The sequence below is a fragment of the Canis lupus genome, chromosome 9 (genome assembly GCF_011100685.1).
Source record: "Canis lupus familiaris isolate Mischka breed German Shepherd chromosome 9, alternate assembly UU_Cfam_GSD_1.0, whole genome shotgun sequence".
NCBI classification, from domain to species: Eukaryota; Metazoa; Chordata; class Mammalia; order Carnivora; family Canidae; genus Canis; species Canis lupus.
Genome location: NC_049230.1, coordinates 31,547,011 through 31,689,748, shown reverse-complemented (window position 1 = coordinate 31,689,748; position 142,738 = coordinate 31,547,011). Strand labels below are relative to the sequence as shown.

The following is a 142,738-nucleotide window of genomic DNA, read 5'->3' as shown; positions in this document are numbered from 1 at the left end:
CAGGGACTTGGACCCCGAAGTGCGTTACAGCTGGGTTTTTATAGGCTGGTCTAGGGGATTTTCAGAAGGGGGGGAGGAATTTCTCAAGTTCTGTTTACATTCTGATATGGGGCTTAAGGGCATTGAGCTCTGTTCTCATTCTAATATGGGACTTTCTACCACGGGCGTGGGCTCTGTTGTCTTTCTGATATGGGATTCTCTGCCAAGGACATTGAGGACATTCTGCAGTTTTTCCCCGTAAAGTTCAGCTCTTATTCACAGGGGCCTAAGATGGCTGTACTTGTGCTAATGCTAAACTTTAGGGGGAATGGCCTTGATTTTTCTCTGCCTCCACAGAGAGAGGGAGGGCAGAAAGAATATTTGAAGAAATAACAAAGGAATACAAATAGTACACCAGAAAATATTTAGCACGAAGGAAGGCAGTAATGGAGAAAGAGAAGAACAAAAAAGATATAAAACATAAAAATGAATAGCAAATGGCAGATATAAATCCTACCTTGACAATAATTCAATGTAAATGGCTCAAATGCTCCAATGAAAAGGCAGAGGTTGGTAAGATGGATAAAATAAACACAACCTGACCATATGCTGTCTACAAAAGCCATCCTTTAGATTCAAAGACACAAATAGGATGAAAAAAGAAATAGCATGCAAACAGTAATCCACAATAGACTACATTTAGGAGATAAAAGATGTCTCAATACCTTTTAAAATATTGAAACAATATAAAGCATATTCTCTAACCATGATGGGATGAATTTAGCATAGCAGTGACGTAGGCCAGCCTGGGCTGAGGGCCCACAGGAGTAGGTCCAATCGCTCCTCACAGGACCAGTCAGGAGGGCCCTTGGCTTCAGACAGCTAGAAATCGCATGTGAGCCAGGAGGAAGTGAACATGGGGTTTACTGAGCAGTGATAGGGTGTTAGCAAATGGAGTGTCTGGGAGACTCAGAAAAGAAAAAGTGAGTTTTCCCATCACTTGGGGCTAGGAGTTTATACAGGAAAGGGGTTCAGGGTACGTGTTCCTTCAGGAATCCAGGGTAGAGTCCAATCGAAGACGAGTGTCAGGTGAACAACAGGTGTTATTTCATAAATCACCACAGGTAGGGGTATTGATGCTAGCGTGGGCTGAGATTTGTTCAAAGCTAATGTCCTGGAACATGTTTGGGATCTGGTTCTTCTTAGATGTTATCCAGTGTTTAGGGGGCTGGGATGAGACTCGGAGAATGAATCACTCCCTTGCTTCCCCCTTGGAGTGGGAAAGTAGCTCCTTTGGTTTACCCACATGCTAGGTGAAATAGAGAGTGTGAGTATATGGGGCCTTTCGAAAATGGAGCCCCTTCAGCTTCCCTGTCTCAGGTCTTAGTAAGTATCTACTGCATGGAATTTGATAAAGATAAACTATGTTCCCTCTAGTCTTCACTAACAAGCCCTTCTAAACACTCAGAAAATTCTAGACATTCTGGATGAGTCACCAGGCCACCTCACCCACAAGAGCTAAGTCATAGGGTGTTTCACATAATTTATTTCCTGGAAAGGACTCCATCCCTCCCGTTGGGAGGCAACCTCTTCTAGTAAGAAATGTTTGGTTTCTAGAATATGATAGGCTGCATGCCTATCTGGCATCCCAGGCAAGCTACTTCGTTTCTCTAAGCCTTGGTTTTCTTATCTGTAACATGAGATAATAATACCTACCTTAAAGGTTTAGTGCAAGGATTAAATGAGATACTATATACAAAATTTGATTTCCTAACCCTTCCTTTCCTTCTGCCTTCCTCCTCCCCAAGCTAACAACAACAACAACAGCGTAATATAAAAGTGAACAAATGGGGTTGAGTCTTGGAGGAATAGAAATAGTAAAACCAGGAATTAGAATTTTAAGCAAAGCAGTCCTGAGCCACAATCTCAGCCCTGTGTTGTATAATATATGTGATCCTATTCTAGGACCCACCTTGGGTGGAGAGATTACTTAAAAAAAAAAAAAAATGGTGAGCGGAGGGCACTTGGCCGACCCAGTCCTAGAGCACCAAGACTCTTGATCTCAGAGTCCCCAGTTTAAGTCCCATTTTGGGCAGGGTGATTACTTAAAACAAACAAACAAACAAACAAACAAACACCAAACACATGACCCTCATCTGTAAAATGGATGTAGTAAGTCTTCTAGTGTTTGTAAGGATTATAGGACATAGCGTACGTGACTTGTCTGGCACAGAGTAGGTGCCCCATAAATGGTAGGGTTTACTTTTAGCAGTTTAAGACATTTACCTTTTGTAATTTTTGTGGTTCACTCTGTCTCCAAGGCAAACTCCAGCTAACTCTTCCCAAAACACTACCTTTCTTTTCTGTACCCCCTCTTCCCTCCTTTGAACAGCTGTCTCCTCCTGTACACTCACTTCTCTTGCACCCAGGCCAGGGGAACAGAGCTGAATGAATGAATGGAAATAAATCTAAGCAATTTTGAGAAAAACGTTTGTTTCAAAATTATTGTGTGTGTGTGTGTGTGAGAGAGAGAGAGAGAGAGAGAGAGTAGTTTAATATAATTAGTTTGTTAAAACTAGTATATCTGCAAACCCCAGGAAAGTAGAGCTGGAAATTAAAAAACAAAATACAACTGCATGTTCTGTCGGTTGGTATGGAAAGAAATCGCTAGCTTTAAGCATGAGTGCCTGGGGTCGGCCTTCAGGGACCTATCCTTAGCTGCTGTGCCACAGTCCCACCGACCAGCGGGGAGGAAACGAGTCTATTTTATGTATTTGTTTATTAAAGGTTTTTTTTTTCTTTTCTTTTTAAAGATTATTTATTTATTTATTCATAGAGACACAGGCAGAGGGAGAAGCAGGCTCCATGCAGGGAGCCCGACGCAGGACCCGATCCAGGGTCTCCAGGATCACGCCCTGAGCTGCAGGCGGCGCTAAACCGCTGCGCCACCGGGGCTGCCCTTTTTTTTTTTTCTTTTTAAAAATATTTTTATTTTTATGATTTATGCATGAGAGACCCAGAGGCAGAGACATAGGCAGAGAGAGAAGCAGGCTCCCTGCCAGGCCCGATGGGGCACTCGATGCCAGGACCCCGGGGATCACGACCTGAGCCACCCAAGAGCCCCAGGGAGTTAGAGAGGGAGGGATGGGCAGCCCGGGTGGCGCAGCGGTTCAGCGCCGCCTGCAGCCCGGGGCGTGATCCTGGAGACCGGGATCGAGCCCCACGTCGGGCTCCCTGCATGGAGCCTGCTTCTCCGTCGGCCTGTGTGTCTCATGAATAAATACATAGAGTCGGGAGGGAGAGGGGCACCCTCCCTGCCCGGCCTCGGGCGCTAGCCCAGTGCGGAGACAGCCTGGCCCGGGGCCCCCAGCGGGAGCGCAGCTCGGGGAGCTCTGCAGGGCGGCTCAGGCTGCGCCCCGGGGCGCCTCGCGTGCAGGGCAGGCCCGCTCGGCTGCTGGGGGCGGGGGGGGGCGGGGGCGGCCTCGGGTAGAGACCGCCGCGGGGGGGCGCCCCAGACCCGGAGCCCGACGGCCGCGCCAGGCGCCCCGGGACCCCCGCCCCGCCCCGCCCCGCCCCGCCCCGCGTGACTTCCTGGAGCGCCGCGGGCCCGCCCTGCCGCTCGCTGGTTTCGTTTCCTCGGCCTGGGGGGTGGGGCGCCAGTGTCGCCCCGAGCCCGCGCGTCCCAGCGCGTCCCGTCCGGCCGCCGAGCGCCATGGCCGAGCTGGTCCCCCTGGCCGAGGAGCTGTCGTGCTCCGTCTGCCTGGAGCCCTTCAAGGGGCCGGTCACCACCCCGTGCGGCCACAACTTCTGCGGCGCGTGCCTGGACGAGACGTGGGCTGTCCAGGGCCCGCCGTACCTGTGCCCGCAGTGTCGCGCCGTCTACCAGGCGCGGCCGCAGCTGCACAAGAACACGGTGCTGTGCGCCGTGGTGGAGCAGCTCCTGCAGGCGGGCGCGGCGCCCCAGCCCCCCGACGGCGGGACGCCCGCGGCCCCGGCCAAGACCGGCCCGGTGGCCTGCGACCACTGCCTGAAGGCGCCCGCCGTCAAGACGTGCATGGTGTGCATGGCCTCCTTCTGCCAGGAGCACCTGCAGCCGCACCTCGACAGCCCCGCCTTCCAGGACCACCAGCTGCAGCCGCCCGTCAAGGACCTGCTGCGCCGCAAGTGCGCTGAGCACAACCGGCTGCGGGACTTCTTCTGCCCCCAGCATGACGAGTGCATCTGCTACATCTGCCTGATAGAGCACAAGGCCTGCTCGCCTGCGTCCCTGAGCCAGGCCAGCGCCGACCTGGAGGTGCGGGGGGCGGGGGGGTTGCGGGGGGGGGGCGCGGGAGGGCACAGGGAGGCCGCCTGGGGCCCGCGGGGCTGGCGGGGCCGAGGGAGCCACCGTGCACGCATCGCCTCGAGGCCCAGCGCGGGCCACCTGGGGTGGGAGGATGGGCCTTGCTGGGCCTGACCACCCAGGCGGGGCAAGGAGAACATACAGGCCTCCTCCGTCGTCGTCCGTGGTCCACCCTCCGCGGGCCCCTGCTGCACAGAGGGGACCGCGGAAGACAGCTGATGTGGCTTGCCTTAAGCCTACTCCTTGGCTGACGGCGTTTAGTAGAGGGTTTCCAATATCAAATAGGAGCCCTGGAGGTTACCTCGGGAGATCTTGGCAGCATCCAAGAGGTGGATCTAATTGGGTTCATCCTGCAGTTGAGGAAACGGAAGATCCAGAGAGGTTCATTTAGCCTAAACTAACCCTGTGAGTGGTGGAGCAGGCATTGGGACCCCTCCCTGGTTCGACTCTAGAGTTTGCCACTTTTCCCCATGACCAGCCCAATACCCGAGTTTGGGACATTCCTGGAGCATGGGACATTCCTGGAGGCTTGAGATCATGTGAACCAAAAAGCTTCGGTAGGCAGAGAGTTCTTTTTTTTTTTTTTAGTCACACACACAGAGAAAGAGGCAGAGACATAGGCAGAGGGAGAAGCAGGCTCCATGCACTGGGAGCCCCACCTGGGATTCGATCCCAGGTGTCCAGGATCACGCCCTGGGCCAAAGGCAGGTGCCAAACCGCTGTGCCACCCAGGGATCCCCAAGAGTTCTAGTGACCAGGTAGGATCATGATGAGCAGAACCGTGGGCAAATGCCAGATCTCTCTGGAGACCCCCACAGGCAGCGCCAGACTCTTGCACCACAGTACCCTCCAGCCTGGCTGTGAGACTTTACGAGCACACTGTTGGTCCCCGGGGCCTGAGTGCTCATCAGTAAATTGAGGAGGTGGGACCAGGTGGCTCCTAAAGGAGCCTTCCAGGTCTGTGATGGTTTTAGTGGTTTGGGGTAAATCATAATTTCCCCTTATGGACTCAAGGCAGGGGCTGACAAGGTGTAATCGGACCACCTTTTTTATATCAGCATGAGCTCCACAGCATAGCCTGATTGCCTTTAAGTCTCTCGGCCCTGTCATGGAGAACAAGGACTGTCCTGTTGTTGAAGGAGATAGGAGGCCTGGCAGAGGTTTGGGGCGGGTGGGGGGGGGAGGGAGGGGCAGGCGCCAGGACCAGGAGCCAGGTCTTGTTCCTGTGCAACCATAGCCATTCCTGGGCCTGGTCTGCTTCTCTGTCTGAGCTGGGGCCCTCAGAACTTCTTCCCTGAGTCTCAAAGACCAGACCTCAAGACATGGCCTGAGAGTTGACCTCTGAGGCATGACCAGGTCAGGCATGGCCACCTGGGTCTCCACCGGCTGCCTTAAAGAACCTGTATCACTTTTCAAGCCAGGAGCTGCATTCTGCCCCATATCAACTATGGTTTGGGGCAAGTCACGGCAATTTTCTGAGCCTCAGCTTCCTCATCTGTAAAATGGGATAGTAGCCTTCCCTCCCAATCTGCGAGGGCGGTCAGGAGGCTCTGGAGCTGTGTGGAAAGTGCTTTGTAGGCAGGCCCCCATGACAGGCAGGTGGCTGGTTGACCTGGGCTCTGACCTGGGCTTGGTGTTGACGCCTGGGTTTCAATTCTGACTGCTTCCTCGCTGGGCGAGTACTGCCTAAGTGCTGCAGGTGTACTTTCTGTGCAGCTGGGGTGGAAGAGAACTTGCTGGGGGGGGGGGGCAGGTATCAGGCTGCCCATTTCTTCTTTGCCTCAGGGTGCATGGGCCTATCCTTGAGGACCCATGACGGCTCCTGCCAAAAGGCTCTTCTAGAAGTTCTTATCCATGAAGTCAGAAGGCAAGTAGGGTCAGGAGGGTTCTTCTCAGCCTGGCCTGGAGCTACAGCTCTCTCTCAGCCTCTGGGGCCTGCATCCGTACGTGCTTGGCTTTGTAATCCTTGTATCAGGCCTGGCCTTGCTACCTCCCCAGGCCTCACCATTGTCCTGGCTTGCAAAGTCCTTCGATCGGCCTCCCCTTCTAGCCCTGCTGCTGTTCACTACTGGGACAGAACCAGTCTCATTGATCAGTGCCCCAGCCTTTAGTGGCCGGCTTGGCTTGGCTACTGGTGTGGGGCAGACTCAGGACTCTGGCTCTTCCTATATCCTCTTGGAGGACTCAAGTCCCCAATATGTGAGCAGAACCTCAGAACTTCAAAATATTCTCTACCCTCAATGAGGAGATTGTTGCGCCTCTCAAAATCCTTGGGCCACTTTCTTTTGTCTGGAGCCATGTTGGCCCCTCTCTCTGCCATCAGGGGATTGCCATATGCATTTCATTAGTGGTGGAAACAATTTTCCAAACCACCAGTTTTGGGGTGTACTGCAGAGAGTGGCTTTTGGAGGTGGAACAGTTGACAGGCCTGGGTGTTCTGAGTTCTTTTCTAGCTCTGAGACCCTTGAGTCAGGATCTGCCTTGGCCTGGCCTTCTGCCTTCGGCCCACTGTTTATCTTGGCCACTGTAAGAGGACGGGTCAAAGGGCATCTTCACGCAGGTTGAATCTGAAACATCATCAGTACTTTGGGCTTTCAGGGACAAATTAGTGTGGCCTTGGTCTCTGCCTCCAGCCCTTCCATGTGACTGTCCTTGGGTTGTTCAAATCCAGATTCAAGGTCAGATTTAGGCCTGAATATCTTAGTTGAGTGGGAGAGGCAGGAAAGTGGAGGCGAGGCTGGAGGATGTTGAGCCAGCTCATTAGGGGAAGTAAATGTTTTTTCTTGACATTTCTAGTGTATTCAGTGCTTTCATTATAACGCCGGGACCTTGTAACGCTAGTTAACAGAAATGTGACCTCAGGCAAGCCACTTAATTACTCTGTTTTTCAATGTCCCAATTTATAGAAGACAAGTAACTCCCACATTATAGTGTCGTTCTTAGTTTTTGATCAGTTAATGCCTGTAAAGCACTAGAACAATGCCTGGCTCGTGGTGCAGATATAAGAAACTCTAGTCACTATGATTATGGTGCTGGGTTTTTTTCCTTCCCGTTTCTGTGCCCCCGTTTTTCACCTTAGCAGGGAGGTAGGACGCTCCAAGATTGATTCTGAAAATTTATAGAAATGCTGAGAGGCCTTGGATGATATTATCTTCCTTCATGCATAATTGGCTCTGGTTCCTGGAGGTGGCTAGGGACTTAGCGATTTTGAGTCACCTTAGTTCAGTTTCAGGGACTGAGCTGATGGTTAGCTGGCCTACTGCTTGCTCATCCTTATTCCCAGCCTGTAGCCTGTGGAGGTCCCTGCCCCAGAGCCTTGGACTTTGACTCCTGTCCCTCTGCTTCCCTGTGGTTGACAGTGGTTCTTTCAGCTGTCTTCCGGAATGGCAGGTGGCTCTGGGAGAACCACTCCAGACGCCAGGCTGATTTCTCTGGATTTGCTCCCCCTAGATCTTGGCTGCCATCCTTCCCTGTTTGGTTAGCTCCCCATTGTCGTTAAGCAGATTTTTCTTCCCAATAAGCTTGCTTTTCTGGTTGTTTATAGGGGGAGGGTGGCCCCAACGACCTCATCTACCATCATGGAATGAACCCTCCCTGCTCGTTCTTGGCTTTGTGAGCTCAGCCCCCGTCCGTGCAGGCCTTCTTGCCTCTGTTTCGTCCTCAGTAAAATGGGTGCTAACAAAGAGGCTCCTAATAATCCAGGCTGACATTTCGTTTATCCTTACTAAAATCCAAGCACTGTGCTACTGAGTTCTTACGTTGTTTCTGTTAATCCTCCACTGGCCCTGTGAGGTAGAAACATTTGTATCTCTTTCTTGGCCAAGGACACAGGTGAGAGATGCTTGGACAGCTGGGAACTGGGGACTGGCACCCTGGTCTGTCTGTCTCCAGGTTCTATGCTCAACTTCTTTCTTGTACTGTCCCTGTAGAAGTTTGAAAGGAGGCAATAAATACGAGGATACTTCAAAGAGCTAAAGGCAGGCAAGACTTGGGTTGGCGGAAGACTCTGTGGGATAGATTCTGGGGGCAATCCCTGCTGTTGGGGGCTGGTTGAGGTGGTTTCTCATGCTGGTGCTTTTCTCTGCAGACCAAGCTGAAGCATAAACTGACCGTCATATACGATCAGATCAGTGGCGCATCCAGGGCGCTCGAGGATGTGAGAACCAGGCAGCAGGATGTGCAGGTGAGTGACGGGGCTCTCCACTGCCAGCCACGGCCCTGGGGGCTCCAGTTGGTTTCACACACAGGGTCGGGAATAGGCATCACCTTGCAAAATACCCAGAAAGCTATGTCCCTGAAAAGATCTTTTGTAGACCTAAACTAGAAACTGTCTACAAGCCCTGACTGTGGTGCAGGGAGGACAGGGGCAATCCCTAAAAATTAGGGCTATACAGTAGTAATATAGGGGCGCCTGGCTGGCTTAGTTGGTAGAGCATGGGACTCTTGATCTTAAGGTTGTGAGTTCGAGCCCCATGTTGAGTGTAGAACTTACTTAAAAGAAAAAGATCGTGAGGGGCTCCTGGGTGGGTCAGTCAGTTAAGCATCTGCCTTCAGCTCGGATTATGATCCCAGGATCCTGGGATTGAGTCCTGCGTCAGGCTCCCTGTTCTGTGGGGAGCCTACTTCTCTCTCCTCCTCTCCCTGCCATTCCCTCTGCTTGTGTACTCACTCTCTTCCTCTCTCTCTCTGTCAAATAAATAAATAAAATCTTAAAAATAAAAAGATTGTGAGAAAAAAGTGCTAATATAAAAAGTGGTTATGATTTAAATGGGAAAAAAACAGGAAGCAAAAATGTAGGTCTAGGGCTATCGTAACAAATTACCACAAACTCAGTTTACCAGGACAGAAATGTGTTCTCTCATGGTTCTGGAGGCCAGAAGTTCAAAAGCAAAGACAGGGCCACACTTCCTGGTTCTAGGGAAGAATCCTTCCTGCCTCTTCCAGCTTCCAGTGGCTCAGGCATTCCTAGGCTTGTGGCTGGAGTCACTCCAGCCCTGGCCTCTGTCTTCACATGGCCTTTTCCTCCCTCTGTGTCTTTTCTTCTGTCTCTAATAAGGACATCTGTCATTGGATTTAGGGCTCACCTGGGTAATCCAGGATAACTTCATCTCAAGATTCCTGCCTTAATTTACCTGTGATACTTGGCTCCTGTGGGCAGATCTCTGAGTCCAGCTGCACAATGGAATCACATATTTTTCCCAAAGGTGGTTGTGCAGCCTACATGAAGGCATGTACAGGAAAGTACCTGTACTGGTTGGAGGGGGTCGGCTAACCTGCTAACAGAGATTACTTCCCTCCCTCCTCCAAATTCAGAGGCTTAGATAAGATAGAAGTTTCCTTTGTTCCCTTTGGCAGATCTGAGCCACCCAGACTAGCGAGATGTCTCTGTCCATGTGGACAGGACAGGACTCAGAATCTTTTCTTCTTCTTCTCCTTTTTTTTTCCTTAAAGACTTTTATTTATTTATTCATGAGAGACACAGTGTGGGGGCAGAGACATAAGCAGAGGGAGAAGCAGGCTCCCTGCAGGGAGCCTGATGCGGGACTCGATCCCAGGACCCCGGGATCATGACCTGAGCCAAAGGCAGACGCTCAACCACTGAGTGACCCAGGTGCCCAGAGTCTTTTCTTCTTACCTGACTACTGCAGGGGGTTATCTCATCCCTGGCTGAAGCTGGGTGACCATCACGTCTTCGTTCTAGCTTGCAAAAGAGGGGACAGGGAAGAAGAGTGTTGCATACACCACTTCTGCTTATGTTGCACTGGGGCTAGCTTAGTGCCCTAGCCGAGTCTAGCTGCAGGGGAGGCTGGGAATATAGTCTGTGACAGGGCAGCCATGTGCCTTTGTAAACCCCAGGGGTGTTCTCTTATTGAAAGAAAGCCATTCTGTTTGTTCCTAAGCATTAAAGGGCATCATGCTGTATGTTGTCTTCTGCAGGTTGTCTTTTCCCTCATGGAAATTTGTGCATTGCCCCAGTTCATTAGTTTTCATTACTATTTAATAGTCTATCCCATGAATAATTTGCAGATTTGTGTCTTATTGATAGACATTTGGTTGTTCCCGGGGTCCTGATAATTCAAACAATGCTGCTTAGGAGCATTCTTGTGTCTATCTCTGGGGCAGGTTTTTATTTTTAAAATTCAATTAATTAATTGATTGATTGATTGGTTTTATTTTATTTATTCATGAGAGACACACACACAGAGAGGGAGAGAGGCAGAGACACAGGCAGAGGGAGTAGCAGGCTCCATGCAGGGAGCCCGATGTGGGATTCGATCCCGGGACTCCAGGATCACACCCTGGGCTGAAGGTGGCGCTAAACCGCAGAGCCACCCGGGCTGCCCAGGTTTTTATTTTTAAAATTTTTAAAAAGATTTTTAAATTTATTCATTTGAGAGAGAGTGAGCGAGTAAAAGCATGAGAGGGAGAAGGGGCAGAGGGAGAGGGAGAAGCAGCCTCCCAGCTGAGCAGGAAGCCCAATGTGGGGCTCCATTCCAGGACCCGGGATCATGACCTGAGCTGAAGGCAGATGTTTAACCGACTGAGCCTCGCAAGCACCTCATCTGAGTGTTTTTCTAGAGACTATTCCCTGGATCAGGTATGAGCAGATTCAGATTCCCTAGATACTAGTAGCCAAATTCCCATGTAAAGCCATTGTGCCCATTTGTCCTCACATGAAGTACAGCTAAGACTTCCTGGTGCTCCTCATCTCACGACACTTGGTACCACAGGCTTAACTTTCTTGCCTATCTGATGGATGCCCCTGTGTCTTGGCCCCATTAGGAGACTGCAAGTCAGAAGATGAAGCAGCTTAGACAGGAATGCATGGAAATCAAGGCGCTCATTGATGGCACAGAGGCCATCTCAATACAGAAGATAAGGGATGAGGAGAAGAGGGTCAGTACCAAGTTGGGCAACATTTACCAGATCCTCCTCAAGAAGAAGAGTGAGATCCAGACTCTGAAGGAGGAAGTTGAACTTGCCCTGATCAAGCAAGACGAGTTTGAGTTTCTGGAGGTAGGTCTCGATGAAGACACTGGAATGCCCTCTCCGCCTGCCTGCGTGCTGTTGACAGTGCAGCGGGGCCTGACGAGGTGTGGCTCTAAGTGGTCATCGGACGCGGCCCCGAGCACGCACTGTACCCGGTTCCTGTGCTGCAGGACTACCTGCCACAAACTTAGTGGTTTGTACGGGCGTTTCTTTGTCACCTCATGCTTTCTGTGGCCCAGGGGTCAGGACGTGGCCTAGAGGCTTGCAATCTGAGTGTTGGCTGGGCTGCATACCTTTTGGAGCCAAGGGCTCATGGGGTTGTCGGCAGAATTCAGTTCCTGGGGTGCGGGCCCGAGGTCCCTGCTCTCTCCCTGGCTGGCTGAGGCCTGCTGCTGGTTGCCAGAGGCCGCTGCAGCTCCTTGCCGAGTGTCCTCCTCCCGGTACCTGGCATGGCAGCTACTTACTTCTTCAAAGCCAGCAGAGAATTTCTCCCTCCAGGAAAGCCTGGTCCCTTTTTTCTTCTCCTTAGGTTATTGGTCTTTCTCTTTCTCTCTCCTCTCTCTATCTCTCTTTTTTAAAAGTAGGCTCCACACCCAATGTGGGGCTTGAACTCATGACCCTGAGATCAAGAGTCATGGTCTACCACTGAGCCCACCAGGTACCCCTCTTTTTAAAAAAAATTTTATTTATTCATGAGAGACACACACAGAGAGAGGCAGAGACATAGGCAGAGGGAGAAGCAGGCTCCTCACAGGCAACCTGATGGGACTTGATGATCCCCGGGACCCTGGGATCCCACCCTGAGCCAAAAGCATCTGGCTCAACCACTGAGCCACCCAGGTGCCCCCCCGCTTTTTAAAAAAATTTTAATTCCAGTATATAGTTAACATACGGTGTTATGTTAGTTTCAGGTGTACAACAGATTCAACAGATTCAGATTCAACAATTCTCTACATTACTCAGTGCCCATCATGATAAGTGTACTCCCAACCCCCATCCCCTGTTCCCCCAACCCCGCACCCCCCTCCCCTCCAGTAAGCACCAGTTCCTAGAGTTAAGAATCTGTTTCTTGGCTTTGTGTGTGTCTCTCTCTATTCTTTACCCTTTGCTTCTTTTGTTTCTTAAATTGCCACATATGACAGAAATCATGGTGTTTGTCTTTTTCTGACTTATTTTGCTGAGCATGATACTCTTTAGCTCCATCCATGTCGTCGTAAATGGCAAGATTCCATTCTTTTTTTAAAAAAATATTTATTCATTCATAAGAGACACACAGAGAGAGAGAGGCAGAGACACAGGCAGAGAGAGAACCAGGCTCCCTGCGGGGAGCCTGATGCAGGACTTGATCTTGGATTCCGGGATCACACCCTGATCTGAAGGCTGAGCCACCCAGGCGTCCCGTCCCGGCAAGATTCCATTCTTTCTTATAAGCCTGATCCCTTTTAATGGCTCTGACCTGGTGAAATCAGGCCCACCCAGGATACTCACCTTTCTGATGAACTCAAAACCAACAGATTGGGGATCTTCTTTACATCTGCAGTATTCATTCAGTTTTCCCATGCTTGGTAACTGAACCACAGGAGTGATATCCTGCGGTATTCACTGTCCCACCCATACTCCAGGGCATGGGGAGGGGGGAGCAGATTATACGGGGTATGTACCCCCAGGCCAGGTGGGCATCTTGGGGGCCATCTTAGAGCGCTGCCTACTGCATATGCCTCCGCCCCTCCTCCCCATGGACCCTGGAGGTCTCTTTCTAAAGGCCCTCAGTGACCAGACCCTGTCTTTGCCAGCAGCCTCCTCTCTTGCCACCCGCCCCCAGCCCATGCTCTGTGCTATAAGCACCGCACAGCATTCATCGTTCCCCAGACACACTGGGCTTTGGAGGGGAACTCCAGGGCGACTTCCTCTGCCTAGTATATCCTGTTTTTTTTTTACAGGGCCACCCCAGCTTCCCCCCATCTTCCTCAGATCTTGTTATCCTGCCATTACTGGTGATGGAGCAGGTCACGCTGCCTCTGCCCTAGCACTGGGTGGCGTGCTTTTAGATGTGCTTGTAGTCATGTCTGTTCAGACCGCCTGCTCCTTCGGGAAGCCCATCCCTCATCACTGCCCCCTTCTCCTGGCACGCAGCGCATGTTCTGGTGAGCCCCATCGATGGGGTGACAAAGCCTCAGAGGACCAGATTCCTTGTTTAGGTCCTGGGGAGAGTACAGGAGTGACTGGGAACCTCCTCTTCTCCCTGCCTGGGCTGGGCACCACTGATTTTCATCTCCGTATTCCTTCCTGTTTGTTGGAGTGGCTGCCTGCAGCTCTTTGAGAATGATTCTGAGTCCCTCTCTAGAGCCTCTTCATGTTGTATGACCCAACTTTATCTCAAGGTTTGGGACCTTCGGTACATTCCTTCCTTTTCCCTGCATATGCCCTGGCCCAACCTGGGCCCCCTAAGGCATCCCTGTCCAGTTTTAGAACGTGTGTTCAGAGCTGGTCCTTAAGGGCCGGACATGGTCCTGCACCTCCTTACTTGGCCCGCCACAGCTGGAGGAGGGGGGGAACATTATCAATGGGGCTCAGCAGATTGTGTCCCAACTTTGTCCCTGCCACTAATTGGCAGAGTTCCTGGCAGGATGCTTGTTATTTCCTTTTTCTTTTCTTTCTTTCTTTTTTTTTTCTTTTTCTTTTCTTTTCTTTTTTTTTTTTTTTTTGGACACTTGTTGTTTGTGGACTTTAGTGTCTCTCATGGTAGGTGACTGGTCTCTGAGGGCCTGTCCCCATCCAGAGAGCTGTGACCAAAAGTGACACATTAGCCCCCAGCAACCTCTGGCCTGTAATTTGAGAAGGCTGATTGGACTGAGCACATGTGGGCATAGGGAAGCTTCTGGTGATGTTCATAAAGCCGGAGCTCGGGCCCTGGCTTCCTTGGAGCTGCCTGAACTAACTCCTTGGCTTGTTTCAGAAAGCGAAAAAACTGCAAGGAATCTCAACAAAGCCAGTCTACGTCCCCAAAGTGGACCTGAATCAGGAGCTGATAAAGGGTATCTGTCAGGGCACCTCAAATCTCAAAGAGAGGCTGAAACACTATATCAGGCAGTCCCAGGACCAGAAGGCTGAGGAACCCACCAGCTCAGGTAACCATTAGCAACCACCATGCTCCCCTCCTGGGACCCCTGAAATGGGTTGGGTCCCCTCAGTGTTTTGGTGTTGGGGAGAGGGTCTTGATTCAGAGCACAAGGGCTTGAATTTCAGGGGTCCTGAGACATCTGCCCCCTCCCTCCATCTGGGAGGTGGTGGGGAAACATCCTGGGTTGTAGCCATCCTGCCTAAAACATTTCTGGGGGCCTTGATGCTAACAATGGGACTTTCTGGACAGGCTCTTTTTGTCTGTGATCTTGAGGCTTGCTCAGATGGCTTTTTTTTTTTTTTTTTCCCTAAAGATTTTATTTATTTATTCATGAGACACAGAGAGAGAGGCAGAGACACAGGCAGAGGGAGAAGCAGGCTCCATACAGGGAGCCCGACGTGGGACTTGATCCCGGTTCTCCAGGATCACGCCCTGGGCTGAAGTCAGCACTAAACTGCTGGGCCACCCGGGCTGCTCTTTTTTTTTTTTTTTTTTTTAAAGATTTTATTTAAGATTTTACTTCTTAAATATCTCCTGACTCAGTCCACTCAGTCCTCAGTGCCAGCTACCACCTGCCTGCTTTCTCTTGCCACCACCTGTGGCAGCTTTCTAAATAATCCTTCCGTATCCAGGCCTGTTGCAGCCAGAGAGCTTTTTAGGATGCAAATCTGATCTCCTGGGACTTTCTTCCCTCACCCTGTTAAGAGAGTTTCCATTGCTTTTAGATTTCAGACCACGCTCTTGACAGTGTTCTACAGGACCCTGCCTGGTCAGGCCCTGTCCACTTCACCAGTCCTGAAGTGCCCCCTTGTCCCACACATGTCTCTGCATTGAGTTCCTCACATATGCTAAACTTCCTACCACAGGGCCTTTGTACATGCCCTTCCCACTGCCTAGAAGGCTCAGACTCCACCATCCTCACCAGTTCACTCCTCTCACTTTTCAGAGATTGGGTGAAACATTGTATTTCTCAGCAAACCTTCCCTGTCACCACCACTCCCACTCCTCAGACTAGGTCCCAGGATCCTTATCTTCCTTTGGCAGCGTTTGCTTTTCTGTCATTTTGTTCTTCCCCCACTAGATTGCAGTTTCTGTGAGGGCGGGGCTCAGTCTGTTTTTCATCCAATACTCTCTCCCCTATGCCAGGCACTGAGCCTTGCACACAGTTAATCTTAGTGGATAACCCTGGGGGTGGGCTTGCATTTCAGCTTGGCTAGCTGAGTGTCCTTGCAGAAGGGCCTCTGAGACAGGTGTGGCACACTCTGTATAGAGGGTAAAACTGTGGATGAGTTGGCCATGCATATTTATTTTCCTGCTACATCAGTGATTGCTAGTCTGGGGGAGGAGGGTTGATGGAAAAACTGGAGGGGGAGGAACTAGCACTGCATACCAGGCTTATTGGCCTCATTGCCACAAGCAGGGGGCTCATCCCTGTTGACATTGGAAGAAATTGAACCTCAGAGAGGCTTCAGAGGTCATGGAGTGGGGCACTGGCAGAGAAAACACTTGACCCCCGCTATATTTTAAGCCAGAGAAGGACACAACAAACTTGTCTTCGTGTCACCTTGTTTCTAGCTCTTGTAAATGATTGGATGGGGAAAGTCACTGGAAATTGCCTTTGTAAAGCCTCTCTTCTCCCGGCCCTAGCCAAGCTGGCCCGGAGGGTGCCTTCAGAGGAGCTGCATAAACTAATGCCTTCTTCTTTGGCACAGGGAACCCTGGAGAGCATGGCTCAGCATCCACGCACAAACCCATACATTTTGCGAAAAAGCTCCCGAGTAAGTAACTCTGCTGCTGTTCCTGGGGCGCAGCACGGCTGTGGCCAGCCGGGGCTCCAGCCGAGACCCTCACAGGCATGGCTGCTCCCACCAGCCTGGCCCAAATTGCTGGGGGAGGGGGGCAAGTGCCTCTGGAGATGCATCTGGCCACGGGCCACTGAACAGGAGCTGGAGGGGCTGTGGTGAGAGCTCCCCTGGGGTGCTCAGCAGGACTGGCCCATCAGCACTGGCTCTGCAGGTGGCCTGGGCCAGCAAGGTTACCAAAGCCCACTTGTCTTGAGAAATATTTGCCAACACCCAAGTTTTGGCCCTAATTGCCCCATGAAATTTTAATACCGTGCATATGCAGTATGTCTATTTATAGACTATGCTTTTATACATATAAAGAATAAGATTTTTTTCACCTTCTACCAAAAATCCATTTTGGCCCGCTTGGGGGCATATCACTGCCATGGTGAGAAGGCACGTGCTATTAGAACAGAATAGAGCCAGGGCCCCGGGTGCCGGGTGTGGGTGGAGTGGGGAGCCCCCAGCTCAGCGGGCAGATGTGGAAGGACACTTGGCGTGACCAAGGGAAAAGGAAAAATAGCAGAACCAATGCTGTGTACCTGTGTCCTTCTCAGAGCACCACCCCCGCCCCCGGCAGAATTTCTTGCTGCTGCCCCAGATCACAGCGCCGCTCTGGCAGGAGTGAGCTGTGGATCCTGGCCACGGGCTGCCATGGGGCAATGGGCAGGGAAGGAGTGGACCAGTCACAGTATAGACGGGACTTGGAGCAACTGCGATGACCTGGGAGGGGGCCCTCCAGAGATGCCAGTCCTGCGGGAGTGGGCGGGAGAGAGGGAAATGGGGCCAGTGTGAAGACAGCGTCTGGAAACAGGACTCAGGAGTGGGAGGAAGGGGGACACAGGGGGTCACATGGGGCTGAATGGGGGCTGGCAGGGAGGTGGAGGATGATAGAAGAGAGCCGGGCATGTCCACCACGTGAAGTACCCTGCAGGCAGGCAGGGATAAGAGCCAAAACACCCCTTTTCATTCTAGGGGTGGGGAAGGTGACAGAAGGAACCCGAAATCCTCTAGCTCCAGTAGACTCGAATATGTCTCAGACTCACCAGGGGCTTGTAAAACACAGATCGCTTTGGCCCCACCCGCAGACTTTCAGATTCATCAGGGTCATGGGTGGGATCCAAGAGTTTGCATTTCCTACAATTCCCCAGCAGTGCTGATGCTGCTGGGGGCGGGGAGGGGCACTCTTTGAGAGTCTTTGCTTTAGCTAAATTCAGTTTTCGGGATCCCTGGGTGGCACAGCGGTTTGGCGCCTGCCTTTGGCCCAGGGCACGATCCTCGAGACCCAGGATCAAATCCCACATCGGGCTCCCGGTGCATGGAGCCTGCTTCTCCCTCTGCCTGTGTCTCTGCCTCTCTCTCTCTCTGTATGACTATCATAAGTGAGTAAAATTAAAAAAAAGAAAAAAGAAAATTAAAAAAAAATTCAGTTTTCATAGGTGATTACTCCAGATAGTTTTTTTTTTTTATTTTAAAGATTTTATTTACTTATTCATGAGAGACACAGAGAGAGAGGCAGAGACACAGGCAGAGGGAGAAGCAGGCTCCATGTAGGGAGCCCGATGTGGGACTTGATCCCGGGACTCCAGGATCGTGCCTGGGGCTGAAGGCAGGTGCTCAACCACCGAGCCACCCAGGCGTCCCTCTCCAGACAGTTTTTAAAGACTCTTGTGATACTCGGCAAGCACCTTTCTTTGCTGACTCCTTTTTCCATCTTTTTTTCTTTTTTGGGTGTATGTTTTCTTTTGTATTTTTATTTTACAGAGGTATAATTTAATTAGAGCACAGTTAATTTTGACAGACGTGTATGTGTGTGTCACCTTACCCAAATCAAGTTAGAGAATTACCCCAGAAAATTCCTTCATGCTCCTCATTATCGGTCCCAACCCCCAAAACCACTGATGCATGTTTCTGTCATCATAGATTTGTGTGCTTGCATCCAATGAAAATATCCTAGTGAAATATATTCCCAGTGAAAGTATCTGTGTGGATCACATTCATGCAAATGGTTCTCATGGGATTTTGAAGGTGTCATTGGGCTGTGCTTGCAAAGATCTTCATTCTGAAAATTTTCTTTTTCAGAAGAAGAAAAGAAAACCAAGAAACCTGGTAGGTTATGTACCTGTGCATCTTTTTGTTTCTGGAAATTGCTCACGTGTGGAGCTAAGTGCTGGCAGGCCGCGAAGGCTGTCCTCTGGCATTGGGGCTCCGGGATGGAGCCTGAGTTCTGGGATTACGTTCCTTTGGGGCAGGGTGGGGATGAGGCCTGAGGTTGGGGGTGAGCTCAAGTACATGTGAGCGAGATGAATAGTGAATGTTGCCCTGGGTGGGCTCACCTGTATCATGCCAGCTGTCCAGGTGTGTTTGTGGAAGTAGCTCTTGAAGATGAGTGTGGAAGGGAGGACAGGCCATCTAATCCCTCAGTGACATGTTTCTCTTCCTCATCCGCAGCCACTGCCTCTGGCTCAGCCTCGTCTGTCAAGATGCCCACCTTCGGAGCCCCAGAGCAGTTACTGGACCTCAAACAAGCAAGCCCGGAGAGTGAGTTATTGCGGGCAAGGGGCAGTGCGGGGTGCCCACGCTGACTTTGTTCTGAAAATGGCTGTCTGTGTCCTCACCCAGCTGGAGCCAAAGCCACCTCCGAGCAGCAAAACGTCGTGTCCCTCAAAGCCAAGGTGCTGGAGAACTTCTTACTCAAGTCCAGGCCCGAGCTCCTGGAGTGTGAGTAGTGTTGGCTCTGAGGTGTGATGCTGTTGGCTCTCAGGCTCTGGGTGGCTCTGTGCATGGCTTTGCCCTCGCCTCCGCCGGGAGGTCCAGCTTGGTCCCCCTCCTTCTTGCTGGCGACTGGCCTATCCTACACTCTGCCGCAGCCTGACTGGCTCCGTCCCACCAGCACCTGCCTCCCCCCTCCCCAGCTTCTCGCCAGCACAGATTCCACAGACAGTGCTCTGAACCCCTAGCCCTGCGTGAACCCAGCTCCCCGCTTTCTCTGGGGTCCCCCTGCTGTGCCTCAGGCATTGCTGGGGGCCCACTGCCGGTACTTTGGTTCCAGTTTTCTCCTGACTCCTCTGCCATTCCAGAACCTTCCCACTTGCCATAACCAGTCTTCTCCCTGTCCCCCACCCACCCTCACTTCATAGAGAAGAGGGGCCCCTCCTCCCCTTGTTACTGCCATCTCTCCTGCATCTCCACCTGCCCCCTCCTGCACCCACTCCAAGGCCAGCTACTCCTGTTCTGTCTGGACTCAGGCTCTGAGTTAGGCCTCCCATCCCCACCTCTTCACCCTCACTGGCTCTTCTGGGGCCTGCCTCTCCACAGCGTGTTTAAATTTTCCTCATCACGAGAGCGAAAGCGAAACAGAGGAACACAAAAGCAGCCAAGGCAGCCCGCCTTTCTTGGCTGCTGCTCTGTGTCTGCTTCCCTCTCACCTGAATACTGGTTAAAAATACAAATTCCTGGGCGCCGGGCCAGTGCTGCAAGATCAAGCTGCAGGGGACCAGCACAGAAGGCTGTGTGGTCCTCTCATTTCCTCGGTGATCCTATTGAGGGAAGTTGGAAAAATACAGCCGTGTGGAGGGGAGACTCCAGTGCTGGGCCTCAACTGTGGCTGCATGTCAGACCCCCCCCTCTGCCCTGCCCGCCCCAGGCTTGACCAAACCCTGCTGGTGGAGCTGTAAGTCTCCATGTTGCTGGAAGCCCTCCGGGGCTGTGGTGGCCAGAGCCACGGGCCTCATTCTCCCACGGCAGCCTGGCCTCTGACCCTGCCCCCTCCCCAGGCCAGCTCTGGCTGTGGGTAGTGGCAGCCCCATGCAGCTAAATGTCAAAGCTGCCATTCAGCTTCAGTTGGCTGGGCTGTGCGGCTCAGCGGCATTCATCGTTCTAGAAGGGAACACTCGCCATGCTGCTCTGGTGCTCTTCCTTAAGCTCCTTTGCGAGCTTGCCTCCCTCAACTGACTGGAAGTGGTTGGAGTTGAGTCCTCAGGCCCAGCTCTGGGCTCCTCCTGCTTGCTCTTTCTGTTTCCCATCTGCACCCGCAGCCTCGCTCAACAGCCACCCATACCCTCGTCCACGCAGTAGCGGAGACTCCGCCACCAAGCGTGCCCCTGGCCCTGCTCCCTCCGCAGCTGCAGGGGGCCAGGTGTGGGGGGTGAGGGGGCTCGGCTTTCTCAGGGCCTGCCTCCCCGGAACTTCCTGCTCTCCTGTCCCCATCAAGACCCAGGCCTGGCAGAGCCGCGTAGCCACTGGTGATGCCCTGACCCTTGTGTTTCTGGAGCCCTGTGCTCCTTGGGAGCAGACACGTGAGCAAGGGAAGGCAGTTCTAGCAACTCAGGGCCTTAGAGAACATTTTCCCTTGTCCGTTTGTTCATTTTGCCCAGGGGGAGCCTCCGGCCTCCATGAAAAGCATCTTGCCCTAAACCACCTAGCAAGGGAGTGGCAGGTAGGGGGAGACTCCAGGCCTCTTGGTTCCCAAGTTCCCGGGCTAGGGATTTCCCCTCTGCTCTGCTGCCCTGGGACCTGTTTCCCACAGTCCAGGGTCTCCTGGAAGGGGAGGGGCAGAAATGAGTGTGTCCCAGGAAGGAGGTGGAGAGTCAGGACAACAAGCAGCTGCGCTCCATCTTCAGATCTCCTGGAACTGGTTGAAAGTGTGGCAGGAAGGGTGGGGAGGCCAGTGCTGGTGTCCCAACCAGGAATACTCAGGTAATCGCTATGTTTACAAATGCCATTTGGCTCCCTGCTGCCCACCAAGTAGAGTCTAGATTCTTTAGCTCTCTGCTATGTGGCCCAGACATGTCTCTCTTCTCCTGCTAGGGCTTCTCTCCCAGGTGCTCAGCCTTGCCTGGTCCCACCACGTGCCCACCAATCATTGTGACCCCAAGCTTTGCTCTCAGTATCCCCTCTGTCCAGAATAGCTTCTGTTTAATTTTCCTCATCAAACAGCGAAATGTTTCCTTGTACCCTCCTCACCCTTCAAGTAGGGCCACTTGTCCCTCTAGCAGTGTAGGCAACCATTCGGTGGGGTGCGGTCTCACGGTGTTGTTCTTGATGGGCTTGTCTTGCTTGTTGCAGTGTGTACTCCGTGGGGTCAGGTACCATGTCTGGTCAGAGTTGTGCATCTTGCCCAGAATCGGGTGCTAAGTAAATGGCCTTGGGTGGATGAATAGACAGCTGGGTGACTGATAGATGGAGAGATGGAGAGACAGATGAACAAATGTCTGGCTGGCTGGACAAGATGGATGGATGTGTGTATGGTGGGTGGATGGGTGGATGGGTGGGTAGATGAATGGATAGATGTGTGGATGGGTGGGTAGATGAATGGATAGATGGATGGATCGGTGGAAGGATGGATGGATGGAATAAAAACTTTTCCCGGTTAGGGAAAGGCTTAAAAGTGAGAGCACTTTGGGCTCCTTGTAATCGATTCCTTGGGTGATACTTTCTTAGATGCTGTGAAATTCAGCCTGGACTACAACACTGCCCACAACAAGGTAGCTCTGTTGGAGAACTACACTGTAGCTTCTGTGGCAGACTTACCCCTGAACTACCAGCCACATCCCAAGAGGTTCACATACTGCTCCCAGGTGCTGGGCCTGCACTGCTACAAGAAAGGGATCCACTACTGGGAGGTGGAGCTGCAGAAGAACAACTTCTGTGGGGTGGGCATCTGCTATGGCAGCATGCCGCGCCAGGGCCCGGAGAGCCGGCTCGGCCGCAACAGTGCCTCCTGGTGCGTGGAGTGGTTCAACACCAAGATCTCTGCCTGGCACAACAATGTAGAGAAAACGCTGCCTTCCACCAAGGCCACGCGGGTCGGCGTGCTGCTCAACTGTGACCATGGCTTCGTCATCTTCTTTGGGGTCTCTGACAAGGTCCACCTGATGTATAAGTACAGGGTGGACTTCACTGAGGCTCTGTACCCAGCCTTCTGGGTGTTCTCTGCCGGGGCCATGCTCTCCATCTGCTCCTACAAGTAGGCAGGCCACAGACACTGGCCTCTGGGTGCCCGGGACTGGGATGACAGAGCTGCCAGTGGACCTCTCCGAGAGCTTCCTGAGATTTCCTCAAGGGTTGGGAGTGTGGGAGAGGACCTGTGGAAAGCTAGGGTTAGGGGGTTGGGGTAAGAGGATGATCTGGCCAGGGGAAGAGGTGGGGTGATTGCACTGTGGGCCAGGAATCACGGCCACGTCCTGGTGCCCATCAGGGCAGGGAAACCTCCTCCCCCTTGTTCTTCTAGGTCCCCGGCTACTGGCAGGTGGACGGGGCTTTGGGAAGTAAAATCATTAGCACCCTTTCCTCTTGGAGGGAATCTGTAGCCACTGCACACTCTTTTCTCAGGCCATGTGGTGTAGGCTCCTTTGCTCTCTGGAGCAGCCTTTGGATCTTAGCTTTTTTTATTACTCTCTATAGGGCTATTCAACTCAATAGATTTTTGAAAAATTCCAAAGTAATTGAATTTCAATATTATTCATCCCCCACCTGGGGGGGTTCAGGTGTATGCTCAGGTTCCTGGTTATTTTCTATCCTTAAGCTACCCATAGCGGGTCTCCATCCAGATCAGTTTCTGGAAGAAGTGTGTCCTCTCCCTCCACTGGAAAATAGCCCTGCTTCGCTTCCTCTCCTCATACCTGACACCCCTTGGATGGTTTTTAGGACGTTGAATCCAATGGGAAACTTCAGGCTAAGGTTTTGAGCCCTGATCTGAATCCCCCTGTGTGGGATTTGTGATTCAATATCAGGGTGACCCAGGTCCCATGTATGGCAACCCCTCCCAGTCCTACCCTTGGTAGACACTCTGGCAGCACCCAGAGAGCCTTGTGGGAGGCCTTCTTCCCAAAGCTCAGGCATTGGGGCAAGGGACTCTACTGGGCGAGGGCTGCCCTGGGTTCACAAGGTGTGGTGGTCCTGCTCTCCGGAGCGTCCTCTTGCCTTGCTGCTAACTGTGCTCAGCGAGAGCCTCTCCTCTCCTGGCTGGTGTAGATACCACGATGGCCGGCACAGTCGAGTGCCCACAATCGTGTGGACAGGTCACTGGGGCAGCCTCGGGGACCATGTGAGCTCACCTGCTGGGGTGACTACCTAGGGCCAGAAGCGCCTTCTGGCAAATCCCGGGGAAATGGCAATGTTCCTGTTTACCCCTGGCCACGGGCTGCACACCCAGTGCTGGCCTTCGTGGGAGTCAGATGCCCGTCACTGGCTCTGGCCCCTTCTCTTTTCCTCCTTTGAGCTAATTCCAGATGTGGGGATTGACCAGGACAGGGGGCACAGAGACTTTCAGGGCCAGGGAGGGAACACGCTCCAGGGCCCAAGCAGAAGGGGATGACTTTCCCGCAGTGTTTCTCTGCAGTGAAAAGAACCGTAGCCCACGAAGGGGAAGGAGGGCATGGATTGCCGAATTCCCCGAGCTTATGTCCTGATGTTGTCAGGACATAAATTCCCAATCCAAGAGTGGGAGGAATTTAGCCTCTTGCTGGTGAAATGAATCCTGCTCTGGACTTTCCTAAGAGGGGGAGCTCAGATCAGGCTCTTTGTGATATAAAGAAGAGGTCACCATTGGGGACGTGGGGACCCTAGACCTCTTCTATGAATATTTGAGAATTTAACACATCTCTGACCTTGTGCTGGAATTCCAGGGCACTTCACTCAGGCCCAGAGCACTGGAAATTCCTGACAGGTTCGTCTGGATTGTCTCCCAGCAAGGACTTTCACTTCCTTGGGAGGGAGATCATCTTTGTAGGGAAGAGATCCCTGCAGTAGCCGAGATGTGGTTTTTAAAAAGCTTTCTTCCCTTGATACTGGGAAGGAGAGTTCTTTAGTGATTCTTCTCTGCTTTTGGCCCAGGTCAGATCTTTATCGATCTTCTGAAACAAAAGTCCTGTCTGAAGCCAATTCCTACTTGGGGAATGGCTGGGGTTAGAGGAGGGGAATGCTGAAGACGAATCCAAGGGTCCTGCTGTGGCCTCCTTATGCACACCTGAGACTCACAGAGTGCTCGTCCCTGGAGATCATACAGCTCGGGACAGGGAAGCAGGGTTGCCTCTGTTTCTAAAAGAGGCAAGTAGGTAACCCACGCTGAGCTCTGTACAGGGCGCTCTGGAGATGTAAATGGAGGAGTGCGCCCTTGCTGTCTCGAGCCATTCTATTTGCATTGGGGAGACAGTGTTCCCTCCACACTGCCCACCCCAGAGTTTGGGGCAACTTTGTATTTATCTGACTTCTTGTTTTGCAAAGTAAGTCAGATGAGGAAGTTGGATGACTCTGCTTCCTACTCTTGCCATCCCATCATGGAGGAGATGCCTCCTAGATGCCCCCTGGTACCCTGGGGAAGAGTCAGAAATCCCCAGGAACACAAACATAAAAATACTATCCTAGATCCGGGTATCAGGGACTGACAGTCACTCTGGCATGATCAGGTCAGGGTCAGGTTTTTGTATTATTCAAGGCTGGCCGATCTGTCCGCTTTAATTGCTCTGAAATGGATCTGTGATCTGTAATATTGAGACATAATCTCTTTATCCTGCCTCCCCCCCACCCAACGCACTATTGATTTTAGTTAATTAGGAGTATTTGAGCTATTATTTCATGATTTTTTTAGGGAGTCGATTCTTTCTTTTTTTTCTTTTTAAGATTTTACCTATCTATCCATGAGGGACACACAGAGAGAGGCAGAGACACAGGCAGAGGGAGAAGCAGGCTCCATGCAGGGAGCCTGACGTGGGACTCGATCCTGGGTCTCCAGGATCACGCCCTGGGCCGAAGGCGGCGCTAAACCACTAAGCTACCCGGGCTGCCCAGGGAGCCGATTCTTTAAGAGCTAATTAGGGTCATTACCACAGATCTTTTGAAACCCAGGAGAACTACCAGCACCAAGGCTGGTTGATGTGCCTAGGAAGCTGTAATGTAACAAAGCAGTGTCTGATACTTTTTCTTGCATTGAAGACATTGTATGCATTGTCTACACACAGCAAAAAGTATAGCACTTTCTGAGTTCTGTGAGTCCTTCGTGATTTTTTTTTTTTTAAGTTTTCACGAATTCTTGAGCCTGAGGGAGGTCGTGTGCCATAGACTAGATGTTTGCGTTGCTTCAAAGATTATTATTTTATTTTTGCTTCAAAGATTATATGTTGAAAATTAGCCCCAGTGCAATGGTATGGGGGATGGGTTAGGTCATAAAAGTGAAGCCCTCGTGAATGAGATTAAGTACCCTTATAAAGAGACCTCCATAGAACTCCCTCGCCGCTTGTGCCATGTGGGGACATAGCAAGAAGACGGCTGTCTTAATCAGCAAGTGGTTCCTCACCAGACATTGAATCTACCAACAATGGATCTTGGCTGGATCTTCCAGCCTTCAGAACTGTGAGAAATAAAGTTTGTGATTTAAGCCATCCAGTTTCTGGTATTTTTGTTATAGCATCCCAGACGAAGATACCGTGGGAGCTGGGAAACTGAATAAAGGAAACTTCATTTAAAATGGAGTTGAGGGTGGGCACCTGGGTGGCTTAGTTGGTTAAGTGTCCAACTCTTGGTTTCAGCTCAGGTCATGATCTCAGAGTCATGAAATTCAGTGCTACCTTGGGCTCTGTGCTCAGAGCAGTGTCTGCTTGTCCCCCTCCCTCTGTTCCTCCCCCTGCTTATGCCTCATCCCCCCAAATAAATAAAATATTTTTTTCCTAGAATGGAGTTGGGAAGCCAGAAGGGGGAGTTCTCATGCTGTACCACTCCTTGCAGCCCCTTGCAGACCCAATGGGAAGAAAGCACCTTGCATTCCCAACAGGAAAGCACCTGCACTTTACTACCCCAGCAGGAGGAAGGGAGATTTTTCTCCTCCTCCTGGCAACAGCTCAGCCAATGAGAGACCCTTACAACTTAGCCAGTGGAAAGCCTCTTAGAACTCCCAGTTTACTCCAGCAGGTGTTTTGTTGGTAACAGCCCTCCCAACTCCCCCCGCCCCACTTTCCTCTATAAAAGAATGTCCATCCCAGGTGGTATTGGAACACCACTGCATCTTGGACGATGGATGGAACCTAGCCTTTCCTGACCCTGTAGTTATGGTCTGCCTGCATTTTGCTGCAGAACAATCTCAATACGTAAACTATAGGGGGGCAGGTCTAAGGGGAAGAGAAGGGACAGTAATATAATAAGGACGGCTAGGCAGGTGGGAACTGTTTTGGGTGTTTTGGGTGAAAACACGTCATGACTGATGATTTCCCCGGCCCATTTTTGTGACAGAATTTTCTATGTTGAACAATTGTTTCCTTTGGGAAGTCCAAACACTTGAGGTTTTTCATTTTTTCCATGTGCTCCTCCTGGGTTTTCTCAGTTGAAAACTTATAGCTGGGGGCACATCTCCCAGTTGGATTTTGAAACATTCCTGGTTGAATGTCCATGAAGCTTGCTGATGAGATGCCAATGCATGGGGCTAGGGCATGGTGCATGCTATGGTACTTCTAGGATGTTCAGCTGTTGCATGTGTAGCTTTGTGGGGGCATTTATCGTGCTTGGTGTTCTGTGAGCTTCCTGGATCTGGACTGATGATGTCTGACATTAATTTGGGGAAATCTGCAGTCATTATTCTGAGGAATAGTTCTGTTCTTTTTTTTTTTCTTCTTCTGGTATTCCATTATGTGTATATTATACCTTTTTAGTAATCCCATGGTCCTTGGATATTCTGTTCTGTTTTTTTTTTTTTTTTTTCAGTCTTTCTTCTTTATGCTTTTTAGTTTTTGAGGATTCTGTTGAGGTACATACTTCAGCTCAGAGATTCTTTCCTCAGCCATGTCCCAGCTACTAATAAGCCTGTTAAAGGCATTCTTTAGTTGTTACAATGTTTCTGATTTCTGCCATTTCTTTCTCCTTTTTTTTTTGAAAATATTTAATTTATTTATTTGAGAGAGAGCATGAGCAGGGAGGAAGGGCAGAGGGAGAGGGAGAAGCAGACTGCCTGCTGAGCAGGGAGCCCGACTCTGGGATCATGACCTGAGCCAAAGGCAGATGCTTAGCTGACTGAGCCACCTGGGCGCCCCCATCTTTTTGGTTCTTTCTGCTTACAGCACCCATTGTTCCTGTATGCTGTTTACTTTATCTATTAAAGCCCTTAGCATATTAATTATAGTTGTTTTAGTTTTTTATTTTATTTTTTTAAGATTTTATTTATTCATGAGAGACCCAGAGAGAGAGAGAGAGGCAGAGACACAGGCAGAGGGAGAAGCAGGCTCCATGCAGGGAGCACGATGCGGGACTCGATCTCGTGACTCCAGGATCATGTCCTGGGCCGAAGGCAGGTGCCAAACCACTGAGCAACCCAGCCGTCCCAATTATAGTTGTTTTAAATTCCCGGTCTGATAATTCCAACCTCCCTGCCATGTCTGGTTCTGATGCTTGCTCTATCTTTTCAGCTTACGTTGTTTGCCTTTTGGTGTGCTTTGTAACTTCTTCTGACTAGCCAGATGGGGTGTACTAGGTGAAAGGAACTGCTGTAGACAGGCCTTTGGTGTGGTGGGGAGGAGACATGTACCATTGTCCTGTGATGAGGTCTCAGACTTGGGTGAGCCTATGCCTCTGGACTGTGAACTTCACAAATATTTATCAGTTTTATTCTCCTCCCTCTAAGTAGGACTGGATGGCTAGAGGGGGCTGGAAGTGGGTATTCCTCTGCCTCCAGATCATTAAGCCCTGATAAAACCCCAGCAGGGTAGGCTCTGGTTAAATAATTTCTCCTGAGGGCAGGCCTTGCTAAGAAGAGCAGAGTGCTCTGCTGTGTTTCAAAATGGTTCCTCTTGCCCACCCTCCTGAAAGCTCAAGAGGATTATTCTCCAATATTTACTGTGGGAAACCTGATTGAGCTCTTGGAGGTAAATCTCACAATATGGTGGGAGTACCTCCATGACTGGGTCCCCTTGGAGTTTTTAACCTTCAGAGTCGTCTACAGAGCCTCCAGCAATTCTTCAATTACACTCTAGGTGTTTCTACTCCAGCACTGGTTCCATTGGTGAGTGTCTACTTTCGGAAGTCATGATTCCTTGTGTTTGCCTGTCTTTCCAATCTTGGGGACAGCAGTTTGCCCTGCGTCCTCCCCTCTCATATGGGTCCAATGGTTGATCATCAATCTGTCAGCTTTTTACTTATTGGTAGGAGGAAATTGCAGCTTCTAAGCTTCCTATGTGTGGAACTGGAAACTGGACATTCGTTCATGCTTTTATTTTTATTCAGTTCAAAATACTTTTAGTTTCCCTTATTTCTTCTTTGACCCATCAGTTATTTAGAAGTGTTTTTTTTTGTTTTTTGTTTTTTGTTTTTGTTTTGTTTTTGTTTTTTGTTTTACATATTTGGGGGTTTTCTAGATATCTTTGTTACTGGTTTTTAATTTAATTCCATTGTGGTCTGAGAATATACTTCGCATTGTTTGAATTGTTTGAAATTTATCAAGTTTTTTTTTTTTTTTTTTTTTTTTTTTTTTTTTTTTTAAAGATTTTTTTATTTATTTATTCATAGAGACAGAGAGAGAGAGGCAGAGACACAGGCAGAGACAGAAGCAGGCTCTATGCAGAGAGCCTGACGTGGGACTCGATCCAGGGTCTCCAGGATCACGCCCTGGGCTGCAGGCGGCGCTAAACTGCTGCGCCACCGGGGCTGCCCTATCAAGTTTTTTAAAAAAAGATTTTATTTATTTATTTATGAGAGATACAGAGAGAGAGGCAGAGACATAGGCAGAGGGAGAAACAGGCTCCTCGCAAGGAGCTTGATGTAGGACTCGATCCTCGGACCCCGGGATCACAACTTGAGCCAAAGACATCTGGCTCAACCACTGAGCCACCCAGGCATCCTGAAATTTATCAGGTTTTGATTTATGACTCAGAATATGATACAGCTTGGAAAATGTTCATATGCACTTGAGAAGATTGTATATACTGCTGTTGCTGGGTGGAGTGTTCTATAAATGTCAGTTGGTCAAGTTGGTTGATAGTGTTGTTCAAGCCTTTTATTTATTTCTTTACTGATTTACATCTATTTATTGTATTGATTCTTGGGAGAAGGGAGTTACAGTCTTTGACTGAAAGTGTGGGTGTATCTACTTTCCTTTTTATCAGCCTCATATTATGAAATTTGAAGCTTTCCTATAAGCACCTAAATATCAGTTAGGGTTTTTATATCCTTTTGTTGAAGTGACCCTCTTATTCTTATGAAGTGACCATTATATGTCCCACTAGAATTCTTCACTCTGAAAACTACTTGTCTGATATTAATATAGACATTCTAGCTTTCTTTTGATTAATGTTAGCAAGGCATATCTTTTTTCCATCCTTTTGCTTTTAACCTATGTCATTATATTTAAAGTGGATTTCTTATAGATGGCATATATTTGGTTCTTGCTTCTATCTGCAATCTGACAATCTCGGTTTTTACCTGGTATGTTTAGACTATTTACATGTAAGGTAATTATGCATGTAGAATGGGAAATAATGCTCTGGTCATCTTTGAAAAAAAAAAAACTGCCATAATGCTCTTCCTATTTTCACCTCTCCTCAAACACTTCTATGTGGGTTTTGGAGTGGCCAGTATCTATGTTAATTTATTTTTTGTTCTGTGAGATTACTATTTTTTTACTTTTGAGAATAGGGAAAAGTTCATATGAAAAAAACTACTCGGGATCCCTGTGTGGCGCAGCGGTTTAGCGCCTGCCTTTGGCCCAGGGCGCGATCCTGGAGACCCAGGATCAAATCCCACGTCAGGCTCCCGGTGTATGGAGCCTGCTTCTCCCTCTGCCTGTGTCTCTGCCTCTCTGTCTCTCTCACTGTTTGCCTATCATAAATAAAAAAAAAAAAAAAAAAAAAAAAAAAAAAAGAAAAAAACTACTCAGCTTGTAATTTTACATTCATCTTCTCTATGTAGAAGATTCACACACACACACACACACACACAATAACATTTGAACCTTACTACCGATATTTATTAATAATATTGTATTATTACCCTTTGATGTTCCTGGGACTACCAAATGTGAAAACTCTTGAAGTGACACAAAGAGTAGTGTCACCTGCTTAGTTGCACAGAAACTAAATTCTTAAAAGGCAAAGGCCTTTTTTTAAATTTAGTTTTAAGTAATCTCTGCACACAACATCGAGCTCAAACTCACAACCCTGAGATCGAGAGTTGCACGCTCCACCAACTAAGCCAGCCAGGTGCCCCCAGAAATTAAATTTTTTTTTCAGAAACTAAATTCTTAAAATGCCAAACCAAATTAATGCTTCATTAACAGAAATTGCTTCTTTATTAAAAAAAAAAAAAGCTCAGAAATGCATTCCCACTTTATAAAACACTCATTTATAAAGGAATAACATCTCTTTATGCAAGACCTAATGAAAAGGCTGAATGCACTATGTGCTCTATTTCTTTTTGGAAAAGTTATTTTTAAAAATATAAATTGAAATTTGCTAATGATAGGAGTGTCAACTAACTTTAGTCAGAAATAGATGCCAGCAATGTAATCTTAAAAAGAATTCTATGAAATGTAAACAAAAAAGCTTCCCCATTTACTTCCCTGTTGTGGGGTGGCCACACAATTTTGTACTCTTCTATGAGCAGATCTCTGTTCTATTACCAGGAGTCCTGACTATTAGGTGGGGTGGTTTCTGTTTTGCCTTTGTATTCCTTAATGACTCATAATGAGACATTATTCTTGATGTCTAACAGTTGGATATTTCTTTAGCATATTCAAACAGTGACACATAAGTGACCTTTCATTTATCACCTTTCTGGAAGGTGGCCATTAACCAGAAACTAAGTTATTACCTTTCTGGAAGGTGGCCATTAACCAGAAACTAAGTACAACAGTATTAGGTATGGTTGTACACTTAGGAAACTGCAGGCTTTGCCATGGGGAAAAGGAGAGAATGCTAGAAGTGATCATTCCCAACCTTCTGGCAAGGTGGAGACTAAATGAAGGTGAAAAGTAGGTGCTGGAATTGTATCCCAGAGTTGTGTCTCTTCTCTGTTGTGTTTGTGATCCTTCCCTTTCCATGAAGTAGTTCCTTTCCCCTGTGCGGCCAAGTATGCCCTGTGTTCCTTTAACAAAGCAACAATAGTTAGTGAAAACCCCACCAACTTGCCAAATCTGGTATAGCCTAAGGGTGAGCCTCCCCAGGTCATAGGTCATCTTCTGTTGCTCTATTTAGGACACTTGTCCCGCCCCTGCCCCAGATATGCCTCTGTGGGTCATCAGTGGTTCCTTGTGTGAAACTCTGACTACAGATCCCCTCCCCACAATGCTACTGTTGCCACACTGGCCTAATGGAGGGGTGACTTATTCATTCAGTGAATACTTTGGAATTCTTACTATATGCCAGGTATTGTTCTAATGCCGGGGATACAGCAGGGCAAAAAAACAAACCCAAATCCCTGCCTTCATGGAGTCTATGTTCTAGGAGAAGGAACAGAAAACAGATAAATATTAGGGAAACAGTGCTGTGAAGAAAATAAAGCAAGGTCAGGACATAGTGTCATAGATTTATGTGTGTGTGTGGTGGTCTAGATAAGATATTCAGGGAAGACCCCTCTGACGGGGTGGCATTTGATCAACATCCAGAATGAAGTGATGTAGAAGGTCAGACCATATGAAGCTAAGCTTGGGGAGAAGAGCAAAGGTCTTGTGGCGGGAATGTGTCTGTCATCTGGAGGACGTCGTGGCGTAGTTTTGAATTTTATTCCAAGTGTGAGTTAATGCAAGGAAGGCCACACTTCCCTTTAGTCTTTCTCTCTCATTTCCCTCCAGAAAGTAAGCTCCATGAGAACAGGAATTTCAAGTCTCTTGTTCACAGCTATTTTGCAAACATGCAGAAAAGTGCCTGGGACATAGTAGATGCACAAGAAATGTTTGTCAGTTTGTGAATGAACATTGAGAATACATGCTCCAATGTGCATGAAAGACTGCACTATGTTTGGGGTCAGCCAGAGGAATTTAGAGCAAAAAAGTCATAATATTTAACACTTGATGCTAAACATGACTATTTCCAGAGTTCTAGGGGAAAAAAGCAAAAGTTAAATCCTTCACAGATATTCCCTAGAAGCCCTCTGGAGCTTAGCCTATCTTTTCTGGTCTGAGTCCATCTCATTTTACTGGGAGGAGAGAGCCCTTTCTTCAAACTTGAAGAAAGAGAAAACAGAGAAAACCTCCATACCCCTCACAAACCCCAGATACAGACTGATTTTTGCTCTGGGATTTAGTTCTTCCCATTTCTCCCCACAGGGCAATTCATACGACACAACATCCTTAGGAGCAAATTCCCTTACACCTAGGTATTTAGTCTGGATGATTCTCAGACATTCGACGCATTTGAATCACCTGGAGGACTTGTTAAAACAGATTTCTGGGCTCTATCCCCAGAGTTTCAGATTCAGTAGGTCTTGAGACTTAACATTTCTTTCTTTTTTTTTTTTAAGATTTTATTTATTTATTCATGAGACAGAGAGGCAGAGACAGAGAGACAGAGAGACAGAGAGAGGCAGAGACACAGGCAGAGGGAGAAGCAGGCTCCATGCAGGGAGCCTGATTGTGGGACTCGATCCCGGGTCTCCAGGATCACACCCTGGGCTGAAGGCGACACTAAACCGCTGAGCCACCCAGGCTGCCCGAGACTTAACATTTCTAGCATGTTCTCAGGTGTTGCTGATGCTGTAGATCTGGAGACTGCACTTTAAGAATCACTGGTCTAGAAGAACACCTTCGGGGGCATCAATAAGTATATCCATCTGGGCTTTTGCGTGTCTAGTTTGGGTCCCTTTGACGTCCACTGATGCAAGAGAAAGAACGTTCATTTGGCAGCTCTCTACATGGTGGAGCCTTCCCTTGAATACTGATATTTCTCATCTCCTTGACTTGGATCATACTTCACTTCCCCTTTCCTGGTTATTTGTCATTTCATCCTGTCAATTCTACTTATCCACTTCCCCTTAAAGGTGAGTGTCCAGGGTTCCTGCTATTCTCACCGTAGCACTCTGCCCTCCAGGAACCCACTCACCATCACCATCACCACCATCATCACCATCACCATCATAGTTAACACTGATTTCCACTTCTTATATTCCTGGTATCAGACTTTATACACACATATTAATTAGGACTCCACTTTTGATGCCAATGAACAGAAAACCCAACTTTAAAAAATTGGGAAAATTTTCATCTCACGCACCAAGTAGTCTCAAGGTAGGGCAATTCCAGCGTTGACTGACTCAGTGGCTCAACATTGTCATCAGTGGGTCTTTCCTTCCTTCCACACTGCCATTCTTAGCCTGTTGGCTTTGTCTTCCTTCAGGTCTGCTTATCTCATGGTCAGAAAGTGACTGTAATGGCTGCAGGCATTCTGTGTAGTCAGGATGCTGCAGACCCTAACACATATTACCTTATTACATCTTCCAAGCCACGCTGAGAAGGTTCTATTCTCCTTTTTTTTTTTTTTTTTTTTGTAGATGAGGAACACAGGCTCAAGTTAGAACCCTGAAGGCATTATGTTACGTGAAGTAAGCCAGATGCAAAAGGACAAATAGCGTATGATGCTACTTATATGAGGTACATAGAATAGGCACATTCGTGAAGACAGAGGGCAGGACAGTGGCTTGCAGGGGCTGGGAGAAGCAGGGAGTTGGGAGTTAGCGTTTCATGGGTAGGTGGTTTTGGTTGGAGAGGATGAGAAAGTTCTGGAGATGGGTGGATGGTGGTGACGGTTGCACAAGGGGAATGTACTTAGGCCACTGCATTGCACACTTAAAAATGGTTAAAATGATACATTTTGTTATGTGTACTCTACCAACAGAGCAAGAGCGAGATTCCCCAAACGGCCACAGCCCTTCATGCTTTTCCAGAACCTTCCCACACTCTAACAGGCAGAGCTTATTGCTCATTTTGTTGAGACTTGGCAGTTTTGTCCCCACCTTGGTGCTAGAAAGTGATAGAGGTGACACTGTGGGACTTTACAGGCCAAGTCACAAAAGGAGCTAGGGCTCTCCCTCTCCGGCTTTCCTGGGAAATCAGACACCGCGGATGCGGGTGCGGATGCGGGTGCGGATGCGGATGCGGGAGCCCGGCCCAGCTGGCGTCCCCACCCGAGGGGTATGCGAATGCGTGAGCCCCTGAGCCCGCGGCAAACAGACCCCGCGAGGAGTGCACGGGCCCCGCCCAGGCTGCAGATTCAGGAGCAAAATAAATATTGGTACTTGAAGCTACTAAGTGTTCAGGTAACTGGTCACACAGCCGTGCGAACTGGAACGCACACGCAGTGAGTGACAGCCAGAGCCCGGACCCAGGGCCTGGGGCTGAAAACTGCCTGCTGCTCCCCCCACTTCTCCAACGATGACGCACAAATCTGGTCACGGGGCTCCAGCCGGCGTGACTGTCCTGCAACTCCAGTCTCTGGGAGTGTGTAGGACCGAGCTCATGTCCTGTTGCTCAAAGCCAGCTCTCCCTCGCCTAGAGGACCAGGCCTGCCAGGCCAGCGTGACGTCCTTGCCGGTACGGCTCAGGCCAAGGCTTGAAGCACCTCGTAACTGAATCTTGCCAGAATGCCTTGTGATGCTCCCCGACGGGAGACGCGAGGTCGGTGAGGAGCTGGTGCAAGGCCGGCTTCTGTTGGTCTCCGCATCCCTCCTGGGAAGCTGTCATGAGAGCGTCTCTCAGCTCCCTGAGGTTCCCGAGGCGTGGGTCTCAGAATCTCAAACCACTTCGCTGCAGTGTAGAACTAGCTCCTCGGCAATGCTTGCTCCACGCATGCTGCAGTCACCTGGCCCCTTTCGTGTCGCTGGTGTGCTTTTTGGTGTGTGAGGCAAAGATCCCTGGGAGCTCATGCTTTCTCTCCCTCTCTCTCAAATAGATAAATAAATAAATAAATAAATAAATAAATAAATAAATAAATAAATAAATAAATAAATAAAATCTTTTAAAAAATAAAAATAACAGTTTATTATTTAAAGAGCAAAAAGAATAAGCCGAAGGTGCAAGCTCCCAGGGAAAGGGTGAAGTAGAGTCCTCACTGAGCAGGGAGCCCAACGCAGGGCTCCATTCCAGGAGCCTCAACTGGGATCATGACAGACGCTTAGCTGACTGAGCTCCCCCGGGGAATCCAGGAAAAAACTTTAAATCTAGAAGTGGCTCCTTGTAACTTCACTGATTCAGTCAGTCAGGGCTTAGCCTTGGCAATGTATGTGTGGACTTGAAATCCTGCATTTCCCCGTCCCTGTCATTTATGTATTCACAATTCATATTTATTGAACAAGTTCATTCTTCCAAGGCTTGGAATCTTGAGACAGCTGAACCCTTTCCTTGAGGTATCCTTCATCCAGACCTGTCAATCCTTCCTCTGTAAATGTTCTCATTTCTGCCTCTATTCTCATCTGTGGTCTCCACCTGCCTTTAAACCCTCATCCGCTCACTCCTAGATTGTAGTACTGTCCTTGAACTAGGCTTCCTGTTTCCATTCCTTCTCCTTGTGACTCATCTTCCACAGTACTGCCCGAGTAATGTCAAAATGCCATTTCATACGTGGTACCCCAAGGTTTTCAGGCGTACAGTGATGCTTTGGCTTCTTGTTCAAGGCTCTCCGATTTTTGCTGTTATCTCCACATTCGTCTTCCAGTAATCCTCCAGGTTAACCTTTTCTTCTCACCAGCTTGGCCAAAACAATGCTCTTTGAATATGCCAGGTGGCATCTCCCGTGAGGTTCAGGCCAAGTGCCACTTTCTTCCTTCCTGAACCCGTGTGCTGCTGAGTTCTCTGTAGTACTCAGTGGGTTTGTGGATGAGTCCGAAAAGAAAATGACTAGATTGCAGAGGATAATCAGAACAAGTTCACCGCCAGTTGGTAGTAAATGTCTGAGACATCTCTGCTGAGACTGTGGCTCAGAAGTTCGTAAGTGGAGTCTAGGAGGCCCCTGGAGCTGGTTGTAAAATTCTGCTGTGCGTGTATAGCAAGGCTGTAACACTGTGTGTGTGTGTGTGTGTCTGTAACTATAACTGGCTTCTTACAAGGTCTGCTTGTGACCTAGTAAAGGCTGAGAACCCCTGACCTAGACAAAACATGGCAGGACTTAGAGCAACAACAAACCCCATTAGATTTTGGAGTCACAAGACTGACCGGAATCCCAGCTCTGTGAGACACTGTCATGTCACTAGCCTTTCCGAATCACAGTGTACTTGTTTGGAAAACAAATTACATCTCCTCTGCCTACTTCAGTTGGGCTTTTGTGAGGAATAAATAAAATATATGAAATTGCTTCATAAATGATCACTCTACAAGCATAAATTATTATACCACTTAATTCCAAGCCATATGGTTCTGCGTATATGTTCCAGTTTACACAATTTCTTACCTATCTTGAAATAACAAGTTCTTACCAGTCTTTTTAATTTGAAATAGAGTTGACAAATTCTTATTTGTCCTCTCTCCCCCTCCTTCCTGTGATCTGTTTCCTTGGTTCAAAGTCCTTTGTCATTACCTGATCATGGCCACACACTTTGGTAGGATATTAAAGGTCACTGCTCCTATCACCAAATTGCAGCAAGTCTCCTGCAACAGTTCAGGCAGAGCTTCTTTGTGAGGAGACTCATTGCAACTGGGCCCCCTCCTCTACTGAGGGATGTAAGGATTTATTTAAAACAGGGCTTCTCAAAGCTAACTGTGGTGGACCAGGTGGACCAGGAGGCTCGTCAATGCATTAGATATTGGTATTTTTATAAAATAGAGAAAAATGACATGAAAAAGACATACAAACAACAAGCCACATTTGATCATCTTTATTCAATAATCAACTGCCAAAATAAGGTATAAAAATGTCTAAATTCTTAACTCAATTTCTGCATTTACTGCCTGATAGATTGCAAGCAATTTGTGGGCCATGCTTTGAGTACGGATTTGCAGGGGTTATGTGAAAACAAAGCCCGGCAGAGAATCTGGTTACTGGTCAATTGACGGGCTCCTGGGTCCAATCAGCCACAAGGGAGGAATGATTACATGGCCCTTTGGCAATCTTGGACTGGGGCCACTTCCCGGGGAACGGGGCATGAGATACACACAGGTATGCTGTTTGCCTGGACTGCCCTAGGACTGTGCCTAGCAAGTTCATTTGTTTGAAGCCTATGGAGTGTGCTCTGTATGCTGGAAATTGGATGCTGAAAGTACTGTCCTGCAGAGTAAGTGTTCGAACACAGACGGAACCTTCACAAAAGATGTGCAAATCCTCGTTAATTTGAATGCAGGGATGAACAAGATAAGCTCCCTGCCCTCAAGAGCTCAGAGTGTACACACCTTTCTCACAGACTAATTAATTCAGTTTCTAGTTCCTAGTTCCAAAACCCTACTGAAAAAATTACATTCTTGTGGCCAATGTGCAATGCTTTCAGTTCATCAAAATCTCTGAACAAGTAATTTGTCTTTTTATGTACGTGATGAGTTTCCTTGTGTGGGGGGGGAGGGGGGAGTCCCTTTGAGGGCTTATCATAAACCCTAGCATTCTCAGTGCCCAGCATAATGACGTGTCTGCCCACACCTTACATTGCTTTCCATACTGTACAGGGTTGATGGGTGTGTCGAGGGTAAAAAAAGCAGCAGGCGTGAAGACCTGGCATTAGCATCCAGCTCTGGGTGAGCAATCTGTAAAATGGACTTGATAATGTCTACTTGCAGCACTGCAGATTATGAGTTGAAAGTAAAAACATCTAACATAGGACCCAAATGGCCAATAATGTGTTAAATAAAACTGCATTTAAAAAAAAAAAAAGTACTTGTCCAGGGTTCTTCAGTTAATAGAGTCTTCCTTGTGAACTTCCGTGGGGGTCACAGCCAAGCGGGGTAATTCATGTTTAAACTGACCGATCAGGAAAAGGTACACTGTCCTTGGCATTGTCTGTTTAAAAAAAGCAGGTAAGTGAACAGGGAATTTTAAGTTACTTCAAAAAATTTGTAAGAATGGAACTTTTGGGTAAAGATGACAAGAATGAATGTGCGTTCAAGTACAAGTGCTTTGCCCCAGGCTACAAGAACCATTAGCGGTACGAATCTCATTCTTCTTTCTGTTTGCAAGCAGCTGACCCAGAGTCTCCCATACAGTTTGTCCTGCTGCAGACCAAGGACCATCTTCTGGGAAACTAATTCAAAGCTGCCTCTTTTATCTCACTGTTGTGTCAAAAAACGCAGGATCACGCTTTTTGGAGTGAACTTTAAATTTTATTAAAAAACAAGCAAACGTTTTCAACATATCAAATGCTTTAATTCCATTTCTCTGTCTGTAGGCATCGACCACAATACAGAGCAAATGCAACAAAGGCAAGTACAGCAGGGTAGTTAAGTGGTAGGTCTGTGGCCCTGGGGCCGGGGGTGGGGGAGAAAGTGCACAGGGCCAGTGGGCTGTGTCAGCGGGGCCATCCCAAGTGCTGACGCTCTGGGCTCCGAGAGCAAGTGCCGCCAGCTTACCTGCCAGTTGATCAGGGCCAAGGATCCAGGCTGCTCTAGACTTGTATAAAATAGAATTACAAACCAGAGTGCGCCCTATCTGTAGGGCTCGTTCAAGCCAACCATTCTACAGAGAGACTGCCAGGCCCAGAACTAGAGGAACAAGATCAAATGTTCTGATGAGCCACCGTCCTCTGACACTAGCACGGCTGCCCTTCCAGCAGGAATGTTCTCATACATGGCATGGTCTGGGCATCTGACGGATCACATCCGTCAGATGCCCTGTTAGCCTGGACAGTGTGAGGGGAACAAGGACAGCAATCTAACTTCCCAGCTCTCCTCTTCAACTCCCCACACTGGTCACCAAAAAGCACCACACTGTGGCAACTTCTATGGTCTATCCTGCTCAGTGTGTATGCACGCTTCCCTTTCATGGGGAGGCAGCCCAGGCCCCAGCAGAAACTGAGGAAGTGTCTGGTGTCAACAATGTGCTTGAAACTGCAGCTTCTAGGTGACTCACTTTCTTCACATGTTTCTGGAGATGACTAACTTCAATCATTTAAGTTTTGTGAACTTCTGTATGAGACAGTGACATTTTTGGATTCTTTCTCCAGATCCCTGGAACGTACCTTTTTGATATTCCTGTGAGCCTCACACACAGACTACAGTCAGGGCCTTGGGAGTAAGTGTGTGTGTGTGTGCGCGCGCACACACGTGCACACTGTCAGAACTAAAATTAACTGGATTCTCAGACCATTTCTTCACTAAAATTAGAAACATGAGGAACAGAGGTTAAGCCAGTGCTTTACTATTCAACAAAATGCCTTTAAAACTTTGAAATAGCCAAGTTGTCATATTCCAAGCAGCAACCAAGACCTCCAAAATATTTTTCACCAAAAACATGAGGTTTCTGAATATATACAAATCAGCAGAAAATTAACCAGGTGACAAAAGTCATCAGAGTAGTGGCTTCTAAACCCTTAAAAAAAAATACAGTGGAATCCTTTTTTTCAAGAAGAGGAAGGATTTTATCTACGGAAACTTATTTTAAGCAGCATCCAGCAGGGGGCTGTGCCGAATGAAGAGAGAAAGCAGGAGCTCCGAGGGGGTCTACTCCACTGATCCCTGAGCACTGCTTGTGCTCTAAGCTTCCATGGATCACAGTCCAAAACCGATTTCCATAGAAGGATCTGAGGCTACCAATTTTTAAGCAGTCGGATAGATTAATTTGGATAGGATATGAACAAACTGTTCATAGAATTCCTTTAGAAGAATGATTTGGGGTGGGGGGAGAAAGCAGTTAGTGGAATCTCCCTTCCTAAAATTTTTCTTAGACAATTTTAAGAACATCCAATTAATTCGATTTGTCTGCAAGGTATCGATTCAACAGAAGCCAACATGAGGTACGGTATGGGCCAGTAGGTTTAAAAATTTCAGGGCAGCCCTGGTGGCTCAGCGGTTTAGCGCCGCCTTCAGCCAGGGGCCTGATCCTGGAGACCCGCGATCGAGTACACGTCAGGGTCCCTGCATGGAGCCTGCTTCTCCCTCTGTCTGTGTCTCTGCATCTCTCTCTGTCTCTCTCATGAATAAGTAAAATCTTAAAAAAATTTTTTTTCAGTGTGCATCAGGAGCACTCAAGGTCCTTGTGAATAAAACCAGAGATGCCTATGTCCCATCTCCTGAAACACTGATTCATCAAGTCAGGGGCTGGGCTTCAGCATCAGAGTCAGTCAGCTCCCCAGGGGCTTCTGATGCTGCAGACCACCCGTAGATCACACTCTGAGAAACAGGAGATAGGCCCTAAAGGGAAAATTTGAGAAAGTAGGGACAAACTTTAAAACCAAAACCACCTCTTCCATCTTGTTGCTGGGAACATACCTTCATTCAGATTGGGACAGAGTAACACCACTGTTTTTTCTTTTTAAATTCCTAGATATTTTTAAGATAAATCTACCTATACTCTATTGTTCCAAATTAGGTAGAATTAAAAAAAATTCTGAATATAAAGTGCTGGTTCTTGCTTCAATATTATCATTTCAAGGAAAAACCACACAAAATTATCACCTATTCTGTTGACCTTTTTGGCCAAACAAGTACAAATTATGAATTCGGATCCACGTGAATCTGTAAATTAATATAACCTTTAAAGTCTTCTATTTAGTGCAAATTTAAAATTCCATAATATACAGTAAATACAATTTTACTTTATATTACAAATGCAAACCATTTTTCTTTTGACATGCTGGTAGTATTAATTTTTACAATGCCAAAAGGACTTTACAATTTCTGAGTCACAGAATATTTTACAACTCTAGGCAAACATATTTCAAAAAGCAAATACTACATGTTTTGACAACCCTACAAAAATAAAAATAAATAATTTTGACTATAAAATTTGTATAAACATTAGCTACATTAAGAGTTCACAGCTAATTGTTACAGAAAACCTAAAACTCATTTAAGATCACGTAATCTCCCTATTAGACAACCTGTATTTTAAAACACAAGTCAGTTTGATTTCTGCTAAACATAACAAAGCACTGAAAATTATCACCATCTACTGGAGGGATCCCTAGGAGCTGCCAGGTATTCAGTGTTTAAGCCACTAAGTTTAAGGAATTAGGAATGTACTAAGACGGTAAAGGAGAGAAATCTAAAAACAGACAAGGAGATATGCTTTACTTCGTGTATTTCTTCCTGAGAATGTAGAATTTGCTATTATGTTTAAGTCAAGACACTTTAAAATGAACAGGAAAATATCATGGCAAGTTATTTTTGGAAAGTACAGAATCCCTGGTAGTGTTGACATCTGCTACTCTAATATATAACTTGCAAACATGAGCCTTGTAAACTGCCCTTATTTAAAACCAGACATGTGCCTATCCATTTATTTGAAATGCTGGGTAAATGTACCTAAAAAGTAAATGGGCTTTGCTAAAATGGTACTTTATGATAATGATATTCAGAAATAACTTTCCTAAATGAAAATGAAGTCTGAATGACTGAATAAAGCAACAGAAAAACTTCATGAACGGTCAGTAGGGGGGAAAAAACCTTACTGGATTATGAAAATTGAAAAAATTTGTTTAAATACACAAGGGTGTTATACATAAACCTGTTTTAAGTCCAATGTAACATCAGGGTTAGAGTATAGTTTTAACGGTTAAAAAATAGTTATTTTGATTATTTTAATTCTGATATCCCAAACTAACTACTTGGATTCTATAATTAGCATTATAGAATTATATTATAGATAAATTACAGCCTAAAGCAAAGTGAATTTAACAGTGTATTTATAAAATGTGGTTTCTGTAACAATGTTGACCATGAGTTAAGGAATAAAATTCACTATACTCAAAACATGATCAGTCCATAAAAGAAAATCTATAAAACTCTCCCACCAACCTCAACAAAGGCGTATGAAAAAGGTGAAAACAGATTTACTCACAAAATCTTTCAATACTAGAATTTAACATCTCCTGTTTAGATCTGGAAGAGAGGTTAACTTAACCCGAATAAAAGCATTTTATATATATATAATGCACTGACTACTGTATCATTACTTTTTTCCTTCAAAACATGGCCCCAGCCTGAGGATCAATGAAATTTAAGTTTATGGCAATTCACGGATGACAGATCCAAAATGGATCCCTAAAGAAGATTAATGTTGTTTTGGGAGATACAGTCTAGTCTTTCAGAGATGAATGTCATGAAAGACCACCAAGCCCACAAAATGGGCCATTTGTTAGAAAAACACCAGGCTGGTTCACACCAGAAGAGCGCCCTCTAACGGTGAACCATGAGACTAGCCCTTCCATAAGTTTTTGGCAAATGAGGGTCAAATAAAAACAATGAAACAAAACTTTCAGTTATGCAAAAGTTGTTTGCCAGTGCTTTCATTCCCCTCTTTTTAAAAAATATTGAGTAATATATTTGGAAAATGAGATTATCTGGGTAATATATATGTCAGGAGAATTAAATTATGGGTTTTAATTACTTAGTCAATAGGCTACATTTCTAATTGTGACTATGTGATAAATTTAACATATTAAATAAAGCCATGTATTGTAAACACTAACCACAAGTATACCACAACGAAGAAAATAAATAAATAAAAAAATATCTCTCTCATTTTAAAATAAATAAATACAAACATTTTAGCACAGGAATCTGTCCACTTCCCCAAGGGAAATTTCTGTTAAGTACTTTGGATATCAAAAACTACTGTACTTCAAAATACTACAAGACCACTGGACTTTTAGAAGTTAGTAATCATGACTGAACTTTTTTTTGAACAATTACTATGACAAATTTTCTGCAGTACTTTTTTTGAACTGTTGATACTGTCTTTTACTCAGGAGAAACTGGTCAACAGTCCAACGCAGAAACCCTACATTTCAATCCAAAGTGCTCTGAATGTTCATCTTTACCATCTCACCTATGTGACTGTCGGCTGGCTACACGTGGTCATAAATGAGATGCTGAATTTCAGTTCAACGTGTTCATTAGTAAGATTAACTGAACAACATTTGGGGGTCTGAAAATGCTCTCAAGATAAAAATTATAACAAAAAATTTAAGTATTGTCTTTAACACTTGTCCTTTTAGGTTTCCTGGAAATAGATCCTTATGGATCCACTCAGTGCTGGGAGGCAGGAAGTGGTCAGGGGCAAGCTGCAGGAGGAGGCCCTGCATTAACCATGCTGGTTTGACACTAAGCATATCCTTTCAAAAAAGTGGGTTAATTACTTAAAAATGTTATGGCGTCACACATTAAGAAGATGGCAATGATTTTTCCACCTACATCTTGCTGGATGGGTAACATGTCCATCAAATGTGTGCTCAAGAATAAGGAATGAGGGTGCATGCCTCAGAGCAAGGCCCATTCTCCAACATAAAGCCACAAGAAACACTTCACCTTCAAGTAATTAACATTCTGTGACTTTTTAAAGTTAGTGCATTATGAATGGGGTGTTCTGCTGAAAAAGGAACAGGCATCTGTAAACAACTGGAAATTTGGCTGTCTGGGAAATGCTATTTACATAAATGTATCCCCATTATGCTACTGGTGAAATTAAGACTAAACAGTTGGTAGAGAATTTCTAACTTCCGGATGACTATGTATCTACTTGTTGGTGAGGATTTTACTCTTTCATTTCCTCATCCGCCTACTCAGTTTCCTTTATGTCCTCTTGATCTGAAGTACTGGAGATGTCATCATCTGTCTGTTCTCCCGAGAAATACAACATCAGTGCGTGTGTCTTGTGAGTTATGGTGACGGTGCAGGGCCCCTGGGCCCATGGCTCCCCATCTACCTGCATGGGCATCATCGAGCACTTCAAAATCAACTGGTATGGGGGAGATAATTAGACAAAAGTCAGTCCCCAAAAGTTCAGAAGGGGGTCCTCCTTAATACTACCATCCACAGCCCCTTAACCTTTCTCAAGGAGTTCTTAGTCTTTCGTTCTTACAAAATTAATCTGAATTTATCTTTGGTCATCAATGGTTTAAGGGATTCTTTTCCACTGAAAGCTTTGGTTCTTCTACACTTCCTGTCTCTTCCCCCTCACACCCAATCCTTCAGCAGAGGCTGAACAACAGTGCAGGCTGTAGAGCACCCTTCAAGGGAAGCTATAGTGTGCAGATCTTCTAACGCAGCAGTGGCTTAGAAATGGACTCAGACCATGAGCCTACGTACAGATGAAACACAGAGCAACATTCCACCTACCCGCACCGTATGCGCTTGTCCTATTCGGAAAGGGTTTGCCAGTTTCACTTGAATCTGAGCACAGTGGAAAGACCCGTACACTCCAACGACCTCCAGCAAACCGTCGTCATGCCTACGGGTGGAAAAAGGAAACACCGATTAGGTGATGCCATGAAATACAACCAGCCATGTTAGGACAACAACGTTTTCACCAAGGTGGACAACTGACTTATTAAATATTCGTATTAATGAGGTATGGAAAAACGAAAAATTTTGAACACAAAATATTAACAGTTTATAGAGAACGAGGGAACATGACATATCAAAAGTGACCACAAGTGTACCCACCTGGCTAGAGGGTAAGTCTCGTCTCCCATCCCTTCCCACAGTCTGCAGCCACCGCCCCAGTATCCGATGTTCAGAACTATAATACCTTCCAGGTTAGGCAGTTCTACTCGCTCGCCATCCAGTTCTAGCTTTAAAGAAATCCGAGGAGTTAGTTACTATGGGGCATGCTATTTCCAGACATATCCACTCAGGATTCACATCCATTTCCATACATGTAGGGTGTGAGAGACGCACGTGTAACAGATTCCTTCCTCCCCGCCCCCCAACCCCCCAGCCCCCCACCAAGGAATCTGCCTTCCTATTCAGTGGTTATTATAATACATTAATGGTAACATTCTTTTTTTTTTTTTTTTTTTTTTAGGATTTTATCTATTTATTCATGAGAGACACAGAGAGAGAGAGAGGCAGAGGGAGAAGCAGATTCCATGCAGGGAGCCCAATGTGGGACTCGATCCTGGCACTCCAGGATCATGCCCTGAGCTGAAGGCAGGCACTTAACCCCTGAGCCACCTAGGCATCCCTCATTATTATTTTTTTTTTTACCAAGGTTAAAATGGCACAGTTTTTATTAAATCTCAGTATCTTTTTTCCGGCCTCTTCTGATTTGCTGTGGCACCTGAACTACTCCCTTCTTTTGCTTCTGGAAGCCAGACTCTCCTTGGGGTGGTCCTTCTCAAACAACACTGACAGTCCCACCTCCTGCCTCAGGTTGGCTATGTCCAAGGCTCCACACTCTTCTCAGGCTGCAGACTATGGAGGAGAAGCTCAGCCACTGCCACGTCGTTAACTGCCATCTCGGGGCTGCTAGCTCTAGCTCACTGGGCCGGGAAAAGCACTGGGCCAAAACTGTGTATCCTACTGCCCATAAAACACTTCAACCAATTGCAGCCCTTGAAACTGCTATGCATGGCACTGAGCTAACATGAAGCATCTTCTTTATGGCCCCAACCACCTACTTCCCAGGAGAGAAGGCTTCAGGCCCCAGCTACCTAAGCCACAAAGCTAGGGCCATCTTTGCCTTCTTCGCTTTCACCCTCCACTTCTAAGTAGCTACCATTTCCCTCACTCCCAGTGACAACCTGGGAGTGAGGGAGGGCACTTCCTCAAGCTCCTCCCCCACGTGCTCCAGCCAGCTGTCTCTCCTCTTCCTCATCGCTCTCACAGCACTAACAAAATGCAAACATGCCATCCCCGATGACAGCCTGTCAGTGCCTGATTCGTGCTCAGCACAAAATCCAACTTCTCTGACAGGCCACCATGGCCCCTCTGTCATCTGGCCTCAGCTCTTGCCCCTCTCCCTGCCACAAGCTATGCTCCAGCTACAACTCACTCAAAGACACCATGTTCTTTCTTCCCTCTGGGTCTCTACACGTGTTCTTCTTAGCCTAGAACAATCTTCTTTTTTTGGAGGGGGAATGGCAGTAAAGGTTGACTGAGCAAGAGTGAAGGTTATTGAATGATAGAGCACAAAGCTCCCAAAACCCATCTGAGAGGGTTGCCCAGCCTAGAACAATTTTCACCTCCTTTTTCACTTAGCTATCTCTTACTTAATTTTCAGATTCCACCTTGTCACTTCTTCAAGAAAGACTTGGTATGGTCCCTTTCCCTAGACAGTTTCTCCAGCCTCTGGGTTATGCGCTGCTCTTATTCTTTTAAGATCAAATACTTTCCTTATCATGTCATCCCTCATTCTGTATTGCAGCGTGGTTTAAGTATCTTCCTTCAATCTACACCATAACCTTAGTGAGAATAAGGGATTTATTTATTTATTTACTAATCTCTGACTTGTCAAATTTCCTAATTTTTTAAAAAAGATTTTTATTTATTTATTAATGAGACACACACAGAGAGAGACAGGCAGAGGGAGAAGCAGGCTCCATGTTGGGAGCCCAACGCGGGACTTGATCCGGGGTCTCCAGGATCATGCTCTGGGCCAAAGGCAGGCGCTGAACCATTGAGCCACCCAGGCTGCCCAGAATGAGGGATTTATCACTGTATCTCCAGTACCTAAGACAGTGCTTGGCATTTTATAGGTGGCTTCACAAGTAAATTTTTTTTTGTAATATTTTACTTATTTATCTGACAGAGAGAGAGCACAAGTAGGCAGAATGACAGGCAGAAGGAAAGGGAGAAGCAGGCTCCCTGCTGAGATGTGGCGCTCAATCCCAGGACCCCAGGATTATGACTTGAGCCTAAAGCAGATGCTTAACTGACAGAGCCAGCCAGGCACCCCCACAAATAATTTTTGTATAAATAAAATATTAGACACATAAAAATAAAGTATTATCATGTTTGCTTCACTTTACCAATGCTATCAGAGGCCAGGATAAAGGAAACATGATAAAGTAGATGATAAAACTTTTTTTTTTAATGGCAAATCTTGCTATCTATCCTGAGCCGTGGCTGCAAAATCTGTGAGCTCAGCATCAGCCTGACCGCCACGCCCTTCCTCGGTGTACATATCATCAGGCTCCTCATATTCCCTTATTTTTCTTTTTTCCAAGCTGTTTGCCTGGCTTTCCCTTTTACTTATTTTACTAGTTCTAGGCTTTTCTGGCTTAATGTCTTTGTTGGTATGGTTAGCCATTACAGATTCTTTCTGGAAGCAAGCAAGGAATATACATATAAGACTTTGCCATATCATGATGTCAGGGATACTGCAGCAATAAGCACTCATTAACATTCTACTTTTACTGCTTGTATATCATCTTTACTTTAGTATAGAAGAAAGATAACATGGCAACCTAATATAAATTCAACTTTGCGTTTAAACTTCCTCTGAGAGTCACTGACGAGGTCAGGCACTGTGTGAGGTTGCTTCACGTCTGTCATCCAGTATGAAGGGAAGCTGTTCAGTATCAGTTAAATGGGCTGGAGGTGGATAAACTCGGGTTCAGATCCTGATTATGGGTGTATATGGATGGACACTGCGTGAATTTGGGCAAATTACTTAATTTCACACAGTTTTCTCCTCTGCATAATGAGAATATAAAAGTACCTGCCCTATAGGGTTGTGGTGACAATTTAGTGGGATAATGCATATAAAGCATTTAATAAATTACATGGCACATAGTAAATATTCCATGTATGTTAGTGAAATATGTTAACAGAAAATTCAGCACTTCTATTAAAAGAAAAAAAAAAGTTTACAACCCACAGATCACCTAAAACTTTAAAAACTTACCTCAATTTTTTTATTCAAATCTTTACATTCTTGCACTAAACAGTCTTTGGTTCCATAGAATAAGTAAACAGCCTATGAGAAATGGACAGAAAAAGGGATATCAAAACAACCTACCAGGCTCTGAAAGCAAGACAAAGACCAAAGTTTCCTGACATGACCATTGAGCCATGTTTCCTTAGAATGGACCAGATTCTCATGGGAATAATGGGCACCATTACTTTTGAGCTGAATTAGTCCATTTTTCAGGGAATTTGAGAGGGAGCGGTTCGCCTAAGTGATGTTTTCTCTCAGTTTATCCAAAAAGCTACTTTTTACAAAGAAATACTATATTAAAATCAGAAAATTCTACCTTTTCCTAAGGTAGAATTACTCACTGAAACAGGAATACACATCATTCTAGTGAACATTTTATAATCACTTTTGGATATAGGAAGGTTGATGGAGGCTCTGAGATGTTAATCACTAATCATACAAACAGCAACACTGCCTTAGTAACTATATGAATAGGAAAGAACTCTGTAAATTTGAAATGTCTGTGAAACAAAACCAGGAGAAAAACTGTTTTGCATTTAATTTTCACATCTTGTTGCTTAATTATCAAGTCATTTAAAAAACTCCAAAATCAAACCTCCACCGAAGGAATTAATGGTACTAGAAATTAGAGTGATGATCATAGTTAAAAGCCATAGTAAACAAATTGCTGCTTCTCTTACTTCATCTGCATTTTGGGAGTTTTTTGAGGCTACAGGAATCTGTTTTTTCCACTGAGGCCTTCACCCAAACTTTCTCCTGCCTAAAATTTTTTCCCTTAGTTTACATTTACGTAAATAAGATAAGCAACATGCGTCTTTCCATTTCCAACTTCCATTAGTTGTCACCTAAGCAAAATGTGAATTTTAGAAAGCTTGTCACAGTTATAAATTACTCTGATAAAATACATTTAAGGATCTAATTTGACAGTCTTACACAAAACAGAGCAAGTAAATGTTTCCATAAGTTCTATCTGAATCTACTTGAAAGAGTGCGAGATAGAATCGAACTATTGATTTTTACTGTACCTTCAGTGATAAGCAGGAAATGTTATTTTATCCAACACACCTTATTAAGAATTCTGCTAGAAAACAGAGATGGTGCCTTCTCACGATGAGCATGAAAATTGAGAGCCATGAGAGCATCAGGTCCAACAGAAAAATAGTTGTTCATTGTGAATTCCTGTGCAAAAGGGTAAGAGTAAGCAACAGATTATGCTTCAGTCTAAGTCTATGACATATGTAAAAAATGTGAATCTTAGTCTTTGAGTTCTTTGTGAAAATTTAATACCTTCTGCAGTTACTTTTCACTTAGAGCTGATGCTACCCAGTGAAGTTTCCAGAAATAAAGCTTCAGTTCAAAGGCCAATAACAACCTATATGAATTTCATTTTGGTCTTCTGGTTCACATGCTACACCTCAGATCTTTTCGTCTAGCACAGCTCTACTTTGCATCCAGGCTTTCCACGCCTGTGTTCCCATCACATGTGCTTTTCACTTTCATTGCAACTCTCAGGGTCCCTGCTTTATCTACTTCCCACCCTGCACAAACCCCTCAGTCTCCATCTCAGCTCTGTCTCTTGCTCCTGAGCCTGGAGCTTGCACTTCCAACTTCCATCCAATGTGCCACAGCCTCGAGGGTGGTGTGCCCCAAATCTAACTCATCTTCCTCTTCTTCAAACCTGAAACTCTTTCTCTTTTTCTTAGCTTGGTTAATGTCATTTCCATACATCCAGCTGAAACAACCAGAAACATGGTATAATGTGTTATCTTCTCTTTCCCTAATATCCAACAGCTGCCACATTGCCCCTCAATTCTACCTCTAGAATATCTTTTAACTGTCTTCCTGCTGAGAGTCCCAGTGTTTTGCCCTTGTGCAAGTTTCCAGGCTATTTTCCATCCCCAGAATATCTGCTGGAAAATACAGAGCTACTGAGCTACTGTCTCTGTAGTTGTTGCTACCCAGAATCTGCAACCTGTAGGATCTACTTCCTCTGCCTGGAAAGCCTTGTGTGCCTTTCTCTGTTGTTCTAGATTGTGTTTGCCTTGTAAGGACCCTCCACACATCACTTCCCCTGTAGTCTTTCCTGCCTGATCTGCTGAGGAGGTAAGAAGTGCACCCGCCCTGTGTTTTCCCCCATGGCCCTCTTTGCAGTTCAACTTGAGGGCTGAACATGTGGGTTTCTCTTCTGCTCTGGGAGCAGTCCCTTGAGGTAATAAGCACCACGTCTCTGCATCCCGGCACTGGGCCATACGTGTACAAGGGGCACTTCCCCATGTCTGCTGAAACCATCTGCTACTGAGGCCCGAAAAACATACCTTGGGTTTTCTTAAGTTGTAGTACCCTTTATTTGTTACTTGAACTTTCCATCTAAAAAACAAAAGTTACAAAAAAAAAAAAAAAGGTAATTATTACTAAATTAACCACCAGTTAACTATAATTATTACCAGTCAATTCTGGATGCCTATAGATGATGTTCTTCTATGAAAACAGGATTTGAAAAAATAAGCACGCCTAAATGACGATGCAAATTCTGAGGGATATCCTCAGCCTCCGTGACTCCAGTCCTTCCAATAATAACACAGTAGATAGTAAGAGAATAGAAGCCCAGTGCCTGTGGATGAGGACAACTAACACCATCTTGTACATTTAAATGACATCCGATAACCACACGAGTCTTCATCTTTAAACCAAACGATATTCCTGAAGCTCCAGAAATCCACTGTTCAGGGGAAATACTGCTCACCTGTCTAGTTTAATTCCATCTGCTTCCATCACGTTTCTTAAGACCTGTGCGACTGGGATCTCCCCTGCGTACCCTGTGCCCCAGCCCAGGGTGTTGGACAGATCGTTGCCTGTTCCCAAGGGCAGGACCGCCACCTGTGGAATGTACTTTTCTTGTCCCTAGAAAACCAGAGATACAGGTGAGAGGCTTCTCTTCAGACCATCTGTGGGGTAACAGTATTTGGTAAAACTCATAGACTGAACCATATGTTGCTTTTCTGAAGGTAAGAAGATCTGCTTAGTCATTATATTCAAAACCGGTAAAGTCTTCTAACACTCCTCAGTGTAGAAAGAAAGGCAGCCTGAATACCACAACCCTTATTTCGGAGCTGCTGCTGTGGGAGGCGTACAGGTCTCAAAGACAGATACCTTCATCTTCATCTCATCCACTGCGTCCAGGACCCAGCCCACTGTGCCGTCCCCGCCGCAAACAAGCACTCGGGCTGAGTGATAGGGGAGAAGAGTACAGAGCTGCAGGGCTTTGATTGGGGGAGTTTTAGTCACATCGAAAACCTAGAAATGAAAGAAAAGGAAAGATTACTTTTATCCAACATTGTCCTCCATCTGTGAGGACAAGCTCCTTTCAGAGGAGTACACAAACAGGGGGAGCAGCAGGCACAGTGAGAGGGAGAAGCAGGCTCCCCACTGAACGGGGAGCCTGATGCAGCACTCGATCCCAGGACTCTGAGATCATGACCTGAGCTGAAGGTAGACGCTTCACCAACTGAGCTACCAGGCGCCCTGATTCTTATTTTTTAAATTGAGGTATAAGTTACATATAACAAAACTCTCATTTAAAATGAACCCACTGAAAGTGGACAATGAAGTGATTTTTGGTAAGTTTATGGAGTTGTGCAAGCACCACTATAATCCAGTTCAGGACATTTTCACTGCTCTAAGAAGATCCCTTGGTGTCTGGATGCAAGCACTGGATGTAGGATCCCACACTGCCTGGCTTCAGGCAGCCACGCACCTCCTCTGTCTCTGTGCTCCTGGCTTTTCTGGACAGGTTATATAAATGGAGCCAAACTATATGGGTCCTTGCACTTGGCTCACTTTGCGCGTTTTTGAGATTCACCCATGGTAGCATGTATGCATCAGTACTTTGTCCCTTCTTATCACTGACTGATATTCCCTTGTGTAGGTGCAAATTTGGTTTTACCAACTTGCCAGCTGATGGACAGCTGGGTTGTTTCCACTTTCTGGCTATTATGAATATTGCTACTATGAACATCTGCATTAAAAGTCTTTGTGGGATGTCCCCTATGCTTTCACTTCCCTTGGGCAGTCTGCTAGAAATGGGATTGCTATGTGGTATGGTGAATTTCTGTTTAACTTTTCAAGAAATTGCTGCGCTGTTTTCTTAAGTGGATGCACCATTTTATATCCCCACCATGAGAATATCCCTTTCTCCATATATTCAAATGGTCTGGTACTCTTATAATTCTTTCCTATAACAGAGTGACAACTGGTTTAAAGCATTAACCACCACTACAATTTAGGGAAAATGAAAAGCTAAACATGACAAGATTAATATAGACAGAAGCTTTTCTCTTTCGTTACCTGGACTGGGTTTAGGAGGATCCTAAATTCTCCCAGCAGCCCTTCTCCCATGTTAGTTCCACTACGAGAGTTGGCCAGGATTATTAATGGGGTCCACTGCTTTCCAAGCTTAGAGGCTAGCTAAAAAAAATTAATGTAAGTGAAAAGGGTTTAATATCTCAAAGATACTGAGCAATAAAATTTTCATTTCTTGGTAATGGGTGCTGTAAATTTGCTGGGAGAAAACCAACTATCCCAGCACAATGAATACAATGTATAAATCAAAGAATTCTAGGAATGGAAAGTGAACTCAGAGAGAATAATTCAACTTGCACTTATGTCTTAATTCTCTTCTCCATTATTCTAGATAAGTCACCTGGGCGATGCCTAAATAATAAGGAACTAACAAGGTAGCCCATTCCACTATTAACTCAAATTATTAGGAAGTTTGACTTAAACGGAGTTAAAAATCTTTCAATAATGTCTCTTTATTCTAATTTTGCTTCCTAGAGCAACCAGAAATAGTTTTATTTGTTCTTCCACAAAACTTCTGCTCAAACACCTGAAGCATTGTATCTTTTATGAGCCTTGTCTTCTAGGTGATCCATTTTAAGTTCTTTCAACTGTTCACAGAATAGACAGATTTTCTCTGCTCTCTTACTTTGTCCTTTTCTGGATGTATTCTAATGTATTTTAGTTTGCAAGGGTTTTTTTTTAAATGGGGTACTCAAAATCAGTTTTAAGAATTCAGATTTGCACAAAGGCCAAAGTCAAATGAAATTCATGTTCTTTTAACCAATCCATTTCTTCCCTCTCCCTTCTCCTTGTGGATGTAAACCTGAATGGAGATGCTCCCTGGCCTTACTTACCATTTCTCATCCTGCAGGGTCTCAGATTGAATTCAGACATATTAAGGGACTGTATATTTAAAAAAACATGTATAACATTAAACATAATGCCTTAATTAAAAAAAAAATATTTTAGAGAGCAAGTGAGCATGTGTGAGCTGGGGGAAGCCCAGGGCAGAGCGAGAGGGACAAGCATACTCCATGCTGAGGGAGGAGCCCAGGCTCAGGACCCTGAGATCATGACCAGAGCCAAAACCAGGACTTGGATGTTCAACCCACTGAGCCACCCAGGTGTCCCACTGTTTTAAAATTTTAAAATGTCTTTTTCTTCAGCAGGAATACTGACAAAGATGACATTTAAGATATAAAATCCTAACTTGGAAAAGACATAAAATATAATTTCAAAATAAAATAGTTCAATTATTTTGGCATATTCAAGTAGGAAATAAATGCAGTTTTTTAAAGTTATCCCTTAAGAACTACATAAAGACTGAGAGATACATTTATATCCGTTTCCATACACATATATCCTGCAAAGTGTTAACACCTTTAATGTTCAAATTATTTGTAAGGAGCACCTAATGTGCAATGTAAATCTATCTTTAGGCACCCTACATAAAGTTCCAAATAAAAAATTCGGTTAGAATAACGTGTGAGGAAAATCCATGTTTTCTTTTCACAGATAGTAATAAAGAATTTCAAAGCTGGATGTTTATCAGAGTTATCTGAGGACCCTAAAGAAATACATATTCCTGGGACCTGCCTTCCACCCACTAAACCAAACCTGGTGATGGCGGTGGGGCGGGGGGGGGGGGGGGGGGCTTGGGAATTTATTCTCAAAAAGCTCCCCGTGTGATTCAGATGCAGGCACCGATTGAGAAACCAGTAAGAGAACATTTCCAATTTCCCTTTCAACATGAAAGCGCTCCAGAGCCAAACCCTGTGGCACATCTCTGACCACTAGGCGGGGTTCTACAGCTCACCATAGTGATTCTTCCCTCAATGCCCCATACTTGTTGCACACGGACTTCAATGACTTGTGAAAATCAATTACATTAGGAAAAATGAACTCTAATTACCACTGCATAATCCGTTTTTTTGTCTTTACGCATCTGATTGATAGAAGTCAAATAACTTGGGGGAATGATGAGGTTTCTGAATTCTCCAAAATCACATTTTTCATTCTTCAAGCTATTTTTCATGCACTCATCATGTACTGTTTTCTGACACCAAATGCACCTGTGGGAAGAAAGAAACAAAGACAATAATTAATTTTAAACCATAATTTCACTGATGTGTAAACAGATTGTTCCTGTAAAAAAAATTAGTAGTAATCTCATCATTATTAGAACATAAAATCTACTAAATAAAAGATTTGTAACTGCCTGCATAGTGAAAAGGAGTGATCAAGTTTGAATATACTTGGCAGTGTAATCTAACAGTGGTTTTTAAAGTGTGGTCCAGGGGATCCCTGGGTGGCGCAGAGGTTTAGCGCCAGCCTTTGGCCCAGGGCGCGATCCTGGAGACCCGGGATCGAATCCCACGTCGGGCTCCCGGTGCATGGAGCCTGCTTCTCCCTCTGCTTGTGTCTCTGCCTCTCTCTCTCTCTGTGACTATCATAAATAAATAAAAATTAAAAAAAAAAAAAGTTAAAGTGTGGTCCAGGGCCCCCAAAGATCCTTCCAAGACGACTCTGAGGTTAAAATCACTTTAATAATAAGGGGCACCTGGGTGGCTCAGTCAGTTAAGTGTCTGACTCTTGATGTCAGCTCAGGTCTTGACCTTGGGGTCATGAGTTCTGGCTCCATGTTGGTCTCCGTGCCTGGTGTGGAGCCAACTTAAAAAAAAAAATCACTTTAATAGTAATACCAAGATGCTATTCCATTTTCCTTCTCTCAGGAGTGTGCAGACCCAATGCAGAAGCAGATAGGAGTATGTAGGTGGCCTCTAAGCCAAAGAAATGTACCAAAAAAGTAAAACAGTGTCACTCTTCTCAAGTTTCATTTCTTTTTCATAAAAATATTGTTATGTTACTTTAAAAAGGAATGTTTAAACAATTTCTCAGTTTTAATGTGAAACATGGAAATGCCTGTAGACATAATCCACATAAACAAAAAAACTGGGTCTACGACAATGGTTCTGAATCCGAATTATTTGTGTGTTTTTTTTTTTTTAAAGATTTTATTTATTTATTCATAGAGACAGAGAGAGAGAGAAAGGGGCAGAGGCACAGGCAGAGGGAGAAGCAGGCTCCATGCAGGGAGCCCGACATGGGACTCGATCCAGGGTCTCCAGGATCACACCCCAGGCTGCAGGCAGCGCTAAACTGCTGCGCCACCGGGGCTGCCCAATTATTTGTGTTTTGGTTGAAATATGTTTGTGAGGCCTAAAAGTCCTTGCTGCTTAATGAAATGCTCCACTGGCCTGGGTCCAGTTTGAAAACCTCCTACGTTAGGACATCCTTGAACAGTCTAGTAAGTAGAGTAAGACAGTCAATTTCTTGTTGGCAGTTAATACAAAACTAGTCTATATATTGCATTTGAAATACAGGCAGAAGACATTTATATTCAGATTTACCTCTGGATGGCCATGTGTGTGAAATAAACAGAATAGTGCTGGAAAAGGTCCCGGGTTTCCATTATTAATCTGCTAAGAATTTAATCCACTCACAAATAAGGCAGAGCTGACTGTATAGACAAAAGCAGGCTGACAGAAAATAATGGTTATAATTAAATGAATAATTAAAAAAAAAGAGGATAAAAGGTTTTTGCCCAAGGTCAACTTGGACTTTTTTTGGACTTCTATTTTAAGGTTGTTTTTTTCCGGTGGATGTTCAGATTTGCCAAGTGATTACTGCTATTTACTCAGGAGTCCTATTTGCTGCTGAAAGAAGTGTTATCTGCATTATCTGTTAGTAAACTATAAAATAACCTGCATATGTTTTGTTTATACTTGATTTTAAATACACAATACACAATACATGTGTACTGCAAAGTATACCAACTCCATCTACTGTGCTATTAACTTTAAAAAGAGGATATTGTTATTGCAAATAACCTGAAAGAGTACCCCTGAATTATTTCACATAGGTTTCCTCCAGTAAGAAAAGTGGGACTCAGGGGTAAGAAGAACATTCACTTTTTTTTACTCTATAGTCTCCTGTACAAGACATTTAGATAATTTATTTTTCTAAGTATAAACAACATGATGAACTACCATAAACAGAAATGAGATTATTTCTCTGGAATCCTAGAAGTCAATTTCCTGCTCAAAGGGCATGTATTTTCCTAAGATTTTTTTCTTTAATAATTCTTCCATAATTTTTTTGAGTATAGTTGACACATAATATGTACACTCATTTTAAATATACAATATAGTCACTGATATGTCTGTCTAGTGTCCTTGTTTTCAGTGCATGGAGATGTTCATCATATCTAACACTTGCTAATCCTGCACATTAGTGTTTTAAATGTTTTCTTTGATAATTGGATAGAAGACTTTTGTTTTAATTTGGGGGGTCTTTGATCACTAGTGAAGCTGTATATTTTTCTGCCTGCTTCTGTGAATTGACTCATGACCCATATTCATCTTTTACTAACTTTTAATAATTGCATGTACTTTTTACTTTGCAGGATATCAACCCCTTCTGTCACATTTATTGCAAATTTGTTTCAGGTTTTTTTTTTTTTTTTTTTTTCAGTTTTCTTTTAAATGTACTTTTGAGGGTCGCCTGGGTGGCTCAGCGGTTAAGCGTCTGCCTTCAGCCCAGGACGTGATCCTGGAGTACCGGGATCGAGTTTTGTATTGGGCTTCCTACATGGAGCCTGCTCTTCCCTTTGCTGTGCCTCTGCCTCTCTCTCTCTCTCTCTCTGTGTCTCATGAATAAATAAATAAAATCTTAAAAAAAAAATTTATCTCTTGGGCAGCCTGGGTGGCTCAGCAGTTTAGGATCGAGTCCCATGTCGGGCTCCCTGCATGGAGATGCTTCTCCCTCTGCCTCAGTCTCTGCCTCTCTCTCGGTCTCTCATGAATAAATAAATGAAATCTTTTTAAAAAATTATTTCTTGATAGATCTCTTTCCCTCTGTGGTTTATTTAAATGTTTTTATGCCCTGAAGTCCTTCACCATTTCCAAAAAGACACTTGCCTATCGTTATTCCGCTAAACCCCCATCCCACCCATTCAGTTTTCATACTTACATCTTTTTAAAAAAAGATTTTATTTGAGAGAGAGAGAGAGAAAGAGAGACAGAGAAAGCGTACACACAAGCAGGGGGAGGGGCAGAGGGAGAAGCAGACTCCCCACTGAGCAGGGAGCCTGATGGGGGGGCTCAATGTGGGGGCTTGTTCCCAGGACCTGGAGATCATGACCTGAGCCAAAGGCAGGTGCTTAACTGACTGAGCCACCCAGGTGCCCCCATATCTATCTATGTCTTTAATTACCGTGCTGCTTCTAGGGCTAGAGGTTCCACTGAGAAACTCATGGAAGTGTCTAGGTTTCTTAGAACCTTATTCATCTGTGAACTAAGAGCCCCTGCTTTAATATATCTAGTGTTTATTTTGGTATATAGTATGATACGAAAATCTCATTTTTTTTGTTTTTGTTTTTTTTTTAAAGATATCATCTATTTATTCATGAGAGACAGAGAGAGAGAGAGAGGCAGACACAGGCAGAGGGAGAAGCAGACTCCATGCAGGGAGCCCGATGTGGGACTTGATCCCGGGACTCTGGGATCACGCCCTGAGCCAAATGCAGACGTTCAACTGCTGAGCCACTCAGGCGTCCCAAAAATCTCGCTTCTTCCCCCCCCACCCCCCAAAGAGTACCTGTCCCAGCACAATTCATAATCTTTTCTATCCCAGCTGATTTGGGACATCTTTATCATTTACTACATTCTCATAAATTTCACAACAGATTCTTTTAACTAAAATGATGGTTATTATCAGCCTTGGCTCTGTAAAGCTAGAGCCAAATGCTTGCAAGCTATGAAACATTAGACTTTTCCTTACAACTACCATAGTCAAAATTGGGACTGGTTTCTTTATTTTGTTATTAGGGTTTAACCTAGATTTCAAACCTGATGGGAGAATAAGACACTACTAATGTCTTGATGTTTTAGTTTCAACAATCATGTCATTGACTAACTGCTTATCTTTTTACTTTGAAAAATTTTAAACCTACATAGAAGTCGAAAGGATAGCAAAATGACCTTAAGCCAACCTTTCACTCTGATCCTTAATCTTTTTTCCCACAATTGCTTTACCTCTTTTGATGTGAACTCATATACTGCTGAATCATTTAAAAGTATTAGAGACTTTATGAGATTTTTACCTTCCAATACTTCAGCAACACCGTTTCGTTTATGTACTGTCTAGGGCTGGTTTTGTATTATGATGGACAGTGAGTTAAGTAATGGTCTGCAAAGCCTAAAATACTTAGTTTTGGCTCTTTATACAAAGTTCGTCTGCCTCTGCTCTAGAAGGTGATCTGGTACCTTTTCACTGTTTCAGATAATGAATGAAATGAATAAATACATACCAAGAGAACACAGAAACATAAAGTTTAAGATCAAAGCCAAGACTGAAGTAGTCGATGTAATTACCTGCTAAAAGTCAGAAGCTTTGTTTCATTAATCAGCATGTTTGTGCGCCAGAGCCCACACGTGCGGGGGAGGAAGGGGGCATGCAGTGACAGGATGTAATGAAAAGGTCTTATAAATAAAAAGGTACCTTAAGTTTTCCTAATAAGAGATGGCATACTATGGGGAACAAAGGTTTATTTAAAAAAATGTAATGAATAATTATAATTCCCTATTTTAGTCAGAAGAGAAGTGGGAAGGAAAAAAGGAAGACCAGGAAGGCGTGTGAGACACCAGGTGCAGACACACATTATAGTGGTTGGGGTGGATGTGAGAATATACTCACAAGAGAAAAAGCCTACAGGGAAAGTAGAATCTGGCACAGTGCCTGGCACAAAATGGGTATTTGCTATGTGAAAATTAAATAATGACCTAATGAGTGTAAATTAAAGGGCCTTTGTCACTCATTCTGCAGAGCTTAACTGCAGTGTGATAAAATCACTTATTACCTGAGTCTATGCAGTTCTCTTAAGTCTTGTACTTACTTAGATTGTGATATAGACATGGAAGGGGCGCTTGCCACGGCTGGATAAAATCCAGAGACGGACAGTCTGGCTTGTGTTTAAAGGTTCTAAATAGATATTTATTTTGTTTATTTTTCTGAAATATCTCATTCCTACAGAAGGTCATAGCAGACAGTAATCCTGCATAAGATTATTGGCTAAAATTAATCAGCACACTGCGGGACATTCAGGACACTGTGCGCTTTTCCCCATGGGAATAATAAACACTTCCTAAATTATACAGAGATCGTTTCTACCATTAGTGAGGGGTTCTAGCATGCTGGGAACAGATGGCTCAGTAACTGGTAAGAAGAACCTCGTGAGGAAAAGATCTATCCTCACATTCATTGCGCACAAAGGGGAGGATACAACACTAAGGACAGAGGCTGATGTTATGAAACGTACATAAATACAGCAGTGTCTCCTCAACTTTAGAATTATCTGCAGGTCCTGCTAGAGCAAAGATTGCTGGTCTCCAGGCCAAGTTCCTGATTCAGTGGGTCTGGGGTAGACGTAGGGTTGCCAGGAAACTAGAAGATGTTTGGTTAAATTTCAATTTCAGATAAATAGTTTTTATCAGGTATAACGGGTATAAGTCTGTCTCAAATACTGCAAATGTTTTGTTTGCTTAATCTGGCAACACTAGAATTTGCATTTCTACCAAGTTTCCAAATGATGCTAATGCTGCTGGTCTGGGGAACCTACTCTGAAAACTACTGAAATATAGGATAGAATGTCATCACCGAGAAGAAAAGATGTGGGCTTGGGGATGAATAGAAGATCAGGTAAGGGTTCTTGGAGGAAAGGGCATGAGATGAGTCCCTAAGGATAACTAGAAGCTACCCAGGGGAGGACAGCCTTGAGAAAGGGAAGGGCAGAATGAAAGAGTCTGATATTTTAAGGAAGCCACAACCAGCTCGGCGTTTTGTCATGCAGGTGGGGTCCAGAGAGCACATGAGACTCTGGGTACCGTGGTAAGCACCTGAAGTTCACACTGAAGGTTCATCAGGGTAAGTGACCAGAGCAACTGAAAGGGTTTAAGTAGAGCAGGGACTGGATCTGATAATGCGTTTCTAAGATTATTCAGGTGGAGGATCAGAGCACTAGGCTTATTCGTTAAGGAGTATCTAAAGCACAGTTAAGATATTTATAGAAGCCATTTTTATCTAATTCTGCACAGACACAAAGAAGGGAAGGAAATAAGATGCAAGTCATGTCTTCTTTCCAACTAATTCCAGCTTTTGAAGCTAAAGGTGACTTACAGAGAGAATTACAAAGTTTACTTAAAGACGCTGGGTTATAACCTAGCTCTCGCTGATGCCAAAAGGACTTCTAAATTTGAAAGATAACAAATAAAATCAATGGTTATAAAACTCTGTAGTTGTTTAAAACATATTTTTGAAAAATTTTCTTAAGTCTAAATCTGAAGTATAAAAATAGGTGTTGACCTAACAGTGCTCATGCTAAGTTAAAAGAAAAAAAAAAAAAAGATTTTGAAGTAAAATACAAAATAAAGACAAAAACAAAAAAGTAACTTGCCATCCAGTGTCAGGTTTCTATTTTAGTTTCTAAATAGGTTTAGAGAGCCCTTTCCACTTGTCAGAAGTAAAACTCATAACAATGAAGATGTCCAGACGTAAGGCTGAGCCAAGGCTAGGCATGTCGGTATGCCTAACCCTATCCTGGGGGTTACAAATCCCAGAGAGCAGGTCTATTTTACCACCGCGTATAATTCTCTTAACTGTAAAATGAGTTAGATCAAATGATCTGCAGAAGCAGCCTCCCTCATTACCAATCTCTAACAAGAGCAAAGGGCATCTTCCCCTATTTTCAGATAGTATTTAAGAACATTAATGTGTTGTCGTGTGTGTATTTAGAAGCTGCTAAAATATTTCTGGCTTAACCAAAGGCTTTGGTCTGAGATGCTACATGTCCTGCCAGGCCATGTGACAAAAGGAGAGCCCCTCTAAGTGTTACCTTTCGCTACAGTGGGGACGTCTATATTCGAAAAAGATGCTTCCAGGGCTGCCATGGAAGGACACTGGTTTTCACTGCCCATTTATAATACCACCCGGAGGACGATCAGTTTCACGAGTCCAGAGAAAAGCGAATTGTGTCCATACTTCGTTGTTCCTTACTTAAAATGGAGATAATCAATAGGAATAAACGCTAAAATACTAGGCACAGTGGCTATGAAGTATGCAGCACTTGGAGATCTCTGGATCCGAATTAAGGCCCAAGTGTCATTACCTAAAAGGGCACGCGGGCTGAGGAGTAGGGCATGGAGGTATCGTCCAGGCCGATGCCCACTGCAAAGCTGCCCTGTTTGTCGGATACCAGGGACGTTTATGAACTTGTTTCCTTCCAGTGGGCAGTGGAGGCCACTGGCAGAGGTCAAGGTAGGCCTCTGCGCCCGCTCCAGGGGATCCTGCCGCGTGGCTTACCACGCATTCCGGGACCGCGAGGACCCACAAAGGCCTCACCTGTAATCGCAGAGCTTGGGCTGGCTGCCGCACTGCTGCTTGCAGACCACACAGCAGCTGCACAGGGGCACGTTGCCTCGGATCCAGTGGTGGGGCATGGCGTCCGGGGCCCTGGCGTCACTCTTGAGCATGATCTCCTTGCACGGGAAGCGCTTGTCGGCCTTCTTGAGGCAGCCCTCGTCCACGCGCAGCCCGCAGCAGTCGCAGAAAGCGCCCAGCAGAATGTGCTGCGCGCACACGCAGCAGTAGGTGGGCTGGCTGAACAGGTCCGTGTCGCGCCAGCCGTGCTTGCTCTTGCGGAAGATGTCCCTGCGGTGCAGCTGGCGACGCGAGCGCTGGAGGCTGCACCAGAAGGTGATGAACACCGGCAGCAGCACCGAGCACAGCGTCCACAGGACCAGGTGCCCGTCGGCAAACAGGCCCTCGTGCGGCGCCGGCCGCCTCTCCGCTTCCATCGCGTCCAACGCCGCTTTCGAACTGGGAGAGGAACAGGCGGGGTACACCCGGGCTGGCTCGCGGGGCCGCGCGCCGCCTTCCGGGGGAGCCTGCGGGGCGGGGTGGGGGCGGGGGCGCTGCCTCCCGGGACGCGCGCGCGCCCGGTGCTCCCAGCCGCCCGCCCCCGGAGCCCCCCGCCAGCCGCGCCTGCCGCAGGAGGCGGCGGCTGCTCGGCAGGGACGCGGCCGCGACCGTTAGCCCGGGGCCCGCACGCCGCAGCCCGCAGCCCGCAGCCCGCAGCCCGCAGCCCCCCGCCCCTCCGGCCCTACCTCGCGTGGGTGGGAACGCGGCTCCGCGACCCGGGCCTGGGGCCGCCCTCGCTCCGCAGCCTGCCCGGGCGCCAACGCCAGCGGAGGGCCCCGCGAGGCCGCACGCACGCCGAGCCGGACGGCGCGGGCGGGGCGGGGCGGGGCGGGGCGGGGCGGGGCGGGGCGGGGCGCGGCGCGGCGGAGGTGCGAGGGGCGGCGCGGAGGCCGACGGGCCTGGAGGGGGCGGGGCCGAGCGGAAGGGCCTGGGCGTGGCCTGGGCGTGGCCTGGGCGTGGCCTGGGCGTGGCCTGGGCGTGGCCTGGGCGGTGGGCGGAGTCACAGTCAGGTGCGGCGGTAGAGGGCTGCGAGGTAGAGCCGTGCACCGCTGTAGCCCTAGGAATTGACAGTAAGCGTACTGCCTGGCGGAGGTGGGAGCTGGCCCGGTTTTGCATGATGGAAGGGAGAAAACTGGCAGCTTTGATTGTGTTACATCCTAAAAAAAAAAAAAAAAAGCATGGAACAATCCTAGTCAGGAATTAATAAATGTCGCCTGCGTTCTTGCCAGTTGTTTATTACACACGCGCTGTGGGCCGGGTACCGAGCTCTCCCAGAGTGCCGGGCCTATTGTAACAAGCCTGACGAGAAGCATTTATTTAGACCTATCAGCAATGGCTTACTTGCACTGCAGCCTCCATTCTCTGCACTTGCTAGGCACCAGGCTGAGTTTATCATCCCCATTTCCCAGATGAGGAAAACCAAGGCACAGAGCGGCAGAGAAACATGCTTGAAGCCTCGAAGCCGATATTGGGACTGAGGTCCCTTTGTTTTAAGTTAGTGGTCCAAGTGAGCTTCAAATCCAAACGAAACCATTAGAGTGTCTCTTATTTTGTTATTTCTCTAAGAACCTTGCCCCTGGGGATCTTGTTAAAATGCAGATTCTAATTCCCTTTTTAGGGAAGAGGCCTGAGAGTCTGCATTTCTGACCCATGGTTCAGTGATGCTGATGTTGACGGTTTCCAGGTCACGCCCTGAGTAGTTATCTAAAGTGTTTGACCATCTGGATTATGAAGCTTGGGGGCTGGCTGTGGGGGAAGCGGGAAGAGCGTAAGGCTGCACGGTGAGACCTGGAGCAGATCGATCCTGGCCGTACACATCTGTGGATCCTAATTGAGGCAGAGCTCTTAATGTAGTTTTGATTTGAAAGCATAACAAAGAATACACTTTTAAAAATTGAGGGTTTTAAAAAAAAATTTCCATTGTGGAACATTTGGAAAATGTAGAAAAGAAAAAAAAAGGAAGAAGAATCATTCATCTCTCACCCCAATGACAACCTGTACTTGCAGATCTTGGCAAGTAAACTGTGGTTTACTTTTTCTATACGTAATTTTGATTGTATGGTGGATATGCTCTCTGGCTTTTTTTTCACTTCCAAAATAACTTCTACACATTTTTTTGAATTTATATTTAGTGATTTCTTAATATTCCATTCTATGAAGACAGTTCACAGTTGTGACCTTACCTCTGTTTTTGGCTCTTTGTCTTAAATATTGTGCTATGATATATATAATTCCTCTGGTTAGGTTTCTTTGCTCAGATTCTCACATTTGGCTAAAGGATATGAAAAGTTTAAGGGTTATGGAAATTTTTTAAAAACAATCATAATCTCTCTTTCCTAAGTGAAAATCATCTGGGAAATTTATCTGTATAGGGACAGATTAATAGAGGTTAGCAGGTCTAAGGAAGACACTTTTTTAAAAAAAGATTTTATTTATTTGAGAGAGAGAGAGAGATTGAGAGTATGAGCTGGGGGGAGGGGCAGAGGGAGACAGAGCAGCTGACTCCCTGCTGAGCAGGGAGCCCAGTTACAGAGGATGCAGATGTGGGGCTCTGTCCCAGGACCCCGAGATCATGATGTGAGTTGAAGGTAGACGCTTAACCCACTGAGCCACCCAGGCGCCCCTGAGGGAGACACTCTTACACTAAAGGAAATGATAATAATAGTTATTATTATAGCCAACCTGTGTTGCCTGCTTAGTTAGAGCCTGGGCACTGTGCCAAGTTTATCATCCTCATTTTACAGATGAAGAAAACCTGTTTGATGTCATAGAGCCAAGAGTCAGTGGAGTTGGGGCTTTGACTCCAGTTAGTCTGAAGCCAAAGCCAGTCATGCTCTCAAGATAGGCAGATGTCTCAAGATATGTTCTTTCACCACCTACAGCAGCATTTTCTAAAAATGTGGATTCCCAGGTCCTGACCAGTTCTCCCGAATCAGAATTGTAGTGCAGCTGAGATTCTGTGTGCCTAACAATTCCCCACATAATTATTTCATTTACTTGTTCGAACATTTTTTTGGCTTAATTGTGAAATAGATCACACACACAAAAGATCTTATGAAACATACATGCACATACATGCAGTTAAACATCTATGCAAGTTAAAAACAGTAATAAACACCTGTGTGCCCACCACACAGGTTAACATGTTGAACATTAGGAGCCTCTCCTCTGCCCATCTGATTGCTATCCTCATCGGGAGACTACTATCCTAATCTTTATGTTCTCCACTCCCTTGCCTTTGATAGTTTTGCCATCCCTGAAAGTATCCCTAAACAATATAGTTTTCTTTCGAAAAAACAAACACAAACCTGGCTCTGTCAGGAAATAGGAGTAAAAGCACTAATATATGAAAGATCCTGGAGTTGATGCGTTGAGTGGTCTGGGACAGAGTCTGAATCCAGATTCTCCGAGAAGATACCACCTGGGGAAGTCAGTGAGCATGGTCTTGGGAAGATTGCTAACCACAATGGGGACAACCGAGTAGGGCTGTAGTTTGCTCATCTGGCGAAAATCTGGCTGGGCGGGGGGGTGCCTGTGTGGCTCAGTCGATTGAGCGGCTGCCTTCAGCTCAGGTCATAATCCCAGGGGTCCTGGGATCGAGCCCCACATTGGGTTCTCTGCTCAGTGGAGAGCCTGCTTCTCCCTCTCCCTCTGCCCCTCCCCACTGCTCATTCTCTCTCTCTCTCAAATAAATACAAAATCTTGAAAAAAAAAATGCATGGGGCTGAGGGAGCAGGAACCTCATCAGCTCATAGTTGTCAAAGTACCAATAGTCTATCCACAGTGTGTCTGGACCTCATGGAGCACATTGCCCCTGTGCCAACCTGGCCTGCCTGCCCTTTGTGTCAGAGCACAGTGGTTATCTTGGAATTTCTCTTCACTGTTTTTCTGTGAATTTTCTGTTTCCTGGGTCCGGGGACTTCCCCTTTCTTGGTGAATTCCTGTGTGTGTGTGTGTGTATGTGTGGAACACACCCATCAGGAATTTTAGGAGCAAAGGTACATGGAAGGTATAGTTTTGAGTCCTTGGATGTCTCCCAATATCCTTGTTCCACCCTCCATACCTGATTATTTATCTGGGCATAGAATCCTAAGCTGGAAATAATTTCTCTTCACAACATTTGAAGACATCGCTCCATTTCTGCTTGCTTTTAATGTTACCACAGAGATGTCTGAGGTTATTCTTATTCCTGATCCCTTGAATGGGACTTGTTTGTGCTTTCTGGAAACCTGTAGAATCTTCTCTCTTTCTCTAGAGTTCTGAAATTTCAGACATGTGCCTGGTGTGAGGCTGTTTTCATCTATTTTGCCAGGTTTGCTGGGTGCTTTCAATCTAGCACCTCATATCCTTTGGTTCTAGAATCATATGGTTCATTTCCTCCTATTTTCTGTGATCTCCTTTTTAAAACTTCTGTTATTTAGATGTTGGACCTCCTAGACTGTCCTCTCTTTACTGTCTCCTTTTTTTTTAAAAAAAAATAGATTCTATTTTTTAGAGCAGGCTTAGGTTCACAGCAAAATGGACTAGAAAGTGCAGAGATTTCTGGTGTACCCCCAGACCCCACACAGGCAGAGCCTCTCTCACTGTATCAGCATCCTCCAGCAGGGTGGTGCATTTGCTATAGTTGATGAACCTCCGTTAACACACCATCACCACCCAAAACCCATAGCTTAGACTAGGGATCACTGGTGTACATTCTGTGGGTTTGGACAAACGTATAGTGACATGTACCCACCATTATAATATCCTACAGAGTAGTTTCACTACCCCCACAAATTCACTGTGTTGTGTCTATTCATTTTCCCTTCAATCCCCACTCCTGGCAACCACTGATTTTTTCCCCCCATCTCCATAATTTTGCCTTTTCCAGAATGTCATAGAGTTGGAGTCATAGCATATGTAGCCTTTTCAGATTTTTTTCCTTTGGTAATAAGCATTTACGGTTCCTCTGTTTTCATGGCGTAATAGCTCATTTCTTTTTTCTTTTTTAAAGATTTTGTTTATTTACTTAAAAAATATTTATTTATTTATTCATGAGAGACACAGAGGGAGAGAGGCAGAGACACAGGCAGAGGGAGAAGCAGGCTCCATGCAGGGAACCTGTTGTGGGACTCAACCCAGCGTCTCCAGGATCCTGCCCTGGCCTGAAGGCGGCGCTAAGCTGCTGAGTCACCTGGGCTGCCCTATTTACTTTTTTTACAGAGAGAATGAGAGAGGGAGCTTGAGTATGAGTGGGCGGAAGGGCAGAGAGAGAGAGAGAGAGAGAGAATCTCAAGCAGACTCCCTGCTGAACACAGAACCCGACATGGGGCTGGATCTCAGGACCTCGAGGTCATCATCTGAGCTGAGACCAAGAGTTGGATGCTTAACTGACTGAGCCACCCAGCCACTCCAACAGTTCATTTCTTTTTAGTGCTGAATACTATTCCATTGCTGGAATATTATTAATCACAGTTTATTTATCCATCTACATACCAAAGGACTTCTTGGTTGCTTCCAAGAATTGGCAATTATGAATAAAGCAACTATAGTCGTCTGTCTGTGGGTTTTTGTGTGGCCATAAAATTTCAACTCACCTGGATAAATGACATCTTTAAAATATTTTTTCTCTCTTGCTTTTTTTTTTGAACCTTCCCTCTACCTCTTTCTCTCTCTCATTCTCTCTCTCTCAATTTTGCTCTTTTTCTAAAATAATTCCATAGCTTTATCTTAATTGATTTTTTAATTTCTAAGAGCTTCTTTCATTGTTGATTTGATTTTGGATTCTTCTTCTTCTTCTTCTTCTTCTTCTTCTTCTTCTTCTTCTTCTTCTTCTTCTTCTTCTTCTTCTTCCTCTTCTTCTTCTACAGCATGCTGTTCACGTTTCATGGGAGCAAAAATGTTTTCTTGTCTCTCAGAGGATACTGTTGGATAGTTTTTTCCCCCTTCTCTCCTCGCTTGGTCTCTGATTGCCCCACATGGCTTTTCATTGGTTTTCTTTGTCTTCACCTTCCGCATGAGAGGCTGTTACAGATGTCTCATGAACCTCCAGGTGATTCTAATGCAGCTCTAGTTTAGAGAACCACTGCCAGAGTGTCTCAATCTCTCTGAAGCTGATCGTCCCAACTGAGATCCCACAGAGAAAAACAACACAGATTTCAGTACCTTTTTCCCAGAATCGAGCTTTTCTCTCCCAATTGAAGGTTTAGCACTTTTCCTGAATGAAGTGTAATGTGACAGCAGCCTTAGAAGTGGTTTCACAAATTATTCAATCCACAATCCACTCCTCCAGTGTGTTTATTTGTACCACCGTACGTTCCTACACTTTGCCTGTCATTCCTGTTTAGGTTGGAGGGAAGCCTAGCACTGGCCATTGGGGATCTGATGCTGACCTTGGCTGTCCCTACCTGCTGGGCAGTTGGAAGCCGGGGCCAACGTCCTGGGCCCAGAGCAGAAATTACAGCCCCCTTGTGGAAGCATGCAGCAGGCCGGCTGGGCTCCTGTCCAAAGCCAAACCATCTTACCATTGTATTTACTGCTCCAAACAGGAAGGTATGTGTTTGTGTAGAAGTACTGAGGGTATGAAAAGGGAAGCCAGGGGCATGGGGTGTAAACATGGAGCAGGGAATCAACTCCTCTTGGAAAGGGACCATGTTTTCTTTTCTAATAAAGATGGATTTTTATTTCAACAATATGCAGAATTATATTTTATTTATTTATTTATTTATTTATTATTTATTTACATACTTACTTACTTATTTAAGAGAAGAGTGAGAGAGAGAGAGCACATGAGCTGGAGGCAGAGGCAGAGAGAAAGGGAGAAGCAGGCTCTCTGCCTGCTGGTCCTCAATCCCAGGACTCTGAGGTCATGTCCTGACCTGAAGGCAGATGTTTAACTGATGGAGCCACCCAGGCGCCCCTAGAATTATATATCTAAATATATGTGTGATTAATCTCTGCATCATTTGATCATCAAAAACATTTTTGTCGACTTTCTATCACATGCCTGGGAATGGGATGGACATGCAAATATAAGCAAAAGTGATTTCACAAAGAGAAGGAGGAATAATAATACTACTGATAATAATAATAACAGTGGTTTCCGAGTATTAGAGCCTTCCTGTATTTGTCAAGTACTTTACATATACTTTCTCTTTTTTATTAATTTATTTTTAAATTAATTTTTCTATTATTTCTTTTCCTTTTTTAATTTTAAAAATTATTTATTTATTTATTTATTAATTTAAGAGAGCACGAGTAGGGGGTCAAGGGCAGAGGGAGAGGGAGAAGCAGACTCTCTACCAAGCAGGAAGCCCAATGCAGGGCTCAATCCCAGGACCATGAGATCATGACCTGAGCCAAAGGAAAACAATCAACAACTGACTGAGCCACCCTGGCACACTTTCCTTTCTTTTTTAAAATCTCAAAACACTGTGAGAGGTAAGTTATAATTACTATTTTTTTCTTATAAATGAGAAAACAGTAATTTGGGTAGTAAAGAAATCTGCCCAAGTACAGCTTCAGTATAACCTAGGTATGAAGTTTCAGAGCCAGGATTCAAGCTCAGGTTCACTGATGACTCTGCTCTACAATCTTTGCCATTATATCAAAAGGCCTACACACTAGATATTCATTCATTTTTGAGGGAAGCTTCTGTCAGGACCCTATAATAAACTTAGACTCAATAGCTTCTGTGTTGGGACCCATCTTGTAGGAACCCTTGTGTCAGTTAGCTGTTGTCATAAGGATGCTGTGTAATAAGCCACTCCTAGACTCAGTGACTTAAAATAACAATCATGTAATTTTAAGGATCTGCAGGTATTGGGTGGCTGTGCTTCATGCTGTGGGGGCCAGAGGCCAAGTGAGCTGAGTGGGGCTGGGTTGAGTGGGTCTACTGCTCAGTAGGCTGAGCTTCTTGCTCAGATCCTTTCCAACTGAGATAATTCTGAGCCTCTGCTTGAAGGGGAGAGGGGCAGCTATTTGGGGGAAGCTCTTTTTTGAGCAATGGCAGAAATGCAAGAGGGTGCACCTTGGTGCACAAACACACTGCAGGTACCCTTGTTTGCGTTGTGTCTGATACCACCCCATTGTCTGAAGCAAGTTCCTTGGTTGAGCCCACAGTCAAAGGGCAGGTTGCAAAGTCATATGGCAAAGAGCATACATATGTGGTGGCGGTGGTGACGAATCAATGCTGATGCTCTAATCCACCACACCTGCCCAAATCTAACATCTGCTTGTATGGTGTGCCTGTAGATTAACATGTATACTATTCATGTGCAGTTTATGCAGTTATTATTATAAATATTATAAAAGAATTATATGTATACTGTAAAAAATAAAGTTTATAGTCTAATGGGAAAGGTAGACAAAAAAAATGAAAACAACTACAAAAAGGAATATTAGAAGTTATTTAATTGACTCCGGGCCTAAAGAATGTGAACATATTACAATTCTCTTGGGACAGATTCAGATCTTTCTATAATTGTTTTTGTTTTTGTTTTTAAAGATGTTTCCTGGGACACCTGGGTGGCTCAGCGGTTGGACATCTGCCTTTGGCTCAGGGCGTGATCCTGGAGTCCTGGGATCGAGTCCCACATCGGGCTCCCTGCATGGAGCCTGCTTCTCCCTCTGCCTGTGCCTCTGCCTCTCTCTGTGTCTTTCATGAATAAATAAATAACATCTTTAAAAGAAAAATAAAGATGTTTCTCTTGTCTCTGAAGTTCTTAAAGCTGTCAGAATTAGAAATCACTGTCTTGGGGCACTTGGATGGTTCAGTCAGTTGGGCATCTGACCCTTGGTTTAAGCTTGGGTCCTGGGGTTGAGCCCCTTGTCGGGCTCCGTGCTCCATGGGAGTCTGCTTGCATATTCTCTCTCTCTTCCCCTTCCCCTGCTCGCACACTTTCTCTCTCAAATAAATAAATACATCTTAAAAAAAAAAAGAAATTACTATCTTATCCTTTATTTTTTCTCAAGATTTTACTCATTTATTTGAGAGACAGAGAGAGAGAATAGGGGAAAGGGGCAGATGGAGAGGGAGAAGCAGACTCCTCAGAGAGCAGGGAGCCTGACGGGAGGCTTGATCCCAGGACCCTGGGATTATGACCTGAGCTGAAGACAGATGCTTAACCCAGTAAGCAATCCAGGGGACCTCACTGTCTTATCCTTTTAAGAGAGTATCTGGTGTGATGATGGCAGGAGCTTGATGGTGTCAGGTTTATCACTGATCCTTAAGCAGTGCAATTTGAGAATTCTTTTTATTTTTTAATTTTTAAAAAAGATTTTATTTTTAATCTCTACTCCCAATGTGGGGCTCAAACTCACAACCCCAAGATCAAGAGTTGCATGCTGTACTGACTGTCCCAGCCAGGTACCCCAAGAATTCCTTTTACAAAAAGACAGGAAACCCACACAAATGGAAATATCAGTTGTGTAAGGACGACGTGATTTTGGTTGGTAGCATTCTTTCTGTTGGTAATTGGTAATGAAGCTTTCCTAGGCCTCTGCATCTAATGAAGATCTTCAGATTTGATTAAAATCCTAGGAAAACAGTCTGAGGCACAGCAGGGCCATCTCTCTTCATTTACAGTGAATTCCTGGCAGCTTCTAGAAGAATTAACCTCCATGGCCTTGTGTTTCTTTCCCGTGACCTTGGTTATCCCCTGGTGCTGCTCTCTAGGCTGCCACCTTGTGGAGGTTTTGGGAGTTGCAGCTTCAACAGCCCTGCAGATTCACCCCCTTTGATCCCGCGGCTGCTTTCCTTGAGAATCGGGGTAGAGGGTAGAAAAGAATTCCCACCAGAGTGACACTCATTACAGAGTGATCGTGCTCTTTCAGTTTTCCTATAGTTATCCCTTTAGGACAATATCGGCAGAGGGACATTTGAGTGGCCCAGCCATCACACCTGAAGAGCCCTCTGCCCCTTTCCCTGAAACCTTGAGCCCGCCTCCCAGGGTGGGTTATAGGCCCCTGACTTGTCTCTAAAAGCACCTCTCTTGTCCACTGGAGGTTCCTTTTTTTCTTTTTCTAAAGTACAAAAGTAATACTTCTTTAGAGCTGATAGTCCAGTGGAAGAGCCAGATTTTTAAAAGTAAACAAAACCAGTATTTACACATTATGGTGAGTACTATGAAAATGGAGTGGAATGGTGGGGCCAGGGAAGGGGCAGGGAACCTTCATGAGGTTGGTACAGGCAGGCTTGCCTGAGCAAGAGAATTTCATATCAAAACCTGAAGGATAAGAAGGATCCAGTCATTAAAAGGGGAGGAAGAGCATGTGCAAAGGTGCTGAGAAAGGGTTTGTTAAGTGTGGCTAGATTGCAGGGAGCTAGAGGGGAGTGGTCACAGTGGGGCTGGAAAGGGCAGCAGGCGGAGATACCACGGGGTTCTGTGATGCATGGTAAGGATTCTGATTTTATTCTGAGTCCAGTGAGAAGAGAAGAAAGTTTTTTTAAAAAATATTTTATTTATTTATTTGAGACAGAGGGCTTGCACGAGGCGGTGGAGGGGGCGGGGGCAGGGGCAGAGGGAGAGGGAGAAGCAGACTTCTTGCTCAGCAGGGAGCTGGAAGGAGCTAGATCCCAGGACCCTGGGATCACAACCTGAGCCGAAGATAGATGCTTCACCGACTGAGCCACCCAGGTGCCCCAAGAAAGGATTCCTAATCAGGGAAGTGATGAGGTCCATTTTCTATTTTAAGAAAGTCACCCAGGGACACCTGGGTGGTTCAGTGGTTGAGTATCTGCCTTTGGCTCACTTCATGATCCTGGGGTCCTGGGATGAGTCCTGCATCAGTTTCCCTTTAGGGAGCCTTCTTCTCCCTCTGCCTATGTCTCTGCCTCTCTCTGTGTGTCTCTCATGATTAAATAAATAAAATCTTAAAAAAAAAAAAGTCATCCTTGTTGCTGCATGGAGAATGAATGGATTGAAATGAGTAGGAAGGAAAGTTGGGAGACTAGTTGGGAGCCTGGTGACGGAAGCTGAGTGAGGAGAAACAACAGTAGCCTAGATGCCGGTGGTAGAGATAGAAGGATCTAGATCCATGCTGTCCCATGTGGTAGCTACCAGCCACATGTGGCCACTGAGCACCTGAAATGCATGAATATAAAAATACATACCGGATTTTGAAGGCTTGATACAAAAAAAAACCTCACAAAATATTTCATTAGTAATTTGCTTAGCTTTATTACATATTGACATAAATAATATTTGGGATATTTCATGGTATATAAAATAGAATATAAAAAAATTTCACCTGTTTTTTACTAAAAAAATGTGACTACTAGAAAAATTTAAATTATGTATGTGGCTTGTATACTACATTATGTTTTTGTTTTTTTTTTTAAGATTTTTTTATTTATATATTCCTGAAAGACACACAGAGAGAGGCAGAGACACAGAGGGAGAAGCAGGCTCCCTGTGGGGAGCCTGATGTGGGACTCGATCCCAGGACCCCAGGATCATGACCTGAATCAAAGACAGATACCTTTCCAACCACTGAGCCACCCAGGTGCCCCCACATTATGCTTTTTTTGTGAACACTACTGATACGGACAAAAGTTACTGAATTTAAAAAATACTTTTCTTAGTTTCTAATATGTCCAATTTACATTGAACACAGTAGAAATTTCTACAAAGGTATATATTTTCTTTTTTTGTTCCACTGAAGATATTTATTTGATAAAATAATACAGTCAGTGTTCGATTTGACCATGAAGAGCAAAAGCAATGAAAAATTTAACAATGCACATAAAAAAATCCCAAGATGTCTAATGTGACAAATATCTATTCCTAAAATAATACTCCTAAAATTCCTCAGTTATTGAAAATGATATAAAAACAGAAGGATGTGGCAGAGAGAAAAAAACCAAAGATCTAAATCTGAGCAACTTTGCGGACAATGCATGATTCCCCCCCAACCCCCCACCCCGCCCCAGTTTACAATCTGTTCAAATTGTCTTTATACCATCAGAGCCCGCAGAACATTTAGGTTCAATATCAGTTACACAACATTAGCACTAACTCGGACAACTACAGAGAGGTCATTGTTTTCCTTTGAGCTGGCCAAGTGACCACAGAAATAGCAGCTTACTCCTCTGAATTGAGGATTTCATCCTCACCAGTGCTACATACCTTCTGGACATATTTTTTTAAAGAATATATTTAATAATTCCTTTTTTAAAGATTTTATTTATTTATTATGAGAGACAGAGAGAGAGAGAGAGAGGCAGAGACACAGGCAGAAGGAGAAGCAGGCTCCTCACAGGGAGCCCGATGTAGGACTCGATCCTGGATCCTGGGATCACGACCCGAGCCGAAGGCAGATGCTCAACCACTGAGCCACCCGGGTGCTCCTATTTAATAATTTCTTTATGTAATATTTACAGATGATTTGAATTTAAAAAGGATGTCAGCTTACTGAGATTTTATTGTCTTTAGAAAAATAACCCTAAGTCTGGAGTGGGCTGCTTACCCCACTTACTGACAGCATATTGCAGGAGGCCCTTTTGAGCATTGCAGGAAGAACAGTGGTCTTTAAAGACTGGAGAGTTTGGCTCTACCCCAGCATCAATAATGTGCAAACTTGATGGTGCTTCCATCTCTCTGAACCTCACTTTCTTATTTGTTAAATGGAGATGGTGCTAGCTGCTACTTACCCCTCATCTTTTTTTTTTTATAAATTTATTTTTTATTGGTGTTCAATTTGCCAACATATAGAATAACACCCAGTGCTCATCCCATCAAGTGCCCCCCTCAGTGCCCGTCACCCAGTCACCCCCACCCCCCGTCCACCTCCCTTTCCACCACCCCTTGTTCATTTCCCAGAGTTAGGAGTCTCTCATGTTCTGTCTCTTTCTCTGATACTTCCCACTCATTTTCTCTCCTTTCCCCTTTATTCCCTTTCACTATTTTTTTATATTCCCCGAATGAATGAGACCATATAATTTTTGTCCTTCTCCAATTGACTTACTTCACTCAGCATAATACCCTCCAGTTCCATCCACGTCGAAGCAAATGGTGGGTACTTGTCGTTTCTAATGGCTGAGTAATATCCCATTGTATCCATAGACCACATCTTCTTTATCCACTCATCTTTCGATGGACTCCGAGGCTCCTTCCACAGTCTGGCTATTGTGGACATCGCTGCTATAAACATCGGGGTGCAGGTGTCCCGGCGTTTCATTGCATCTGTATCTTTCTTACCCCTCATCTTTAATAACACCCACAAGATAGGGACTATTATCTCCTTTTACGGGGGAGGAAACTGAATTTCAGAAAGGGTAAGTGATTTACCGAAGGTTACGTTGCTAGAAAGAGGTGAAGCCAGGACATGAACCCTGATCTTTCTGGCTCCACAGTCATTTGGGAAAAAACTTTCCCCTTTACTCTGCACTTTGCCAGTTTCCCTTCCTACCTCCGAAACTCTCAGGAAGGGCAAATCAAATGGTGGACGGGCTTTGGAGAAATGCCATACAATGTGCAAATGTAAGAGATGATTAGTGAAAGAGATGAAGACAGGTGGAGCATACTCTGCAGCTACGAACACAACTACTGCATGGCCGTGTCTGTTTAAATGAAGCGAGTATCGGTGCAGCCTTCTCAAATTCATGCTATGCAAGTCACATCTCAGAGGGGGTAATTTCCTTGCTCAGGATGAAAACTGACAGGGTTTCAGAGGAAAATAGTTTAGTGGTCATATTAAAAACTCGGTCATATTCACTTAGCATCATACCGTAAGTGCAGCTAGTTGCAGCGTAAACAAGCCTGGGCCGGACGTGGCTTTCTTCAAGTAGGCTGGCCCATTCCCGGGCCGTTCATTCTGCAGGAGGCTGAGACGCGAACAAGGCAGGATGGAGAAGCTATTTGTGCTCGTCCTCTCCCTTACCTTACTGACTGACTTCGCAGGTGAGCATAAACTCTGAAAACGGCCTACTTCTCTCCTGACGTGATAAACTGGAATAAGCCTATTTTATATTTTTGAAATATTTTTTCATTTCAAAGAATACATAATATGTAATAATTCAATCCTCCCCCCTCTCCAGGAGCAGGCTCCCAGAATTGCTATCATTAGAGATAAATTATTTTTTTTTAAATCTTTAAATGTATTTGAATAGTAATTCTCAGAAATGCTGATAAATCTTTAACTATACTATATTTTATTTGATTTATAAAAAAGATTTTATTTATTTATTTGAGAGAGAGCAAGCGAGCATGAGTGGAGGGGAAGGGCAGAGGCAAAGCAGACGCCCCACTAAGCAGAGAGCCCGATATGGGGCTCGATCCCCTGGAATCATGACCTGAGCAGAAGGCAGATGCTTAACCAACTGAGCCACCAGGCACCCCAACTATAGCATCTTTTAGAGTTCATATGAGATCATCAAGACCTGACAGACTTATTTGATGATATCATTTGGAGTTTATGTGTGATTATTAAAACTTAATATATAATTTTATTATCATAATATCTTCTTCAAGGGATCATGTGTGATTATCAAGTTTAACACAATCTTGTTCTCAAGGAGAATCTTCCAATAACAACTTTTAGTTGATTTAGTGTTTTGGGGCTTTAAAAAAAAATCAAAGCAAATCTAATGGAAGAGAAACACATTGACCAGAGAACTGAGGAAAATATGTTTTAAAAAACTTATCCAGAGGCATCCAGCTGGCTCAATTGGTAGAGCATACAACTCTTGGTCTCAGAGTAGTGAGTTCGAGCCCCATGCTGGTTATAGAGATTACTTAAAAAAAAAAAAAAGAAAAAAACTCTATATTCATGAAGTTAGCACCCACTTTTAAAGAAATACACTATTGCAATAGGTAAGTCTCTTGAAATTGTACAGCTTTTGCTCTGAGTTTACCATGTTAGAAACAATTTACAATTCTTCTCAGAGCCCTCTGGAATGCCACATCCTTTGGGACAGGTCGCCGTGAAAGAACTTTTGTGTGTGACCGAAATTGAACTTGCAAATCCTTTGTCTTAGATTGTGAACTGGAGCATGAGCTTGTGTGCCTAGAGTCCCTCAGGCCCCTTCCTGACTTTTTCAGGGTCCTCCCCGATTCTGACGGAAAAGCAGGCCAAACAGCTTCTCAGGTCCCGACGCCAGGACAGGCCAAGCAAACCTGGCTTCCCTGATGAACCCATGCGGGTGAGTGCCAGCCTCCTGCTACTTGAAGGGACAGTGTGATCTCTTCTTCTTCTTCTTCTTCTTCGTCTTCGTCTTCGTCTTCATCTTCGTCATCGTCTTCTTCTTCTTTTAATAATAATTACTTATTTTTATTTATTTTATTAATTTAATTATTTAATTTTTATTTATTTTAATTTAAATTGATTAATTAATTAATTTTCTTTTATTATTACTTATTTTTATGTATTTCGTTTTAATTTTTAATTTAATCATTTTATGAATTTATTTTAATTTAATTATTACTTATTTTTATTTATTTAAATAATTTATTATAAATTTATTTAATTCATTTATTTGAATTTAAATTCAATTTGCCAACATACAGTATAAGGTGCTCATCAAGTCACATGCTCTCCTTAATGGCCAGTTACCCCATCCTCCCACCAATCCCCTGTTCTGTAGCCCTCCGTTTCCCAGAGTTAGGAGTCGCTTATGGTTTGTCTTCCTCTCTAGTTTTTCCCCTAGTTACGGTCCCTTTCACTATTTCTCATATTCCACATATGAGTGAAACCATATGTTGATTGTCTTTCTCCAAATAACTTATTTCACACAGCATAATACCCTCTAGTTCCACTCACGTCGAAGCAAATGGTGGGTATTCATCATTTCTTTTTTATTATTAAGATTTTATTTATTTATTCATGAGAGACACACACAGAGAGAGAGAGAGAGTTTGAGAGAGAGAGAGAGAGAGAGACAGGCAGAGGGAGAAGCAGGCTCCATTAAGGGAGTCTGACGTGGGATTTGATCCCGGGTCTCCAGGATCAGGCCTTGGGCTGAAGGTGGCGCTAAACCCAGGCTGCCCCTGCCTTGTCTTCCTGAACCCATCCTTGCCTTCATTTTGTCGGTTGTGCTGGGTGCTATTAGATCCTGCCACACTGACCCCAGGTCTGGCTTGTCCCCCCATTCCCTGGAGAAGTACTAACATTCCTGGTATTTTTTTTTATTATTATTTTTACCAGGATGAGTTCATTTAAAAATCTCTTATTAAGGTACAGTATTAAAAAAAAAATGCAATGTTGCGCAGTGCTGAAGAGTGCTGGCTCTGGGTCAGACTGTGTGGGCTTGGCTTCCCATTTTCTACCTGTGTAAACTTGGGCAGCTTTCCACATGTTTCTATACCTCAGTACTCTCATCTATAAAAGCGGGCTAACAATAAATATTACTTACCTTCCTCTAATATTGTTATTCCAAATAATAACATAAAATAACTATAAGGATAAAATAAAGGAATTCCTAGTAAGGCACTTATAATAATAATACTCAGCAAACAGTAACTACTCCTTTGATTATTAAGTACCAGGGACCAGGCAAGGTGCAGAGGCTGTCAGAGCAGTTGCTTGGAATTCTGCTCTGAGTTGATAGCAGACACAGAGAAGTCAGTGAATGGCTGTTATACAGAGTGGCTTAGAAATGAATCAAGGACTTTAGGCTGTCAGGAGTGGGCATGCCTTGTCTGTCTTTTCTTCCTGTCTGTCTGTCTTTCTCTCCCTCTCCCCCTTCTCTCTTGAAGTCAGATGTGGCTTGAAATATCTAAGCGCAGGGTAGAAGGGGCCTGGTGGGGCAGGTGCAAGATCAGGGAGGGTTGGAGTTCCGTGGACTTTATCTTGTGTTTGGTGGAAGACAATGGGGAGGTGGAGACTGGAGCTTCAGATAGATGGTTTGAGAAGTGGTTAGAAGAGAAGAGGCCGAGGACTGAAGTCTGGGGACACCAACACTCAGAGGTGAGCAGAAGAGGAGGAACTCGAAGGGGCTGAGAAGGAATGTGGGCAGACATTGGGGAAACCCAGAAAGTGTGGGGAGCGGAATGCTTGGCTCGAGGGTCCCCAGGGGCTCCAACTGGCACCTTGTGCTTTTGGCCTGATGTCTGGAGGGGCTGTTCCAGAGGCTCTTCCTCAGGAACCTAGGAGGCTACAGGTCTCAGAAGACAGGCTCTAATCAGCAGTAGAGTCTGCCACTGGGCATTTTCTCTGTCGGCATCTGCCCCTGGTTCCTCTGAGCTCTGGCTCAGAGGAATGGCAGCCTTCACAGGGGCTGAAGGCATCTTAGACATTGGGCAACAGGTGAGTTTGGATGGTTGTAGCAGGGGAGGTTGGACCACGCAGATCAGCTTCCTGCCTCCCTCGCTCCTCCAGCGTCACCCTCCCTGCCATTCTAGTCTTGTGTCCCCAACACGGCTGAGTGTGGTCCTTCCCTGCCCAGAACTTCCCAAAGCTCCTTCTCTGACCACTTCCTTCCTCTGACCTCTGGTCGCCACTGGTCTTCACCTGTGACAACCTGCATCTTGCTTCGAACTCTGTGATTTTACTGAATGTCTGACTTTTTTGGTTTTGTTCTGTTTTTGGTCATCTTATAGGCTGATCACCAATGACTTCTCTTAACTGAGCCTACAATATCTAGTTTCTGTGTGATTCTCTCTTGCCTCAGAACTCACTGCTGACCCCTCATGCCTCCTGTGTATAACCCAGCCCTGCATGTCCCTCCCCAAACACTGACCCCAGTGTCCAGAATCCTCTGCCACTCAGCCGAATTTGGAAAAGTGCTCATGTGACCTACAGTTGAAGTGGGAAATAAATATGCAATAAATACTTGGTGGCTAGTCTATATCAGTAGTTCTCATCCAGGGATGATTTTGCTCCTCCATCCCCAGGGACATCTGGCAGTGTCTGGAGACATTTGGTTGTCACAATGCAGAGGAGGCAGGGGGAGAGGGGAGAGGGCAGTGGTGGTGGGGTAGGTAAGGTGGGAAGAGGGAGGGTTTGCTACTGGTGTCTCATGGGTTAAGGCCAGGAATTCTGCTAAACATCTTATAATGCACAGGGCAGCTCCCATAACAAAGAATGATCTTGCCTAAAATGTCAACAGTCCCAAGAGTGAGGAACCCTGGCTATACCATGCTGAACAACCTCTTTCTCTTTTATTCTGTGCTACTCTATGCATCTCTTGCACTATCATTTATTATTAGATTATATTATATTTATTATTATATTATATTATATTATATTTACCCACATGCAGAACCAGCTGAATCAACAAGCAATTTCTGGTATCACATTTTTCTAGGAATGTGTTTCTTAACCTTGGCTGCATGCTGGAACCAACTGGGAAAGTTAAAAATTTGATGCCTGGGTCCCAATCCCAGGAGGGGATGGCCTGAGGTGTGGCCTGGGCATTGGGTGGGTGACAAAGCCCCTCAGGTGGTATCAACGTGCAGCCCGAAGCTGGGAACTACTGTGCCAGGCCTTCTGGGAGAGACCTGGCATATGTAATACCAGCTCCTGTGGGCTAGTCGGGAACATGAAAGCTAAAAGCACGAAATGTTTAGGGAACAGTTAAAGGTTGAACTGAGTGACATGGAGAGCGAAGGCACCAGTCTGGATTCAGTTGAGTCAGAGAGAGTAGGAGGCTCATGGGGTGCATGCAGAGCGTGCTCCTTGCTGACCTGATGTGCACTTCATTAAACTTAACACTGATAGGGCCTTACCAAGTGCCAGACACTGGGGACATAAAACAAACTAGACAGTCTTCCTTCTTCCAGGTGCCCATGTCCATTGTGTGGAGACAGAGTCACAGCGACTCAACTAGATTGGAGTTCTCTAATGAGGTTGAGAGGAAAGGGTCTCTAGCTCTACCTGGAAGGAGGGAGGAGGTGTCCACCGGCTGAGGCTTGAAGGATGAGGAGTTTTCAGGCAAGGGATGGAGGGGAGGTGGGAAGCATATTCCACCCAGTGCCATTCAGTCCACATTCTCCCACTAACTAGTCATGGACTTTGGGCTTTGGACTTAGGATGAGTCAGTTTCCTTTTTCTGGAGCTCACTTTCCTCTAGAGTGTAGAGAATTTGCAGTGAATCTGGCTAAAAGGTCTATTCTAGGTCTTGTATTTTAGGGTACTGAATAGAGCTTTGAGGGAACAAGCCAGGTTTCTTGGTGCCAGTCTGCAACTTGAGGAAAAGCCAAGGACTGCAGGATGCGGCCCCCCGGTGAGAAGCCAGAGGAGTTTATTTAGAGGGTTTCTCTAAAGCTCCAGAGCCTCCTCCCTTCATGGTGGCCCTGCTACCACTGTATCCAACATCCGAGACCTATATTTGACCTCTTCCCCCATATCAGGTCTTGTTGTTGACTTTTCCTTTTCATGGATTCGCTGAGAGCAAAGTGAATACCCATCACCTGTCATGTAGAAGAAGCGATTTACTCATTTTAGGTGACAGCTGACATCGTGATGATCCTGGTTCTTCATCACTGTTGACAGTGATGGAGCCCTGGACGGACAGGGTGAGCCCACATTTGTCTGGTCCTGAGTGGCAACCTGTGGCCGTAGGGGAGGTCAGGGGTTGGTGAGTGGGACTGCCTCACAGGCTTAAACCCTACAGCATGGGAACTAAGGGCTTAATTAAGTCCCTTTGATTTGTGAGGAAGGAACCACACTTCCTTGCTCTTTATCTTTTGCCAAGATACCTGCTACCCTCCTTGTTTCTCTGTGCAAACCTTCTGCTTAGATGTCCCTTTGCTAGGGAAAGGGCACTGTCCTGCAAATGCACCACCCTGTGTATTCAGTGCACGCGCATCCTGAGTGTTGTATATGTGTGGGTGTGTGTGTATGTGAAGGTGTGTGTATTTGTTGTATATGTGAGGATGTGAATATACGCGAGAGAGTATGTGTGTAAGAGTGTATATGTATGGGTGTGTGTATCACTGTGTATGTATGTGAGGCTGTGTGTGTGTGTGCTTTGGAAAAGACCTTGCAGAAAAAATTTTTAAAAAGATTTTATTTATTTACTCATGAGAGAGAGAGAGAGGCAGAGACACAGGCAGAAGGAGAAGCAGGCTCCACACAGGGAGCCCGATGCAGGACTCGATCCCAGCACCCCGGGATCACGCCCTGAACCGAAGGCAGATGCTCAACCACTGAGCCACCCAGGCATCCTGCAGAATAATTTTTCAGAAGGTCTGGATTCCAATTCTCTCTCTTCCACTTTCAACCTTGACTTGAGTCCTTGGAATATGTGAAAGGACGGGTGATGGCAACGGAAGATCCTGTGGGGCTAGGCTGGAAAGCCATGGCTGTCACAGGAGAGTTGACTTCCATTCTGTACTCATTAGGAGCCACCAGGAATTTTGGGCAAGGGAGTGACAAGATTGGAGCTAGTTGCCAGGAGCCGTGAGGTCTGGGACAGAGGTCTGGGACACAGTCTCGTCAAAGCTGCCCTTCGGCTACCACTATCCATGAGTAATGGGAAATGACACTTTTGGACAGGTTATGGTCCCTCCTTGCCATGTGACTCAGGAGATGACCAGGTGGAAATGAGCAGAGAGAGTGATCTTTGGGAAATGTATGCACTCTTGGGGACTGTGCCTTAAGACTCATGCTCACCCCTGAGTTGAAATCACAGAGATGACCAGTTGGGTTATTTCATCTCACTTCTTCCCTCCGAGGGAGCATGCAAAAGAAAACCGGTACAGAGAGGAGAGGCTAGTGATGGGGGTGAATGAGTGGAGCTTTGGACAGAATTCCAAATGCAAACAAGTATGAAGATTTGCAGCATCCCCTGTTCAGGAGTATTTACTAAGCAATGTTTATGATCTTGACACGTGGCCTAAGTATTAACAGATGTTGGCTTCTTGTGGACAGACAGGTGTTTTGGAGACACATTCAGGCAAGCTGTGCCCGTGCTTCCAAGGGGCTGGACTGTTTTGACCGCAATTCACCGCAAGGACTGTTCTTTTCTGACCATGCAGTGGCAAGAACATTATGCTCTTGGAAAGGTGTGGCCCTGCATTGCAGGGAGCATTGGTCTTGGCCTCAAAGGAGTGTAAGCATGGTGCTGGGATCCTTGATAGAAGAAGGTGGAACCCTGTGGGGATGAGGACAGAGGCTGAGAGGAGATATGGCTCTGGGGAAGAAAACAGGAGGGATGTTGAATGTATGGAGGCAGCTGGGCAGGAAGGGGTAGGGGACACTTATTTACAGCAGTTCCTGGCATTAAATTTGCAGCTGTTTTGTGCTCTGTGTGTCATTACCCTCTGCAACCCTTAGACCTTAGGAGAAGCCTGCTGATTCGGCAACCTTGTGTTAGTGGTTCTTTGTGGGGAATGGCAGGTGGCGGGTGGTGTGCTGTGTGATTGACAAAAGAGGATGGTAATCACTCAAATCTGGAAGCTACAGTGGTGGCAAAACAGGCTATGGGACTGATTTGGGAGAAACATGGCTCCCAAATCTTCAGAGATTTGGGGGAGTGGGTTCTAGATCTCACAGGAATTCGATGGGCACTCACAGAAGGCTGAGATTCACTGCAGGGGAAGGAGGCAGCCATCTGGATTAGGTGTCAGTTGAATCATTTTGGGGTCTACATTAGGACCCCAAACAGTTTGCAAAGACCTCGTGTTAGAATAGTTTTAAGATCCCAAGGGAAGGAGGGGCACCCGTGTGGCTGAGTCAGTTAAGCGTCTGCCTTCAGCTCAGGTCATGATCCCAGGATCCTGGGATCGAGTCTCACATCTGGCTCCCCATATCGGGTTCTCGGCTCGGTAGGTTCTCTTCCTCTCCCTATTTGTGCTCTCTCTCTCTCTCTCTCTCTCTCTCTTTCTCTCTGTCAAATAAATAAATAAATCTAAAAAAAAAAAAAAGATCCCAAGGGAGGGGAAAAAATCCGCCTTGGGTGAAATTAATGCATGGAAAGAAGGGCTAGGTTTATGTTTGGAAGGAAGAAAGTGGAAAAAATATTGAGACTTCCCTGAATATTGCCTCAGTTATGATTCTGTTTCTGTTGGTCTTTGGGGTTTGGGTCTAAACTCTTGCTATTCAAAATGTGGTCCCCAGCCCTGGCCACCTGGCTTCTTGGAACCTCACACTCCTCCTTGCACCTCCCACAGGCCCCAGGGGGCCCGTGCACACCGTGGTTTGAGAGCAGTAACTTCAGTCCTGCAGAGCTAGCTGCGAGGGGGGCTCTCAGCCTCTGTTCCTGACACCCCAAGGCCCAGGAGCCAGCCTGTGTTTGTTTTGCATGACAAAATTGACTTCTCCCCCTTCCTTCTGGGTACTCTGCTCCTTTGGATTCCAGTCTCCCAGGACACCCTGCCCCCGACTTCTCTGCCTGCTTGGCACTTTGTGGATCTGCTTTGCTGGATCCTCAGTCCTTTAAATGTCAGAGAGTCCTAGGGCCTGTCTTCCCACCTCATCAGTCTCGTGAGTTTAAATATCATGTCTATGGCGACAACTGCACATTGCCTCTCCCGGGAGCTCCAGCTCATTTACGTGACCGTCCACTTGCTTGGCAACATTTTCCAGACAGCTCAGACCCAACAGCCCTACGTTGAATCTGACACCAGCTCCTGCTCTTGCCTCCCACATCAGGATGAATAGTGCCGGCTTCCCCTAGTTTTGTGGGCCCCATATCCAGACTCTGACCACTCCTCACCCTCCACTGCTAACACTGGGGTCCCTAGGGGAGATAGAGAAATTCTCTTTTACCTGGCCTCCCTGCCTGCTCTCTGGATCCCTCTGTGTCTGTTCTCAAGAGGGCAGCAAGAATCAGATGTTAAAAATGTAAACCAGATCTTGTCCCTCCCTGGCTCAAAACCTTCCAATGATTCCCTGCCTTATGCCCCATAAAATCCCTAGTTCTACAGTGGCCTACCAAGCCCTAGAGGCCTGTTGTCCCCATCTCGGCCTCCACCTCGTCCTCCGCTCTGCAAGCTGGCCTCATCAGTGTGCTCTGAATGCATCAGGTTTAACGTATCCCTTCGCAGCTGCAGTGAGGCTGTATGGTAAGTAGGGTTGGCTTTGTTCTGCAACTTGCTATTTTTTTTTTTTTTCATTCAGCAATATGTCTTCATCTTGCTCATTTTTAGCTGAAGCATAGTAGAAATGTATCATGCTGTGGTCTGAATGTCAGTGGTTCCCCCTCCCCAATTCATATGTCAATGTCCTTACCACCCCTCTGCCCCCCATGTGATGGTATTTGGTTCCAGAGAGCTCCCTAGCCCACTCTGCCAAGTGAAGCTACAATGGGAAGTCTGTGACCCGAAAGGGTGCTCTTACCCGGCCATGCTGGCACCCTAATCTCCAACTTCCAGCCTCCAAAACCATGAGAAATACATTTCTGTTGTTCATAAGCAACCCGGTCTGTGGTGTTTTGTGAGAGCAGCCCAAATGGATGGAGACATTTTTCAACTTAACTTATTTAGCCCTTCCCAGAACAAGGGACACTTTTGGTTATTTCCAGGGTATGTGTGCACATGTGTTTTGCCGAGTGCAATGATAACAAATGGACTGGCTGGGTCAGAGAGCTTATGTACTTTTAGCTGAATTAAATATGGCAAATGGCCTAATCAACTGTACCAACCCTCACCTCGAGCATGCGTAAGAGTACTCGGGTCCCTATACTCTGGCCAGTACTTTCAAAATGAAAAGAAATAAAGTTTTTATTATTTATTTTTTTCAAAGGACTTTATTTATTTATTCATGAGAAACACAGAGACAGAGAGGCAGAGACATAGGCAGAGGGAGAAGCAGGCTTCTTGTAGGGAGCCCAATGGGGGACTCGATCCCAGGACCCCAGCATCCCGCCCTGAGCCAAAGGCAGACGCTCAACCACTGAGCCACCTGGGCGCCCAAGAAACAAGGTTTTTTAAAGTTACCACACTTACCTACTCTTCTATCTGTACATGTTTATAGAGACATGTTGCCAAACAATAGGGACCATATTTTTCTTGGTGATAAGATTCAGGGCAAATTTTTTACTTTCATCTTCACATCCTTTTTCCTTTTTTTTTTTTTCTTTTTTTTTTTCACATCCTTTTTCCTATTCCTCAGTGTATTTGTCTCTTATGGTGGCCATAACAAAGTGGCACAAGTGGGGTGGCTTCTGACAGCAGACGTCAATTCTCTCTCTCATTGATTCTCTAGTCTAGGTCTAGAGACCAGAAGTTGAAAAGAAAATGTTGGTACGTTTGGTTCTTTCCTGCCGAGGGGGTGGGGTGGGATGAAGGCAGAGAACTAGCTCTGGGGGAGAATCTGTTCTGGCTTTCTCTCCCAGCTTCTGATGGTTTCTTTAGTCCTTCCTTGGTGTTTTTTCAAACAGGCTCTCTGTCTGTGATCACAGGGCCTTGTGTCCCATGTGTCCCTGTGTCCAAATTGCACTCATTTCACAAGGACACCAGTCACCAGATTTAGGGCCCACCTTAATCTAGGATGACCTCATCCTAGCTTGGTTACATCTGCAAAGATCCTCCTTCCAAGGAAGGTCATGTGTGCAGGTTCCAGATGAACATAAATGTTGGGGAGGACACCATTCATTCAAGTACGTCCAGTCTCCTAGTTTCAATAAACATAGAAGTCTCACAAAAACAATACAGGAGAGTGCTAAGAGGTGGTCACAGATGGCTGGGTCTGAATCCAGACTTGCAGGTGTCTGTATGGACAACTTGGCACCGTTCATTGGCATTAGAAAGCTCTGAGGAGAAGCAGGTTGTCTGCTATGATGGTGTTTGAATTTGAAATTCTCTTATCGCACTTGCCTTTGCATTTGTTTCTTCTGCTCTCGTCTACCTGGTTAACTCTTACTTGTTCACAGAGATTCATGGTAAATTATGCCTTTTTTGGGAGGCCTCCCTGATGCTCGTACCCTCCCCACCATGAATTAGAGCACCACTCTGGCATAACACAAGATAGCTATTTCTTTTTTTTTTTTTTTTTTTTTTTTTTTGTCTCTCTTACTAGACTATTCTAAACTGCTTGAGCAGATGGACTTTTTGTTGCATTTCTGGGTCCTCATCACCAAGCACAGTATTTGGCATTTACTAGATGCTCATTATACTTATTTCCATTCCCTTTTTTTTTTTCTTCTCTCCAGGGGAGAAATTGTGGAGGATATAACTCTATCCTACAACTAGGAGGTTATTTCAAAGACATCTTTTCTATGGCCTCACTTAAATTCATTACGTTTCTTGTAATCATCCCAAAATTTAGGGAAGAAATTATCTGCCAACTGCTGGGGTGAGCCATGGAAATTCTTTAGAAAGATGACATTGGAGCTAAAATTATGTCTTCTGTGAGTGTATTCATAAGTGGTCATGTGCCCTGGGAATATGCTTTCCATTCGGCCTGTGTTTCTTTAAGGAAAGTTCTTGTTGGGCATGTATAAATCATATTAGCTTTATTGTAAGTAGTCTTCTTAAAATATGCTTTCATGTTTAGCTCCTTGACAAATATGTGTAGTCACTCTACTACCCTTTTGTGCCCCATGATGTCAAAGGCCAGTTTGGAGTGACAATGATGTAAATCGCACACATCACTGATCTGCTTTCTTTTAGCGCTGAGCCCTAAAGTTACGTTTGGAGCCCCCGTCCTGCATAGAGGACTATCTTGCTTGTACTAATGAGCAAAATAATTCATCCAAATGTTGATGGACTTTTAATTTCACGCAAATGTCAGAGGAAGGATTTTGCCTTCTTGGAAAAAGTTCCTGCCTTGATAGCTTAACTGTCCACTCTATAATAATTCTCTGCTTAGATCAGGTTCCAGTGAGTATTTAATTTCATTATCACACCAGTGCCATCACAAAGGATCGCTTCCAATTTCCTCTCTAATTACTGGAGATTATTTACTTAAATCATTACACTTGGGATTGGACATGGAATGCAGATACTGGTTTTTGTTTTGCTTTAAATTTTTTCCCCTTAAAAGAAAGGAATCTGAAAAAAAATTAAAACTTATTTTCCATCTATCCTTTCTTTCTTGATCCAGGAACATTTGAGTTTATCATTAATGCTGGGTCATTTCTAATGCAGCCAATGCAATTGTTGAATTTGTGGTTTTTCAGTAGATTTGCAGTTTGGCTTTTCATCTTTGACTAATGATTGCTTCTAGGCCTTTGTGGCATATCCATTTTCCTAACGTTTTAAATAAATAGGGAAATGTCATGGAAACCAGTGCTTGTTTCTTTCTCTCTCTATGTGTGTGTCTGTTTTGGTTGTTTTTCTTCAATGCTGATTTCAGCTGCTATTTAGGAGTGTGAGGTATATATTACTCTTTGATGCTTTTTATGTATGTTTGGCCTGGGCCATTATAATGAGCAGATTGACACAGATGTTGAGGAAATTTCCAAGAGGGGTTTAGAGGGATTATGGAAAAAGAGTAATTTCATCTATTCATTTACTCATTTGTACATTTCTCCAGTGATCTTTATTGAGGTCCTACTATGTGCCAAGTGCTAAGCCTTATACTAGGTATACCTTGATCACTGCCATTAAAAAGCCTGTTTGGAGGTTTGGCTGAATGGGACAGAAATTAAATGAGTAGGGATGCAAATAAGCATATAAGAGGTATGCAAATGTGGGGTGCCTGGGTGGCTCAGTTGGTTAAGCAACTGCCTTTGGCTCAGGTCATGATCTCAGGGTCCAGGGATAGAGCCTCATATTAGGCTCTCTGCTCAACGGGGAGTCTGCTACTCCCTCTCCCACTGCCCCTTCTGCTCGTGCTCTCTCTCGTACACTCTCTCTCAAATAAATAAAATCCTTTTTTTAAAAAAATGAGGCATACAAATGCTATATGCTAGTGGCGACATTTGTTAAAATCCCCACTGATCTCATCAGAAAAATCTGTACGTATTGGGAAACGGTCAGACTCATGGGAAGAAGTTTATCGTTTAGTAACTAGTACTGTCAGTTGTTTTCCTTGAAGTGACAGGCTCACTTCATTTTCAAAAAGATGCCTGCCAAACACAGCTAGTCCTTGACACCAACAGTCACTTAAGGGTTCTTCTTTGAGGAAACCACTGTACTTGGCCATGCGACAGAGGTGCTGCCTGCATGCTTCACATTGGGTCACTTTCGTCTGCCTCACAGGGGTGTTCTTCAGAGAAACAGGCATTTTTAGAATATTCTATATCTATTTATGTATTCTCACTGTGAGTGTGTGATGGTAAAAGGCACAAGGACAGTGATAATGGTTGTCACCATCACTAAAATGGTTAAGGCACCAGTTTTATCCACCTATGAAAAGGCAAATAATGTCTTAGATTATCCTAAAAAGAGTTTTGACCTCATGGAGCCCTGAGGGGGAGCATAGACCCCACTTTGAGGACCGCTGCTTTGGTCTTTCATTCCGCCAGCATTTATTGACAATTTCCTGCAGACCAGTTCCTGGGAAAGGGGCTCCACCTACAACTTCAAGACAGACTCAGATCTTTCTTATCTAATTGTAACCACAAAGAATTGGGCAGCTCATAAGGAAGAGGCTTCTTGCAAAGGCATTGCAGAGTTCAGGTCAACTAGCAAGAGATGATAAATTCCAGGCTCACAGCCCCTGGGCATGAAGCAGAAAGGCAGGTTCCCGGAATGAGAGAGCCTTCAGGAGAGGATGCAGCCATCTGACACTTTGGGACTTCACTGGAGGCATCCCTCTCTCCTACGTCTAATCCCCTGCTGGGGTCTCTACTTCAGACCCATCTGCAAGCCCCAGGTTCCTAAGGGAGTCTGGGCTGCACTTCTAGGCCAGCTTCTCATTGTATAGGGCCAGGTGAGGGAGGAGAGAAATGGATTGAAAGGCATAGATGGAGACTACGTATGTGGCACAGAACCTGTATCATTTCATTTAATCCTGACAGCCCAGGGAAATGGGTGCTAGAGCCATCCCTGTCGTGCAGATGGATGCAATGAAGATGGACAGGCCAACCGATACCGGCAGAGTCTGGACTTGAACAGACCCCGCCCCAGGCTCACACCCAGACCTCTTAGCTTCTCTACCCAACCGCCTGGCACACAGGCAGGCAAGAAGGTGGCCATGTGGGCTTCCTTCAGTGAGCTGCTCGCAGGGAACTGTAGGAGGACAGCTGTGTGCTGGCAAAACTTTGTTCTTTATTTACAAGACTCCACACTGCTTTCCTGTTTCCCCCAATTCTTCTTCTTCTGCCCCCAAACTCCCCAGACAGGGCATGAAAGGGCAGGATTCAGCCCAAAACTCACAAACAGGTCCTTGCAAGCTGCTAGGGAGTCGTGGTCCGACAGTGGGGTCCCGCAGGAGCCTCTCACCATCTGCCTCCTCCTTGGCTGCCCCAGAGACTCCCTGCCTGGGACAAGGAATGCATTTTGACAAGTCAGATGAAAACAACAATGATAAACAAAACAAATTCAAACTGCATGGGTCCTGCAGGAAAGGGAAAAAAAAAAAAACTCAGGAAACTTGGACACTTTATAATTCATTCCTTTGCACTGCCATTAAAAAACGTTTTTTGTTTTTATTTTATTTATTTATTCATGAGAGACACAGAGAGAGAGGCAGAGACACAGGCAGAGGGAGAAGCAGGCTCCCCGGACTCAATCCTGGATCCCCAGGGATCACGCCCTGAGCCCAAGGCAGACGCTCAACCCCTGAGAAACCCATTATCCCTGCTTTTTTTTTTTTTTTAAGGCTATATTTAATACAAGATGCAGACTTCCTATAGGGTTTCATAGAAACTTAAAAAATTACAGTTCTAAACTGGATTCCTCTCTCAAAGCTTTACAATACCATAGGAGAGTGTTCAGGATTTGGGATTTTTATGATATTTATACATACCAAAATAATTTAATCTTGCACAGATATTACTGAATATGATTACTCTCTCCCAAAGTGAGATATCACTTCTCTGATTATTGACCTGCTGTTTTGGGATACCCATGTGTGTTTATATGGATCTGTTTTACACTTTGCAATGGTTCCCATCCCATAATTACAGCACCCAGACTTCATTCAGAGCAATGTCAACAGCCTACCTCCAAGTTAAAAATTATTCTCATCTTCACCTACTCCCTTTTGGGGAGAAACTATCAAGTTCATGTGCCAGTATGTAAGCCCACCCACATGGCACCACCACTAAAAAATATGATGTAGGTCAAATACATCCTTACCCTCAGGGAGAGGTCACTGACAAAGAGAGTGACCAGGGCAATGCTGGGGGATGTTTGGAGAGCTCTGAGGTCACAGGGAATCTGAGAAGGCTTCCTGGAGGAGGTAACATTTAGGCTGAGTCCTGAAAAGTCAGGTAAAAGTGAGTCAGGAAAAAGAGAAGGCACGGGGGTGTTCTAGGTGGAGAGAATAGCATAAGCTCAGAGAGCAGAGCAAGTGTGACCCATCCAGGAAGGCTCGGGCAGATTGATGGTGAGGGAAGGTCAGGCTGGATCACAGAGAGCCATACAAACCACATTAAGGAATTAAAATTTTCTCCTAAGCCCTGTGTATCCCATTCAAGTAATTTCATCAAGGAAGCAACATGGGTAGATATTTTGTTCTAGGCAGTCTGGGCTTCTCTGTTTGGATCAGGAGATGGAGAGACAAGGTCTTTAAGGAAGGAAGAGATTTTTGTCACTTCACTCTTATTTAAGAAGCAACCTGTTGATTTATCATTTATCATTTTTTCCATCTTGTGTATCATTTATACGAGATAATGCAATGAGAAACAATGTGGGAAACCCACAGGCTGAGCTGGCTTGGTTGAAGACTGAGCCTTGTTGGGAAGACAAGACCACCCTGACCCTGGAAGCGACCCTCACGTGGATGGAGGCAGAGCATGAGCGAGCAAGGACGTGAGGGGAGGGAGAACCACCTCACGCAAAGCAAACAGCTGTACTCCCGAGGCTGGATCCCGGTGTATTCAGTGGGCGGCTCCTCTGCAGCATACGTCGGTAGCATCTGCTGTCTGTGCTCTGTGCTTCTTTCTTGGACAACGGTGCAACCCTAGCACCCATGATCCTGTACGGCTGCTGGTTGTCTCCATCCTGTTCCCCATCCATCCCGTACCCTGCTCTGCTCAGGTGGCTGACCTGCACAGTCTGCACCGCTGGGTTCCCTGGCCAGCTGGCTTCTGTGTGGGCTCAGCAGGCCTTGGAGGGCAAGAGGAAAAAGAGGAGAGAGGGGCTGGGGCATTTGTTCCCTGCTCCCTCCCTGCTCGGCAGAGGCTGCACCCCTCCATGACCTCTATGGCCTCTTCCTCTGAGCCTTGTATAGGCATAGGCGTGTCCATGGCTTCCCTCTATTGCTAGTCCCTGGGTGCTGGAATGTTCTTTGGTGGTCCCCTTAACCCTGTTCTCATGGACGTGAATGGCCCTTCATTAAAGACCCTTCAGGTGAACCATATGAGGGAGAAAGTGATTCTAGAGAAGCTCGGAAATCAATGAGGCTGTCAATGACAAGTGTGGAGCAGGGCAGGGGGCAGGGCCTCTCTCTGTTGTTGTGAAGCATGGGGAAGTGGAGTAGTTCCTACAGGAAGCTGCCCTTACCTGCTGGGTACAGTGACGTTATCCAGGGCTGCAGACCAACCCCGAGGGCAGAGTGAGTTGTCACCTGCTCCTCCGTCCAGGTGAGCAGTGCTGGTGAAGGCCCAAGGGCAGCTGTGACCCCTTTGGACAGCATTTTGAACTGGTCACTGTCAGGATGGAGCAGAGATGTTGGGGGCAGGTGTGGTGTTGGGTGGAGGGGTAGGGGGGCTAAGTGAGGAGTGGAGGGGTGAGGAGGAGGCTGTCATAGCCTGGGTGGGGAGCACTGAGGACCTGACCTACAGATGTGGCAGCGATGGAGGAGTGCAGCTGAGACTATCAGATTTTTTAAAAATCTTTAAAAAATAAAAACATTTTTGAGGAACTACTAGGCTGTTTTTATGAAATGCCCCTCTCTCCCTAGTACTGTTTTGTTGTTGTTGTTGTTGCTTTTAAAGATTTTGCTTATTTATTCATGAGAGACACACAGAGAGAGGCAGAGAAACAGGCAGAGGGAGAAGCAGGCTCCACGCAGGGAGTGCCATATGGGACTGGATCCCGGGACTCCAGGATCACGCCCTGGGCCAAAGGCAAGCGCTCAACCACCAAGCCACCCGGGTGCCCTGTTTTGTTGGTTTTAAAGTCTCTTTTGTTTGATAATAGTATTATAGCAACTTCAGCTTTCTTATAGTTATCCCTTGCCTCTTTAAAAAAATGATTTTTATCACAAATGCATGCAGCCACAAATAATATTTTATTTAGTGATTCATGTTTTGTGACTACATAGGTAGCTATAATTCATTCATGGACACTGCTGTATAATACTCCATGGTGTGACCCTGCCCCAATTTATGTATCCATCTTCCTGTCAATGGATATTTGGCACCGTGCTAGTGTGTTGTTACTACAGGGTTTTGCTGCTGTGAACATTCTTGCACAGCTCCTGATATACATTTCTCTGGTTCTCAAAGTGACCAGCAGCATCAGCATTGGCTGGGAACTTGCCCAAAATGTAAATTCTGGAGCCCCACCTCAGACCCAGTGAATCAGAAACTCTGGCGGGTGGGGCCCAGCAATCTGTGTTTTGACAAACCCTCCAGGTGATTCTGATGCCTGATATTTGAGGGCCACAGCTTAGAATCTAATTGAGGAGTGGGATTTCTGGATTGTAGGCCACCAAACAATTTTCAAAGTGGTGGCTCCACGTTACACCCCACTAACTGTGTGTGAGTTCCCATAGACACACGCCCTCTCAGCACTTAGGGTTGTCAGATTTCTTTATTTTGCCCATCGACTGCGGGCTGCCTGACTGCTTCCCCCCCCCCCCCCCCCCCCCACAGAGACCTGGGCATGACGGGTTTGCCTCTGGTCCGACCTCCCAGCCTCCCTCGGCCTGTCCGCGCCCTGTCTCAGAGGCACCGCCGTGCCATGCTCCAGAGCAACTCAGCTGTCACTGTGGATAAAAGACTCTCTGCTGTGTGGGTTTGTTTTGACAGGAGTACATGCACCATCTGCTCCGCCTGGAACACCGCGCCGAGGAGCAGTTCCTGGAGCACTGGCTGAACCCTCACTGCAAGCCCCACTGTGACCGGAATGTGGTCCATCCCGTGTAAGGGGCTCAGGACCAGCTTCTGGTATGATCCTTTTCCTACCCAGGCCTTCTGGTTTTGGGAGATGGTGCTGGACGGCACGTGCATGGGCCCGGAGCTTTCAAAGCCGTGGCTTAGGGGAGCCAGCTAAGCAGCTGGCTGAGGGCTAGGGAGTGGCAAGAGCCACGCAGGGCGGAGAGGCGGCAGCCAGGATGAGAGAGGTCCTGGGGACACACAGACCGACCCCTACAGACTCACCAAGAGATCCCAAATAGGGGAGGGATGTGACCCTATTTGCTGTCCAAAGTCACTCCGGGATACACATCTAGAGGTGAGTGGAGACTCTGGTTTTTACAGCGGGGGTGGGCAACCGTGGGCTTGACCAGTGACCTCCATCACAACCATCACCACTGTGGCCAGGACCAGCCACATCTTCCCTGCCTTCCCCTAGCCTTCCAACCCCGGGGGTCTGCCCAGCCCACCCGTTCTGCATCCCTCTTGCTCAGGGTTTGCCTTTGCAGGCCACCTGCGCTGGACTGTGAGCGTTCCCTGCGCCCTTGCGCGCCTGCCTGCGCTCTGCTCCCGCGAGGCCACTTGCTTTTTCCCTCACTGTCTCCCCCTTCCCAGATCCTGTTAGATACAGTAGCAGATCCCTTTGGAGGGTGAGCCTAGTGGGTGTCTCTCCTTCTCTGTACTATGGACTAAGCAGGACAGGATATGATTGGGTGGTTTATCATCTGCGGTTGGGAGAAATCGTACATCTCCGTTCTTGTTGATTTTGTGCCAGCGGAGGAGCAGTCCCTCTAGACTAGGGTTCTTTGTAAGTTTCGGGGTGCTCTCACGTGACGTCTCCTATTTGATCCTCTTAACACCCCTGTGCCATTTAAAGGCATATGTTTAGCCCCGTGTTATGGAGGAGCTAACTGAGCGTGATTAAGCCGCTCACTCATGCCAGGCAGTAGTTGGGATGGCACCCTCCCTGTGGATGGGGGCGGGGGTGGGGGCATGTGGAGTCCCTCTGAGGGGCATCAGCCAACAGTGAGAGGAGGAGCATCTGCCCGGCAGTGGAAGAGAAGCTCTGCTTTTGAGGGGCCGGAGTTGGACTGACACCTTTCCATAGAGGGAGACACTTACTGCCATTGTGTGGGTGGGGCGAGAGCAGAGGTTTTGGGTGCGAGCCCCCCAGGGTGGCGCCCTCCAAGGCCTGACTGAGGAAGGCCTTTGCCTCCGGGTGCACCCCGGGGTGCTGACTAGGCTGGCTCCTGCAAAGCCAGGTTCCACGGGGGCCTCACTGCAGGCAGCTGGCGCTCACCTGGAAACAGGGAAGCAGTGGCCCGAGGGATGCACCAACTTGGAATGTGGATTCAGAGAGGATTCGGGTCATAAAGACTGATGGGGGGGGGGGGGACAGGAAACAATGTCACTTTCTCTCCGCTTCCTCATTTGCAAAATGAGGACAGTAAGGGCTCCTCCCTGACGTGGTCCTTCTGACCATTAAAAAATTCGGATGCAGGGAACCCTGGGTGGCGCAGCCGTTTAGCGCCTGCCTTTGGCCTAGGGCGCGATCCTGGAGACCCGGGATCGAATCCCATGTCAGGCTCCCGGCCTGCTTCTCCCTCTGCCTATGTCTCTGCCTCTCTCTCTCTCTCTCTCTCTCTCTCTGTGACTATCATAAATAAATAAATAATTAAAAAAAAAAGTCGGATGCAAAAAAAAAAAAAAGTCGGATGCATGGAAAACAGTGCTGCCCTGGTGCATATGAGGGAGTGCTAGGAGATGACAGCTTGCTGGCTGTTGGCCCTCTCCCTCTCTCCTTTTTATCAAGTCGATCATCACAAGATGGTTCTTTTCTTGTTCTTTTCCAGCCAGCAGTTTGATAAGCAACGACCTGGCTACTGTTGAAACACCGGATGAGGCTCCTTCTTTATTTTTCAGCCATGGAAACGGATGTTTTCAGACCTCTGTGGCAAAGGCTGCCTCGGGGATTGATGGCAAATATATATACATGTATGCTGCTTCATTTGACTAACGTGCATCACTCATTAAAGCCAATAGCTTGAAGTATCACTCCCTTCCCTGCCCCTCATGGCCTTCCTGCAGGTTTGATAGGGTGGGCAGAAGGAGAAGCTCACCTGGGGCCAATGAGCTGGAACTTCTGGAAAGTCTTGCAGGGTATAGTGAAGCCCAGCCCTGGGGGTTGCAAAGGGGTCCCGTCATCTATTCCGCCCTCCATCCTGTCTGCTCTAATAAACACTGGTGTTAAACCTACTTTCTGTGCTGTCTCCTTTCTTTTCCTTCCAAAAAGGACAGCTGATATTTCCTTGCCTGTGAATCCAGCATTGGAAAGCTTATGGTTCTGTGAATAAATAGATGGATGCAAATACAAAATACCTAGCAATTTTTCACAAGGACCATCCTTTTTTGGTAAAGGGATTACTTGCCCAAGGCTTGCCCTGGAAATAGAGGCATCACTTAATACCAGGTGCACACCCTGGTCTTCTAGCAAAGGATACATTTTTTTTGGTGGAAAATGGATGGTGGCTCCCATGTCCCTCACGTACCCCCAACTCCCAGAATCAGAGAGTACACTATCAAAGACCAACAGAAGCAGGCAGAAATTGGGAGGGAAGGGAAAGTGGGCTGAATGGTCCTACAGAGAATCTGCCGTCGTCTTTTTGGTGGTTCGGAGAGTGGCCCAAGTCCCCTGGGTTACAGTGGGGAGGGAGGGCCTGTCACCTGACCCAAGGGACCCTGGGCAGGCTTGTCTAGGGAGTAGTCACGGAGGATCTCAGGGCCAAGCCCGGCACTAGGATCTTTACATACTAGGATTTTTGTTGAATCATCACACCCACGCAGTAGATGTGGTTTATTATTTCCACTTTATAGGGGAGGAGACTGAGCTTTACAGAATTTTGATAGTGTATTCATTTTCGGTCTTGGCTGCAGCAAATTACCGGAAACTTAGTGACTTAAAACAACGTGAATTTATCATTTTACATTCCGAGGTCAGAAGTCTCACTCCGCGGGATTGCGTTGCTCTCTGGAGGCTCCAAGGGTGAATCTGTTTCCTCATCTTTTCCAGAGTCTAGAGGCTCCTGCACTTCTCAACGGGTGTCCGCCTCCTCCACCTTCAAAGGCAGCAGTGACAAGTGCTTCTCTCTCACACCACGTCGTCGTCTGTCTCCCCTGCCTCTCTCTTCCACTGTTAAGAACCTTTGTGATAACGTTGGGTCCTTTCAGATAAAGCAGGACAACCTCACTAACTTTGGGCCAGTTGATTACTGTGCCCCTGCCTCCCCATTGTCATGTAAGGTAACATATTTACAGGCTCCAGGGATTAGGATGTGGGTGGCATTATTCTGCCTCCCACAGGCAGTTTGTTCAAGTTCACGCAACTGGTAGGTAGAGCAGCTGGGAGTCTGAAGCTAAGAAGCCCCTCATCGCCCTTGTTCTCCCAAACACTGTACCTGTGCCCTAAACCTGAGATCCTTCTGCCTGGAATTAAGTGGTTTTCTCAGCTGAGCTCCTTGAGGGCTCAGCATGTGTCTTTACCGAGACACCATTGCATCCCTCACCTGGTAGGGGGGCATCCGTCAAGTGCCAGAGCCATTTCACGGACTCTGACATTGAACACAGGGACTTGCCTGGGGCACGCAGAACAGCGGCAGACAGGACGCTCCTGCTCAGTACCTCATGCTACCTGCCTCTCAGGGTGCTAAGAAGTAGGAGCTGAGTACCTGTGTATCTGTGTGTGTGTGTGTGTGTGGGGGGGGGGCACAGAATGCAAGGGCCTGAGACTAACAGGGTCAGAATAGAGAGAAGGACTAGAGCAGAATGAAAAATGCAGTGGACCCACAGGGAACCAGGGTCTTATGACTGAGCAGAGGAGGGACCTTTTTGAGCTTCCAGGACCTCCGGGCATGGTTCATTTCTCAGCGGCAAATGCTCCCCTTAGGAATAGAGGCGAGTCTGCATCTGTCATATAGAGCCTGGCTTTCAACCTCCTCCCCTTGACATCTGTGATGGATGTACTTGCCCAGAACACACTCCCCCGATGCCCACAGACAAAGGGGCTCGGGTACTATAGTTCCCAGTGAGCTTGCTGCAGCCTCACCTTCCCCCCTACTCACGACAGCTTTTCAGATGGCAGGTGAGTGACAGCAACAGCGTGCCGGGACTGTCTTGATGGCAGCAGACATCAGTGGTTCAGAATACGGGCCTGGAGCCAGACTGCCTGGGTTCCACTCCTGGCTTTACCACTGACTAGCTGTGTGCCCTCAGGCAAGTTGATCGACCTCTCTGGGCCTCCGCTCTCTTATCTATAAAATGGAAATAATAACAGTACTTACCTCAAAAATGCTATTGTGAAAATTCTTTTGTTGAGTAAACACTTCATATAAGTAGCGATTACTGCTTAAAAAGATTAAAAGATTACTGGGCGTTACTTCATTATCCAAGATAAAGTCTCTCTCTCTCCCTTTATTTAATTTTTAATTTTTTTACAATAACATTAATGTGATTTCCCTAATGTTAAACCATCTTTAAGTTCCTGATCCAGTGTGGCTTGTCTGGGACAGCTTCTTGGGGGGGGGGGGGGGGGGGGCGGTGACTTCAATGATTGTGAGAGAATTAGCTGGAAAAAAAGATGGAGTGGAGATGAGAGGTAGGACAAGGGGAGGGTTTAGGTGGGGAATGCTATTGCAGGCAGAGGCAACAACAAGTGCAAAGGCCCTGAGGTGGGAAAAGGAGCTGGTTTGTTTGAGGAGCTTCCACAAAGCCAGAGTGACCTCATCTCTGAAGAGAGAGGGAGAGCATTGGCCCCAAGGAGGTAGCCAGTAGATCTCATACAGCCCAGTTAACCTCCTCAGATTTTTTCCACGGATTAAAATGGACTACTCATTTTTTGGTGTAGTTCAGTTTTCAGATGGTTCAAATCTCTCTCTTTTAATGAAATGTGGGCCCTATCTTTTCTGTACTAGGTTGTATCAAGGTTCTTTTTCTCTTGCAGTTTAATGGGAATAGAGAACAATTGTTCTTAAAGTGTGGCCCCCAAGGTCCAGTAGGAAATTGTCAGACATGCGAACTCTCAGGCCCCACTTAGACTTTCTGAATCCGAAACTTGGGCCTGAGATGCCTGGGTGGCTCAGTGGTTGAGTGTCTGTTTTTGGCTCAGGATGTGATCCTGGGGTCCTGGGATCGAGTCCCACATTGGGCTCCCCACAGGGAGCCTGCTTCTCCCTCTGCCTATGTCTCTGCCTCTCTCTGTCTCTCATCAATAAATAAATAAAATCTTTAAGAAAAAATGTAAAATACCCCTTTACCCAGTGTTTGCACTCGTCGTTCCAAAGTCTCCATGTCTTTGCCAACATTTGTTATTTTCCTTTTCTTTCTTTCTTTCTTTCTTTCTTTTTTTCTTTTTTTTTTTTTTTTTTTTTTTGATGATAGCCACCCTAGAAGTTGTGGAGTGGTATCTTATTGTGGTTTTGATTTGCATTTACTAATAATGTTGAGCATCTGTTCATGTGCCTGTGGGCCATATCTTCTTTGGAGAAATGTCCAAGTGTCTTGACCATTTAAACACTTGGTTGTTAAAAAAAATTAATAAATAAAAATAAAAATAAAAACTTGGTTGTTGAAGGGCTGATGTTTTAGGTGTGCTGGGAGCAGAGCTTACTAAGGGTAGAATCTTGGACACGTTTCTGAACTTCTCCTGCCTCAGTGTCCTCTTCTGCAAAAGGGGGATTATAACAGAAGTGGAGTAAGGGATGGCTGCCAAGACTAAGGAAGCTGCTGCATGTACAGCTTTTGGAACTTTGCATGGCATGTGGTGGCTCTGTGCGATGTAACTGATAGTTCTTACTATACACCTGAGGTGAGGCTAACAATAGTAACGGAGCAAGAAGTTACCAGAGATTCATGACTGCTGGGAAGAAAATAAAACAGTGATGCAACAGAGAGTGACTGGAAGGCTATTTTAGGTCGGTTGGACAAGGAAGGCTTTTTGGAGGAGGTGACACTTGAGCTGACACCGGAATGACAGGAAGGAGCCAACTGCATGAGGATTCATGTACAGGAAGAGCTGAGGGAATGGCCAGGGCAGAGATCTTAAGACAGGAACAAGCTGGCCAGTTCAAGGAGCCACTTGGGAGAAGGACAGGGCGGCTGGTGTGGGGGCGGGAGGGAAGGGGGAGGGGGAAAGGGGAGGGGGAGGTGGGCTGGGCGGTCCCTCTGTGGGGTCCTGGAGGGCAGCAAAAGCACAAGGGGATGAGAGCTGGGGAGTCAGGAAGCCTGGGTGTCCAGGTCTCTACGTGCTAGTTAGGCTAGCACTAGTGACTTAGCCCATTTGGAACAGGCCTCTGTTTTCTCCCAGTAAAAGTGGGGCTGTTTATCCTTACCTCATGGGTCTGCTCTGAAGCTCAAATGAGATAAAATACAGAGGGACACACACATTTGAGATGGTATTAATCACAGGAACAGGAAAGTAGCACTGCTAAGCCCCCTGCCCTGGCCAACAAAGAGTGTGGGTGTTTTGGAAAATACTTTATTGTGTGTGTGTGGGGGGTGGGGTGGGGGGGCGCTGTGGTTCACTCAGCCCTCCTAGCTTCCCTCCTGCCTTCCTACCTTTCTTGAACCTTCCTTCAAGGTCCAGTGTGGTTGGGCTTTTTTACTGAGCACCTCTCTATGTGCTAGGCACGAGGCTGTGGAGGTGAGCAACAAGGTCTGTGACTTCAAGGAGCCTCACCCCTCTTCCCCATGAGGATCCTCCTTCGGAGGCAGTTAGAATGACCGCCCCCTTTCCTGTGTGGCACCAGCACTTTGTTCTTAGGGGATAAAGGGAGTATGGGGAAGGGCCAGGGTTTGGAATCGGGGTCTCCTTACCAGGCAGCATCCAGGTGATGGCTGAGAGCACTCTGAGGCCACACTGCCTAGGCCTCATGCTGGAGCCAGCCCTTGCTCGTTGTGTCACCTCTCTGTGCCTCAGTACCCTCATCTGTGAGATGGAGGTAATCGTCGTACCCTGCCAGGGCTGTGATGAGGATTCAACACGGGTAATTTGAATACAGGGAAAGCACTAGAAGAACGCCTGGCAGGAAAGTGCTGTGCAAATATCTGCTCTTTAAGACAAATCAAATCACACTAGCTTTGCGGCCTGGGCACGCTGTTGGACCACCAGAGCCTCACTTTCCAAATCTGCACATTGGAGCTAGTGTGAGGCTCCGGTGGGATAAGCAGTGCATAGCGCCCAGCCCTGGGGAGTCTCCACACACTGGCTCCCTTCCTCCCTTTCTGCCCTGTGTCCTGTTGGGCCCCTGTCTGTTTTCCCCTCAACCCCCAAGCCGGAGACACGGGCCTTATCTGTAGCCCAGGGCCAGCACCCTGGAGGTTCTTAGGGAAATCTGTGCTCCATGGAGTTGGAAATTGGACGTGAGGGTGTGTGTGTGTGTGTGTGTCTGCGTGTGGGTTGTATGTCCATGCATCTGTGTGTGTCTGTGTGTGTGCCTATCTCTGTGTGTGTCTGTGCGTGTGTATGTCTGTGTCTATGTGTCTGTCCATGTGTGTCTGTGCGTATGTGTGTGTCTGTGTGCAGGTGTATGTCTGTGTGTGTGTGTGTGTGTGTGTCTGGGTGTCCACGTATGTCTGTGCGTCTGTCTGCGAGTGCGTGGGCGTGCTGGGGCACCGCCAACCCCAGGGCGCAGGGAGGGGCTGCCTGCAGGCCCCCGCGATCTGGCCGGCGGGGGCGGGGAGCGGGGCGGGGGCGGGGCGCCAGGGCTGCGAGGGCTGCGAGGGCCGCGCCGGCCACTAGGGGTCAGTGTGTCTCCGCCGCAGGCGCCGCGGGCCGCTCACCTGATGGGGCAGGCGCCCGCTGACAGTCCCTGCCTGACAGTTTGCAACATCTCCCGCCTAAGGTTAAAAAAAAAAAAATTAATTAATGAATGTATCTTTCTCCGTAGCAGAGAAGGGAGCCCAGACAACCGAAATAACAAGTCGACTCTCTTTGCAGGAAAATGCAGAAGGTGGTTAACCCGCCCCGTCCCTCGCATTCCTGGGCTGAAGGATTAGGAACCCAGTTGTGGTTTCTCCTCTGGCTATCTTGGTGCCTCCGAGGGTGCCACGGGGGAAAATCTGCTGAATTCTTCCTTTTCTATTTTCTGCCCGGGCGAGGAGGAGGGCGTTAATGCCGGCTGGCAGTTACATGAAACTGAGATGGATGGTAATGGGGTGTGTTAACAAACAGGGGCAGGAAATAAAGTGTCATATTTTCTGGAGGGCGAACCGCTCCCCGGAGACAGGCAGGATTCTACAGAGGAGACACTTTGAAGAAAAAAAAAAACAACAACAAAAAAAAACCAACCAACCACCCTGCATAATCTTCCCCTCCCCCTTCTCTCGCTCCTCTTCCCTTTCTGGTGCCTCTCTGCTGAGACATAAATTCAGTCTCATCCTGGAGCTGGCTAACAGGCAAATAATTGGGCACCGAAAAGAAAAAAGGAAAAAAAAAAACAAAAAACCAGCCTCACTTAGCTTCCTACTTGGATGTTTGGGTATTCCTTTGTCTCGGGCTGAATCTGGAGCTACAGAAGACTTCGGGACTTGGACGTAGAATTTGTAACATCAGAGCTACCAGCCTGGGATGCAGCTCCTGTCTGCCAGTGGTACCCACCCATCCCCAAACCCCCTGACTTGCAGATGGGATGCCCTGAAGGGGCCCCTTACTCTGGTTTTGCACATGCAAACAGCCTCACCCTGTTTCCTGTGTCCTGGTCACCTTCCTCCATGGCACCTTCTCTTATTCCTTCTGCAAGGACCCAGGACCCCACCCCCCCTTGCCTCCTCCCTGTTGTCCTTGCATCACACAACCTCTCTGAACAAAGTGCTCTTTGAAGGCCTGGCTGCTATCTTGTCCTTGGTATGCCTGGCACCTGGTGCCGTGCCTTGTACATTGTTAGTAGGGTGCTCGATATATGTTTGTGAAGGAATAATGGTGGTGTCCCAAAGTCCTCTGCTACAAATAATAATGACCAATGTTGATGGAACATGTGCCCTGTCCTAAATGCTTTGTGTGCTTTTTCTCATTTTGTCCTTACACCATCCTTGTGAGACAGGAGGTAGTGTGCCATCATCACCACCATCATCGTGGCAGGCAGACAGGAATGATGGCCTCTTCCAAGCTTGTGAAAGCCTCTTAAGGTGAGAAGAGGAGGAAGGGCTGGAATGAGAACAGGGCAGGGACAGTGAGTCGTGGCAAACCTACAGAGGTAGGGAGAGATTTGAGAGTGAGCCTCAGAAGAAGAAACTGACCTGCCCACAGCCACAGAACTTAGCAACCAGAGCAGAGATATGGACCAGACAGACTGGAGGGTGGGAGGACCCCCTGCCTGCCCGGGAGGCCCCCGCCTTGGCATGGTGCATGGATCCCTCATACGGCACTGTGCACTTGCTAACTTGTGCTGTTGTAAAATGGGGTGCTTCTTGAGGCCCGGGCTGTGCTTCCGGCTACTCTGTAGTCTTCAAGAGAGAAAAGACCAAAGCAGGGCAGGGTCTGAGTCCTCCAGAAGTGGGCACCTGGGCTTGGCTTTAATTTGTACTGAATGTGTCCCCAGGGGGCCCCACTCCTTCTGGACTCTGGAGCCAGGCTCTCTGGGTTCCAGTTCCACCTCTGCTGCTTACCAGCTGGGCCAGTCATTTAACCTCCCCGCATCTTGGTTTCCTCATTTGCAAAATGGGGATAGTAGTAGCACCCGCATCACGGAGCTGTGGCGAGGATTACATGGGGTTCATGTGATGGTGCTTGGCACAGGTACCGGCCGCTTGTTTGAGACACTGTGTACAGAATCTGCATTCTTTGCTGCCACTTATGAGCTCTATGTTGGTCCCTATAGAGTTCATGAAATGTCTCAGGGCCTCAGGACTCCCTCTTTTTCATTTAAAACGTAGTCATCCCATTAAAAACAAACAATATGCCAAACCAACAACATACTTGCGCCTTTGAGATGACAGGGGAAAGGCAAACACTTGGCATTCGGCCTTAGCCTCCACTTCATGTCACTTGTTAACAACATAGAAAGCAACCAGGGATGCCCATATAAGGCCTGGTATTCAATACATTCAGTGTATGGCTGCTTCGGGTGGACATACGCTTACAATTAATGAAGCCAGCCAGCTTCTCCGGATGGCTATAAATACTCTAAGGAAGAGAAACCCAAGACCAGAGGTTCAGGACACCCCGCGCCGGCGGCGGCACCAGCTCAGGCTCTTCCTGTGTCTGATGCAGCATGACTCGGTACTTGCTCCTTCCTGAGAGCTGGGTGAACCCGCTCCGGCCACATTTTTGTCAATGCGCCAGTGGTGTCACCAGACACTATGACCAGACACTAAGACCGGATTGCATGCCATCGAGTTTTCTTCAAAAGGTGCACCAGGAGTGTGGGTAGGGATACTCAGAGTGCTTGGGGGTGATTCTCATTGTTATCACGCTGGCTCCCAGGGTTTACGGAGCAGCTGCTATACCCTTGGGCACTGAGCTGGGTGTGGGGATGGTGGTGGGTCCCCGTCTCCATGGAGGGGCAGCCTGATGGGGAGTGGCTAGTAGACAAGAGGTGCTGTGACACTGAGCCCTGTGCAGGAGAAGGCCAGGCTGCTGTGGAGTTTATGTGGGGGTGAGAGAGATCAGGGTAGGCTTCCCAGGACGGTGCTGTCCAAGCTGAGTAGTGAGGAAGGAGCAGGAGGATGCTAGGCAGACGGGGATGATGGCCTGTTCCAAGCTTGTGCAAGCCTCTTAAGGTGAGAAGAGGAGGAAGCCCTGTGGGGCTGGAATGAGAACAGGGCAGGGACAGTGAGTCATGGCAAACCTACAGAGTAGGGAGGATGGTTCATCCAGAGCCTTGATAGCCACGCTAAGGATTTGAGGATTTATTACAAGGTAATAGGATATAGTTAAAGGAAAATAAAGTAATAAGATACATATATATTTTTAAAAGTTACTTGTGCTGCGGGATGCCTGGGTGGCTCAGTGGTTGAGCATCTACCTTTGGCTCAGGTCGTGATCTTGGAACTCTGGAACCGAGTCTCACATTGGGCTCCCTGCAGGGAACCTGCTTCTCCCTCTGCCTATATCTCTGCCTCTCTCTCATGAATAAATAAATAAAATCTTAAAAAAAAAAAGTTACTTGTGCTGCAATGTGGATTGGAGAAGATTAGAGAGAAGCAAAGGTGACCCTGGAAGACCAGTTAGGAGCCTCTGTCCTAGGCTTGGGGAGAGATATGGGCCATCTGTGGGAGGGTGGGAGGGGTGGTGGCAGTGCAGGTGGATCTATTCTACAAACACTTAGGTGATAAAATGGATAGGATTGGATATGGGAGACAGGGGCAGGGGAGAGAGAGGAATCATAGGTGACTCCCAGGTTTTTGAGTTGGAGTAAAGGAGTGAATGGGAAGGGAAATAGGTTTGGGGTAGAGCAGACTGGGTGTTTAATTTTGGACATGTTGAGTTTGAGGTCCTGGTGAGATGTCCAAGTGGGGGTACAGGAAAGGTCTGCAGTGTGAGGATAGGCTGGATGGGGAGCTGTTGGCCATGCATGGCATTTAAAGGCCCAGAATGGATGAGGTGGCCCAACTAGGTGAGCAGGTTGGTCCTGGAACAGAGAATATGAATGGCTCTTAGGAATTGGAGAGGTGGCAATGACGAGTGTTGATAGCACTGTTGGGTTCCCCTGCAGCCAGTGAAGCATAGGTCTGGGTAACCCAGCTTTGGAGGCAAACCAGTTTTTGCACTCTTTGTCTTTGGAAGAAACAGCAGTGACATGGGCCCTTGGAATTTCAGCTACAGGATGAAAATTTACAGTCATTTCCTAGTCTGTTTGGGGGAGCTGCCTAAACCTTGTTGGGATCTAAAAGTCACAGGTTCTTTGCTGGCTGCTTGTCTTTGCGTGGTTGAACTTCTTACCTGACCTTGCTGGATCAAGGATCTCTTTTGGGTACTTTCTGTTTCTCGATCCATTCTAAATCTTCCTAGGCAGCCACTGGGCAAGGTAGGGAGAGATTCCTGATAAAAGAAAAGCATTTGTGTGTGGGGTTCTGCTCGCAGCTGGTGGGCGTCTGATTTGGTGTTAGCTGGGAGTAAGAGCTACTATGGAGGGAAGATTGTGTGGCCCTCACAGATTTGAGCATTTAGATGCATGACCTGACCCTTGCCCTCTCACCTTTTGCACTCTGAGTCTCTTTTCCAATGGAGACAATGTCTTCTGGCATGGGAGATGATTCTAACTGGTAGAAAGGCATGACATTAAGTAACATCAAATCACATAGTGATGAACTTACTTCATTTTCAATCCTCTTTATGGAATGGATATCCCAGGATATTTTCAAATTTTACTCATCTTTCCTTTGGACAAAGAATGAGCAGTTTCCTGGGGCCAGAAGGAGGCTTCAGCTGCACGCACTCTCTAGTGACAATGGCTTTATTTTCATTGATTTTAATGTTCTTTTCTCTGTGTAGCATGAGATGCTGGTAGTGCCGTCCACTGCATTGCTCCAGCTCTGTTTTGTGGGGTTCTTTGTTGCCTCAGCTAATCTGGCCTATCCTGACTGCTGCAGCAATGATGTAACATATTCTTTTGAAATAAATGTATTTAAGTGATTTGACCTTTGGAACACAGCTATGGCAAAACATATAAGGGTGAGAGCACGAGTGGCAAAGTTTGGAGAATGATGGATGAGATCATAGAATTAAAAAAAAAAAAAGGTGTGTGTGTGTGAGCTAATTTGGGTGATCAGCCATCCCCGTTTTCCTGGGATTGTGTTTCTGGGATGTGGGACTTTCAGCTTTATTTTTTTTTTAAAGATTTATTTATTTATTCGTGATAGACACATAGAGAGAGAGGTGGAGACACAGGCAGAGGGAGAAGCAGGCTCCATGCAGGGAGCCCGACGGGACTCGATCCCGCGACTCCAGGATCGTGCCTTGGGCCGAAGGCAGGCGCTAAACCGCTGGGCCACCCAGGGATCCTCGACTTTCAGCTTTAGAACCAGGAAAGTCTCAGGCAACCGGAGTGAGTTGGTCAGCCCGGCCGGTCAGTCTTCATCAAAATGGGGTGGTTGGTGTACTTACTCATCAGAGTCTCCAGGGGCTCTGGGTCAGATGAAGGAGTCACTGGGTCTTATCAAGACTCCTCTACCCAATGTGGTTTAACTCTCACGAGATAAATGAAGAAATTGAAGATAATAAAGTGACTGATTGGTGGCACAGATAGTAAGTGGCCAAATGGAGAACAGAACCACATCTCCTGGTGGGTAGTTCCTGTTAACTTTCTTCCTCTGGATTTCCAGGTAGAGCTCTTTGTCCTACTGTCCTTCCCCCCATCACCTCTGCTGGCTTTCAGATGCCTCTATGAAAATGTCGACACAATGAATAATTAGATGGCATTTATTTATTAAGTGTGAAACACTGTCATTGAGAGCTTTCTCTATATTGATCATTGATCTTCACCACAACCCTATGAAGTAGGTATTGTCATCCCGTTATTACTCATGAATAAATGAGGCATCAGAGAGTTGAAGTCACTTGCCCAAGGCCATCAGCTAAGAAGTGGCAGAGGCAAGACTTAGAACCCAGGCTGGCTGACACAAGAGTCCATGCACTTAACCACTAAGCTACCCTGCTCCTTTGGGCTTTACCAACCTTGCCTATTTTTTTTTTTTTTTAAGATTGTATTTATTTATTTTAAAGAGAGAGAGAGAATGCTGGAAAGCGTGTGTGAGTGGGGAGGGGCAGAGAGGGAGACTCCTTGCTGAGCAGGGAGCCAGACACAGGGCTCCATCTCATGACCCTACCATCATGACCTGAGCTGAAATCAAGGGTCAGATGCTCAACTGACTGAGCCACCCAGGCGCCCCTCAACCTTGCCTATGTTAGATGGCACCCTCCCAGAGGGCAATGTCCCAGTTGATGTGGTGTGCTGCAGTGGAAAGATTTTGGGTGTGTAGCCATCAGGAGATCTGACTTTGAATCCTGGCTCCAGCATTCATTTAATATGCCTGGGCCTCACTTCAATTGTGTGTAAAATGGGGGAAAATAATACATAATATCGTATTCGTTTTTCTCTGCTAAGTTGTCATAAGGATCCCACACGAGTAAGTCTGTGTGAGAAGACTTTGTGAACAGCAAAGCACAAAACAGATAAGCTTAGCTTCTGTAGAGCAGACGGTGGCCCGATGAGATGCTTGTTAAAGGCGTGATGATGGTGGGCAAGCCCTCTGTGAAGAGGCGGCGGGTTCGCTCATCAGAAAGGCCCTGGTTGAAAGTCCGTATGGCACAGACCTAGGTAGTAGGTGCTCAGCTGGGCGGAAGGAACCCTGAGAGCTGGGAAGCAAAGCGTGGGGGTTAAGGTGATGGGAGGCGCACAGACCAGACCAGCAGGGCCGTGCTATGCTGCTGTTCCTGGTTCTGAGCCCAGCTTCACCGGAGGGAACGTGAAGGGCCCCAGGCACCTGCGCTGGGGGGCGGAGGTGGAGGAGGTGGAGGTGGAGGTGGGGGTCAGCCCGCGGGTCCTCCCGCGGCCCTTACCTGCGGGGAGCCTCATTGGTCTCCTCTCGCCTTCAGGGAGGCGAGGATTAGATGAAACAGCAGCACCCAGGGCTGCGCACTCTGTGGGGCCCTGGAACTCCCCCAGTCAACATTAGTCCTTATGATTAGGGGTGGAAGGCCCTTTTTATTTTTATTTTTAAAAAATATTTTATTTATTCATGGAAGACACACACACACACACACACACACACACACACACACACACACACAGAGGCAGAGACACAGGCAGAGGGAGGAGCAGGCTCCATGCAGGGAGCCCGACGTGGGACTCGATCCCGGGTCTCGAGGATCACATCCTGGGCTGAAGGCAGCGCTAACCCGCTGAGCCACCAGGGCTGCCCTGAAAGGCCCTTTTTAAAAAGCGAACCCGACAGTCGCCACAGGGAAGATGCGGATTTGCATGGCTCCATCTCCACCGAGACGCTGCAAAGAGTTGGTAAGGAGGTCGTGAAGTGTCCCTCTGCTTGCCGAACCCTGGCATCCTTCCTGGAGGCGGAGGGCTGCCTCTCACGACCCCTGGCAGCAGCCCGTGTTTGATGCCCGCCCGCCCTCCCTCCGGGGTTGAGTGTCTTCGTTCAGGTAATCCCTTAAGTCGTGGAGCTTTCGTGCGGGGTTACCAGATACAGGGACGAGCGTTCCCACAGATGCCTTGCTGCTTGCCTTCAAACACCAAATGCTCCGGGTGCTGCTAACAAGGTGTCTTTCAGGCGCAGCGCGGGGGCGGGGCGGGAGCGCTGGTTGCAGGGTCCTGGGGCAGCGCCCCTCCCCCTTGCACACGCTCCCCTGCCCCGCCCCCCCCAGCGTGTTATCTATGGGGATTGCAAAACATTATCAGAACAGGCCCCATCTGTTCCTGAAACTGTGGGAGAATACTTGTGTGATAAATTTACAGGGTCACTGGAAGACCCTCTAATTTTCTGGGAAATGACAAGGCGTCTGTGGCCACGTTGTGTAAAATTTCCTCTTTTATACCCTAGTTACATGCCATGGACTATTTACTCGGAGTCTGAGGGCATATTTACCATTCAGGCAACATCACAAGCCGTCAAAGAAATCTACTCAGAGTAGGATGTGTTGGGTGTCTGGCCTTTCTAAAAATGACACTCAGTTCTTTTTTTTTTTTTTTTTTAATAAATCTTTTTAGGCGCTATGTTCACAGTGCAAATAGCTCAGGAAAGACACTGGTAGGGAGTCAAAGTTTAAGTCAGGGCAGACGTCTTGCATGGAAACAAGACCCAACCCAGTGGCTTTGCCAAGAAAGGAAGCTGGCTGTGTATTGGATTCCTCTGCAGTGCTCCTCCAAAGCCGATTGCTGATATATTGATCTGCTGAGAGAGCAGCGCCAGTGTTCCAAGCCTCAGTGTGTCATTCAGAGCAGAGGTCGGATAACCACACGGTATAGAGAAGTTGCCTCCAAAGTCAATAAGCCGAAGGAATGCTTTGGGGAGAGATTGAAGAACATGTTTTTCCAAATTTAGAACCCACTCACATTTCGTGGGTTCTGAGATTAATATTGAACTTGAACATAAAGTTCTAGGCAAAATACAATTTCCTGATTCAAAACAAGATGCTGTCCAAGGGAGCCTGCAGAGGTGTCTTGGAAGTCCTCCGTCTCTTGCAAAACAGCCTGGTGGAGGATTCAGCTGTGAATGAACCAGGACCAGCCTGACTCCCTTCCCCTTAAGCTCCATGTGGCTTTTCGAATTAAGCAGCCTCGCGGTGGTAGTGGGGGGTGTGGAGTGTAGGAAAGAACTCTGGAAACAGTGCTTTTGAGGTTTTGCTGACCCGAAGATGTTTGAAAATGAGTTTGAATCTCTCTGCCAGGTCCTGACAGTCCAAGAATCTTGCAGACTCTGGTTTTGGTCTGATAACAATCCCCAGGGGGAATTTTTGGAGAACAGAGCAGACACGAAGCCTCCCCAAAAGAAAGAGGGCCACCCTGAGGCTCTGCCTGTCTTTATCATGATGCTTTGTCCCCTGGATTGACCCTGTGTGGTCCCTACTCCCAGGGAGGGGAAGGCACTGCCACCATGCATGGGTTTTGGTCCCGAGCCTGAGGCTCCCACAGTCCAGTGGCCCCATACACTCTTTCCAGCTTCTCTAATTGTGTCACTTCTAAGCTTCAAGTCTACCGTCCTTAGCATGGCCCACCCCATCCTTTCTGGGCTTGCCCTTGTCCATCTTCTTGAGGGTTTCTCTTGTTGCCTAGCATCCTTGGTCCTCCAGCCCTGCTCACCCGCTTTTGTGTCCCCCTACAGCACCATGCCTCTCTGGCTTCTCTGCCCTTGTCATCTGTTCTGCTAGCCTCTTCCCATCTCCCTCTTTACCCAAGAGTGCTTCACAGAACCCAGCCCTCTTCTGTACCACCTCACACAGGTATCCTGAACTTACCCTATCATAGTGCTCGCCACTGCCTATATTCTAGTAGTCACGTGTGTGCCAAGTTGGAGCACATTATATTCACCAGATGCTGGGGACAGCCAACTGTCCTGGATATGTCAGAGTAGGGAATGAGGACTAGATGACTCTCCCAGGGCCTGTGCACTGGGGAGGGTCCCAGGTTCATTGCTTGGGCTTTTGGAAAGAGGAGGGTTATTGGGAAACTAGCAAGCTGAGGGAAGGCTGTAGAGTGTGGGACGTAATCCTTCACCAGGACTCCTCAGGTCTTGAGTAAAGTCATTATATCTACAAAATTACCACTGGAATTGTATTTCTTCTGGAAAGTGGTAGAGGGGCCTAGGGCCTCATCCTAAATGGCTCAAGGCCATATTGGGGTTGGGATGACACTTATTGACAGGAGTGGAGACTAGGTCAGGAGGAAGAAAGACTTTGCATGAATTGTGGAGAGGGGATCTGGATTCTCATAGGTTATAAGATTGGGGATTTGAGCTATGGGTAACACTTGTTTGTCTTGCCATTGGATTATGAACTCCTTGGGACTATGAGCAGAAAGTATGGCTCATTCATTTCTGGATCCCCAGTGTCTAACATAATACCTGGCACATGGCACTCAGGGCTTAGTAGCTCAGTGAATAGTTGTTGGATGAATGGATAGATGGATGGGTGGAAAGAAGGAAGGATGGAGGGATGGATGAATGAGTAGATAGATGGAAGGATAAATGAATGGATGGGTAGATGGATGGAAGAAAGGATGGATGAGTAGATGGGTGGATGGGTGGGTGGGTGGCTATTCTAAGCAAGCAGACAGATTAATTGTGATTTTTTTTTTCCTCTGCCTCGGACGCCTTTCCTCATCCTCCTCATTCCTCAGCCTGCTAACTTGAAGTCACCCTTTAGAACAGAAAATTTGAAGCACAGGGAGTAGTGTAAGAAAAGGCCACAAAGCCTAAGAGAGCAAGGCCCAGCTGGGAAATTGCAAGAAGGCATGTGGGTGTGTGTGGTTGGAAAGCACATTTTTGGGGAGGGGGCAGAGGTGGGTGGCGCAGCTGGAGAATTTCAATCAGGGGTCAGACCACAAAAGGACTCCATACCTCAGTCTAAACCTTTGGACTCTATCCTGGAGAGAAAGGTTTCCTGCAGGGCAGCATCCTGCACATTTACATTCTGCTTCTTTGTCTATACTGCTTTTTAAATGGATGCTTACAATGGCCCTGCTAGGGACACCTTAACCCCTTAGAGCAGAAACCAGGCCAACCCTACTTCAGCAGGAAGTATTCTGGACCTGGAATCAGAAGGCTGGGGTTAATTTGCAGCTTGCCTTTTTAGTTGCTGGCTGAGGACATTGACAGAGCCCCTCACCTTGCACCTTGGGATCTTTCCCTGGAACGTGAGTAAAATAGAGTTTACCCAGGGCTGCCTTCATGGTTGTGCAACTTGTGCAGTCCCCAGGATGCTGTGCTTGCCAACGGTCCTGCCCTTGGTTTAACACTCTGCTGTGACTATCTTGAAATTCTTACTAATTTTTGTACAAAGAGCCCCATGTTCTCATTTTGCACCAGGTCCCACAAATTATGGAGCTGATCCCTAATCTATTTCACAGGGATGATATGAAAATAAAATAACATCTAGCATGTGAACGGTCTTTAAAGATGATAAAGCACTAGCTAAATGCAAGGTCTTATGGATATTATTAGAAGTGAAACAATCATCCCAGGTTTGCTGATCCCTCTGTAGGCCAGGAGCTGGGGACCTAAAGATGGTTAAACCTGGTTGCCATCCTTAAGAACTCTGTGCTTTTCCATAAAGGGCAGAGCTGGGACTTGAACCTATGCTAACAGTATCCAAGTCCAGCATTCTTTCTTCTACAATCAACTCTTGCTAACATTCCTGTCTGCTCCACTGTTCTCCAAGAGCTTTAGTGCTGGGGACATCTTCCCAATCCTCAGTGCCTGAATGGTGCTTTGTACATACAGGTGCCCAATAAATGTTTGTTGAATGAATTAGCACATTTGAGGGAATAAGATCATGTTCCAAGCATCCCTGTTCAAATCTCCTTTAAGGCTCCCTATCACTCATTTTGGGTTAAGACCCAAACTCTGTGTCTTGGTGCAACGCCCTTAATGGTTGGGCCCCTGCCTATTCCTCTGTCCTTCTCTCCTGTTACACCCCTACCCTCTGGCAGCTTCTCTGGCTTCCTTTGCGTCACTTGCATCCACCATACCCCTACCTCCCTAGGGCCTTGGCACATGCTATTCCCCTCTGTCTAGAACACTGTTCTTTGCTCTCATCCATTGCTGGCTTACTCCCAGCTTGTCACTTACATTGCATCTCAAGCTTCACTTTTTCATGGAGGTCTGTGCGCATCTCCCTTGCTGTCCTAGCACTTCTTGAGACTGCAGCTTTGCACTTTGTGTGGTGGCGTCAACAGGTGCCCATCTTGCACACTAGCAGGATCAGACTCGTTTTGTTCCCTGCGGCATTCCTCATGAGCAGTGCAGTGCTTGCCATAGAAAAGGTGTTCAACACATATGTGGTGAGTGCATGAAGAAGCATCAAGTGTTTGTGTGTTTGAGCCTGGGTGTTTTCTCCAGCACCATGGGGGGAAGCTCTCCTAGGCCTGGGACTATATTGTAATCATATAACAATGAACATGTAGCAGGAGCTCCTTTATGCACTAGGCATTGTGCCAAACCCTCCAAATATACCATCTCATACTATCCCCATATTCCATCCACGAGATGGGATGGCCCCACTTGATGGATGGCAAGACTGAGGCTCAGGGAGGTTAAATGATGGGAAACTAGCATTTTTTTCAGAGATGGGCCAACCAAATAGTGGGCTCCAGATCTTCAAATGCTGAAGAAGAAATATTCTCAGCCTCTACAACATCCCCAAGGTTGTAGATCTCCTAAGAGACAGTCTGAACTTGAGGCCAGCTCGGGCTCACACAGAAGTCTGGGCTCTTCTTTGCTCTTTTACCACTTCTCATTCCTCTTGTTTTTTCCAATCCTGCTTTTCCCAATGATGTGCCTTGTTGATCTTTGTGGGCAGTACACATGCAGGGCTTATGCTGCTCACATGTGAGCCGTGACATATGTGACACATGGAATGAACACGGGCAAGAGACTCACAGGCAGAGGGGCCAGTCCTGACTCTTAACAGTTGTGCCATTCTGAGCAAGTCATGTTTGCTATGTGAGCCTCACGTGCTTTAATTGTGAAGCTGGAAATTGCACGCAATGACTACATTTCTTTACGGAGCTAATTCTGTGTTAGGTCCTAACTGAATCTATATGGTTCTTTCTAGATCCGTCCTTTTCCCTGCCCCAGCCACACTGCACTTCTTCCTGCTTTTTGAATGTGTGAAGCTCCTTCCTGTCCATGGCTTTGGCATGGGCTAGGCCCTCTGCCTGGAGTACCTTCCTCTGATCTTCAGGGGGCTGGCTGCTTCCTTGGCATGCAGATTTCGGTTTAGGGCTAAGGTCACAGTGGGGCCTTTTCCACCCACTTGAGCAAATGATGGGGCTCTAGCCCAGTCACTCTGTTACCTGGGCCTGGTTGGTTTACTGCAGAGACCTCATCACCATTTGAATTGTGTGTGTGTGTGTGTGTGTGTGTGTATAACATCTATACATGTATATATTGCATATATATATACACTATAGCTATACATACAATTTGCATATAAAATATAACTTACAATCTTTCTAAATAAATATAAACATTTTATCTATCTGTGGTTTTGTCCATAGTCTCTGTCACCAGACCCATGGAAATAAAGCACTGGGTATCTCGTGTATTGCTGCATTTTTAGCTCTTGGGAGGAGTGCTTTGAGTACTTATGAATACATTGGAGGATTGGTTGGATGAATGAGTGGGTGAATGAATGAGTGAATAGTTCTGTGCTCTTTAAGGCACCAAGGATGAGGAGATAGCAGAGACGGAAGGTCAGGCAAGATCAGGGCTACTTGGTTCCATCGTCAGAAGCTTGGCCCAGCCTGAAACAATGTCAGTAAACGCCCCCCAAATAGTCATTAAATATAGGAATTTATGTAACCCAAACGGCTGTGGCATCTGCCAGTATGGCAATTGTGCTTGCAAACCCAGTAAGAATTATTCTAAAGAAGGATCACAAATCCAAAACAACTCAGAGGAAAGGGCATGTCCTACCCTGACTCTCCTGCCCTTTCCCCCTCTTCAACCAGAGTGTCAGTGCTCAGCTGCCGGGAGGCACAGCCCGTTTGAATCCAACCATTGCACTCAGGAAGCTTGTATTTAAATTTGGGGGCATTTCCAAAGCTCTCAGGTGCTCTGCTGATGTTAAAATCTAAAGTCTCCAGGGGCTCCAATGGTTTACATGTGATATTTTAGAAAATGCTCCACAACATGAAGTGTCCTCTCTGCTCTACTCCTGCCTGCCACAACCCCTCCCCACCTCCCACCACCACCCACCACCCACCATCCTGGTTTACCATTTGATACTTTCGGGTTGCCCAAGGACTAGCGAGAAACTGGAGAGATTTTATTTTACATCCTACAGCTGTTGCAAAGCTGGAGAAACCCCACATATTTAAAATAGTGAAATGGCTTCCAGGCTGAGAATATTTCTTCTTCAGCATTTGAAGATCTGGAGCCCACAATTCGGTTGGCCCATCTCTGAAAAACACAATAAAAAATAAAACGTGTGGGCAGCACGGGTGGCTCAGCGGTTTAGCGCCGCCTTCAGCCCAGGGCCTGATCCTGGAGACCCAGGATCAAGTCCCACCTCAGGTCCCTGCATGGAGCCTGCTTCTCCCTCTGCATGTATCTCTGCCTCTCTCTCTCTCTGTCATGAATAAATGAATAAAATCTTTTTTTAAAAAAAGTGAAAGTTTTCATCCTACACTGGTTGCCCCCAAGTACTTAAGAGCAATTTAAGTACAGCATGGTGACTATAGCTAATAATGCTGTATTGCATATTTGAAAATTGCTCAGAGAGTAGATCTTAAAAGTCCTCATCACAAGACAAACAATACTTTGTAATGACGTAGGAAGACATGTTAAGTAGACTTATTAGGCTGATCATTTTGCAATATATAAAAATATCAAGTCATTACGTTGCACACCTGAGGCTAATATAAATAACGTTATATGTCAATTATACCTCAATTAAAAAAACAAATATGGGGAAGCCAATGAGAAATAAAGAGCAATTTAGGCTGAATATAATATCTACTGTTTTCACCTGCTTTCCAGACCAACTCTCCAATCGGAGAAGTGGGGAGGCTCGGTTCTTCAGCTGGGAAGTGCCTTCTGAGTGAGAAGAAGGGGCCCTGAGAATTGGCCAGGTCTCTCCGTGCTGCCCCTGGGCTGGCCCTCAATCCACCGCAGCCCCAAAACAAGAATCTAAACACTTTGAGAGAAGGCGATTTCACAGTCTCTCTGGGAGTCCTCTTTCATGGTCCAATAAGCCCTTACAGTCAGGAAGTCGTTTCTTGGTCTGACCTACGGCTCTTATGCTGCATTAAACCGTGTTGATCTTAAAGACTCTGGGTTTCCTGGATGGCACCTATCTCGGGCTTTCCTGGGGCCCATGAAGGTAAATGAGCCGCCTTTAAAGGGACATTTTAGAGGAAATCTGTCTTCCACTGTCTAATGGCTGGAGTGTTCCTGCTGCTGGAGCCTTTGATGGTTTCCTTGCTCTCCAAACTGCCTGCCCCACAGCGGGAGGCTGCCCCGGCATCTGCAGAGTTGAGTCGGGTCCTGGGGATGGTCTCTGAGGTGAGGTGCAGAGGAGGGTTGATGCACAGTATTCCAGTCCTCACCCCTCCGGGGGGTGGGGGGACAGTGCTGAGAGTATCCTTAGCTTCAGTTTGTCATTGCTTTACTAACCCACAGCTCCATCCGTCCTTCACGCCCCTCTCTGGGATACCTCTCTCAGGTCTCTCCATAGAGACCCTGCCTCTGGGCTGTACTGGGCAGTATCATCATAGACTGAAGGCGCTTTCCCCTATCCTAACATTCCAACCACCATTGGTTCTCCCGTCCAGTTTTGAATGAAGCTTCTAGACCCGAAAGCCCTCGCAACGCAGCTGTGTGTTGTGGATGGGCAATAGATATTTGTGAATGGAGGTGTTAATGAATGAATGGGATAGTGCATTACCGTGTACCAGACGAGACATGTTGGCATTTTGGGTTTTCAGTCGCTTCCCTGTTTAGCAGTGGGGTTTTTTTTTTTTTTTTTTTTTTTTTTTTTGCCTCCCACTAACTGAGATCACAAAGCACATTTAGTAAGTAGAGAATTTGCCAGGAACTCAGGACAGGGAAGACCCAGCTGGGAATCCGGGAAAGAGTTTGACCAAATTTTGGCTTCGGCACTCAGCCATGAACCAGGCGGTACAGAGGCCGAGGAGACAAAACCACTTCTTGTATTGGTGGCATCTGTTCCAAGGTGCTTCTACGACTCCACCTTCCAGATCCAGGAAACTCTTCTTTCTACCCTTCTCTGAGCCCCCACCTCTGCCTCAGGCCTAACGGAGCCAAACAGGAGAGCAGTGTCAAGTTCAAGGAGCTCTGAACTGAGAGGTCAGCTTCCTTTCCTGGAATTCCTAATGAGGGATATGCTGTAAATACTATGTCTGCATCTCCCTGTCCTCCCCGGACAAGGTAGCCCCCAGAGCTTGGAAACCTGGCTTCTAGAAGCAAATGTAATATTGTAAACTATTGGACTGAAGGGGTTGACCCTGTTTTACAGAGGCTGTGCTGTGAATAAGCCATGAGTTTGGTAACTGATTGTCCTGGGAATCAAATCCTGCTCCGTGAGCTGAAAGGGCATTTCAGCAAAAGAAGCTTGTCTCTTTCATATTTCCGTTAGAGGCATAATAACTCTCCCTCCCTGGGCACATACCTGGTTCCTCCAGACCCACAGGGACACCGCAGCCTCTTGCTCACCAAGCCCACGGCCTGGCGTGGGCGACCTTCTCCTGAGCCTTCCCTGGGACCGCTGGGGACCTCAGTTCTCCAACACCCTAAGAAAGCAAACCTCCACATCAGCCCTTGTGGTCAGACCAAATAACACCCCCAATGTCACCAGAGCACAAACAGTTCAGCGGATGAACAAGTCAAGGAACCAGTGAACTAGGACTCCTTCCTACTTGCTCTCTGGTGAAGGGAGCTAATTAATTAATGGTTCTCAGCTTTTTGCAGCCTGAGAAACAAAATAAAATACAGTAAGGTAAATCTGGACTTTTATTATTTTTTTTGGAAGGTGCTTTCAACTCCTTCATTTGTCCCTGACCCCAACTCCCTCTCTTTCCTGGGGGATAGGGTGCCATTCTTAGGGTGCGATACCCTTTCTTGAAGTTCACATGAGCTCTGAAGGGCTTCTTTTTAGGTCTCAAGTTTATTACTGAGTTCTCAGGCCTGTGGGAAGCTCTCTTCACTGTAGGACTTTTTCTCCATCTGAATTTTACCGTCCTTACTGCACTTGATGGTCCCGAGGGCAAGAGGTTGATTTGCCTCTCAGACCAGCCTGCGTCTTTTAATGGCTCACTTTAAAGAAGCCATGTGGTATTGGGCAGAGTCCTAAAGGACAGGAGGCCAAGTCAGAGCCAGAAGGATGAGACAATGTTTAGTCTTTCAGCGGGATTGGAGCCTGAGTAGGGCCCAAGGTATGAGATTCCTTTCAGGTGGAAGATTCAGGATTTTGTTCATACATTGATTCATTTATTAATTATCCATCCATTCATCCATTGTTCCATTTATTGAGAACATATCCTATGCAACATATTTGCTAGGCCCTGGAAACATAGTGAATAAATCTGACAAAATTTTCTGTCTTCATGGAGCTTACATTCATTACATTTCACAAATACATGAGATACATTATGGGGAGACAAGGTAAGAGAGGTCCCTGGAGTGAGAGGGTTGTGATTTTATATAGAAGGGCTGGGATGATAGGGGCCATTGAAATGAATGAAACATATATGTCAGGGAAGCCCATTTATGTGGGAACAGGCGTGAGTTGGTGTGGTCTAGTCAGTTCCTTCTAGAAGTAGAAGGGATGGCACAGAAATAATAATCACTGTAGAGATTTTCACACCGAGCCTAAGCACTCCTCTGACTTTGCACACACTTGGAGAGTGCTTTCCATCCTCTCTGTATCTTCCACTAAGCTGGAGCTCTTCTGAGCAAAGAGAGTATTTAGTGCATCTTTTCAACTGCACAAGAAGACTCCTAGAAAAATTGAAGGTGTGAGGAAAGAGAGAGAGAGAGAGAAGGAAAGAGAGAGAGAGATAGAGATAGAGATAGAGGTAGAGAGAGAGAGCTCTCCAAAAGAATGTGGATGTGGCTTTGGTGCAAAAATTGAATAGAATAAAATTCATAGAAAACTTACAAAGTTTTTGAGAGAGCTTATTGTCAAAACTGCCACCAGACTGATTTAAGAGAAAATGAGACTGTTGGAGATGTAAACAAACTTCTGGGTCCCTGCCTTTCTTCAGGAAGGAAGCAGACTGGCAGTGTTGCTCTCCACTTAGAAGGACGTATTCCCCAGTGAGCACTTCAGAAGTGCTCAGGCTGATGGAAAGGGAGGACTTCCAGAGGGCAGAGCCAGGAGCTTCAGAAAAGAAAGGACTAGGGAGCTGGTCTGAGAATGTAGAACAGGGCCCAAATCAAGGAACATTCTCTACTCCCAGATCACTCCCATTTCAGATGAGAATGTTTTTGCAGTGATTCTATCTTTGTTCCCACCATTGTATGTTGGGTGTACATGGGGGAAGCAACTTGTCTTTTTGATTTTTAGGTTCCTGGTCAAGAGGAGCCTCAATGAGATCTGATGTAGGTCATGAGTTTCTGGATTTCCAGCTCAGTGTCAAGATTGGATATAATTTTTTGGAGTGTCTTAGGGCTGGAGTCAGTGTGTTTTGCATGTGGGAAAGGATATTTGTGGCCAAAAGGACAGAAGGTGGGCATTTTCTGTAAATGTTCATTCCTTCCCCTTCTTGTCCATCTCCATGGGGTAAGTATACTTGACTTTGACTTTGGGCTTAGTTATTTTACTTGTTTTGGCAAATGAGATATTAATGAATGCGACATGAACAGAGGCTTGAAACATGCTTATGCTGTTTCAAAGAGCTTGCTATCTTGCACGTCTCTCCTGTCATAAGAAAAACATGACATAGGCCCTGGAGAATGAGAGAGATGTGAAGCCGTCCTGCCTCAGGTGACCTGCAGATGTGTAGCTTGATGCAAAGTCACCCCAGCTGACCCTCAGGCATTCAGGTGAGAAACACTTATTGTTGCATGCCTCCATTTATATTTGTGGTTGTTACACAGTGGTACCTGACTGAGACAACCCACAATAGCAACCCAGAGCCCTAGGGCTTCCTGAAATGTAGGAAGTGAATAAATGCCTCACAAATAAGGAGTGGGTCAGTGCCAACAGAAAGGAGAAATGATTATATCCTTGAAAGGAGCTGAGAAAGTTCTCCCAACTGCTTTGAAAACTCTGCATAAGTAGTGGTGGGTCCTGGCAAAAGCGGGATGCTGTACAGAAGCAAATGCACCTCAAAGTCTCCCATGCTGGTCAAAGGAAAGGAATAAAGAGTTGGTTGAGGTTGTGGGTGAGGCGAATGGGTTTATAGACTGTGGCTGCCCAGGAATTTTAGTGCATATATACAGTGTACATAGTTAGTGTTTGATATATTTGTTATACAGTCATTTTCTGATAATTAAACTTCTTAATATAACCTTGTGGTCAGAGTGCTTTTCCCACATTCCAGAGATTACCAGGAGTCTGACTTCTTTTTTTTTTAATCTTGTTGTATTGTATGTATTTTTAGAAGGAGGTAGAGTAAAAATAAATAGATTAACCAGAAGTGCTGGGAAAGGGGGTTGGGTGGGAAAGAAAAAAAAATGCCATTCACAAATAGACCATGAAACTAATTACCTGGATAAACCAATGTAAAAAAATTTATTGTTTGAGAAGGGGTCATAAACTCAAATGCCTTAGGGGTCAGGCAGGTGACAAAAACAAGGGAAGTAGTCCGGGCGGGGACTTGTGGTGATAGGGAGAGTGTGTGCCCTGTCCAAGGCAAGCAGCTCTGAGTTGGTTCCCTCCAATTTTTGCCATGTGGGGATGGGGCCTAGTGGTGCCAAATGAGTTTTTCTGAGAAGTAGGGCTGCCATGGGTGCTTGTGCAGGTTGTACACTGCACAAAAGTGCTCAACTCATAGGGTAATGGAGACTGAAATATAGTCCAAGCTTCACTTCACATGCCCTGGGCCAGGACACAGGACTTGGAGAGCAGAGGCGGGCTGGATTTCATTCCCCACTCACCCCCTTCAGCTTACCTTTGTGTAGTGCAGAATCATACAGGGTGGCCCCAGGATGCAATATCCTGCTTCACATTGTGGAACTCCTCCCTGTCGATGGCAGCCAGGGCACAGGTACCCTTCTGAGGTTCAGGCAATCAGATATTCATTCCCAGGGCCTGGAGTCTTGTGTGAGTGACAGTAGCAGAGAGATGGAGAGGTTCCATGGGATGGCGTTAGCTGTGTTTCAGTGCATTTCACTGGTGATTGATAGAGCACTTTGGAGAACGCTGAGTTGTCAAACAGAATTCACTGGCATACTAATTGAGCCAGCAGGTCTCTAGCTATCCACCTTTGGATTACTTCCTCCAAGTACAGGAGGCAGCTTGTGAGTATATTTAGCTGTTCTTAGTAACCTTTGCACGTACATAGGCTGCTGCTTCATGAAAGTACCCTAAATTGTGTTTTGCCACAGTGGGCTGTCCTTCCTGGGCATCAAAGTACCAGGCAGTAGGGTTTGTATTTGTTCCTCCTCTACTAGAGCTTGGTCCTGAAGTGTACCAGCTCTGTGATCTTGGTCAAGTTTTGGTCATATGACCCTCAACTTCCTTATCTCTAATGCTGACTTTGAATGCTTGTACCCATCGAATCCCAGGGATATTGTGAGGGTCAAGTCCAGTGAGATGATGCATGAGAAAGCGCTCTGCAAACTCTGACATAGCATGTCAGCACCAGGTATCACAGCTGCTGAAACGTGAGGGTTCGTGGTATTGATGTTTTAAGCAGAGACAGAGCAGGCTACTTGATAATTATCCAAATGCTGGAAAAAGGGCTTTGCGCTGCTTCCTCAGGCAGTTGGCAAACCTGTGCCTTTCCCATGTCAATAAATGTTTGTATCACACCTTTGTATTATTTCACCTGATGCTCACAAGGGTCCTTCCTATCTTCTGCTGAGGAGACAGGCTCAGGGCCTATGGTTTTATGGCCAGCAAGGAGCAGAGCTAGGGAGTGGATTCAGGTCTTCTACTTGGAGTCTCCTGGGGCCATCAGAGCCAACCTGTAGTTCCACAGCACTGTCAATGATAGGAAGGACTCAGAGCTCTTGAGGGGACCAGCTGGAATCTCTTCTCTTCATCTTCTGGAAACAGCCTCCACCCCAACTTTTAGGAAACCACCTCCTTTTCTATTCAATACCGTTCCCTATAAAGCTGCTTCTTCACACCTGTGAGGGCAATTTAATCTAGACTAAGGAGGCATATGCTCCCAAGCATTTGAATCTTAAAAGGTGACACACAAGGATGGCAGGAAATTTGTAGCTGGGTCATCCCAAGGCCAAGACTTGCACAGTGATTCTCAAGCTTGAGTAAGCTCCAGAATCATCCAGAAGGCTTCTTGATGAACAGATTGCTGGGCCCATCTTTAGAATGTCTGGTTCAGAAGGTCTGGGATGGCAGCTGAGAATTTGCATTGCTAACAAGTTCCCAGGTGCTGCTGCTGCTGCTGTTCAGGGGACTATGGACAGAGGTTCTCAACCAGGATACTTTTGCCTCCCAGGGGACATTTGGTAACTTCCAAAGACATTTTAGATTTTCACACCTGGAGGGCTGGTGCTAGCATCTAGTGGGCAGGGATTCTGCTAAACATCTTATGGTACATAAGGCAGCCCTCACAACAAGGAATTATCCAGACCAAAATACCAATAGTGCTGAGGCTGAGAAACTTTGCTCTAAATGAATGGTCTATGTGCTCCCCCACTGAAGATCCAGAGATACTGCGTTCCTGCCTCCCTCTATGCTCTTCTATTGAGTCTGTGGGCTATACCAAGATCCTTCCAAATTGTTCCATTTACTTTTATTTAATCAAAGTCAGTTTTTGTTACCTGCAGCCAAAGATCTTGTAGAAGTAAAGATTTCACTATTTTAGAGGGTCAGGTGGGTGCTAGGAAGAGCATGGGCTGGTTTCTGGGTTGGAATGACACGTAAGCCACATGCCTGATTTTCTTTCTTCCTGTGATTCTTGTCCTGCAAGGTAAATGCTGTACACTACCCCATGTTAAATATATACCATGGTTTGTTTGTTTTGGGGGATAAACTATTCACATTCTTTGCTCTTCCCCTTTTTCTTTTTCTTGCTTGTTTTATTTCTTAGTGATTTGTAGGTACTATCATATACATTCTGGTTATCAGTTCATTACCAGTCAGATAAACTGAACATCTATTCTGTGACTTACTTGTCTGTTTAACTTTTGTCTATGGTGTCATTTGTTGTATAGAACTTTTAAATTTTACTTCAGTCAAATGTGCTCATTTTTTTTTCTTTTTGGATTATTTTTTCCACTCTGTTTTGAGGCTTTCTGTACGCCAGTATAATATAGTCTCCTCTATTTTCTTTAAAAAACGTAAAGCACTTAAAACATAAAAGTCTAGTTTTTAATCCATCTGGAATTTATTTCTATTTGTAGAGTGGGCCAGAAATCTTATTTTAATTTTTCCATATGAGTAGCTGTTGGCCCTGCACCAATTATTGAACAACCCATCTTTTCACCATTAATCTATAATGTCACCAATGCATGTAGCTAGTTTCTATTTATTTGTGGGTCTCTTTCTGGGCTCTCCATTCTGGTCTATTGGTCAGTTTCTGCACCAATAATATACTGACTTAATTACTATAAATTCATAATATGCGAAAGCATGAATCTTTCCTCTTTTTGTCCTCCTTCAAATTATCTTGGCTAATTTAGTCTTTTAGTCTCTATATGTGTGTATATGTATATATATGTATGTGTGTACATGTATGTATGTGCATATATGTAAAGCATTATATATATAAAACACCATATATATGGAAAATCTCATTGAAATATTGATATATTAAAGTAGGAAAAATATCTTTACGTTACTTTTGCTTATTTTAAAATGTGAACAGTTAACTAAAGATCACCTAATATTTGAGAAACATTTGTAATGGGGTGGGGGAGAGATTGAGAGAGAAAGAAAGAGAAAGAGAAGAGGTGGAGAGAAAGACTATGAGAGATACCTTGGGAGATATAATTTAGAGAGTAAAGAACTACAATTTTTTTTTAAAGATTTTATTTATTTATTTGACAGCGAGAGAGAGAGAGAGAGAGAGAGAGAGAGCACAAGCAGGGGGAGCAGCAGGCAGAGCGAGAGGGAGAAGCAGACTCCCTGCTGAGCAAGGAGCCAGATGTGGGACTTGATTCCAGGATTCTGGGATTGTGACCCCAGCCAAAGGCAGGTGCCCAACCAATTGAGCCACCCAGGTGCCCCTACAACTTTTTTCTAATTAATATTCTCAGAGATTTGAGAAGATACTATGCCATGATAATTCAGTGTGGCCTAAAACTAACAACTACAGAATAAGGTCTAGCTCTTAGGGATGAAAAATGTAAGTAATATGAAAAAATTAGTCAATGGTTGGCTTGTTTGATAAGAACAATGAGATAGCTCAGAAAGATGACAGAGGTAGAAACTATGAAAGATAAAATAAAAGACAAAAGTTTAATCCAGAAGGTATAATATTCAACTTACAGGGGTTCCAGAAAGAGAATAAAATAGGAAAGATTTTGTAAATGGAATATTTAAAAATTTCCAGAGCTGATTAGACATGTTTATAAATTGAAAGGTGAGTGAAAAAGTGATTGAAAAAAAGTATATTAATGTGAAATTTCAGAGCATAAAGGGAAATGAAAAGATCCAAAAGGAAGGAAGGAAGAAAAAGGGAAAGAAAGAAAACATGTCATCTACAAAGGAATAAGAATCAGATTTCTTAGTGATGCGGGATCCTGGAATATGTAATATAGCAAATGACTTCAGAGTTACAAGGACAAATAATTTTCAACAAATTTCTCTATTCAGAAAAGTTATCAATTGAGAGATATTTTCAAAAGATACAAGGGTTTAGAGAAGGTATCTCTTACAAATTCTTTCTTAGGAAGTTACTTGAGATTGTGCTACAGTGAAATTGAGGGAGTAAATTGAGAAAGAGGAAGTCATAGCCTTCAGAATATTGTAGAATAATGATGCAGGAGAGCACTTCCTGAGAGTTTTCAGGAGGGCTAAAAAGGAAACATGTGGAAGTTAGGGTAGGGTTGTTGGGCAGTATTGCTAACTGAACACTTTGCTTGATGGAGAATTTGGGAAAAAAAAAAAGAAGTATAATAAAGATAAATAATGTAGGATAAAAAGCAATCAGAAACTCAAGGAAAAAAACCTTAGGATAAAGAAATCACAATTATTATGCATTATTTAGGAATATTGTTTATAATAATAATGTACATACTATTCATTTTCATATTTTAAATTTTTCAATAGATAAAGAATTGAAGATTTATTTGCACTTGCCAAACAACAGAATGTAAATGTTATCAACCTTGACAATGTACAAGTAAATATGTCAGAAGTTAGACGATAGGTGTGGGGATGAGAGCTAGGAAAAGACAGAGGCCCTAATATTTTTATAAAGTAGGAAGTTAAATACTAACAATAGTTGAAGGATTAACATAATGTAAATGTATTATTTGAAGTTACAAGTATAATTAATCAACAGTGATGTAAATATTTGAAGAGAATAGAGAAAGAAAGGGGAGTGATATAAAGCAGCTAAATTCACATCTTGATATAGCAAGGGATCAATAGTGAATATATAAAATCGGCAAATCAAGAAACAAGTAAGTATATTTAGAGATTTCAAGTTAACTACAAGAACTACTAAGTGAAAGAGTTAAAAAATAATTATCTTTGTAGAATGGAATGAAGGGTGAGGAGGAATGAGGTCCTTCTGTACTAGTTTATTTTTTAACTATGTACACTGTTAATTTTACTTAAAAACAAAATAAGACAAAAGTCATGGGTCTTAAGCAATTCATATGCTATCCTAGTGTATTTGAAATCCAGCTTTGATACTTGCAAGCTATGTAGATGTCTGGCCCAGAAGTGGGGGCTAGGAAATATTAACTTCTTATCCTTCCTTCTGAGGGTTCCTTGTTGTTAACACCAGGAATGAACACTTCTTGGCTTAGTTTCATTCAGCCCCTGACCTTATGCCCTGAACAAGAAAACAGAATTGCTGTGCCAAAATTCTGGGATCCACTTCGTCACAAGTAGTTTCCTTACACATGTGACCCCAGCTCTGGACACATAATAGCACTCAGTAAATATTTGCTGAAGTGGAATGAAAATGCCTAGAGAGACCAAATGCCCCCAGCAGGTTCTGTCTGTGAACTTCTCTTCATCCAGAACCAGAAATAGTGACATGTTTATTCATTCAACACATGTTTGTGCAGATCCTACTATGTTCCTGGTCAGCCAGTGAGACAAGGCCACAGCCTTCGTGGAGACTAATGTGCAATGAATTTGTATGTAATTACACACTGCAAAAAGTGCATGAGAGAAAAGAACTGGACTGTTAAGGGAGGATAAGTTTATTGGAGGATGAAGGGAGAACTTTCTGAGGGAGTGACGTCTAAGTTCAGGATGAATAGGGCCAAGCCAGGTCAAGATAAAAGAGGGTTGTCTAGACAGAAGGAGCAGCATGTACAAAGGTCCTGAAGTGGAAAAGCTGAATGTGCAATAGTGGTGCATCTCATACTTTAAGGTGCACCTGGGGATATCATTAAAAGGCAGATTCTGATTCAGGAGTTCTGGGATGGGGCTAAACTCCTGAATTCCCACCCAGCTCCCAGGCAATGCTGGTGCTGCTGGTGTGGGGCTGCGGCTCACACTTAGAATAACACTGTGTTAGAGGAACTGACAATGCATGGAGAGAAGGAGGAAGAGGAGGAGAGGGAACTAGGAGAGTTAGACAGGGATCAGATCACGCAGGGTCTCATGAGCCACCTTGTAAATGCAAGCGGCAGACTCACACAGTCTGATTTGGTGATCGATAAAATGCTCCTTAAATTTTGTAAGTGCTCTGTGACAGTGCGGCAAATGCTAGTGGTTGAATCAGGCACACCCTTGGGGGTTTACAATGCTGGGCTTGTTCTTTGATGCTGGAAAACTCTAAGAACCAAGGGATTGCTAGAGGTGTTCTAAGTAGAAACTGGTAAACCACGCAGCCAGAAGCCCACCCTGTCTCTCATCTTCCCTCTGTCCCACCCTCAGATCTGCTGCTGCATTTACAAAAAAAAAAAAAAAAAAAAAAGAAGGCAGTGTGGTATGCTGGAAAGAGAAGCCTGAAGGTGCAGGGGAAACCTCAGCTCACTGCCTGTGTATCTCCCTGACCTTGGGCACGCCCTTCCTCAGCCTGAGCCCTGGTTTCCACATCTGTAAAATGGAGATGTGTAATCTCCCTTGGCAGGCAGGGCTGTGTCCAGGGAGCAGGGCCATTCAGTCAACGAGATGTGTTCTCCGTAATTCCTAATCCCAAGTCCCAGACCTAGGGAGAGCTCACAATATGCCATCTTCTGCACCAAGTTTGAGGACCTGAGACTGTCGGGACCTTCTTTATCTTGAAATGCCACTCTGCTCAGAGAAATTTCCCTTGTCTTAAGTCAACCAGCAGTATCGTGGGTTAAACTGGTAAATTATAGGCCAAAAGAGAGAGAAAAAAGGATTATTTTCTTTTTCAAAAGGAAAATTCTTTGCAAGACAAAAAAAAAAAAAAAAAAAGAGCTGGGTTCCCCTGCTTAGGTCTGTACTGACTTTCTCCTCCCTGTCTGTCTGTCTGACTGTCTGACTCTGTCTTTCTACTCAACAACAGGATGCCCTCCTTCTCCCCCTCCTCTGGCTGCAAACAACCCGGAGCCACTCTGTCTGCCACGCTGTGCTCTGTTTAAAGGAACAGACACCCGTTTCTCACAGAGGAACCGTTAGGTAAACAATAATATATTTTTTTAAGCCCAGAAAGTGGCTCAACGTACTCAGCATGGAGTGAATGTCTCTAGCATTCCCCAGCTAGTTTCAGGACAAAGGTCTCCAGGGGAAGGATGCTTCTTTTCTTTTCTTTAAAAGAGTCAAAGAGGACAACAGGAAACCTTGCCTGAGAGGGGCCGGGAGGCCTGAGGCCTGCAGGCAGGAGCCTTGTCTTGGCCTAGGGAACCCCAGAGGCTGCTCTCAGCATCCCAGGCCTGAGGGGGCAGGAAAGGATGGCTTTCACTCACACATGCTTTGTCCCCTAAACACACCTTCTATTTGGTGAGCGCTTCCAGCCCTTTGCCAAGGCCGCTCTGATGTGACCTCCCTGCGCCCTCCTAAGGATGCCCAGAGGTGTGCACTATTACCCCCATTGCACAGATGAGGAAACGGAGGCCTGGGAGTATAAAGGCATTTGCCTGAGGTCAAAGTTGACATCAGGACTCAAAGCCTATATGTTCCAAAATTTATTTCCAAACAACGTTGACTTCTTGGATCCAAGCTCTTTGAATAACTTGACCTAACCTCATAGCTTTGCAGGAGAGGGAAAGGACCATGTTCTAGATGTGGAGAGTGGGCTACTCTGGGTTATCCTATGGGGTGGAGAATAGGGCTGAGGTTCCCAGGGTCCTGACTCAAATACCCAATGCCACTGGTGTCAATAAGAGAAAAATCCCAAGATGCGGTCAACACCACTATTTCCCTGTGTGGATGTTCTACTAGGAGACTTGCCGCCATGAGCTTTTCCCACCTGCCACCCTCACCTGGGTGTGCTGCTCCCACAGCTGCCATCAGGCTGTGCGCCTATGTTCCCATCTGCTAGTGACAATAGAGAAATACAGCAGACTCCCTTATCTGGGGTTTTGCTTTCTGTGCTTTTAGCTTTCTCCGCGGTCAACAGGGGTATCATCAAAGAGTCCACCAGAGCCTGATGCTATGTCACATGCCTGCGCCATTCCCCTCACTGTGTCTCATCACATAGGCATCTTATCATCTCACATCATCCCGAGAAGGGTGGGGACAGTGCAATCAGATCTTTTGAGAGATTCACATAACTTTTTACTACAGTCTGTAGTTACAGTTGTTCTGTTTTATTCTTAGTTCGTGTTGTGAACCTCTTACTGTGTGCCTCATTTAGAAGTTAAACTTTATCTTGGACACGTATGCACAGCACAGAACCTAGCGGATATAGGATTTGGTACCATCCATGGTTTCAGGCATCCACTGGAAGTCTTGGAACGTCTCCCTGGTGGATAAGGCGGAACTACTGTAATTGCTGAAAAATAAAGCCACAGAATGTGTTCTCAGACTGGGTAGAAAGAAAATATTTTTGGCTTCTTCAGAATATAGCGATGGTACCCTGATGGGGATAAGTCAACTGGGAGGGGTGTTGCGGAGTGGGAGGTAGAATGACACTGGCTTTGGTCCAACGCAGACCTGGCTTGGAGAAGAACTTGCTGGAGTGGGTCGGCAAGAAACCCCTTCCTGGTTATGACCCTGGTTTCTTCCTGCGTCACGTCTGCACCCCAGGCTTGATGTGGGGAAGAAGAGGTTACAGAAGTCTTCTTGGTGTTGGGTCTCCTCTCTTCGTGGCAACCCGCAGAAGGGTAGCATTATTGTTTTTATAATGAGGACGGTGAGGCCAGGGAAGCTCACCAGCCTGCCCAGGGTTGGCCTGGCTCCCAAGTGAATGCTCTTAATCATACTACTGAGCTACGTTGGGTGTGTGAGTAGAATGTACCAGATACACTGTACGGGCTCAATTTGATCCATGCCCCTGATTCCTTGACTGTCAGGAGAAAAAAGTGGTTACAGATGGGAGCCCTGGCTGGTAGGCTTGCTGGTCGGCTGTTGGTAGGCCCAGCAGAGGGTCTGAAAGCTTTGGTAAAGAGGGAGGTTTTGTAAAATGAGACCTGAAGTCTGGTCATCAGCATGGAGCTGACTGCTGTCCTCTTCACCAACAATTTCCTCCCTAACAGACAAGGGAAAACCAGGTCCTTGTGCTGGCCTGGAGAGAGGAGGGATGGGACAGAGCAGGGGACAGTGCTCATGCGGTTGATAGTCTGATAAGGAGAACTGGAAGGCACTGTCTGGTGCTCCAGTGGAGTAGTGGCCCCGCTGGTGTGACAGCTGTGTCCTCCAGACACCCTCTTGGCCCTGCTCTCTCTGCCTGGGAGGCTGGAGTCCTGGGCTTGTCTGAGATATTAGCAGAACATCAGAGGCCCAGAAGAAAGAGGTTGGGGGATTTCCTCCCCCCCTTGCTGCCACAGCTCTCTGTCCCTGTGGTGACAGCTCCTAGTGATGGGCCTGGGCCCGTCTTGTGCCTCCAGCTCTCCTGGGCCTCTGTCCTGGGGGAGGTAACAGCTTCCTTCCTTCGATAAGTTCGCTTCAAATCTCTCCACTGAGCATACCTTCTGTTCCCCGCAGCCCCTGCCTGGACACTGCAAGTGCTTCTTCCCCCCTCGGGCAGTGGAGGAGGCCAAGGCCCAGCATAACAGATCTGGTCAAGGCCATGGGGTTTGTGATGGCAGAGGGAGGACCCAAAGCTTAGGATCTTCCCAAATCCACCACCTCAGAGAGGCCAGCCAGCAGGATGGCTGGATTGCTGCTTCTGAACCAAACTTCTAGGTGGGGATGATGGGGGCTGAGGGATTATGTGGCCTGAGAGGTCAGCCTGACAGGCCATGTGTCTTCAACATAAGTGACCTGTGCAGAGAATAAATGTGGTCGCTCTGCCCAACCGATGGATTCCTGTATCAACTGAGCTGGGAGGCAGCAGGGCACTATTCCCTCAACCCACTTTCCAGGTGGGGACACTGAGGCACTTCCATCCTCAAGAAAGTCAGCTCTCTGTATTAAACCCTTTCTATTTTTTTTTTTTTTTTTAATAAATAGGCAGGCCATGCTGGTGCTGCTGGTGTGGGGCTGCGGCTCACACTTAGAATAACACTGTGTTAGAGGAACTGACAATGCATGGAGAGAAGAAGGAGGAAGAGGAGGAGAGGGAACTAGGAGATTTATTTGTTTATTCATGAGAGAGAGAGAGAGAGGAAGAGACACAGGCAGTAGGAGAAGCAGGCTCCTCGCAGGAGCCCAAGGCGGGACTCCATCCCGGATCCCGGGATCACGACCTGAGCTGGAGGCAGCTGCCCAACCGCTGAGCTCCCCAGGTGCCCCTAAACCCTTTCTATTTTGAGGACTCCAAATGATTTCTCTTTTCCTAATTGGTGCTTCCCATGGTTTCTGTGAGACTGAAGTTACTGGACACCTAAGCACTCACCCTGTGTTCGCCTCTCCCTGTTGTTGCCGAGACTCACGTCGTCCAACCCAGCTCACAGCTTTCCAAACCTTGGACTCCTCCTTGGCTCTTGGCCCATGCGGGTGGGATCCTCCACATCCATTTGTATCTCCTCACCTAAGCCCCGATGCCAGCCAGTCACCCACACAGTGCCTGCACCCTGCAAATCAGAGGTTGTTATGCCCATTTTACAGATGGGGAGACAGGCTCAGAGCCACTGTAGCCATAGGCCTGAGGTCGGTGGGGGTGGGAAGGAGATTCAAACCTAGATTTGTGAGATGCCAAGGCTGGTGTCCTCATCACCGTGCTGGGCTGTGGAGGAGCTGCTACAGCCACATTTCTCATGAGTCAGAAGGGAAGCTGGCTTATGTTCCTGAACTTTCTTTTAAAGTTTCTCTCTAGGGCAGCCTGGGTGGCTCAGCAGTTTAGCACCGCCTTCAGCCCAGGGCCTGATCCTGGAGACCTGGGATTGAGTCCCACATCAGGCTCCCTGCATGGAGCCTGCTTCTCCCTCTGCCTGTGTCTCTGCCTCTCTCTCTCTCTGTGTCTCTCATGAATAAATAAATAAAATATTTTTTAAAAAATAAAGTTTCTCTCTGGATGCTGCTGGTACTAGCAGCCAGGTGTGTGTGTGTGTGTGTGTGTGTGTGTGTGTGTGTTAGGGGGTTCTCTCCTCCTCCCACGCCCAAGCTACCTTCCCTGGGGCCTCCTGGAGCTGATGTGACCTTTGCTACGTGCAGTAAGGGAAATACTGGGTCTTGACCTAGAGTCTTTCCAGGTCAGCTGAGGGAACCCCTCCCTGAGGTGGGGGTACAGCTGCTATACTTGGAAGGAGGGACTAGGGAGGGGTTTCTCTTTTAGTTAGCCAGGTACAGAGTTGGGAGCCGGGTGGTACATGGCAAATGAAATGCCCCGTCAGTAGAGTCTGGCTGAGTACCTTGTGGTGAGTCCATATAGCAGAATCCTAGTAGCTATCAATGATGCATCCACACTTGTTGACACATTGTGAGGAAAGCGGGTGGGAGGACGGCACGTTGACTCTGAAGCTCTGTGCAGAGCGGGGCGCGTGTGCATCCCCGTGGACCGACAGACGCCTGGCAGCAGCGCAACGACACACCGAACCTAGCTGTCTGGCAGAGATCTCACTTTCGATTTTCAAATGTTCCTGCATGATTTGCCTCTCTTGTAAATGAACAGTGAGCATATGCATTTTAATTCACAGAAAGAGAACCCCTAGAGGATTTTCATTTCAAAACATCCACGAGTGGAGAATAGAAAAGACGTTGTAGACTTGTGTGTGCCTGCTTGCAGGTTTCTCAGCCAGGAACGTAGCGGGGAAGCAAGTTGCCCCTTAAGGCAATGACAAAAGTCCAGGGCATTCTTTTTTTTTTTTTTTTTTTTTTTTTTCGGGAAAGGAGGGATGTGATCAAGCATTTGGGCTGAGTGAAGGATGCCCATGGCTGGGACGAGAACACAGAGAGCAGAGGGGGTGTGCTCCTTCGTGGGACAAGCACTTAGGGAGGTGGGGGTGGGGGTGGGGGTGGAACCTTAGCGCAGGTGGCGGGATTAGCTAGGGACAGGTGGAGGAACACCCCTTCCATGCAGCAGGAAGGGCAGTGCCAGTGTGCAGAGCTTGTAGGTGGGGTGGCAGGAAGGTGAGGGCGGCCTTTCCTGATTGTCTCTATTTTCTTTGCAAAGTAGGAGGTACACTCATCCTGTGAGAGTTAGCCCGTTAGCATCCCAGGCTGAGGGCTCGTGGGGCCAGAGGAGGTTTGGAAGCGCTGTGGGGGCCCTTGGTGGGGACAAGTGGAGGGATGGCCAATCTCTGTTGAGGCCAGCTGCTCTTAGAAGCCTTTCATTTGGCCCTTGCCCATGCAGTTAAATGACTCTCCCTAGTGGAATTCTGGTGTCCAGAGTTAGGGAAGGAAAGGGCATGTTGTTGGGTTAACTACCAGGCTGCAAGGCTCTATGGGCTCATGTGACGGAGGGACAAAGTGGGGAGGGGTTGGCAGTGACAGCAAGAGTGGGTTAAATGAGGAATCATGACCCTTGGGCTGACTAGGAAAGGAGGGAACTCAGTGTGCCTCAGAGAGAGGTCTTCTTCTTCTTCTTCTTTTTTTTTTTTTTTTTTTTAAGATTTCATTTGTTCATGAGAGACACACAGAGGCAGAGACACAGGCAGAGGGAGAAGCAGGCTTCCTGCAGGGGAGCCTAATGTAGGACTCAATCCCAGGACCCCAGGATCATGACCTAAGCCAAAGCCAGATGCTCAACCACTGAACCACCCAGGTGCCCTGAGAGAGAGGTCTTAATGAGAACAAAGAGTGGGCTACTGTGACCAGGGATGAGGGGCTGGTACTGGGCAATGGAAGGTTCCCGTGTGATTATGGGGGAAGGGGCGGAAATGGACAGGAGTCAAAGTCATTGGATGGAGGCCAGAGTGGGGAAGGACTGGGTGGTGGGGAGGTCACAGCAGTGAGGAGCGATGGGGAAGCTAGGATGACAAGAAAGAGATATTTGGGAAAGTGGAAGTATGGGAAAAAGAACAGGTCTGGGTTCCAGAATGTCAGCAGGTAGCTTGGAGGCCATGAAGCCCAGTTCACAGTGGAGGAAGTTGAGACGGGAGAGGAGACGTGAGATGCTCATGGCTAATTAGCAGCAGAGACCACGTTCCCTAACACCAGGCTAGGGCTTCTTCCTGTACTGAGATTATAAAACCATGAGCCTTTGCTGTTGAAAGTCATCCTAGAGGGCATCTGTAGGCCAGTCTTTACGTTCTAAAGCTGAGCAAACAGAAAATTGGGAAAGTTAAGTGAAGCTTTGGGTAACTGGGACCAGATGCAGGTTTCCTGACTCTTGGTCTGTGCTGGGCTTTGGGATGGGACGGGGGAGAGGAGGGGTCAGGAAGGGAACGCAGAGGGTAGAGTGTGTGCATGTGTAGGGGTGCGTGAGCATGCACGCATGCATGTGTGAATTCACGTTCACATGTCTGTATTTGTAAGAAAGCTGGACCAAGACTGTGTTTCTCTTTCCAAAGAAAAACATGCGGCTGCCTTTGTAAAGGGTGTCAGTAAATGCTTTCCTTTGCCAGGAGTGGCGACGGGAGAAATGAGTCACCTATTCCGTATCTCCTGATTCCAGGGGATGCACACTGGGGAGGCAGCGACCTGTGCTCGGTGTACGCTTTATGATCTGCAGCCCACCAGAGCTGCCTGGGCGTGGCCATACCTGCTCTAACCAGCAGGCTTGCGGGCCCACGCTCCCCCTTGCGTGTATCAGCACCAGGACACAGACGCTGAGCACATTTGTTTAGTCAGGGCTTGTCTGCTGGGGCAGCCCTAATAAAGTACCACAGACAGGGTGGCTTGCACAACAGAAACTTACTTTCTCCCGGTTCTGGAGGCTGGAAGTTTGAGACCAATGTATGGGTGGGGTTGCTTTCTTCTGAGGCCTCTCTCCTTGGCTTGTAGGTGCCCCACCCTGTGTCTTCATATGGTCTTCCTCTGTGCGTGTCTGTGTCCTAATCTTCCCTTATAAAGACACCAGTCCTATTGGATCAGGGCCCACCCTAGTGACTTCATTTTAACTTAATCACATCTTTACAGACTTTCCCTCCATATTATAGCTACATTCTGAGGTCCTGGAGGTTAGGACTTCAACATTCAATTTTGAGGGGCAAAATTTAACCCCAAACAGGACTATTTTGGTTGCGAGGCACAGAACCCCATTCGAGTTAACCAAGTAAAAAGGATTTATTGCTAAGGATGAGGCTACTTGTGAGGACTATGAACTAGAAAGCAATACTTCCCATTTCTTTCTTCCCTGAGGTGGTGGTTTTATTATTTTATTTTATTTTATTTTATTTTATTTTATTTTATTTTATTTTATTTTTTAAGAAATTATTCTGATTTTTTAAAAAAAAATTTATTTATTTATGATAGTCACACAGAGAGAGAGAGAGAGAGGCAGAGACACAGGCAGAGGGAGAAGCAGGCTCCATGCACCGGGAGCCCAACGTGGGATTCAATCCCCGGTCTCCAGGATCGCGCCCTGGGCCAAAGGCAGGCGTCAAATCGCTGCACCACCCAGGGATCCCCGAGGTGGTGGTTTTAAATAATGATTATAAATTCTTTGACCCCCACCCTCCAACCCCCAGAGAGACAGGGTCTATATCCAGCCTCTTGAATCTGGGTGGGTTTATGACTTCTTCCACCAAGCTGAAACGATGCTATGTGACTTCTAAGGCTCCATCATGAAAGAAGCCATGTGGCTTCTGGCTTGTTCATTGACATACTCTTGGAGCCTTGATCTGCCTGCAAGAAGTCCAATGACCTTGAAAGGCCATGCTGGAGACATCAGAGTTAGGCATGCTGGTTTACAGCCCCAGCTGGGCCTGACTTCCAGCTGGCCTTGTCAAGGTGCCAAACACATGAGTGAGACCATTGTGGAGACTTCTTGCACCAGACCATCTGCTAGCATGTAACCTTACAGTAGCTGCTGCTGATACCATGCAGAATGCAAGGCTCACCCAGTGGAGCCCTGCCTGAATTCCTGACCCACACATTTATGATATATAATAGAATGGCCACTAAGTTTCAGAGTAGTTTGATATGCAGATAAAAAAGCAGAACACTGGAAGTCTGCTTCTTTCTGCTTTCCTACCAATGGATTTTTCCTATTTACTCATATTTCCTGCTCCCCTATAAATTTAACCTGAACATGGCTATGACTTGCTGTGCTCCTACCAAGTTTTTGCTCTAGCCCCTCCATCTCTGGGATCAGAGTCTCCATATTAGTCAAAACACTTGAGGATCTGATCAGCCAAGATCAGGGGCTGGGCCACGTTTATGGGGAATGGGTCACAGCTCTTGGAGATTCTCACCCAGCAGCCCCAGAACCTCATCTACGGTGTCCGCTTCCACGGCCTATCTGAGTCTGGCCTATGAGAAGTTGCCTCAGGCTTCCACCCCTTCAGAGCGGTATTGCCCCTAGACTACCGCAGACTCTTCTTACTCAGGATCGCGTGGTCAGCTTTAAGATGGAAGCAGGCCCTGAGATCATCCAGTTTATTCTCTGATCCAGACAGGAATTCCTTTGATGATGTCAGAAAGATAAAATCTCCATCACCTCTTTTAGATATCTGCTGGGCCAGAGTTCATCAGGGCTCGCATATCAGGTGGCACACTTGCTGCCTATCACTTCTGCTCGTTCAACAGTTCTGCAGGAAGAGCTGAAATTTGCTTCCCTCTCTCTTTTATTCTTTGGTCTTTATCCTATCCTCAGTCATGCCGAGTAAATGATTCTTTTAGCAGAAAATACTTGAAATACTTGAATCCTTCATTTTAAGGTTTAACTCTCTTTAATTTTTGAGTACAGTTGATGCACGATGTTACATTATTTCAGGTGTACAACAGAGTGATTGGACAAGTCTGTGCTTTAATGCCATGCTCACCACAAGTGTAGCTACCGCCTGTCACCACACAACACTATCACAATGCCAGTGACTATATTCCCCATGCCGTGGCTTTCGTCCCCATGACTTATTCATTTCAAAATGGAAGCCTGTACCTCCCACTTCCCATTTTGCCCTTTTTTCCACCCCTTCCCTCTGGGTTTGTTCTTTTTAAGGTTTTATCACAGCAAACCTTGGGGGACTCTGGGGGGTAATTACCAGAATGGGTGACCGGAGAGAGGGGGAGCGAAGCTGATTTGATTCCCTTGGAAATTGAATGAGTGTGGATAAGGACGCCAGCATCAAGTTCACGGTCTCAACTGCAAGTTCTTTTTGATCTTTGCCTCTCTTTACTGATTTTCACAAGAAAGCATGTTTGGCCTGCCACCTGCCCCCACTTCTGTATTAGCTTCGTAGGGCTGCCATAACAGATTACCACGAACTCGGTGGCTTAAAACCACAGACATTTATTCTCTCGCAGTTATGGCAGTCTGAAAGAAGGTGTTGGTAGGGTTGGTTCCTTCTGTTCCACGCCTCCTTCCTGGCATCTGATGGTGGTGGCAATCGTGGTTTTCTTTAGCTTGCAGATGCATCGCCCAGGCTCCACCTCTGTCTTTGCTGGATCCTCTTCCCTGTGTCCTCTGTGTGTCTCATCCACATCTCCCTCTTCTCCTAAGGATATCAGTTATTGGATCAGGGCCCACCCTAATCCACTATGACCTCTTCTTAACTAATTAAATGTGAAAAGACTCTACTTCTTGATAAGGTTACATTCTGAGGTTCCAGGGGAACATGAATATTTGGGGGACACTCTTCAACCCAGTACACTTTCCTCCCTCCCTCCCTTCCTTCCTTCCATACTTCCTTCTGTCCTTCCTTGCCACCTTCCCTGCATTTCTCTCTCCCTCTTTCTCTTTTTTTCCCCCTTCCATCTGTATCTGCCTCCTGAAGAACAATTTGAGCACCTGGTGTGCTTAGAGGGGTCATTGTTCTTGCATGTGCTTGGTGTAGCATATGTACATTTTGGATGAAGGTCAGAAAACCTTCAGAAAGCAGGGACTTGTGTTGCTGCTTGTAGATGACTAGCAAATCACTCAGTGCTAATATCTAGATTAGATGTTCCTGGTGCTCAAGAAGATTAGATAGTTCCTGATGTTCAGGAAGAAGAGGAAGGAAGATAGGGGGAAAAATACAGTCAGGAGCTGAAGTATCTCTTGCACTTTGCCTACTTGATTATGGGAATATCAGATTGAGAGCAGAGGCTCTCCTCTTTAGAAGTGAAGATGAGTCAAACAACAATGATGCTTCCCTTTGCCTGAGATTCTCTTATGACCACACTCAGTGTCAAAGCCATGTTGAATCCTTCTAGTCTGATGCTGGCCAATAATGTAGACACTAGCCACAGTGAAATGAGAATGAGCTCAAAGTGCAAAATACACACCAGATTTCAGACATTTAGTATGAAAACAAAGAATGAAAAATACCACATTAATAATTTTTGCATTGATGGCGTGTTAAAACATTTTGGATATACAGAGTTATCAAAAGTTTATTATTAAACTCAATTTCACCTGTGTCTTTTTATTTCTTAAAAATGTGGCTACTAGACTTCAAAGGACATATGTAGCTAGATGACCTTTAACCTGGGGCTGTGCTGTTGAGAGTCCAGAGTAACATGGTATAAAAAGCTTATCTGAAGGGTTTGAGTGTTGGTTTTGCCACTGACAAATTATATGCTTTTGGGCAAGACACTGTGCCTCTTTGGGCTTCACTTTCCTCCTCTGTGAAATGGGCCATGATGTGATAATGATTCCTAGCCCACCTGGAAATGTCTATGAGCATCAAAGGTGAGAATGTATGTGAGGAGGCTTCATGACTGAAACGCAGATGAGTATGTTTTGAGCAACTATCTACATCAGCACCACCACCATCACCATCATCACCGTCAGGATTGCCTTGTCTTTCAGCCAAGAGAATCAGGCCACCGGGGCAGGAGCATAATACCAGACCCGGGGTAAAACATAGCCCACAAGAATTTTTGCTTTCAGCTCTTCCCAAACCCTGTGGCTGGATTATAAGTGACTTACCCTCTGCCAGCTGCCAACAGTGCTTTTGTCTGCTTGGAGGGGGTGGGGTGGGGCAGATTTCCCAAGAAAAATGTGCCTTCCACCTAGTACTTCTCAATCAATACGGCGTTTATGCATACTTTTGGATTAGAATAAGACATCCCACTTCTTTTTTTTTTTTTTAAAGCATTTCTGTTGCATCAGACCACCAAAGCATTTCCCCTCTCTTTTTTTGGCCACCAAATATTTTTATGATTTTCCACATAAACAGCTAGGGAAAATGCTAGCAGCCACTCAGGCGGCAGTGGCAGGCACACTATGTCTCCCATGAGAGTAAGGAATTAAAAAGAAAAAACCCAACAACAACAAGACCAATGCCTAGGGGGTAGGGGTGGCAAGGGAGTGGTAACTAGTTTAAGATACAAGGATTTCTATGAATTCTTCTTGGGAATTCTAGGATAATAAACTAGAAGTCACCCTGTGGCTTCAGGCAGTGATCACTTGCTTTTCAAAGAGAACATTTGCAGATGGAATTAGGCATTGGTGGGGTTAGGAGGTGGGTGGGGAGCAACCTCGCCCAGCTGAGAGCTGCAGTCCTGCCTCTTTCTGGCCCCCTCCCTCCCAGCCTGACTTTCTGCCCTTCCCCCTTCCCACCCTAAGTGAGAATCATGGCAAGGTTGGGGACCTGCCTCCTGAAGGAGACCGGGTGGAGATGGCCAAGAGCTCATGGTAACTATTGATTATTTGGTCTTTTCTTCTCTCTTATTTCCATCCCCAGCCAGCTTTCCCAGAGACATAGCGGGGCCTCTCGTAGCCAGCCAGCTGCTCTGTGCTGAGAGATTTAAAATCCTGCAATTGATTCTGACTGTGTCCAGAACAATAGGCGTCTGAATCTGATTTATTAATCTTCTGGGGAGTGAGGGAGGCAGGGCTTCGTGTCCAGGCTGTTTACTGCGATGACAATGGGCTGGGCTTGGACTTGCATTTCAGCCGGGTCTATTAGGGGCCGGACCCCGGGAGCAGCAGGCGGAGGACACTTCTAACCTGAGTGACGCCGTGAGGACCCACCACACAGAACCAGGGCAGACGTGTTGAAGGAGCAGTAGGGGGGGGAGGCGGTTGATTTCGGGATGATTCCCAAATGGGTCACCGCAAGTGACTTCATGGAGGTGGCAGGTCATGGTTCCTGCTGGCCGCGGCAGCCCAGTTGGTCCCATTATCTGTTTTGTGGTTGATTTTGCAGGTCTCTGGAAGACACGGGCTGGATCTGCAGGGCTAACGCGTGCCTTTCAAAGCGGCAGGCGGGGTGAGGCCTCTGGGAAGGATGAGGGCACGTGGCTGAAGGCGTATCCTCAGCTCTAGAAAGTTCGGATCAAGAAGCTAGGGTGTCACCCCAGCCTGGGCAACCAGACTGGATGACTGCCCCCCCAACCCCGGGGTGGTGTGTCACTGTGCAGCAAACCTTCTTGCCCTGTGAAGATGTGAACTTTGCAAAGGAAAGACAGAAAGAAAACAGTGCATCCTGGTGGTTGAGAGACCTGGCTTTGGAATTGGATTGCCTGGGTCCGGATCCTAATTCTGCCATCTGTGGGCTATGTGACCTGGGATCCTCCACGGCTCAATTTCTCCGTCTTTGAAATGGGGGGGGGGGGGGAGTAGAAGGACCTGTTTGGCAGAGCTGCCCTGAGGGCTGGGTGGAGTAATGCATGCAGAGCTCCTAGTGCAAAAAAAGAGCTGAATGACATTTGCCATCGCCCTCGGTGGTGTGGACAGTATCCTCAGGGTGGTCGTTTTTGTTTTTGTTTTTTTTTAAAGATTTTAGTTATTGATTCATGAGACACGGACACAGGCAGAGACACAGGCACAGGGAGAAGCAGGCTCCCTGTTGGGAGTCGGACGCGGGACTCGATTCCGGAGTCACGGGATCATGTCCTGAGCCAAAGGCAGACGCTCAACCACTGAGCCATTCAGGCATCCTTTTTATTATTGATGTGCTCCGTGTGGCCCCAGAGGGCAGAAGCAGGAGCAATGGGTGGAAATTGCAGGGAGGCTGATAATGGTTTGACTCCAGAAAGAACCGTCTTGTTAGAACTGCAGAGAAAAGGAATAAGAAGAAGGGGGAGGGGCGGCCAAGAGGGGAGGCAGGGAGGCAGGGAGGTGCTCACTCACATACTTGGACTGTAGTGGACAAATCTGTAAAGGACAATGAGAAACCTGATGGAGGCAGGAGGTGAGCACAGCCTCAGCAGGGGCTTAACCCTTGTCTGTGTTGGGGTATCAGAGAGAGCAAAGAACAGGGAAGCTTCTGAAGGTTTGAGTCACTGAGAACAGGGAAGTCTTTTCCCTCTCCTCTCCCCATGGTGATTGGACCCCTCCCCAAAGCTGGCCTGCAAAGTCAGTGAAGAAATGAGGTCTTGACATTCTGGAAGGGTGGTTCCAGGTTGACGTTGGACCTGTGTGTTCAAGGAGGGCTTCCAGTCTGAATAGACCCCTTAGGAAATCTAGCACTGTCTGCAAGGGACGAGAGCCCCACCCAACCAGGAGCAACCTGCAAGGGCAGGTCTTCTAGAAAGAGGCATCCTTCACTACTTTGTGCTTCATTTCTCCCAAGCAACCTGTCTGATTCTCATTCCATCCCAACCCGACCCTCTTCTCCTGAGCCATCCTTGCCCTTGGGCCAGCTGATCTTTCCCCTGTGCACAGCGGTGCTTCCACCTTGATGTATGTCCCTCAGGGACTGGCTGTATGCCAGAGCCCGGGACAATCATGCCAACCTTGACCTCTTCGGCCAGGGACCTCTTCACTGAGTGACCTGCTCCTGACAGCCTTGGGTTCCTCATTTGTAAAATAGGGTTTCGACATAGATTCAGTGAGATGGCAGATAGAAGCTCCCAGCACAGTTAAGTGGAAGCTGTGATTATATTATTATTGTCAGAGAGGGGGACAATGGAGCCCAGACCTCTGTGCAGCCTTGAAAGAGACACCACAAACTGAGCGTAAGACAGGGCAGGGGAGGAGAAAGAGATTGGAGGGGGGCCATGGGGGGTGATGTTAATGAAGCTCATGCTAAAGATACTTGGCAGCAGGGAGGCCACAGGCCTGTGGCTGGGCGCCAGGCCCAACCTCGAGCCTCATTTCCATATGCGGGTCAGCCTGCGGCATGTTTATAGCTGCCTCTCCTCTCCAGAGCTTTACCAGGAAGGGCCGGCCCCCCAGGTCCGTGGGAGGGAGGCAGGCGCTGGCTGTGGGAGGTGGGCTGCGTGCCTTTGGCTGGGAGAGCAGGGTTCCCATCAGACTCAATTACCGGGCCCGCCCCCAACGTGAGGTCAGGAAGCAGGGACGTGTGAATGATGTAGGTGAGATCTATATGTGGGACTGTCCACACATGGCTGTGTGGTTATAAATACACACAGACCCGCTCGTGCAGCCCTGTGGGTGCCCACATAGCTCTGCACGCAGCTATATATGAGACGTAAACACACAGAGTGGGCCTGGGTGCTCGCCGACCTCCCCGGGTGAAATCAGGCAAGGGCTTCCTTCCTCCTCCCGCATGGGGCTGACAGGGCTGGGGGTGCACAGGCTCTTACCCCAGGACTCTGGTCAGAAGGCACCCGGAGGAAGGGCACAGCCGAGTCTTGGGTTGGAAGTGCTTCTTTATAAATAAAGCATTTTCTCTTCCTCCTCTGCCTCTCTCGTCTCTGTAAAACTACCTGGTTGGGCAGATTGTAGCCTAGCTATCCCCTTCTCTCCACTTAGTGCCACCATGGCCCTAGATCTGGCCCATCTTCCTTCACCGGTGCTCAGTGGTGTGCTGATGAATGTTTAACGATAGATTCTTTGGGTGGGGGGATGGGGCAAGAAAAGTCCTGATTTGTAGCATTCGTCCATTTCTGCGGTGGGGATAGTCCCAACACGGCCAATTTCAAGCCACCAGCATGAGGTCACTGAG

General features: G+C 46.5%; 3 protein-coding genes across 3 annotated transcripts; 2 read left to right on the top strand and 1 right to left on the bottom strand.

The window, feature by feature from the left end:
• Positions 1-3,617: 3,617 nt before the first annotated feature.
• Positions 3,618-25,656, top strand: TRIM25 (tripartite motif containing 25). Its single transcript, XM_038547807.1, has 9 exons — positions 3,618-4,273; positions 8,409-8,504; positions 11,105-11,338; positions 14,268-14,439; positions 16,145-16,210; positions 18,359-18,385; positions 18,728-18,817; positions 18,899-18,997; positions 21,719-25,656. The coding sequence occupies exons 1-9, from the start codon at positions 3,692-3,694 to the stop codon at positions 22,246-22,248; spliced, it is 1,896 nt and encodes a 631-aa protein (XP_038403735.1). The 5' UTR covers positions 3,618-3,691; the 3' UTR covers positions 22,249-25,656.
• A 12,799-nt stretch (positions 25,657-38,455) lies between these two features.
• Positions 38,456-62,652, bottom strand: DGKE (diacylglycerol kinase epsilon). Its single transcript, XM_038547806.1, has 12 exons — positions 62,532-62,652; positions 61,768-62,244; positions 54,224-54,383; positions 52,318-52,437; positions 51,124-51,267; positions 50,717-50,874; positions 50,289-50,340; positions 49,039-49,152; positions 47,941-48,012; positions 44,757-44,884; positions 44,430-44,541; positions 38,456-44,049 (listed from the first exon to the last, which is right to left on the bottom strand). Exons 2-12 carry the CDS (start codon positions 62,220-62,222, stop codon positions 43,870-43,872), a joined length of 1,695 nt encoding a protein of 564 aa, XP_038403734.1. The 5' UTR covers positions 62,223-62,244; positions 62,532-62,652; the 3' UTR covers positions 38,456-43,869.
• A 12,947-nt stretch (positions 62,653-75,599) lies between these two features.
• C9H17orf67 (chromosome 9 C17orf67 homolog) lies at positions 75,600-96,094 on the top strand. Its single transcript, XM_038546147.1, has 4 exons — positions 75,600-75,725; positions 76,866-76,966; positions 93,734-93,871; positions 95,692-96,094. Exons 1-3 carry the CDS (start codon positions 75,671-75,673, stop codon positions 93,848-93,850), a joined length of 273 nt encoding a protein of 90 aa, XP_038402075.1. The 5' UTR covers positions 75,600-75,670; the 3' UTR covers positions 93,851-93,871; positions 95,692-96,094.
• The last annotated feature ends 46,644 nt before the right edge of the window (positions 96,095-142,738 follow it).

Coding starts and splice junctions, on each gene's coding strand:
- TRIM25 (XM_038547807.1), top strand. CDS start 3,692: ATGGCCGAGCTGGTCCCCCTGGCCGAGGAGCTGTCGTGCTCCGTCTGC. Junction 8,505..11,104: donor CCAGGCAGCAGGATGTGCAG/GTGAGTGACGGG, acceptor TGGCCCCATTAG/GAGACTGCAAGTCAGAAGAT. Junction 11,339..14,267: donor ACGAGTTTGAGTTTCTGGAG/GTAGGTCTCGAT, acceptor GGCTTGTTTCAG/AAAGCGAAAAAACTGCAAGG.
- DGKE (XM_038547806.1), bottom strand. CDS start 62,222: ATGGAAGCGGAGAGGCGGCCGGCGCCGCACGAGGGCCTGTTTGCCGAC. Junction 50,875..51,123: donor TGGATGAGATGAAGATGAAG/GTATCTGTCTTT, acceptor CTGGTTTTCTAG/GGACAAGAAAAGTACATTCC. Junction 44,885..47,940: donor ATTTGAATAAAAAAATTGAG/GTAAGTTTTTAA, acceptor ATTTCTTTAAAG/CTAGAACTGGATGGCGAGCG.
- C9H17orf67 (XM_038546147.1), top strand. CDS start 75,671: ATGGAGAAGCTATTTGTGCTCGTCCTCTCCCTTACCTTACTGACTGAC. Junction 75,726..76,865: donor CTTACTGACTGACTTCGCAG/GTGAGCATAAAC, acceptor TGACTTTTTCAG/GGTCCTCCCCGATTCTGACG. Junction 76,967..93,733: donor TCCCTGATGAACCCATGCGG/GTGAGTGCCAGC, acceptor TTGTTTTGACAG/GAGTACATGCACCATCTGCT.